This window comes from Gymnodraco acuticeps, unplaced genomic scaffold, assembly GCF_902827175.1.
Source record: "Gymnodraco acuticeps unplaced genomic scaffold, fGymAcu1.1, whole genome shotgun sequence".
Classification (NCBI taxonomy): domain Eukaryota; kingdom Metazoa; phylum Chordata; class Actinopteri; order Perciformes; family Bathydraconidae; genus Gymnodraco; species Gymnodraco acuticeps.
In genome coordinates this window covers 2,495,378-2,609,538 of record NW_022990335.1, presented here as the reverse complement: position 1 = coordinate 2,609,538, position 114,161 = coordinate 2,495,378, and the positions used below count along the sequence as shown (strand labels likewise).

The window sequence follows — 114,161 nt, the reverse complement described above, 5'->3', positions numbered from 1 at the left end:
GGCCGTAACAGAATTATCTGGCCAAAGCATGGACCCCGCAGAGACTGAGAAATTGAGGCAAGCTCTTTCGACACAGGGAGCTCGTGTGGGGCAGCACGAACAAGCTCTAAGGTATCATGGAATCCCTCCACAACCTTACTGCCGGTTTCACTCAACTCAGCGGCCGCTTGGACCAGTCTTTCATCCAGCTCAACACGCTGACGGCTCCAGGTCCTGCACCCCCACCTCCTGAGATTCCAGTCATTCATCCCGGCCAACCCCGTGAACCATTCATCCCCACCCCTGTGAGGTATTCAGGTGATTCAGGGACATGCAGTCAGTTTCTTCACCAGTGCTCCATAGTTTTTGATCAGCAGCCTTTGACTTACTCCTCTGACAGAACTAGAGTAGCTTTCGTTATGAGTTTGTTATCGGGTAAAGCAGCTGCATGGGCGGTAGCCATAGCCAAGAGTAACCCAGCTATCTATAACTCTTTTCCTGTGTTTGAGACCGAGATGTATCGAGTTTTTGACCACCCGCTTCAGGGTAAGGAGGCCGGTAATCGGCTCCTTTCTTTACGCCAGGGTTCTGAGTCAGTCTCCACTTACTCAATTGATTTCCGCATTCTCGCAGCAGAGAGCGGGTGGGATGAGACGGCTCTACAGATAGCTTTTTCCCGTGGATTCAACTACCAGTTAAAGGACGAGCTAGCTGCTCGAGATGAGACTTCGTCCCTTCAGGAGTTAATTTCTTTGGCCATTCGCTTAGATAATCGCCTCCGTGAGAGGCGTAGGGAGAGAACAGACAGGCAGAGATTCCCTCTCCCCTTTTCCCAACCCAAGTCACCACGTCCGCCTGGACAGTCTGCACCTCCTCACCAACGCCTGGGGCCTTTCTCCTACCGGGACCCACCCACCGTCTCCTCATTCCTAAGCCCAGAAGAGCCTATGCAGCTGGGGAGAATGAGGCTTTCACCTGCGGAACGGGAACGCCGTTTCCTCCAGAGGCTCTGCATATACTGTGGTCAGGCTGGCCACATTCGAGCCAACTGTTCCGCTCTGCCAAAAGAGCAGGCTCAGCAGCCGGGGGAGGGGCGCTGGTGAGCCATACTTCTGTCTCCCCTTCCCACGCTAATCGTCTCCAGTTAAAGGGTACGGTTTCTAGTTCACAAGTTTCCCTTCCCCTTCAAGTCTTAGTTGATTCAGGGGCTGATGAAAATTGTATTGACTCTGACCTGGTTTTCCAGTCTAATCTCCCCTCAGAACTCCTGCCCGAGCCCAAGAATTTTTTTTCCCTTGATGGTAGGCTTCTTGCCCGTGTAACTCACCGTACTGCCCCAGTGTCATTGTTACTCTCAGGTAATCATCACGAGACCATTTCCCTTTATCTCATTCCCTCACCCCTTTCTCCGCTGGTGTTAGGTCTCCCCTGGCTTAAACTCCACAACCCACACATAGACTGGGCCACCTTATCCATCGTCAATTGGAGTTTGTTCTGCCACTCTCACTGTTTACACTCTGCCATACCCACCACTGTTACTTCAAAACCTGTTCCCCCCAGACCTGTTGACCTCACGTCAGTTCCCTCTGAGTATCATGACCTCCAGGAGGTTTTCAGCAAGGATCGTGCCCTGTCTCTACCACCTCATCGACCTTATGACTGTGGCATTGACTTGCTCCCCGGTGCTCCCTTGCCTTCGAGCAGACTTTATAATATCTCCAAGCCGGAGAGGGAGGCCATGGAGACTTATATCACTGACTCTGTTGCTACTGGTGTCATTCGCCCTTCTCGCTCTCCATTGGGGGCAGGGTTTTTTTTTGTTGACAAGAAAGATAAGACTCTATGCCCCTGTATTGATTTCAGGGGCTTGAATGACATTACTGTAAAGAATAAGTATCCTCTTCCGCTCATAGACTCAGCTTTTGGTTCCCTCCATCAAGCCACCATCTTCTCTAAGTTGGACCTCCGAAATGCCTACCACCTAGTTAGGATAAGGGAGGGAGACGAGTGGAAGACTACGTTTAAGACGGCAGATAGCTTGCACATCTTCCGGCGCAAACTGAAAACTCATCTCTTTCGATTCCACTTCGAGCGTTAGAACTATTAACGAAGCACTTTTATACTAATAAAGGACTGGCTTACCTAAAGCCAGTTGAGTAGCACTTGAAATGTTTGGCTCTATGAAACCTGATGTACTTATATGATTCTGTTTTCTTCAAGGTTGTGTCTTCCTGGTCGAATGTACTTATTGTAAGTCGCTTTGGATAAAAGCGTCAGCTAAATGCAATGTAATGTAAGACGCCCCTGGGACATTTTGAATATTTAGTTATGCCTTTTGGGTTAACTAACGCCCCTGCTGTGTTTCAGGCACTCATTAAAGATGTCCTTCGTGATATGCTTAACAGATTTGTCTTTGTATCTTGATGATATCCTCATTTTCTCTCGTGACCCCCAAGAACATGTCCAACACATGAGGTTGGAGCTGCAGAGACTTCTGGAGAACAGACTTTATGTTAAGGCTGAGAAGTGTGCCTTTCATGTTTCCTCTGTTTCATTCCTGGGTTTTGTGGTAGAGAAGGGACAGGTCAGCGCCGACCCTGCCAAAGTCATGGCAGTGGCCGAATGGCCCACTCCTACAATGAGAAAGCAACTCCAAAGGTTTCTTGGTTTTGCCAACTTTTACCGCAGGTTTATTCGTGACTATAGTCGAGCAGCCGCCCCACTCACCAAGCTCACCTCAGTTAAAGTTCCCTTTGTGTGGTCATCTGAAGCTGAGGCTGCTTTTGCTATGTTGAAGTGTTTGTTTTCCTCTGCTCCTGTGTTATCTCACCCTGATTCTTCAGCCCCTTTCGTGGTCGAAGTGGATGCCTCCGACACTGGTGTAGGGGCAGTCCTCTCCCAGCGCTCAGCCTCCGACCAGAAGTTGCATCCCTGCGCCTTCTTTTCCCGCCGGCTCTCCCCGGCAGAAAGAAACTATGATGTGGGAAATCGGGAGCTTCTGGCAGTAGTCTTAGCCCTGCAGGAATGGAGGCACTGGCTTGAAGGCACAACTCATCTGTTTGTGGTATGGACGGACCACAGAAACTTAGCTTATCTCCGTTCTGCTCGCAGGCTCAACTCTCGCTAGGCTCGATGGGCACTTTTTCTGGGCCGGTTCAGCTTCACCCTCGGCCAGGCTCACGGAACATCAAGGCAGACGCCCTGTCACGTCAGTTCACTCCTCCGGTTGAGGAGCCATCCGCGGGAACCATTCTTCCATCCTCCTGTGTGGTGGGAGTAGCCAGGTGGGAGGTTGAGAGGGTGGTCCAGGAGGCACAAGAGGACCATCCAGCTCCTGAGGATTGTCCACCGGGTCGGCTGTTCGTTCCACCGCACGCCAGATCTTCAGTGCTCCAGTGGGGACATGATTCTAAGGTAGCTTGCCATCCAGGAGCACTTCGGACTCTAGGCCTCCTCCAACAACGCTTCTGGTGGCCCTCCATGTCCTCTGACGCCAAGAAGTATGTCGCCGCCTGCTCCATCTGCGCCTGCAGTAAGGCATCCCACCGCGCCCCTGCTGGTCTTCTCCGCCCTCTTCCCATTCCTCATCGGCCTTGGTCTCACATCGCCATGGACTTCGTGACGGGTCTTCCCCCATCGGAAGGAAATACAGTTATCCTGACGATTGTTGACCGCTTTTCCAAGGCCGTACACTTCGTTCCCCTACCTAAGTTACCTTCTGCTCTGGAGACTGCTACACTAATCACCCAGCATGTTTTTAGATTGCATGGCATTCCTCTGGACATTGTTTCTGACAGGGGTCCGCAATTTGCCTCTCGAGTCTGGAAAGCCTTTTGCCAGGCATTGGGGGCGTCGGCCAGTCTGTCATCAGGTTACCACCCGCAGACCAACGGCCAGACTGAGCGTGCGAATCAGGACCTAGAGGCAGCCCTTCGCTGTGTCTCTTCTCACCATCCAGTCTCCTGGGCCTTCCACCTGCCTTGGGTTGAATATGCCCACAACTCCCTGGTTTGCTCTGCCACAGGAATGTCTCCATTCATGGCTTCTGTTGGGTTCCAACCCCCTCTCTTCTCCACCCAGGAGAGGGATGTGGCAGTCCCCTCAGTACAGGGGCATCTTCGGCGGGCCCGCAGAGTCTGGCATGAAGCTCGGGCAGCTCTCGTTCGCACTGCTGCTCGCAACCAGAGGCTTGCAGACCGCCATCGCACTCCAGCCCCGGACTACCAGCCCGGTCAGAAGGTCTGGCTGTCCTCCCGTGATCTGCCACTCCAGACTGACTCCCGCAAACTGGCACCCAGGTACATTGGCCCGTTTATCATTGAACGGATTATTAACCCCGCTGTGGTTAGGCTCAAGCTGCCTGCTGCCTTGAATGTCCACCCAGCATTTAATGTCTCACTTCTCAAACCAGTTTCCTCCAGTCCTCTGAGCCCTCCGGCCAAGCCCCCTCCTCCCCCCCCGGAGTATTGACAATCATCCTGCTTTCACTGTCCAGCGGTTGTTGGATGTACGAAGGCGAGGCCGGGGGTTCCAGTACTTGGTGGATTGGGAGGGGTACGGACTAGAGGAGCGTCAATGGGTCTCCCGCTCCCTGATTTTGGACCCTGCTCTCCTTAGGGACTTTTATGAGAGGTACCCGGACAGGCCTGGTAGGACGCCAGGAGGCGTCCGTTGAGGGGGGGGGGTACTGTTATGATTCTGTTTAGTTTTATTTTTGTTGTGTGCTTTTGTGTGCTTTTGTGTGCTTTTTCCTGTCTCACCCCTCTCTTCTCTGTGTTCCTCTGCAGGGCTGGCGTGTGACAGGGAGTTGGCTGGCTCCTCCCAGGAGCAGACGAGGCACACCTGTTTCCACTCACCTCTTCACCTGTAGATTTATAAGCCCGGTCCTCATGCCACTTCCCTGCCAGATAATTCCTCTGTGTTTCGACCCTCCGGTGTGTCTCGCTGCTCTCTTCGTCGTTTGGATTAAATGTTTGGATTTTTGCCTCCTGTCCCTGACGACTCAGTGCCAGCCAACTTCCTGACTCCACTGCCGTATTTTCTGTTTTCTGCTTGAATAAAGCTTTTTGTTTATTGACCATCTCTCTCCAGTCTTTTGCTTTGGGGTCCAAAATTCTATAGGCCGTAACAGTTACAGTACCATCCCTAGAGCCACCAGTGCTGCTAGGGTGGCTACAAAAATACACACACTTAGCAACAAATAAACCCCAGTAAATTCGACACATATAGGTAGAAAGAGGAACCCGGCTATATGGACAGACTTTCTTTCAAAGACCTGGTTAGACTCTATTTCAGAGCTATTGCATCACTAACTTACTGAATTGCTGGAGTCTTTAACCATTCTCAATAAATTAATAAACAACAACAAAGATTTAGTCAATGTTTCCATTTAAATTGGTATGCTGCAATTCTCAGAAATACCTACCTATTTTGTATTTTTTCATATTAAATTCAGATCTTACTTGGAAATGACTCAACACATGAAGGCAATACTGACCATGTGCATGTGCAACATGAACCCTGATACAACTTTAATGATCTTAGGTAAGACCAGCACCATGTTGTCTGCTATTCACATGCTGCAGGGTTACCATGGACAGAACTCGCAAGCATAAAGAGCTGACACGGCAGACAGCATAACATTATTTCTCTAGGACTTGTTTGGTGAAATTTAGGGGCAGCCTGCACAGACAAACAAGTCCCTGCTGCAGCAACATTTCGGACACAAAAACAGATACAGTGAAACCAGCGAGGGAGACGAACAAAAAAACATCAGGGGTCCAGCTAACGCGTCTAATAACACTTCTGTCCCTGCTATGTCAGGCCTTTCCAGCTCATATTCATTATTCAGAGGGTGTTTCTCTCAATCCATACCACTGCTCTCCCCTTCCCAGTCATTCCCACCATAGATGTATAATTCATCACCTATGCCTATAAATCTTTTATTGTTTTAAGAACACACGTTGGGGATGTATAATTCAATGATCTGTATACCAAAGTACGCTTTTCCATGAAAGTAATATTACAGAAGATCCTCTGAAAAAGCCAGGGACAGTGATGCTCTTGACATTATGGCACAATACTTGACTGGAGATCTAATCTATAGCCTCTTCTTATTTTCTCTGAGTTGGAAAGCTGCAGCGGAAGAAGATTGACCCTGACCTGACATTCACATGCGTCTCCACATACTTGACCACTTAATCTACTCTATATGCAAATAAATGGAAGAGGACGCCAGTCTGCCAAAAGAATGTGCCCATATGTTGCCCAGACCACCTCCAAATATGCTCTGGTCTCATGCAATCACATTGTCAAAATAAGCCAATAAACCTACACTACTGGTACATTTCCAGGGATAGTGACAGTTGGCGAACTTTATAATCCCCAAATGTCAACAAGCGCTTTTGTCCTAATGGAAATGTTTGGTGCCCCTGTCTGCCACTGTCCATAACAATAACTTGAACTTGAGCTATGACAGTGTATATGTGTCAAGTATATCTTATTATAGAAATATAATAAAATGCAGAAAATGTACCATCAAAGATGCAAAAGCAGGAACATCTTATACTGTTGTGCTGGCGGTTCCAGAAGATCTAATATGATTAAAAGACCCCAAATAAAGATGTGCATAACAATTTTCTGCCCTATTAAAGCAAAACTAGAACCTGTCTTTGAAACTGTCTGCTGAGCCAGCAAAAAACTTGGCCAAAACAACTGTGCACTCAGCTTTGTATAGATCCCCAGTAATAGTGTGACACACCCAAAGCCTTGGTAATATGCCTCCTTGGTGAACATACAATATGCATTTCATGGCTGAATTAGTAGCAAAAGTCAGCAGGATGTACAACTAAGAGGCAGTTACAGGAGATTTACGAGGCGTTTTTCTTAGCTCTTTATCGCTAATGGAGTCAACAAACTGTATACAATTCAACCGTGTCATTTCACAAGCATTTGAAAATGCATATAATTTACATTTCCTGAACATTTTGCAAAATGGAAGGCCAAATATATATCTCAAATTATATGAATACATTTTTTTTATTTGTATTTGATGTAGGTATTGAACAATTTTAATATTGTTTCTTAGTCATTCCCAGCATTAGACAGCATCCTGTCTGGGCTTCATCTGTTTTAAAGATTTTGAGCAGTTTTTTGCTTTTGCTTTAGTTTTTGACACATTATTGGAACTATTATGGGATCATCAGAGCATTTATGTTAACTGTCTGTGAAGCAGCAGGAGACACGTGAACACAAGGAAGCTTATCACATCTGAAAGGACTGGCTGGGCGCCCCACTGTGTTGACTCGCCCCATGCAGAATTTGTACTTGGTTGTCTGAAAGCAATAATATCCAACATTATGTTTTGATATGTTATAAAAGACATGTTAAAGCCGACTCTGGATGCTAGCAGAGCTCATTGAAACATTAGTGGCGCTGTCCAGATTTTGGGAAGTTTATGTTACAGCAACCCCAGCCAAACTCAAAAACAAAAATAGTATTAAATGGTCCGTATTATGGTTTTTGGTGGTTTCCCCTTCCTGTACTGTATGTTAAATGTTCTGCATATAAAGAGTTTGCAAAGGCTAAAATCCCCAAAGTTCCCTGCAGAGGAAACCGTAAGTAACCTATAGTTTTATTGTTTATGGATTATCAGAAAATTTCAAAGGGGACGCAGTCACATTGGATTAACCTATGGATTAACTAACACCATCGTTTTGATCGTTTTAATGCCATTGAAGACCAGTTTAGACCAGACAAAGATGAAGGTAAGCCATGTTAGCGTTGTGTGGGCTACCGAGCGGCACTTGTTTTGATGTACGTTTTTGTTGATAACGTCGCGAGTTTGTATCTTTCAGTGTTGAGGTGGGCACCGTTAGATTATGTGTCCCCTTGCGATCATAAACGATGTGTTGGATGTGCACCTAGGATAAGTAATAAGGGTGCTAGGAGTGATTATCGGTGCAGTAATAGGTTAGCATTTTTCGCTCAGGGGTCATTTAGATGCTTCTTATGAGACTTGTGTTTTGTTTTCAAATCAAATCAAGTTTTATTTATATAGCACATGTTGTTTTGGTAAAAATGGTTTATCATCAGTTAGCTGAGATTATTCCCGTTAATCTGGTATAACACCTTAATAGGTTCTTAAATATTAAGATCCCCTGAGACAGTGTTGTGAGAAAAAAAAACTAAAGTGCCCGCCGGCGGGGACCTTCGGGCTTAACAGGTTAAAAATGTGCTATATAAATAAAACTTGATTTGATTTGTTGTCTAAATGGAGATCGGCTAAACTAACGCAATATATGCTCCAATCCAATCCATTTATATAGCACAGTTTAAAAACAGAGGGTTTGCCAAAGTGCTTCACAATTAACATAACATTATATAAAATAAAATATTACACGAATAGATAAAAAAAGCACACATAAGAATAAATACAAGGCACATAAAGGCTATGGACAGACAGTAAAAGCATGTATAGGTATGACATAGCTCAGACTGACTGGTAAGCGAGGGAAAAGAGGTGGGTCTTTAGGCGGGACTTAAAAGCTTCAAGAGTGGGCGACAATTTTACATGAGGGGGCAGGTCGTTCCAGAGCCTGGGGGCTACCGATGAGAACGCTCGGTCTCCCCTGGTCTTTTTCTTTGTTTTTGGGACTATCAGCAGCAGCTGATCAGCCAACCTCAAAGCCCTTGAGGGGGTGTACACCTGTAAGAGGTCGGAGATGTACTCTGGGGCCAGCCCATTAAGAGATTTAAAAACAAACAATACAATCTTAAAATGGACTCTAAAATGGACAGGAAGCCAGTGGAGGGAAGCCAGAACTGGTGTGATGTGGTCAAACTTGCGGGTTCCTATAACCAGCCGCGCCGCAGCATTTTGTACAAGCTGCAGGCGGGCCAGCGAAGTCTTATTTAGGCCGGCATAAAGTGCATTACAATAATCTAAACGAGTTGAAACAAAGGCATGAATTACACGCTCAAAGTTTAAAAAGGATAAAACCGGTTTAATTTTGGACAGGAGCCTCAAGTGATAAAAAACTGGATTTACCCACAGAGTTTATCTGTTTATCCAATTTAAAAGCACTGTCGATTTTGACGCCCAGATTAGTGACCATGGGTTTTGCATACTGTTGCAGGGAACCCAGGTAAATGGAAGGGACATCACCATTTGGTCCAAACACAATGACCTCCGTTTTGCTCTCATTTATATTTAAAAAGTTTAGCGCCATCCAGGCCTTTATGTCATTAAGACAGTCAACCAGGGGCATCAGAGAGCTAGTGTTTTTTCTTAGGGGTAGATATAATTGGGAATCGTCCGCATAAAGGTGGTAGGAGACGCCATGTTTTCTAAAAATCAGTCCAAGGGGGAGAAGGTATAAGGAAAATAAAATAGGCCCCAAAATAGAACCTTGGGGAACTCCACAGGATAAGGGGGCAGAAGAGGATGTAAAGTCACCAAGCCTAACAGAGAAAGATCTCTGGGACAGATAGGACCTGAACCACTCTAAGGCAGCGCCCCGTCTGACCCGCTCCGACCGTCCACACTCACAACAACGGCCTATACAGACAAATAAACCAGCGACTGTATTCACCATGACACAGACAGTCTGTGGTTTGTACTTGTTTAACTTTTGTCTAGTTTCTGAATAGATATGAGGAGCTGTGCTCTTGAGTGCTAACAGCTCACGGCTGGTGTTGTTTTTCTGGGGTGCTCATTGAAGATGACGTCACGGCTCCGCCTACACCAGAGTCCTGCATGGATCTGATTTTCAAGACCCGCTCCCGCCCCGCACCCCGCGACGTGCAATACCGAACTCGCCCCGCTACCATATTGCCAATTAGTTCCGCAATTGGCAATATGTACGCCTAGACTACTGCAACTCCCTCCTGGCTGGTCTACCTGCATGTGCCATCCGACCTCTGCAGCTCACCCAGAATGCAGCGGCTCGTCTGGTCTTCAACCTTCCTACATTTTCCCACACCACTCCGCTCCTCCGCTCCCTTCACTGGCTTCCGGTAACTGCTAGAATCCACTTCAAGACACTGGTACTTGCTTACCATGCTGCGAATGGATCTGGCCCTTCCTACATCCAGGACATGGTTAAACTGTACACCCCAGCGCGTGCACTACGCTCTGCATCAGCCAAACGACTCGCTGCACCCTCGCTGCGAGGGGGACCCAAGTTCCCATCAGCAAAAACACGTGGGTTTGCTATCCTGGCTCCAAGATGGTGGAATGAGCTCCCCATTGACATCAGGACAGCAGATAGCTTGCACATCTTCCGGCGCAGACTGAAAACTCATCTCTTTCGACTCCACTTCGAGCGTTAGAACTATTAACGAAGCACTTATATACTAATAAAGGACTGGCTTATCTATAGCCAGTTGAGTAGCACTTGAAATGTTTGGCTCTATGAAACCTGATGTACTTATATGATTCTGTTTTCTTCAAGGTTGTGTCTTCCTGGTTGAATGTACTTATTGTAAGTCGCTTTGGATAAAAGCGTCAGCTAAATGCAATGTAATGTAATGTAATGCAATCCGACCCGACCCGTCGGCACAAGATCCGCAACCCGACCCGAACCCGCCTATACAGTATATGAGCAGTCAAAACGTGCAATTATTAACACACGCAGTTGCATATTTGTCTCAAAAAGCGTGGGATGTTGGTTTTTCTCCATCTAGGATGACACCAAAAGCCTCCCAGACGTTGGATTTTGCTCGAGGAAGTGTTATTGAAAATGCTGTATTCTCCGCTAGAGAGCTTCACCTCAGCCATTTTGAATGTGGCGCGCCTGCACAGCAGCAGATTGATGCGCTGCAGAGGTTATGATTATGCGCGGTCCCGCGGGGGAGAGGTCTGAGGATTTTAAACATTAAACTAAATTATTATTATTTTAATATATTTATTATGCAATACCCGCGACCCGAACCGCATCATCTTTGTTTTACCCAGAACCGAACCCGAAAAAAGCGTTTGAAAAAAATACCACCCGCGAATCACCTTTTTTGCGAGGTCACCCGTCGGTCACCCGTCGGGTACCCGCGGGTACCTGACCCGATGCAGGACTCTGGCCTACACTGCGTTACTATAGTTACTGCCCCAGCTCCTAAATTGTAATGGAAGCGCAGCATTAAAGTGAGCCGGGCCTAACAAGGCCTAACAAGTCCTAACAAACCCGTACTAAGTCGAGCGAGGCCTGCGGCTACATGGACTCAAGCCCCGGATGTTTTTAGAAAAGCCCCGAATGTTTCACTTAAAGCTTTTTTTTTTTTAAAACATCCCGTGAGTAATGTGCAGTACCGGAGTCCAACAGAGAGGTAGCAGCTGCGGGACAGTAGCAGCTGCGGGACAGTAGCCTGCGTACTGCGTAGCCTTCCCTGCCCTGAAGAATAAGTAATCCTTCGTTAGCGTGAAGAGTCTACTTTATGCGCACCGCAGTTGTCCTGCTGCGAGGCTCCGGCGAGTTCACAGTTCATGAGCGTGCTCCACTATGTTGGAGTCAGAGTGGTTTTAAAACCCACCTCGGCCCCGCGTGTTATTTGGTGAGCTGAATACATCATAAAAGGAAGGAAATCAGAAAACACCAGGATACCAGTTAAACAATAATCTGTTTTAATTATAAAAGGTAAAAATACAATACAATACAAGGAGTACTCCTGCCCTGGTTCGTGTGCTGTTTAGATCTTCCGGTCTTCACAGCAGGAGAAGAGAGACCGATCTAAAGACACAACAGACTTATATGCCAAAAGAACGGGGAGGAGGTGTGCCGGATTCTCCTCCCATAGAGTCCATTCATTGGTTGATATAAAAACGACGAGCTTCCGTAGTGACTCAGCGCGAGCCAGCCGAGGAAGAGTCTTTTACCCTTTAAGGTAAGACTGACACATTGGATGTCCCGCACGAACCTCCCCTCTCTGTGGCCCCCTCTTCCCTTAGTTCAATGTACACACAGTTTCACATACTTTTGGTATAGTTGTTTATAGTTAACTAATACAAGCAATATATGTACGTTACTTTACTATCAATAATAACGAGGAAAACATTACCTCTGCTCTCAAGCAGTGAAATAGTAGAATATCAGCATCTATAGAGAACGCACACTAATTTGTCCTTAGTATGTGTCACGCACACTCATTTTCCTTGTTTTACCATTTAAGGTAAAACAGACACATTGGGTGTCCAGCACGAACTCTACATAAACATATACAGAGAACGCACACTCATTTTAGAGCTCTGAGCTTATCTTCAAATAAGGACATTCCCCTGCTCACATCTTACTCCAAATACAATGGTTTTACTTTCATATTTCCAACTTCCTTGTTCCACAGACTATTATTATTGATACAAAGTAATTAAACACACACATATATTTTAGACATGTATCGATCCAGCTACTTACCTGCTCCTTATTTCACACAGAGTAATTTAAACACCTTTAAGCCAACTACTTCACAATGTTGTGGCAATTTAGTCCTCACAACCTGAAAGAATAAAACAGAAAGAAATCACTAAAAACACAAGCACCAGTATAATTGAGCAGTTATTATACAGCCAGACGGCTACTGCAACACACACACACATTCTACTGTCTGCTGTCTTCCAGCTGTTTGCCCCGCTGTACCCATATAAGGGTATTTCCTTTCTGCACTTCTCCTGACGGGGAGGTTTTCACTTCTCATCTCTCCAGCTTTTTGTTCATATAAACTGCTACTATTAAATACAAACTAATTAAGTACACACATGAATATATAAAAACACACTTCTTATATATCAGGGGACATTAAAATGAATATACCAAAACTATGCTGTATTAAACTTTTCGCGGTATCAAGTTACTTCAATTTTCTCACAACTAGCACCCGCCCCCAAAACAAAAACAAAAACTCACTCAACAATGCCCCCCAAGTGTTGTTTTCAGCATCTAGTAACACTGAGGAATGGTGAAAATGGGTTACAAATGTCTGTTGTGCACTGCTCCAGTGCACATGTGTTACATATCACTTGTTTTCCTATAACAAGGCAGGCTATAAACATTATAATTAACACTCTTTTATGACTCTGCCGCCTTCACATCCTTTTTCTTTTCTTTGTCATGCTTACTACACTGTTGCTCATTTATTGTCCTTGGTTGACCCATCGAAACTTTCACCTGAACATGTTAGGACTGTTCCATTTTATGCTGTGTCAGTTGAACACATTGCAGCATGTGACGAGGGGAGAGGGAACAGAGCTGGCCAAGATGGCTTCACTGTGACCAAAACAGGTGCTGGGCTTTGTTTGAAATGTGATTTTCCATGTGTTATGTCATGTCTGTGTGGGGTTCTTTTGGGTTATTCTTCTTGGCTTATATTGTAAGCTATTAGGGTCATGATCCAGATTTAGGTTCAGACCGCTTTCAGTCCAATCCAACGTGAGGTGGGTAATCTCCTTAATTAAAATGCTTGAAAATCCTTTGTGAACATGTTCTTATGTAGTTTTTGAAATTCCATTATTATTATGTATTTCTAATCAACAGAAGAAAAACAAATCCAATCATGCATGGTTCATCTAATCTGCTTGCACTGACTGCCTGTGGTCCAAAAAGATGACAAAGTGTTTACAATGGCAAATTTAACTTTTTATTTCCCTTTTTTTTAGGGAACTCTTGTTCTTAGGTTGTTAAAGATATCCAATTAATTAATTATCTTTCCAAATAAAGACGTTTACTCTTTTAAATGTAATATCCAAGTACCTTAAATGACCTGAACATACTAAATGAGTCCAGCTGTTCATACTGTAAATGTTGTTCATAAAAAACAAGAACACTGCAGCAGACAAATATAAATCCAATCTTTTAGATTATTTTGTCAAAGAACAATAAAGGCAATATTTAACAATTCATGTATTTCTTAACAATGAAGTTACATCACCATGTCATAAACAGAATCAAGCAGCTGCTCTGCTATATATACACAGTTTAATGATTCTTTTTGTATTATTGTAGTTTGGACTATGAACTTGGAAAAGGCTAAGTGTAGACTTACTTGAGCTCATGTCACTCGAGTGGAAACAGCAAGTCACTTAGTAATAGAAAACCTGAAGCTGAATAATGCATTATTCTTATTTGTGTCCACATAGACTACTGTATCTTGCCAAATTGTCAGTGAGTTGCTTTTTCAGTTTTGAAAATAATCAAATTGTAACCTGTTTGGTCATCAGTTGGAGCAACATAACTTACCTCCCCCTGCAGTAAAAGATTCAAATTTGGTGACATACTCAAAGAGTCAGTACAAGAACTACATCTATCCATCAACACATGCACATTCTGCAAGTCTTGAGCAGCAACATTTCTACCACAATCTTCTCTAGGTTCAACTCCACCTTTTCTTCATGCTCAAAGCAGTCTACTTAATTTCTTTGATTCCACTGATCTCATCCAATTGAAAAACTAAAATGGTCAGTTGTTAAAAACAGCGGGAAGATATCTCACACACACCCCTGATGTTAATAGTTCCTCAGTAAATGTAGACCATTAGCGATTTAGCATTTAGTCAGGCCGGCTTGATCTCAGTGACGCATCAAAGTGGTTGTGTTTGGAACACATATATTGTACTTGCTGGCTGATTAGATTTGTGATTAAAGTAGATGCAACCTTTTGTTTGTTAATGCCCAGATACAATTATGCTTAACCTCACACATTATGAAATCATGGTAAATGGACTGTACTTATATTCAGCGCTTTATCAGGTCTTTACGAACCCTCAAAGTACTTTATATACTGAGGTCATTCACCCGTTCACACCTCATTCATGCAGAGCGGTACCACTTGTTCTTGGGAACTAACATTCATACACATTCATACACCATTGGCCATGGCATCAGGAGCAACTCAGGGTTAAGTTTCTTGCCTAAAGATAGCCTACATCAACATGTTGACTGCACGGGCTGGGATCGAACCCACAACCTTCTGGTTGAAAGACGACCGCCGTCCCTCGCAGCCACAGCCATCATGCTTAATTTAATTGCATTCTTGTAAAATTGTTGTTTTGTTTTTTTATTCACTGCTATATTCATAGTATGTGTGTGACTTTTTTAATTGTCTAACCGATGCAAGTTAGAATGTCCAATACTACATATGCTATATAAAAACCACTTTGTGTAAGTTATAATTTTAATAAATACTAAAAAATAAGCACCTTGTTAGAGTAATGAAAATGAAGGCAATGTGTGGCAGAAACCAATCATCATGGACGTCCCCAGTGAAGGCTCAGAGGGAGAGGGTAGACGTGGCCTCAGCAGCATGGTGGCTACGCCTGGTTCATCCTGCTCTCCAGTTTCCTTGTATTCGGCCTGACCTTCGGTGTCATTAAGGCCTTTGGTGTATTTTACATTGAGATACATACTTTGAAACCACAGCAACAGCAACATCTTGGATTACCTCTATTGCCGTAGGCGCCTTTCACATTGTGGGTAATTATCCAAAACTCGTGTTCATATTCATTTGAAATCTATATGCTTGTAAAAAAAAAACGATATACACTGAAGGTCATCAGTAACTTCTTTTAGCGCTCCTTCATTTTCAAAATATTCCATAAACTTGTCCCTCTGAAGCCCCTGTAGCAAATGCACTGAGTGCTCGCTACAGCCGTCGCTCTGTAGTCATAGCGGGAGGACTGATATCCAGCGTAGGAGTCGTGTTTGGGGCTTTTTCGCGCAACCTGATTGAACTCTACCTAACTGTCGGGTTTCTAAATGGTAAGTAGTTGGAATCAAACACACACATACAATTCAAACGCTAATTCGTGTTTTCAAACTGGCAGTTCAAGGGTTAAAATCCTGAACATAATTTAACATTGGTATTTTTGATCAGGACTGAAGTTGATTGAAAGATTTAACCCCAAAAAAGTTTTAAAAAATATTAATCTGTTGTCATTTTAGAGCAGTTTTTAGAAGTGGACATTTCTGTCCCGAATGACTAATTTGTAACTTTTTTGTTCAATCTGATTTTGTGCAAAAACTAATAATCAACCAAAATCAATGTTGTTGCTAATCTTTGACATATCCAAGACTGTTATAATAAAAAAAAAGAGCCAGTCCCCAGATATGTATCTTTTGGAAAATAACTCATTTTCTCTGTTATATCATGAAAAAAAAAATGTATTCAAAATGGCATTTAAAGGGTTAAAATCCTGAAAATGATTACATTTTTGGTATTTTCTATTAGGGCGGAAGTTGCTTTAAAGATTGAACCCAAAAAAGTTGTGAAAAAACCCTTTTAATATAATGTCTTTATCAAAGTCTTTTGCAGTGGACATTTTTGTCTCGAATGACTAATTTGCATAGTCGATTTGTTACACAGTGAATTAAAGACCAATTTGAGAAATTGGAATTCCAAAATAGATCGAGAAAATAGCCTTGTTACAAAAAATCAGGCCATTTGCACCAACACAACCAAAGTTATTGCAAAATGAAAAGTGAAAAATGACCCATATGGACAAAAACGTCCACAGTGATACCAGAGGGTTAAAGGGGCCTTATAATGCTTTTTTGGGTATTTCCTTTCTCGTAGTGCATTTTTAAAGGTTTCTATGCATGTTAATGGTCTGTAAAGTCTCTGATTTCAGACAGAGGGTGAAAAGGCATGCTGCCGCACAGACAGTATGAGAAAAATAAAAACCTTATTGAAGAGTGTAAACATGTCACAGTGTGAGACTGACCGTTGAGCGGCCCGACCAAGCAAGGAGGCAGAGGCAGAACGTCCAAATACAACCCGGTGTGGGCATTTATTCAAATCATGGGTTCACAGCCTCAATTGCTGTCCACCTGAACACAGTCAGCAGCCACAAGGATCTCACACACACTACCTGTCCACTGACAGGGAAAACAGAGCCTAAATACACACACACTAATCAGGCCAATAAGACACAGGTGGGGGGGAGGAGACAACATAGGGCACCAGGTGAACCCAATAACCAGCCACAGACAAAACGGTAGGGGAAACACTTTCAAACTAAACCACATGTGCAATATTACAAGGCCCGAAGCCGTCAGTCCACAGTGACGAAGTTACCTTTGTCACATTTCCTCCTTCCTCTCCCGAAAGAGAACAGTACCTCATTCCTGCGACACTTATTGATCTTGGCCATTTTGCTCTCCTCCATGTGTCTCCACTCCGCCCGGTGTTTCTGCTTCCCCTTGTGCAGCATGGTTTCCTCAGGGGGAGGCGTGAAGTCTGAAGGAAGCTTCCCTTTCGGGATTTGATTCTTCCTCTCCCGGCGCTCCTGCTGGATCTGCTGCATGATGCGCTCTCTCTCCTGACGGATCTTCTCGGCCATTTTCACCCGCTCCTCCTCAGCTAGAAAAGCATCTTCCTCGTCTTTCATTTTTTTCTCCTCTGCAAGGTTCTTCTCCTCCTGCAGGCGTATAAGATGAGCCTCCCCCGCTAAGCGCATCTCCTCTTCCTTTCTCAGCTTCTCCTCTTCCTCCCTCTGTAACCTGAGCTGCTCCTCTTTCTCTTTCTGCTCTCGCATCAATCTCCGGTTGTCCGCCAGGATCTGTGCTGCCTCAGCATCAGAGTTAGTGCCCGTCGAGGCTTTAGAGTCGTCTTTCACTTTTATCAGGGAAACCTGTTCCTGTATCCGTGAAAACGGCAGCTCCATCTTTTGCTCCAATAAGACACAGGTGGGGGGGAGGAGACAAGATAGGGCACCAGGTGAACACAATCAGCCACAGACAAAACGGGAGGGGAAACATTTTCAAACTAAACCACATGTGCAATATTACAAGGCCCGAAGCCGTCAGTCCACAGTGACGAAGTTACCTTTGTCACACACAGTAAGGGCACAAAATATAAATATGAAGCCTGAAAGTTTAGCATAATAGGGCCCCTTTAATCAAGTTCGATTTTACTACATTATTTTTTAGCTTTTCGTAATAATCGGGTAGTTTCTTTACATTTTTGTACCTCAAACTGTTCTGTGGTTTCGATATGACAATTGTTTATTATTACATGTTTTTTATGCAAAACCTTGATCTGAAAAACGAGCAAAGCTTCAAAAATAAATGTGGTGGTAGATGTAGTACTCTGTTTCCTTTTTAAAGTTGGTGTAGTTTAAGTAAAAAGTAGCTTTTAATGTAGGCCGACCGAAATTATACAGCACAGTACTTGAGTTAATGACCTTAGTTACTTTCCTCAGCACAAAGCCACACCGAGAATAATAGAAAAGGATATTACATCATTTTTTGAATGTTAACCTTTCTGTTAGCTCAGGAAAAAACTCTATAATTTACTCAAGGTTACATTGCCCGTCATTTCCCCGTGCCTATTCATCCAACACATTAAATGTCACACAATGGATGTGCTTAGACATTGTTCTGCATTGTAACCACAGCCCACTGAGCCTATTCAACAAAAATGAGATTTTTATACCTTCATGACATGCAGCACCACCCTTCAATTAATCAGGAATGTTGTCATCCGGTCAATCCCACAGGACCTGAGGTTTTTATTCAGAGAGCAACTGTGCACAAATTATAATATCATGATACTTTATGGTTGTGTTAATTTCATGGATGATTGATTCTCAAAAATTCTTTTTTTCCCTTCTAAATTAAGTTTCTTTCCCACTGACTTTCCAATATGTTACTGGTGACAGATTCATACACTTGAAAAGAACTGTACCGGAAACAAGGTAATATTTACAAGGAGTAGATAAAACAGACATCGTGTAAATGCCAAATAAGATAGTTTTTCTCATATTTGCTCCAAACTGTGACCAAAGCAATAAATAATGCTTGGGGACAAGTTGAAAACACAACAGTCACATAGTATAGGTTGATACAGTGACAAAGAGCAACATTGGCATACATGTAACACTTGACAAATGCAAGTCCAACATTCACTCTCCTTTTAGCTCTGTTTTATTTTGCACCAACAAACCAAAAAGTGTAATGCTCCCCCACCACAGCTTTTTCTCTCCCACAATAAGAATCTAGTGTATAGGTTCCTGTAATATTTCCTGTCCCACCATCCCTAAAAAATAGCTGTGAAAACATTTGGAAGATGTTACGCTCTCACAAGCTTACAAGACTGAACTCCAAATGCTGAACACCAGGTAGAGGACACAGAGTTTAGTAGGTAAAAGGTTTATTAAACCAACAAATCCTACGGAGAATAACGGAGGGATTAATGTCCATATCCAGAGCTGGCGAGAGCAGACAGGTTCGAGCTGGTGTGCGTGGAAGCACGGAGGAAACTCAGACGAGGAGTCGGAGGCTGGACGTGGCAGGCAGAGGAGTAGGCAGATGGATACTGGACAAAGAGATCACAGGTAAGTAGCAGAAACAAACAGAGTAGATGCACTAAACTGTTTAACCAAAGTCGTGTTTAACCAAAGTCGTGTTTAACCAAAGTCGTGTTTAACCAAAGTCGTGTTTAACCAAAGTCGTGTTTACCAGCGTGGTTAACTGACGAACTGGTGAATACTGGATGGAGGAACCGAGTATATATGCAGGTGAAGGTGATAGAGTAATCCGGATGATGAGCCACAGCTGAGGAGGTGAGTTGGCGGGAAACAGAAGTGGGTCAGCCACACCCAGCCAGGAAGACAGACACACAGACAATAACAAACATAAAACAAAGAGGAGGAGAAGGAGGGAGAACTGAAAATCCTCACAGTAGCCCCCCCTCAACGGGAGCCTCCTGGCGACCACCAGGTTTGTCAGGATGAGCCCTGTGGAACTCCCTCACCATGACAGGGTCCATGATGCGTGACCGAGGCACCCAGCAACATTCCTCCAAGTTGTAACCCTCCCAATCAACCAGGTACTGGAAGCCCCTGCCCCGACGCCTGACATCCATCAGCCGACGCACAGTGTAGGCAGGATGATCATCGATGACTCGGGGGGGAGGAGGGGGAATGGCCGGAGGGCACAGGTCACTGGTGTGGACTGGCTTGATTTGGGAAACATGAAAGGTTGGATGAATTTTCATGGTCCTGGGGAGCCTCAGGCGGACAGCAGAGGGGTTGATGATGCGTTCAATGGGAAAGGGACCAATGAACCGAGGGGACAACTTATTCGACTCCGTAAGGAGGGGAACATCCTTAGAAGACAACCATACCGACTGTCCAGGGGCATAAGGTGGAGCGACATGTCTGTGGCGGTTAGCTGATCTCTGATTTCTGGAGGAAGTCAGAAGAAGGGCAGAGCGAGTATCCCTCCAAACCTTACGGCAACGAAGAATGTGTCTTTGGACGGATGGAACAGACAACTCATTCTCCTCTTCAGGAAACAGGGGTGACTGGTACCCTAAGGAGGCTTCGAATGGAGAGACCCCAGTAGCAGATGATGTTAGAGCATTGTGGGAATACTCAATTCAGGGTAGATGAGAACTCCAGGTAGACTGATTGCGGTTGGCAACACAACGGAGAGCAGATTCCAAATCCTGATTTGCCCTTTCAGTTTGGCCGTTTGACTGGGGATGGTAACCTGATGTCAGACTGACAGATGCACCGAGAGAATGACAAAACGTCTTCCAGACCTGGGACTTGAATTGAGGACCACGGTCGGAGACGATGTCTGCCGGGATACCATGCAGGCGGAAAACATGCAGGGTGAGAAGCTGGGAGGTCTCCAGGGCTGAGGGGAGCTTCGGCAGAGCAACAAAATGGGCACACTTTGAAAAACGGTCTACAACTGTTAAAATAGTTGTATTACCCTCCGAGGGAGGTAGGCCAGTGACAAAGTCCAGAGCTATGTGCGACCAAGGACGACTAGGGATAGGAAGGGGCTGAAGCAATCCTGCAGGTCTTTGATGAGAGGCCTTGCTCCTAGCCAGAGTTGGGTGTAACGCGTTACTGTAATAATATTACTTTTGTTGGTAACGGAGTAGTGTAACGCGTTACTTTTGTAATTTAGTAATCGCACTACAGTTACTAACATTTCCCCGACACGCGTTACTTCGTTACTTTTATAAAATAATCACACTCACTGACAGACAAGAGGGGTTTCCGCCGCAGGTTTATATCGGTTTATATACATGTAGGCCTACGTAATCTGCGCGACTTGCGAGACCACATCTCCACGTGCAGTGCTGCATAAACATGGCTGAGTCTTTTCATCTGTAAACTCCCTCAACGGGGCCGCTCGCTCTCTTTTGTTGATCGCCCTCTCACGGGTGAACAGTTCAATGTCCTGCTTCATTGTAGGAATTCTGCCATGTCTCTACCACTTTAGTTTGACCATCTCTGTTACTAAGTTATGGAATACTAAATACATAAGTAATTAGATACCTTACCGTTATGCGCTCATAAAGAATGATAAGAATAATGCGTCTTGAACTGGTTTCATTCATTAGTGTCTTGACGTTTCACAGACTGTTAGCTTGTTGTGTGGCTGGTAGCCTATTTTAGAGCATATAAAAAGAAAGACTTGTGTTATGTCTTCCTTAATGCAATAGTAATTGGGGGTGCAAGTGGAGTCTCGCAGAGGCAAAACTGTGGCGCACACACTGTAGGTGCGCCGCAGTCTGCGTGATCTGCCTGTAGGGAGGGGCGGGCCGGCCCTGCGAGTAAAGTAACGAGTAAAGTAACGAGTAAAGTAACAAGTTACTTTATGTAGAGAGTAACGAAGTAGTGTAATATATTACTTTTTTTTAAAGTAATATGTAATATGTAATATATTACTTTTTTTTAGTAACGACCCCATCTCTTTCAGTACAGGCTGAAACGTACTCCTTAGTGTCCTTGTCCATAGTTGGCCACCAAAAATGTCTCCGAAGAAGGGAGAGTGTGCGGTTGGCACCTGGGTGATTAGAAAAACGGGAGCTGTGGACCCACTGCAGAACCTGAGAACGGACTGAGTCGGGGACAAACTGACGTTTAGGCGGACCACTACCAGGGTCAGGTTGATCCAAAAGCGCCTCCCGGATCGAGTTACTTATCTCCCAGTTGAGGGCACCCACCACACAACTCCGGGGGAGAATAGAGTCCGAGGAGGTTACAGGACCCTCGGAAGGAAACGATCTGGACAGGGCATCAGGCTTGACATTCTTAGAACCAGGGCGATATGTCAGGGAGAAATTGAAACGACCAAAAAAGAGGGCCCATCTGGCTTGTCGGGAGTTTAGTCACTTGGCAGACTGGATGTACTCCAGGTTTTTGTGGTCAGTCCAAACAAGGAATGGCTGCTCGCTGCCCTCGAGCCAGTGTCGCCACTCCTCCAACGCCATCTTCATCGCCAGCAGCTCTCTGTTGCCCACGTCATAATTTCTCTCAGCTGGGGAAAGACGGCGAGAGAAGAAAGCACATGGGTGAAGCTTATTGTCTGGCCCTGCAGTCTGGGACAGAACAGCGCCAACCCCGATGTCAGATGCATCTACCTCCACAACAAACTGTTTGCTTGAGTCCGGCTGGATGAGTATGGGGGCAGAAGTGAAGAGGGACTTGAGCAGAAGAAATGCCTTGTTAGCTTCTGTTGTCCAGGAAAACTTGATCTTGACAGATGTGAGACTGGAGAGTGGAGCTGCTACCTTGCTATAGTTCCTGATGAACCGGGGATAGAAGTTAGCAAAACCCAGGAACCTCTGCAGCTCCTTCCGAGTAGTGGGGACTGGCCACTCAGAGACAGCTAGGATATTTCCTGGATCAGCTTCCAACTTGCCTTGCCTGATGATGATGATGATGATGATGATGATGATGATGATGATGATGATGATGATGATGATGATGATGATGATGATGATGATGATGATGATGATGATGATGATGATGATGATGATGATGATGATGATGATGATGATGATGATGATGATGATGATGATGATGATGATGATGTAACCCTACAGAGAATAACGGAGGGATTAATGTCCATATAATCCGGGCCAGGATTGGTTACCAGCGGAGGTGCGGAGATGCACGGAGGAACACAGGCGAGGAGAGCCGGGGATCCAGAGCTGGCGAGAGCAGACAGGTTCGAGCTGGTGTGCGTGGAAGCCACGGAGGAAACTCAGATGAGGAGTCGGAGGCTGGACGTGGCAGGCAGAGGAGTAGGCAGATGGATACTGGACAAAGAGGAAGTACTGTTCCAATGTCCAGCATACTTGGAAATCTACCGAGCCCGGCGTACTTCGTTTGGAGAAATTTCGAGGCTGCACATGTGTAGACTCCGCGGTCTTAAAATTCCCACAATGCTCTTGGCGCACGGACCAATTTCCCCAAATCTGTGGCGGAAAATGTAAGGCGGGGGCCTCTCATATGACTTACACCATGCACACCTGCACACTTGCTCGCCTGTTCCCACTCTTTGTTTTCCGAATGCCAGGAAATATTCTTGCCTCGCTTCTGAAGCAAGACGCTCGGAAGACTTGTGCTATCAAGCAAGCGTACTCGCGATTGAGAACACCCACAGTCACATTGTTGTAGTCCGGATTCATTTGATGGTATTTATGGATTGTTAAGAAGGTTGTAAGTTAGGCAACATCAAAGTCATTTATAATAAACGACTGCCATTATTTTGCTTAAGTAGGTATAAAACTTGATCTTCCTCATTTGCCCGGTATATATTCTTAGTTTTACTATGTCTTTCTTCGTAAGAAATATGCTAGAAAGCACAATAAATTCCTCTTATTTCTATGCTCTGTGCTACACTCCCAATTGTCCTTTTAATAACCCCACAACTGCTGAACAAATTCCTTCACTATTCCAATTTGGATTTAAGCAACACCACTACTGTGATTGTTAAATGTAAGGTTGTAGTGTTCTATTTATAACTTACATGGTCCCCCTGACACAGAGACAGTTTCATACTTATTTGCTGTACCGTTCTGTACTTTGAGCACTTTGAAGACCGGAGAGTTGATGTTGAGGATTCATCAAAGCGTTCTAATTATGTTTCCATCACGGGATGAAGGCACTAGCACCACTGCCTTGGGATAAAATGAATCTTCGTGCAAGGCTCCCTGCCTTATCTTTGCCTCAGTCTTTTGCCTCATTCAAAACTATTTGTGCATAGGTTCACAGTGGACATATTTCAAACAGTGGCGAACCGTCAGGGCCTTCAAGGTATTCAGAGAATACCCTGGAACACTCAGATAAAACAAACAAAATATCGATTTAATTATAGAAATAAAATGTAATAAAATGTATATAAATGAATACATGAGAATCGTGTCTGTGTTGTTGATCTGTAATATTACAGTGTTACGTTGATTTGTTTGTCCTTCTCGGACCATGCATTACGCATTTCAGTGGTGTTGTGTTAGAAAAGAAAGCAACCAATCAGATCTTGTTCTGTGTCTCTGGGTAGAATGTCCTTCAACCAAGGTCTACATCCTTGACCAATGGGCGTATTCTTTCAGAGTTTCCCTCGGTTCCAGAGTATTCTAGAAGGCCCGCTAGTTAACTGGCTCGAGACAGAGGATCTAGAATGCGACGAAGCAATTCATGCCGTTTTATTGTTTTTAACGTTGAAATGACAAGTTGCAACAGGTGCAGATGCCAATTGTTGCGGAATTGTTGTGAGTACCCTTTTCAAGACGACAATTCAGGGAAAAGACGGACATTATAATGTCGCGGGAAGGGGGGGGGGGTGTTGTGTCTACAGAAGGTCCCAGTTGGATAGACCACGGTTCGCCACTGATTTCAAACCATGTCATTTGTAGTACTTGCCTTGAAAACCAAGTAGTTTATTCCCAAACTGGTTGTCTACAATTCCATTTGAATATTAGCTTTCCGTCTTTTGAAAAATGACAACATCAATTAAAAGGGATGAGGAAGATGCACCATACCATCACGAATTACTGTTAAATATTTAAATTTTACAAAAAATAATATAAGATGTTAAATGATTTATTCTCCACTTGTTGAAAGTAAAAGCAAACTGAACAATACATGTGTGAATAAATGTGTGTGACAATATATGCTGTGATTATATTATATGCTTTTAGTAGGGGGAAGTCATGTTAATACTAAGACTAAAATGTTATGATTGATAAATATGGCTGTGTCAAATCACTCACCACACACTTTTTTTCCTTTAGGATTCTTTCATAGACAAGTCGAGTGACTACGGAACGGCTTTCCTCATGTCGGGACGGAGTGGCCTTCATCGTCTCTGCTCTGTTCCTGCATCCTCCATCAGATGAACCGCAGGGGTCAGAGGTCGACCAACCGAGAAGCACAATATGCATATGGTCAAGTTTGGACAAAGTGTCAAAACTCAAGCCATTAGGCGCATTCACACTGCGGTACTTTTCCCACAAAGGTTCATGTGAACTTAGTTCATGTGAACTCTTTTATCGCGTTCACACCAAAAGAGCCGGTAACTAAAATAGTTCATGTGAACCTTTTTACCCCCCTCGAAAGTCCCTGCTAGAGAGCAGGGACTCTTCGAGCTGGCTCTTTGTGAGAAAAGAGCTATATTTCTGATTGGCTGGAAGGATTGCAAACCACGCCCCGTAAAACTCCCAAAAAAGTTTTTGTGAAGCCGCCATTTTATTATCCTCGCATTAGCATTATTAGCATTAGCATTAGCTAGCCCAGCGCCAGAAATTGCAGTGAGACTAACTTATGGCAACACAAATAAAACATGGGAGCGGTGGAGATGAGGAGGTGTCGGCGTTCTGGCGATTTACTCAGTCCCTAACTCCGGGGACTTCCGGCCGGGGACTTTGGGCGGCAGTATACGCCGTGAAGTGGTTTGCGGCCTGCCAGTAAGCCCAAAGCAGAAGAAGAACAAGTGACGTCAGCGGCTTCATTTGCCCTAATCCACCCCCAGGGACTTTTCCAGTGTGAACGCGATCTGTACTTAGTTCATGAGAACTAAAGAGTTCACATGAACTAAGTTCACATGAACCTTTGTGGGAAAAGTACCGCAGTGTGAATGCGCCTATAGAGCTGGACATAACATGAATGAAAGAAAAACCTGTTTGTGTTGCTGATAGGGGTAAGTTTGATAAGAGATCGTTATTAACAAACGCAGACAGAGGCTCCAGTGTTTTTACAGACCTTAAGGGAGTGTACACAAATTATTAGAGGGGGCTCAGAGAAGGCACAACTTTTGTTATTGTATTTTAAGTGTTCAGTGCAGGGGCGATTAGAAAACACTTTTATGACAAACTGCAACCAAAAAAATTAAAAGCTATCTTTATTTAAAAAAAGAACATACTGGCGCTGTAGCAGTTGCACCTGTTTGAATCAAAGGTTGGTTGCACTTATGCAATATTTTATGCATACGATTTTTGCCAAAAGATGACAATTTCTCATTTCACTTTTATAGTGTGTATTGGCTGCACACAATGTGAAGAATTAATGTTTATAAAAATATTCTATGTTTAAGTCAGGGTAGTTTATCTTAAATTAGTTTTGCTTTTCCTCTTTTAGGGATTGATGCTTATTTTTGTATTATCAAGATTTTAATGGAAGGGTTTTTTAGTTTCATCCTAAGCAAAGGAAAACATTGTTGTAATGTGTGGAAGGGTCTTGCTTTTTAAAAGTGATAAAAGGTTTAACCATTTACCCTACACAATTCATTTTTGAACAGTCCCTAAAGTCTTCATATTGAACCCTGAAATTGCTTTCCCAAATTCAGTAAACCATAATAATATTAAAAAATTGCAGACGTGGTTTGTGAGGAATGTGAAAAATAAGATGGATTAATCTTGATTACTCTTTTAAATCAGAAGTGTATACAAAAAGCAAAAGCACATGTTTTACATATACTGCCTTAAGGTCACTCTTTGTTATGTAATGTGTGTTTCCTTTAATGCAGTAGTTTCATGTATGAATGACTGTTGTGTTACAGAGTGAAAATGGGACTTTAGCTCCCTCCTGTGAAAAGCTTCTGCCATTACATTTGCAGCCTTCTCAACAGCAGAGCTGAAGATATATATCTTCATATTTTTACACAGGGAGGATTCGGAAATTAACAGATGTGAATCAAAAAGCTAAATTACAGTAAATTGGATCGGTTTTTGGTTCAGTGCGCCAACTGAATGTAGTGTTATGTCAAGTAATACATATGAAGCCTACTCCCATTAACTTAAAAGCAAATCTTAAAAACAATCAAAGGTATTCAATTGCACTGCTTAAACAACATAAAAAGTTCTTCATGGTTCAGTACATTTCTTCCCAAGTTCCACACTAATGCAGCCTGAACCGAAAAAGCTTATTTTTAATTGTCCTCCTTGAATGTTTGGTATGTGCAAGCATCAAGATAATAAGCTTTTATTACCCGAACCAACAAGAAGCACCAGATAAACATCTTCGTCCTGGTGTAATGCACATATAACAAGTATAAATAAACATGTCATTCTGCATAAACCTGCAATAACAAACTGTAAACCAAGGTTTACAAACAGTGGCCCACACTGGAATCCCCCCCTCCGTGAACAGACACACATACTACACACACATACACACACAGATACACACACCAGAGGAAAGAGACTGCAGAAAAAGAAAAAAAACCCACATCAAGAGAGCTGGTCACAAAATACCTCAAACCTTTGATCTTCCAGACAGGAACAAATACATAATCCATGTTTCATGGGAACTCTATGAAAACCAAACACACACTCAAATACTAAGACAAACACATACTTACACACACACTTTATGCAATGTCTGATTGTCAAGAGAGTAGAAGCCACTTATCATCAGGGAAATAAAGACTGCTGGTTCAAAATGTTCAAGATTTACAATTACACGTAACCTAAAATATACAGTTACTTGAGGCATAAGGAAGTATGATCTTCAAATTGCAAAAAAACCTGTTTACATTCTCTCTGTTTGGCATAATTAAGGAATAAAATACCGTATCGGACTGAGCAAAAAACAAAACAGGCAGTTTGGAGTTAAATATTGACCACTCTTACACGATGAATCTTCCTTCCTGACCTTGCAGTATGTGTAAAGTAAACTTAAGTGATTTAGTACATGAAGTTCTGTTTACTCTTCACAAGGAGTTCTAGTCAGCCAAATTCAACAGCTATAAAATGTCTTCTTGGGCTCTGGAGGGGGCTTGCAAAGTAAAAAAAAACCTAACCCTGATGGTGTCATTTTTGTATCATCAGAAGAAATCTGGCCTTGGTTTGAAACTTAAAAATGTTATTCCTGCAATGTGCAGAGATAGGAATCACCATATATGAGGCAGGGTGAATCTTTTGAAAGATGCAATTTATTTGAAACATGGTAAATGTAGGATTCAGCATTTTAGGAGCTTGACCTTCACGAGGGACTAAACATCAGGACATATTGTGCACTGTTGATTTGAATTTGACCATTCTTTAAAATCTCTATTGTCTTCATAAAAGTGTAACAATAACTATGATATTTGTTTTTATACCGAGAGGTAAAACAAATGGATAAGTAGCACCCATGAGCGATACACATCTAACAAGTAGTGGGACCATTTCAGTGTTGTGGTGCGTGTGCGTGTCAAGCTTCTGTCTTTTACATGAATAGCATGTCTGTGAGAGCTATTACTGGATACTTGATGTAAAGCTATTCCAGGTGTGTACTTTATAAACATCACTGTTCCAACTCCACAGACTCCTTCTCCTCCATCTGGCGTTCTCCACCTGGTTTCTGAACTGGAACAGTGTGTCTGAACTACATGTGGTGCAGTGTTACTGTTTAACCTAATATTATAAAAAAACGATGTATTCGCTATAGACAGCTTAGAGTTCAAATTCCGAATAAAATGAACTTTCTGTGTACAGCAGAGCAATTGGATATAGGTGTAGACTTGGAAATATTAAATAGAATCAGGAATGATTGTGAATAAATGTTATGTATTTAGTGTGATTTATGCTGGGAATGTGGGTCTGCAGCATTGTCTTCTTGAAACAAGTATTGTTTACCAGGCTTTTTGGATAAGACTTTGGTTGGCATCACTTTTCATATATATACAGCCAAAGAGTTTGATGGCAAATTACCTGATTAAATAAAGTTAACCATTCTCTATGATATCATTGCATTAAGCAAATATTTTACAGCAACAACTTTTGATATTTTGAAACTCTAAATACAACAATACTGCCTGTGTTCACGGGTTTCAGGAAAAGTATTTTTAGTAACATTTTAGTTTCTTAAAAATACCTGAAATACTTTACAAACATTTACAATTTAACGCTAGGATTCAAGCTCCTACCGGTCAATTTCAACAGGATCCCCTGGGCTCGGGGTTGCTATAGAAACAGCTGAAATACTTTTTTTTTTTTTTTTTTTAACTTTTTAGCTGACCTTGCTCCCGGGGGTCATGTTGAGGAATGCTACACAGCTATCTGAGTTCAAAGTGCTCTGTAGCGGTAGGACGAGAAAGAGGGTAGGTGAGAACGTAAGGAGGAGGGAGAGAAAGAGGGAGAAACTGAAATGGGGGACAAGACAGGGGAGAAGAGAGGATAAGTGCATGTGGATGAGGAGAAACCAGCTGGTAGAAAGTTGGGAGAGGAACACAGGAAGAGGGCCATTTGTTGCTGAAAGAGGAGCCCAAGAGGGGACAGACAGTAGGCAAGCTATGAAAAAGAGCTGAATGTGAAGAAAGAGAAGGAGATGACAGATAAGAAGCAATTACTGAGTGCTGGGAAACCCACAGAGCTAGCTGAGTACTGTACAGTCCGACTGTGTGCTGACCAGGGCCATTAGAGGATAACGGATGATGATACAGGGATGAAATAGTCATGAAGGGGAAGCAGTTGACATTGTGCATGGCTCTAACCTCCTCACTGAATAGAAGAACAGAGGCAGACTTTGCGTTAATGAGAAATGATTAGTGTATACAATGGCCTAATACAAATATAATTTAGCGCAATCAGCTACTGCACACATGAACAGTCTCATGTATTTGGGCCTGTTGCTAATCCTAATTTATTTTTTTATGTTTTCATCATCTTTTGGAATCATTTGATTTATAACAGTCTTTTAACCAGGCACTGTAATTTCAGTGAAGCTTTTGTCTAAGACTAAGCTTTTAATCGTATGCTTTTTAGTCAACTTCGGTTTATGTCAATATTTCCATTGCCTATTTGCGTTTTGGTTTCAGTATTAGTTTACTATTATAACCCTGTTTTCATTATGAAAGAAATTAATTCACTTATTCATTCATTGCAATTCATATTAAAGGGACCCGATTATGCTTTTTGGGGGTTTCCCTTTCCTGCTGTGTGTTATACAGTATAGGATTATGTAAATGGCCTCCAAAGGCAAAATACCTGTGCTCCCTCCAGTGGGAGTTCCCTCCCTGCCTGAAATGCTTCGATTGGACTCTTTTGTCTACTTTGGCGACATAGTGACATCACCATGTATCACTCGCGCTTCTATCGGCTAGCGCTCCAACACATTGTACGTCGAAGGCTAAGAGGCGGGACATCTCTAAGCGGTTGACCTATCACAACGGAGCCGGCCAGCTAACCAATCAGAGCAGACAGGGCTCTGGTTTAAGACAGAGGGTGAAAATAAGTGCTGCAGCACAGGCAGTATATAAACATATAAACATGAAAATGTGCATAATATGTCCTCTTTAAAGGTGGGGTAGGTAATTTTGGAGAAACCAGCTCGAGTGCGCTAGAATTACATACCCCACCTTTAAGCTTCATTTGTATAGAAAAGGCTGAAATAGTTCAATAATGTGCTGAGATGAATCATTGGCCCCTCATCCAAGTTCTTCAACTGTTTTTATTCTGCAAGACTTTGGCAATTTAAGCAGCAGTTATTCATAAAAACACACCCATTTTTACGACACAAGCTAAAGAAGACTTCAGAGGCAGATGTTTGGTCTATGTGAACATATCTTTGTCTGCTGTCAATTATTCCTCGCACCCCTCTTTCTTTCTCTTTATTGACACATCTGTATCCCTTCTGCCCTCTTTTCCTGGTTTCTTCCTTTTCCCTCTTGATCATCCTCTTGTTTTTTTCCATTAGCCATTGCTAGGCTGCACCTTTAAACAGCTGTCTCACTTAACCTCATCAAGTTCATTGTGTTGCAAGATGGCATCATACAAAAGCATGAAAAGCATCAATATATCAGCTTTCAGGCATCACAAATATGTGTTTTAAAAGCAGAGTTGCAGTGGTAAAATAATCTGATTCCATTATCCTTGTAGCAACTTTTCTTTGTTGATGTCTGTTAAAGCAGAGGGGTTGTCGCCAGTAATACTCTCTTCGTCCCTTTATAGTCAATTAAATCCACTACGCAGTCTTGTTCTCCATATGAGTGTGTGTTTCCAGTTGTATCACATCACTCACACTCAAACTGTGCAAATAATACAAACACTCATCCCATTAGTGAAATAAAACAGTCATCAAGTCAGATATGTATCTGCTCTCTTCAGTTTATATTCCAACAGACACACATTAAAACCAAATGCTTGCTGAACTTTGTAAATGCCGGACAGTAAAAAAGAGTAAAGTAGATTTGTAATGGTGTTGATATACAGCATAGGGAGAACATTTGAGCAAAGTGCTCTAAAGACTTGCAAAATGAGAATTAAAAAAAAACGTGGTTTTATTCTCCAGCCTTAATTTAGGATTAGACTTGTCTTGATAAGTATTTCAAATGCATCATTTTTATCCATTTCACCCCACTCCAAATATAGAAGCCTATTTCAAACCAACCAATCACAGCTGACCCCTGACCCTTCAGGCTGAACTCTGACCCCGAATGACGGCCCTGATTTGGAACGAATGGCTTTGACAGGCTTCTGCTTCAAGCTGCCGCACACTGACGTGTGCTTCGCTCTAAACGCTCGAGTTTCACCGCGGCTTGCAGTTTGTTATATCGCGTCATTCAAAACAGACCGTTGACGCGCCGCGCCGTTGACGGACAGTTGAGGTTGTTTACACTTCCATGCAAGATCGTTTTGGTTATTTCTGTCCTTGACTATGGAGGAACAACTATTGTTGCTTTGTACCTTATGTATCGTATATCTCCAGGAGGGTAACTGGAGGTATACGATAGAGAAGGTACAAAGCACGATCATCTCTTCCATCTTTACAACTGATCAACAGCAGGACGTCAGAGGGACGTCAGAGGGAATCCCAACGCTGAATGGCTTTTGCGAGAACGCGCCACGTGAATTTGACGCTCGAGTTGAAAAAATTGAACTCTCGCGTTTGACGCGGCCCCCTTCAATCGCCTCAATCGCGTGATTCGCGCCGCGTCCACCGCTTCATGCTCGCCGTCGGAGTGAATTTGCGTCTGTCCGCGTCTCTGCATTGACTTTACATGTAATCGCGCCGCCCCCAGACTGCTGAAGAAGCAACCTTTTTTCCATGAATAGCCAAACCAGAAAGCATTTCTCATTCTAACGTGGTTAACATTATGCGACAAACATCAGCATCTTAGCATTGTCACTGGGAGCATGCTGATGTTAGCATTTGGATAACCTACACAGTACAGTAAAGTAATGTCACCTGATATTGGTAATAGTTAGTTGATGTGACACAAAACTCCCATTTGTTTCAGCCAGAAATAAGCTATGTTACAGAAGTATTCATTATCAAGCGTATATATATACAGTTGCAAGAAAAAGTATGTGAACCCTTTGGAATTACCTGTATTTCTGCATAAGTTGGTCATAAAATGTGTTCTGATCTTCATCTAAGTCACAACAATAGACAAACACAGTCTGCTTAAACTAATACCACACAAACAATTATATGTTTTTATTGAACACACCATGTAAACATTCACAGTGCAGGGTGAAGGCTAAAGACTTCTTCAAGAGCTAATTGGAGTCAGGAGTCAGCCAACCTGGAGTCCAATCAATGAGACGATATTGGAGGTGTTGGTTAAAGCTGCCCTGCCCTATAAAAAATACACACCAGTTTTGAATTTGCTATTCTTAAGAAGCATTGCCAGATGTGAACCATGCCTCGCACAAAAGAGCTCTCAGAAGACCTACGATTAAGAATTGTTGACTTGCATAAAGCTGGAAAGGGTTGCAAAAGTATCTCTAAAAGCCTTGATGTTCATCAGTCCACGGTAAGACAAATTGTCGATAAATGGAGAAAGTTCAGCACTGTTGCTACTCTCCCTAGGAGTGGCCGTCCTGTAAAGATGACTGCAAGAGCACAGCGCAGAATGCTCAATGAGGTGAAGAAGAATCCTAGAGTGTCAGCTAGAGACTTAAAGAAATCTCTGGCACATGCTAACATCTCTGTTGACGAATCTACGATATGTAAAACACTGAACAAGAATGGAGTTCATGGGAGGACACCACGGAGGAAGCCACTGCTGTCCAGAAAAAACATTGCTGCACGTTTGAAGTTTGCAAAAGAGCACCTGGATGTTCCACAGCACTACTGGCAACATATTCTGTGGACAGATGAAACCAAAGTTGAGTTGTTTGGAAGGAACACACAACGCTATGTGTGGAGAATCCAAAGGGTTTTTCTTGCAACTGTATATATATATTTATACATAGTACACCTTGTTAATGCGTTGAGTACACAGAAATGCAACCACACAGTATCAACACACAAACCTCTGTTAGGCCAAAAACTGCACATATTCCATCCAGATGCACAGGCTGAATTTCATTATGAAACATATGCCACACATATTCCCATTTGGTCGGTATACTAACTGTGTCATGTGGCTGAGGTCAGAGCTGCGCTGACCACTGAGCCAGATCCTTCTCAGGAAAGCTACCAAGTGTTAGACCATGATTGAATCAGACTGGAATTAATCTTGGCCATAGAAGAGGAGCATGTGATATGAAGCCCCCTGAGACTCTCGCACACTCCACCCTGCAGACACAGCTACAATGCAGCTTTGCCTCCAGAGAAGGCCTCTCAGATGAAAGGAATTTCTGTCTTTGAGTGAAGCGTCTGTCTCTGAACACACTGATCGTTGGCAGACTTTATCTCAGAGGTGTTCCTATGAGGAGTTATGTGTGTCCTTCTATGTATATAGAGTTACAGTACTGTACAGTATGTGTGAGTGCATTTACTTAAAGATCTTGCATCTGTAGGCTGGAATGTGTGAATGTGTCACCCCTTCTGTCCATGAATGCAATTGTTTAGTTTTAAACTTAATATTCATGTATACATTCCAGATTTTGGAAGGAGGCAGGATATGGATGATGTGAGAAGATGTCTGGCAATATTAGCATGCTGTGTATTACTGGATGCTTTGCAGCTGCAGTTTTCTTCCCAATAAGGACTTCAGTTACTCTGGGTGCGGTACAGTTTCAAAAAAACATGGCAAGTTAATAAAAAAACAGAGCTGATTATAGTTTTGGAGTTAATAATGTAGTTGATTTCATTCCACTACAGTTTTAGATAATGTTATCTGCAGCTACAGTGTAAACTAGTAGCCTGCTTGTCTACACCTGAGAGTTTTACATTTCTATAACAAAGTGCATTTTTGCACATGCAAAAACAGTAGCTTGCAGACAAAGCTGAGCGACATATCCTGAAAATAGACTTTCATAGTGCACATATATTTGAGTATCTGAAGTGCCTACTAACACAATCCCTTTAGTTTTTTGTGGGCTACCATAAAACATTCAGATTGGGCTTCTCTTCCTATATCCAATGCATGCTCATTAGAATGTACCACCTGCCATCTGTGTGTCTCCCCTAAACCTTAACATTTGCTTTGCAAAAGTGCACCATCTTTTTCATGCAAGCCAATTAGAACAGACTTTGAGTTTTTGGGAGGGAACAGGCATTAAAACAGAATGTTTCAGACAGAGTAAATACAGGTATAGTCAGACACACGGTCTGATAAATATTTTTAGTTTTTTTTCATAAAAGAGTAAAGAAATGTTCTGGAAGAAACACATGATACAAATACGAACCTAAACATTTGCTAAATATGTCCCCTCTAAATGCCGCATAATAATGATGCTACCAAACCTTCTGTAATGGACAGGCTCATTTATCTGTGTGTCTCACATACTCATTCATGCGGCCTTTTCCACTATCTCTTCATCTCCCCCTTCTCTTTTCTCTCCCTCTAACTCTTTACTCTGTCTTTTGTGTAAGTGAAGCCGGGGCCTCCCTGTGACATGAGCCCTGCTCCTGTAAAACTAATAATGCCTGAGATTTGTGCAGGCTTAGCATTCTTTTCTTCCTTTCAGTGCACGACACTGAGCATGGAATTAGGGGAGGGGACGGGAAAGGGGAGAAAGGTCTAGGAGTAAGGTGGGGGGTGAGACTGGGGGACATGTCCTAGTTTGAGAGGGTACAACTGGTGAAATTATGAAAAAGGAAGGCAAAGAGGCCCCTTTCCCTGAAACACACCACATGCTTTAATTTGATAACAACTAAAATCACACATCATATATCCAAATTCATTACACAGGAATGGATTCAGGTGTGTTCAAGTGTCCCCTCACACTCTATGTCCCTAAGAAAAACCAAGAATGTACACCGAATGGTCAATAAATGGTTACAACTAATGCTATAAGCTAGTAGTCCATAATTATTTTCATGCCGACACTTAGCAAATCCATTTATTTTCCCTCCTACAACACTGCACTCCAGTAAAACATGTGAAGCAAAGCCACAGAATATAACGTGATCCAACCGCACTTTGACACAACTCTCTCAAACTCACATAAAGATCACCAGATGTGCACAGAGATGCAACTAGGGGGCAAGGGGGAGGTCTCACACACTACCCTATCTAATGCTCTCCCCTCCCTCCTCTCACCCTCCTCCCCTCCTCTACCAGAGACATGTGCACACGCTATGCCAGCAGACAGTTCCAGCTCTCGGCAACTGATGCACAGACAGCAGCTGTTTCTCCCTTCCCCTGCTCCCCTAACTTTCCTTCTTTCATTTATTCCCTACACTGCCTCCATTCATTCCCTTTGTACTTTTCCCTCACTTCTCTCTACTCTGTCATTCTGTCCTGCACTTTTTCTCAGGCGGATATAAAGGCAGGTCCGGTTGGAGGGAGAGGGCTTGTGTAATCTCTGGTTGCACATGAGCACTGGAGAGTTATTGCTTCAGCTGGAAAGGCACCACAGACTTGTAAAGGACACACTTTGAAATAAGAAGAGGAAGAAGGAATACCTCTAAGGAGGAAGAAGGAGTTTGGGGTGCAGGACACAGACCATGCCGGGCTCTGTGGTGCTCCTGCTGTCCCTGTTGGCTCTGGCCACAGGAAGTGATGCCAGGAGGATCAGGAAAAGGGGACTCAAACCAAAAGGTGGGACTTGCTAACCTCACCTTTGCATGCATGAGTGTGTGGCTTTCTTCTCTATCTCTATTTTGTGGCTGTTTTAAGAAAATCCTCCAAAGTAGAAGTAGGTGAAAGCTCACAGACCTGTAGTACAATGCTGGCTCTGTTGCAGAGCTGTTTCACACACTGAGAGCCGTTTTTTGGTTGAGGTGAGAGATGGTAAAGTTGACCTGGTATGAGTGATTGAGTCTAGTAGCCAAAGAGCAGTGGTGTTAACTAAGCAAGTGTGTTTAACATTAAAGAAAAAGCTAACTGCTAATTAGTTGCAAAGAGTTAAATGAGACGAATACATTTGCAAAACAGCTAGCAAGCTCTACCCTCTACCAGCACTTCTAAACATCACTTATCCATGTGTTATATCACGTTTGTTTAATCCATAAATGAAAAATGTGTCTGTTACGTTGTTACAAGTATTTCTTGGCCGGGAGCAGTGATATCCAAAACATAACTGCAACTAGTCATTTCAGGTTTTGCGTGGTTTAAACAAACAATGATTAAACATTCACAGGTTTTTTTGCTTTGTTTTTTGCATAAATTCAAATAATTTGTGGTTGCTATTTTCCATGTTTCCAGTCCTTATGCTAAGCTTAGCTCAGCTAACAGGTTTGCCAGCTGTAGTCTGTACTGTGTTGTGTAAATAGATGTGATTATAAAGAACTTATACACTACTTACTACCTTTCTTTAATTTAACTTAAGGGATATAGGTAAATATTTTCCATTCAACTACACCTTTTTGACAGCTATAATTATTATGTTGAATACAGATATTGCAACACAACATACTGTATGATCATCAACTATGATGCATGACTAGACCACCCAAAACTATTTAAAGTAGTCAAAACGCAATGGAGCTTTACTGCATTGTTTTACTGCATTTTTTCAAGGAAAGGATATGAAAATCTTCCACAATTGGAAAAATAACAGTTTGTGAGCAAGTGCACTTTACTTTAAGCATGAACATTGACAGTTTTGATGAGGAGTAGAAAGTGGAGTATGCAACAGGTTGTAAAAAGTCGATGATTTTCAAGTTTCCATAGGAGTAATTGAAGGGCACACAGGATGTTCAACGTGTGTCTCTGTGTGTTGAGTTGTGGATTATTAGTGCAGGAACTGAACTGGTAGACCGGGCCCCTGCTTGTTAACTTGGCTCAGTGTAGCTGATTTATCAACTCTAACAAGGGCTCACTGTAGCGTGCTGCCTTCTCTTTATGTTCCCCTCTCGTGCTTCAATGTTCTCACTTTCTAACTTGTTTATGCCCTCATTGGCCCCTTTTCACTCTGTCCTTCTCAGCCTTTATCCATCTCCCCTTCACTCATATGAATCAGCTATACTTTCTGCCCTTCTTTCTCCTTCCCCTCGGCCATGTGCCTCTCAGCACACCACCACCCCCCGTTTTCCCTATTTCAAATCTCATTATTTCGCCTCCTGCTCTCAGGATGGGTCAAAAGCAGCGTCTTGCTGGACTCGGCTTCAAAGCTGCTGTAATTGGAACATGCTGAGAAGGCTGGGCAGTTGGAGATTGTCTCTTCCCCTCTGAACCTTTTCATCTCTGCATCTTTCAATCTTTCATTTTTTTTAATCACCACCTCCCCCACACACTCATACATACACTCCCTTAGCCTCATTCATAACACTGGGGCTTTGCAGAAAGACAAGTTATAGTTACTGAGTAGTTCAAGTAAGCACTGCGCTATGGAATAGTGTCTTGAAAGGAAAATGTGTCTAAATGTTTCAAAATCCAAAGGCCACCAACGTGCTCAGTGACTGTCTTACATTCATCTTATTACAACGATTTCACGGGTCGAAAAAAAAATCCGAATACACTATGATCAACTGAAACATAAAAGACCATTTCCCCCTGTAAAAGAAAAATAAATAAATACATTTGTGAAGAAAAAAAGAGCCTGCAATGATCATAATGACAACGTTTCTTACTCAAAATTAAGTTATTTCTTTTAGATACTATATCATTATTTTGAGAAAGATTCTCATTATGTTGCGGTATAAGTTGTTATTTTGCAATATAAGTCATTATTTTTGTCACCACAACGCCTTATAGGATTGTTATTCATCAAAATGCTATCATCTTTCATTTTTTTCTTTTTCTTTTACAGGCCTGAGTGGCCTGAATGTCTTTCTTAACAATGAGTATAAAATGTGTTTTCAATGTATTTGCCCATATATCCTACTATTTCTGCAGTCTTGTCTCCTAACTTCCTTCATGTGTAAATCTGAAGTCAGTCGGAGATGGTCTTGTGGTTCACAGTCATGTCCTCCATCCTTCCATATCTAGACCTCCCCCTGCCACAAAGTTCAAAGGTCACCAGTAGCAGTTTCCTAATTTGCTCTTTGTGTTTGAAAGGGGGGATGCCTGCCTAATAACACATGACTTATAATAAGGGTGTAAAGGTAAGAAATAGGCGTGAGAGGGTAACTTACCATCAACAGAAATGCTTTTGATGGGTAGATGGGAAAACAGGTGGAGTGGTGTCGGCAGCAGAAGTCACACACACACACACACACACACACACACACACACACACACACACACACACACACACACACACACAACACACACACACACACACACACACAGACAAGATTATGTATTCTCATACAGCCATAACAGAGTCTGGCTCAGACACTTGCCTGGACATGTCAGTGAGCACGAACATTGAGGCTACCATGAGTCTTTACAGTTTCATCTATTTGATGATGTGGACCGTTCTGACAGCACCTGGTATTAAAACAGGGGCCCTGCAGATGCTCAGGAACATGTGTACTTCCTGTTCTTAGGCTGGCCGTCTGTTTGACTTGGCCTGGGGCCGCTAAGTTAAACAAAACAGATCCTCACACTGCTTTTTAACTGAAACTGTAGCTTTTAAGGAAGTTATAAAAATAATAACCCGGATGCTATCAAGAGAACAGCGTGATGTTCATGCCATACATGAATTGAAGGGGACTAACCATGACATTTTGAGAATTAGTGTGTATTAAAGATAACTGAAAAACACAATCACTTCGAGGCAGCTGCTTCACGTTCCTGTTGTATACTCTTTTTTACCAGTAGCCTACCATTTACAACCTTACACGTTCACTTCCTCACGCAAGGAATGCATTTTACTCACCAAACAAATAGTTTGTGGCCTTTAAGCCTGACAGTCGACAAGTCATGGGAATGCATGACAAATGCAGCACCACCTTGGCAAACGTAAGCTGTTTAAATGTCAAACCAGCATTTTAAATGGCAACAATTCTATTGGAAAGAAAGAAAATCACAGATATTTGTGGATTCACTTGCTGCCCTCTTGGCATTGCTGACCTTTTAGTGGATGCAGACACTGAGTGTTTAAAACACAGGAATGGTGCTTCGTTGCACCACTCATTTTTTATTTAACCTCCTGTGTGTCTGATTCAAAACGTCTCCACAACACAGACATGATTGACAGTTATGAGACAGGAGGTCGTAGATACAAATACATCTTATTTGAAAACGTGTGAACTTATTTTCTAATGAACAATTTAGCTAATCTAACCTTGTTAGTTCAAGAGCTTTATTTTCCCTCTCAAGTAATTGAAAAAACAATAAAGAAAGGACAATTTAGTCCTTCAGGCTGCATGTACAGAACAAATACATAGCAACAATAAATTCAATACCGATTAAATGAATATGACGGATAGTCGTGTGTGTGTGTGTGTGTGTGTGTGTGTGTGTGTGTGTGTGTGTGTGTGTGTGTGTGTGTGTGTGTGTGTGTGTGTGTGTGTGTGTGTGTGTGTGTGTGTGTGTGTGTGTGTGTGTGTGTGTGTGTGTGTGGTGTGTGTGTGCGTGTGCGTGCGTGCGTGCGTGCGTGCGTGCGTGCGTGTGTGTGCATGTGCATGTGCAGGACTAATCTGAGTCAGATGATATAAACCTGCTGGTCAGAAGCACATTATTGGACTAACACTGGGGCAAACCAACCAAAAAGACAAAAGCATGTCCACATGGACTGCTGCTTTACTTTCTTTCAGTGGTGGAATGTAAGTATGCATAATCCCTCAAGGCAAGGCAAATGTATACACCTTTCAACACAATGCAATTCAAGGTGCTTTACAAAAATGAAAGACATTCAGACAAAGGCATTTAAAAACAGTCATTAAAAAGAAAAGATAATAAAAGAAACATTAAAAGAAAAAATACATGAACAAAAAAGTACATGAATAAAAATGTACAGTGCAGTTTAAGATATGAATAGTTCACACAGAAGTTCCACTTTACTGATGAACACAACAGCTCAGTTTCAATTAAAAGCTGCGACAAAAAGAAAAGTCTTCAGCCTGGATTTAAAAGTAGTCAGAGTTGCAGCGGACCTGCAGGTTTCTGGGAGTTTGTTCCAGATATTTGGAGCATAATAACTGAACGCTGCTTCTCCATGTTTAGTTCTGACTCTGGGGACAGAAAGCTGACCAGTCCCTGAAGACCAGTGAGAGTTCTGGATGGTTCATAATTTAGCAGTAGGTCAGAAATGTATTTTGGGCCTAAACCATTCAAAGCTTTATAAACCAGCAGCAATATTTTTGAAATCTATTCTTTGACACACAGGAAGCCAGTGTAAATACTTCAGAACAGGAGTGATGTGATCCACTTTCTTAGTGTCAGTGAGGACTTGAGCAGCAGCGTTCTGAATTAGCTGCAGCTTTCTAATAGATTTTTTAGTGAGACCTGTGAAGACACCATTACAGTAGTCCAGTCTACTGAAGATAAAAGCATGGACAAGTTTTTCCAAATCCTGCTGTGACATTAGTCTTTTAATCCTAGATATGTTCTTTAGGTGATAGTAAGCTGATTTAGTAACTGTTTTAATGTGACTGTTGAAACTCAGGTCAGAGTCCATGACTACACCTAGATTTCTGGCTTTATCTGTTGTTTTGAACATTGCAGGCTGAAGCTCAGCGCTCACTTTTATACGTTCTGCCTTGGCTCCAAAAATCATTACCTCAGTTTTGTCTTTGTTTAATTGGAGAAAGTTCTGACACATCCAGTCATTGATTTGTTCAATGCACTTACTCAGTGTTTTAACTGGAGAATAGTCTCTTGGTGAAATGGTTATGTAAATGTGTGTGACATCCGCATAGCTATGGTAACTTATTTTGTTGTATTTCATTATCTGAGCCAGTGGTAGCATGCAGATGTTAAAGAGAAGAGGCCCCAAGATGGAGCCTTGAGAAACCCCACATGTCATATTTGTCAACTCAGATTTATATTTACCTATAGAAACAAAGTTGTTTCTGTCCTTTAAGTAGGATTCAAACCAATTTAGAACTGTTGCCGAAAGTCACACCCAGTTTTCTAGTCGGTCTAGTAATATGCTGTGGTCAACAGTGTCAAACGCAGCACTGAGATCTAATAATACTAACACTGAAGTTCTGCCACTGTCTGTGTTTAAGTGGATGTCATTGAAGACCTTTACAAGAGCAGTCTCAGTGCTGTGGTTTGGATGAAAGCCTGACTGGAACACATCGAAACAGTTATTTAAATGCAAGAAATTACTCAACTGTTGAAAGACTACTTTTTCAATGATTTTACCTAGAAATGGCAGGTTTGATATGGGCCTGTAATTGTTCATTACTGAAGTGTCTAGATTATGCTTTTTTAAGAGCGATTTAATGACTGCAGTTTTCAGGGCCTGTGGAAAAATACCTGAGTGAAGAGATTTGTTTACTATATGAAGTAGATCTGAGGCCATGCAAGGAAAAACATTTTTAAAAAACCCTGTTGGAATAATACCAAGGCAGCAGGAGGAGGATTTCAGAAGTTGTATAATGTCCTCTAGGTTTTTATCATTGATCTGATGGAATTGTGTCATGGTGTTTGAATTGATTTTAAGTGGACACAGAGACAAAACATTTGTTGTACCTGATGCAGAGGCACTGACTGCTTGTCTGATTTTCTGAATTTTGTCAGTGAAGAAGGAGGCAAAATCATTGCACGCCCTGGTGGATAGAAATTCAGAGGCTACTGACACTGGGGGGTTAGTTAATCTGTTGACGGTAGCGAACAAGGCACGTGCGTTGTTTTTGTTTTTGGCAATGATATCAGAGAAGAAAGACAGTACAATATCAAGTACCCTCACTCAACTGTGAGGTACTTGATATTTTCTTGAGTATTGCCATTTTATGCAACTTTATAATTCTACTTCAAATACATTTGAAGACATGGCAAATGTGCTAGTACAAACATATGTATCATGATTTATTATTATAAGTTAAGCTCCCCAGCAGAATATAAAACCCAACTTTATTGTAAAGTGAGGACATGAATGCACCCCTATAATCCACCTGTGCAGTGTAACAAATGTGGTTCTGATATGGGCCATTTTGCACAATAAAAACTTTTGGAACTTGAAGAATATTTGAATGCCAATTTCTCTTGTGCTTTAACTTAGGTCAATTGCATGCATTTTACTTGGGAGTTGTTCAAAGAAAAATTAGGGCCGGGACTTTAACGCGTTAATTAAGATTAATTAATTACACAAAAATTAACGCGTTAAAAAAATTAACGCATTTTAATCGCACTTATTTTTGCACCGCGGAACGTTTCTCACTGGATGAGTTTCAGGCGTACCGATTATACTGGAGCACCAACTAACGTTCATGACTTCAGACAACAACAAACCACAGTGAACAACAGTGGGAAATGTTGTTTTAAAAAACGGACGGATGGAAGCGTCGATAAGAGCACGGTTGTGTGCAAATTATGCAAAAAGGAATTCGCATATCACCGCAGCACATCAAGCCTCAAGTATCACCTCAATGCAAAAACATATAGCAGCTAGCGTGGAAGCTAGCGTGGACGTTAGCCTCTTTTATCGCGTTCACACCAAAAAGAGCCGGTACTAAAAATTAGTTCATGAGAACCTTTTTACCCCCACGAAAGTCCCTGCTAGAGAGCAGAGAGCTGCTAGAGAGCAGGGACTTTCGCACGGCTCTCTTGTGAGAAAAGAGCTATATTTCTGATTGGCTGGGCGGATTGCAAACCACGCCCCGTAAAACTCCCAAAAAGTTTTGTGAAGCCGCCATTTTATTATCCTCGCATTAGCATTATTAGCATTAGCCCAGCGCAGAAACGCAGAGAGACTAATTTATGGCAACACAAAATAAAACATGGGAGCGGTGGAGATGAGGAGGTGTCGGCGTTCTGGAGATTTACTCGGAAGGCTGCTGGGACTCCCAGCAGCTTCTACTGAAGCCAGTCCCCAACTCCGGGGACTTTGGGCGGCAGTATACGCCGTGAAGTGGTTTGCGGCCTGCCAGTAAACCCAAAGCAGAAGAAGAAGAAGTGACGTCAGCGGCTTCATTTGCCTAATCCTCCCCCAGGTTCAAAGAGTTCTCATGAACTAAATTCTCATGAACCTTTGTGGGAAAAGTACTGCGGTGTGAATGCGCCTAATGGTATACTAAAATCCATGTGAAAAAAATTGCTTCTCACTGTTCTTAGGTCAAATATGTATATGCGATTAAAAATGCGATTAATTTCGATTAATTAATTACAAAGCCTCTAATTAATTAGAATAATTTTTTTAATCGAGTCCCGGCCCTAAGAAAAATATGTTCTTTGGGGGCTTTTGTCACCTCTGATTTGCTTTAATATGGCACCAGAGAGCCCAGAGCAACCAGCAACAGAGCCAAAATGCATAGCAAATCTTAGTATGTGAGGCTTACAGTATTTTTATTAATATCTCTGCATACCCAATATAATAAACATCTACAAACTCAGAATAGAAGTGTATTACAGAATATTTGTGTGTGCGGGCACCCTATCTCGGGTATTCCTGCTACCTCAGGCTAACTCTGACAGGTAGCAGACGCTTGGTTTTCCCAACACTAATTATCTGCATGCACAGTTGGTTAACCCCCTTCCTGTTGTGTAAACCACACCTCAGCTTGTTGTTTTGCATTTCTAGGTGAGAAATCTCTGTCAGTATGTTCACAAATCAAGTACTGCTTTTCCCAGCTGTGAATGTACCTGTTTGTTTGTCAGCATGTCATTCCATCACTGAAACCCTCATTTCCCACTGATTTACAGCAGTCTGTTTTCCTCACACTTCAGTCTGCTGCGTCTCTATCTGTCTGCACGTCTGTCTATCTTTATGTCAAACAGACGGCTGGTATAGAGACAGGAAATGAGTCCTGAAAAGCTAACCAGATGTTTGCTGTGGGCTACTTCATTTAGTAGGCATTGGAGATCTGGTGAATTTCAGCTGACACTTGCATGAAAGAACACAGGTTTTCCTTGTTTATGAATAATGTGCACAACCTTAACCAGTTAAGCCCGAAGGTCCCCCCAGTGGACCCCTCCCACAGTTTTTTTTTTCTCACATGTCTCAGGGCTTCTTAACATTTATGAAACTATTAATGTTTCATACCCTTTTAAAGGTAAGAAACTCCGCTAACTGACAATAAGAACAATTGTTAGCTAAAAAAAACACAAGAACACAACACGCTTTTTTACACACAACACACGGTAGAAATGCCCTTATTACCAGGGGTGCACATAACTTTTTTGCCCTGGTTCTCAAAGGAGCACCTGGAGATGTTGCTTGGTGCTCATCCTTAAAATGAAATAAACCGTAACTTTTGAGGGGGTCTTGACTTTATTTGCCAGACACACGGCACTGAAAACACATGCAGAGGTGAACACAGAAAACACATGCAGAGGTGAACACTGAACACACATGCAGAGGTGAACACAGAACACACATGCAGTGGTGAACACAAGACAACATTAGCACGAGCAGTAATCCTACAAGCTGTCATCACTACCCTCCTGACTGTTCTCCTCACTGTCTTCCTCTCTGTCAGACATGGCAGCTGATGATGTAGGCCTACTTCTTCCTCTCTGGTTGAGTCTGCGATTAGCTGCTTGCATCCACAAGTCAACAGCTGGTTTTGGGTCGAAAGTCTCTGTTGTCATCTTAGACAAGTGGATGTAATCAAATAAGTATGTGAACATAACCAATAACCTAACATAGCCAATAACAAATTAAACTTATTTTATTTGTGTTGTTCATTCATATCTTATTTTACCTTAACATTTATTTATTTATGCATTTTTTTTTATCTCTCCAGTTTTAAAGGATATTTTTGGTTACTGTCCTATAGTATACATTGGAATGATTTAAAACCTGTTTATCCCAATAATCAGTGGGCACAGCCCCACCTAGTGTCAGCAGAAAGTATTAAAAATAATGATTACAACAAAATGCAAAAAATAAATTAAAAAATATATAAAATATATTTTAAGATCATGTTTAATCATCTGATTCGTCTGTACATTGCTGTTTAGTCTGTGTTCTTCAAATTAGTGTCTACAGTGTGTGCCTATTGAGCTGTTTAGAGCCATGTGGGACAAAACCCGATCCTGCCCCTCCCTCTATCTGTGTAAGTGAACGGTGACTGTAAAAACTACACTGCGCATGCTCAGAATATTTTCCTATTTAATGTGTGTGGCAAAAAAATAATGACCATAGGGGCATAGAGCTGCCATCCCCACCATACGTCATCTCACATCATTCAGAGCTGATTGGCTGTAAGTACATGTGCCGCGAAAAGTGTGGTGTGTGAAGAGGAGACGAGAGAGCTGCAGTGAGGCGTCCTAAAACCCGGAAGTAAGCTACGCATGGCTTCCCTCGACAAAAAAGCAATGAGATTTCTCCATAGGATTTTAGAAAATAGCTCCAAATAAGGTCTGTGGGAAACGTAGCTGTTAGATAAATGCACGTTTTGTTCAGCCGGATAATATCCACATGTCTACCCTACTTTTATAATTTTCGAATCATAAATCTATTGATTAGATCAGATTTATGATAGACTTTTGAAACTACAAGAACATAAGGAGGACTTTTACAAAAAAGTAATAGAGATTTTTGTCCAGAAGGATAGGCAAATGGACTTCATCTTCAAGTCAAGGTAAGACTGCAATTGTATTGAAAATGGGATCTTACTAAGAGAGAACAATTCAATATTTAAATGATAACATTACATTTTTTGGGTATCCTTTTGTTGAACTGTCTGTTTAAAATTAATTGAAGCATCAGACAAAAAAAGCTTTTGAAAATAATATTATATTTTGATTTAGGTCAAAATATAATATTTGTAAACCTGAAGAGTCAGTGCCAATGCCTCACTGCAGAAGCTATAGACATCTAAGTTTTTTGTGCCCCACCACTTTTGTACATATTAAAACGCCACTGCCAATAATTATAAAGGAGTGCCTTGGAAATATGTGTTTACATAAATTGTGACCAAACCGTTTGAACTTAGACTAAGAGTCCTTTACCTCACTGAGCTGTAGTTATCAGTCTGACTGGAGAGGACTCTCCCTCCACATCATTGTAGAAACATCTTCTTCTTATATCCGTTAGAGCAGCTAGCACGGCACCAGATTCTAATAACAACAGCGCCGGTACCGGACGGTGCGCCCTTCTCTCTCTCCCTCACTCGCATTTTGGCTGTGAGCTGCGTTCGCCAGATAAGCCAACATCCCCCATTTTCATCACTTACAGCGCCCATCGTACAGGGCAAATGAAACGTGTAACCGGGGTGAAAAGGGTGTTACATTTACTTAATTATGAATATTGTTACATCAAGGCCGAAAATTAGGATGAGCGCCAACGGTCAAAAAAGTTTTTTTCCCTCCCAGAACTGCCAGCGCAGCGACTCCCCAGATCTGGCGCCCTAGGCGAACATCTAGCCAGCGCTACGGGCCGGCCCTGAGTTCATATGCAACTCGCAAATATCTCTCTCTCTCCCTCCCTCTCTCAATGTTGGTACGCAAATGCGCCTTTTTTCAAATGACCCGGTGCTCTTTTTTTGGCGGAGGTGCGCATGCGCACCTGCGCACCAGTTATGTGCAGCCCTGCTTATTACTATCTTAACTGCACAAACAAGATATACGATTTAAAGCTGAGACTCCACAGATTCCACACATGTAATGTCATCACTGTCCGACCTCGAATTCCTGGAGCTATCAGCCAGAAAAGAGAAAGTAAACAACATCCGATTTCAAAAATATTACAATAATTACGTCTTGCCTTTTTTGATTTGTGATCAAAAGTTGTGTTCAACGGAATAAAAACGCATCTCAAGGTTAATCCAATGTCTTTGTGTCACGTATAATTTTTTACTGATAATCAATCATCATATTTATGGCAATATACTCGGTATAAAGTATTGCCGTCCAGGCTTGCACTTTCAGCTATGCTTCGTTTGCTTCTCTATTACGTCCGCTATGGTAATGTTTACGTAGATTTGGGAACTGCCCATCGATTCTATTGGTTCTGATGGTTAAGAAAAAGGTGTAAATCACACGAATCGACCAATGGGTTCCAGAGATATGGTCCTGCGCAAATTATAAAGAATGCCAGCCAGCTTAAGTACATTACGCAGCCCACTTCATTTATTGTTTACAGCGTAAAGAAGCAGGTATTGCAGCAGGACCCAGAGCGCACGGAGCACAGAGCGGACAGCAGATAACGGAATTGCAGTTTTATTGCTTATAGATTATCAGAACATTTCAAAAGGGACACAGCCCCATTGGATATTAATCTATGGATTAACTACATCATCGTTTTTATCGTTTTAATGCCATTGAAGACCAGTTTAGACCAGACAACGAGGAAGGTAAGTCATTGTTAGCCTAGCGCATTAGCGCTAGCGCCATTTGTTTTGATGTACGTTTTTGTTGATAACGTCGCGAGTTTGTATCTTTCAGTGTTGGGCTGTTCAGGTGGGCACCGTTAGATTCTGTGTCTCCTTGCGATCATAAACAATGTGTTGGATGTGCAGCTAGGATAAGTAATAAGGGAGCGAGGAGTGATTTTCGTTGCTGTAATAGGTTAGCATTTTTCGCTCGGGGCTAATTCAGAGGCTCACTGTAAGAGTAAGCCTATGTTTTATTTTATTTTATTTTTTAATTTTGTTCACAACAGTTGTATTTGGATGGAATGAATACCTATAGTGATAATTCAAAGTAATAAAATGATTTTTACAGTGAAAAAGTTCAAATGGAACCGATGGTTCCCAAATTACCCAGAGGTGAGTCCGCTTAGACTTTATTTTTCTAAATCTCTCTAAAAAGGTCAAATGTCACTTGTTTTGCATCAATCTTGATACAGGGTACTTATTATATGTTATAGTTTGGATTCCTAAAGCTTTTAGTCTACTAACCCATCATGCAAGGGTGGTTTTCACTATAAGTAAAGGTTTTTTTAGGTGGACATTAGAATTTACATGTTTTAGTATGTTCCATCTGAATTTACTTTAAAATAAAAACATCTATATTGATTCTGACACTTCTACATCCAACTCACAGATGTAACCTTGCTTTGAGAAAAATAATTATTAATTTACCCCTTTTTAGAAGTGAATATATATCATTTGTTGTGTTAGTGGCATTTTCGAGCCTGAAACCTGAAAAACAGGCTCAGGGCTTAACTGGTTAACCTTAATGTACTGTATGTGCATATGCCTGAGATTGCGCTTGTGCAGGCATCTATGCACAAAGGAAGCAGGACAACTCAGTATCTGTCTGGGATCTCTGCGTGGAACCATGAACGGTCTGATCCCAGTAAAGTTATGGAGCCAGACAGGGTCTTCAGTGGCTTCGCCCCACCAGCACCCAAATGAACCACAGAGCAAAGAGCTAAAGAGAAAAGCAAAAGAAAGACAAACTTAGCGAGAGAAGTTGGAGATAAATCGAAACAGTCACCATGATGCCACTGCTTTTCAACACCAAACAGATCAAGGAGAAAGCCGAGAGCAGGAGAGATAGTGAGAGTGCTTCGGAGACAGACAGAAAGAGAGGGGGAAACATGCCCACAGATAGACATCACACACAGACCCTCAGGCAGTGTCTCTACAGGAGAACGGCACAGCAGACAGGTGTGAAGTCCACCGTAGACGGACCACTTTTGGACAAAATGTACTCCATTAAAGGCAGCTCATTGTCTAATAGCTACTGAGATACAGGATTGTCCCACTCTCAATAGTTTCAAAGGTCAACTCAAAGAATGGTTGAGAAACAAACGACGTGCAGTCACCGCTAAATGCACTTTAATACAGGGGTATCTCCTCTTGCACTTTATGTAGCTCTTTTATCTTCTCTTGCACTCTATATGTCGTAGCTGCTATTGTACTGCCATGTGGTAAATACTTGTATACTGCTCATGCTCTTTTGCACTTTTTTTCTTAAATGTTTTATGTGAGGGACTGCGGATGGAAATTAAGTGTTCATCACTGTGCATTGTCCCTGCCAAATAAACGATTAAATGAAAATGAAATGACAGGAGTGTAAATAAACATCGTAGAACATCAGAGAGATGTGCCCATGATAGTGTGAAAGAGCTCAGGATGTAGAGCATGGCATCGCCTCTAGCATACAAAGACATGAAGGCTGAAGAGGAGCCATGAAAGTGAAGCAGGTGAATGACATGCGGGCAAAAGTACAGTAAAAAAGAGTTGGCAAGTATCAGTCAAATCTCAATAAAGAATGAATGGCTTCAGAATGTAAGTCATGTGTACATGCAAACATACACATTACTATCAGAGTCACATAAACAGGAAGGGCACACTTGATCCTTTGAAGGAGACGTTTGTACAAGACTCTGAGAGCAGATCGGATATGAGACAAGGGGAGTAAGGGCAGCGGTCATTATGTCATTATCTAAACACAGCGTACTTTGTAGTCCTCATTCATAAATTGTAGCACACCAAGAGAGTTTGTGAACTACCATGGCTCCTTATCTCCTAAGTACCATGAATGAAGAGACAGACTACAATGTGTGGGAGCATGTAAAGACAGGAGTTACTGTAACATGCTCAAGTGATTAGGGCTATGTATTCAAGGAGAAAACATTTTTCTTATTTTACTCTTTTACGTAAAACATTTGTGCAAAGGCTCCAGAGAGAGCTCTGTGATAGTCATATACCTTAGGGCTTTATGGCATGCACTGTTACCACTCAGCTAACAAGGTGCTCAAAACATGATTGTTTTGCAGGACAAATAGCTTTTTCGTTGACAAACCGTCGTCTTTAAAGTTGATATAGTAAACTTGTTAGCTAAGAATAGCTTATTTACTGGACTTACACTGGAGCATTGCTCTGTACAATAGATACACTACACACACACACACATAACATGTGTAGGAGCCATTTTGTGGGTGTTGTTGGTGTGTCAGTTTATTTGAGTTATATGTATAGTGCAATATTATTTATGAACACTGGGTGGCGGGGTTTAGCTGCACCGGGTGTATATAAGGAGGTCATAGGTGACAGGAGATGTGTGGACACAGTAGGAGAAGAGCATACCGATTCCACCAGCCCGGCAGATGCTCATAGAATCACTAGAACGCTAAATTAACCCTGGTATGTAAAGACGAATAAACATCATCATAAACCACAACTAACTACCACGGAAAATCATCTGTATGTGTCTGCGTCTGGATCACTTTTCAACCCTTCTGTGAAAGTAACGGCAAAAATATATAGGACACAGGAAAAGGAAATTGCCATTACATTAAGTGGAATCGTACTTTTGAGTGAAACTGGACAATTGGATTCACTTCAAATTGGATTAAGGATCGTTTTCGGGGAAAACAAATAATTGGATTATTGCACCATCGACTTCTCATCACGGATCAGCTGCACACGCCACAATCAGCTGGAGATTGTTCCCACCTGCGAGGACCGAAGAGGCTGAGAGAGGACTGGGAAAGCGGCCGGGTATGTGCACCGTGCAGCGTGATAAGTAGATTGTAAAAGAGATATTAAGCTGTATTGGACAATGGCTTAGTAAATGGAGGTGGTGCTGCAACATTGTCAGCTGTTTGAAGCAGCGCGCTGTCAGCTAATGGACAATTCCTGAGAACGAAACTTAAAGGGACAGTGAACATTAATCATGTCTGTGACATCTGACGTCACGTCACAAGATGGCGCTGTTGGACTGCAATCTGTGAGAGAAAAAAGGATTATCACTCACACTGCCAAAGGATTGGAATTGTTTATTGCAAACTGCCAAAAAGCAAGAAACTTCAGTTACAAACAAGTAAAGAAGTTAATGGAAGTACTGAAAGAGCTTATGAGCTCAGAAGACAATGCAAAGGAAATACAGTTGAAACTGGTTGAATTTAAGAAGTTGTGTGATGAACTAAAAGAAAATCACAAATCATTAACTGACCTTCAACTGCCTGAAGAAGAAATAGGAACGCAAAGGCAGTGGCTGCAAGAAAAGATGCATATATTTGATGGATTTATACAAGATGCAAATGTGTGGTTATCTGAGAGTGGACAGGCAATTAGACACTCTATTGTGGGAAGTGCCATAGAACAAAGTGTCAGCTCAGATGACATCGGACCTGATGACAGCATTTCAAAGGCATCACACCCTCAGTCAAAATACAAACCTGGTTCATCACACGCATCATCTACCTCTTCTGCTCGAATTAAAGCCCAGGCAGAAAGGGCGGCTTTAATCGAAAGGGCGGCAGCACTGAACAAACAACATGAGCTTGATGTAGAAGGGGAACAATTAAAACAACAGTTGGAACAACAGAAACAACAACAGAAACAACAGTTGGAACAACAGTTGGAAGAACAGGTGAAACGGAAAAAGGAACAACTGGATATACAAACTAAGCTGGCAGAAGCCAATGCCAGGCTAAACGTGCTCAGCATGGGATCAAGACACACCTCTAGAGCATCAGATGGGATGAGCTCTTACTACAGAAACCCTACAGCAAGATTTAACGTACAGGCCACTGAATTCTTGCCTCATCAAGCCCAAACCTCTATTCCCAGACAAAGTATACAGACACATGTGCAGGGACATGTTGACATCACACCACCTGTAATCAACAATGGTAATCAAGGTGACATCTATAACCTAATCCAGAGGCAAAATGACAACACTGCTATGCTGGCTCAACAACATCTCACTTCTACTTTACCTCCAAGAGACATTCCTGTTTATGACGGTGACCCATTGCAGTTTGAAGCTTTCATCCGTGCATTTGAAAGAGGAGTAGAGCGGAAAACTAATGATGAAAGTGACTGCCTGCATTACCTAGAGCAATACACTAGAGGACAACCACAGGACCTAGTGCGCAGCTGCCAACATCTGCCTCCAGCTCAAGGTTGTCAAAGGGCAAAACAGCTGCTTAAAGAGCACTTTGGTAATGAACATAAGATCGCCACTGCATACATGAACAAAGCATTTACCTGGACAATGATCAAAGCCGAAGATGTGAAAGCACTGCAAGCCTTCTCTTTGTTCCTAAGAGGTTGTTGCAATGCAATGGAACATCTCACCTATATGGATGAAATGAATGTTGTTTCAAACATGAAACACTTACTTCAGAAACTACCCTACAAATTCAGAGACAAGTGGAGGAATAGAGCATGTCAGCTACAGGAAGAGCGTGGGCATCGAGCTACATTTCCTGACCTTGTTAGCTTCATAGAGAGGCAAGTGAAGATACTGTCAGATCCTCTGTTTGGAAGCATCCAGGATGATAAACCAACTGCAGCTATCAAAACTGTTATCTCTACCTTTTCAAAGGGAAACCCAAGCCTAAGAGCAAGTAGTTTTGCAACAATTATTACCTGCCCAAGAACACCAGTGCTAGAACATGTAACAACGAATGGAATGAAAATACCTCCATCAAGCCACAACTCCCTACATTTGTGTTTGTTCTGCAGAAGAAGTGGTCACTCATTGGAGCAGTGTCCACACATCCTGAAGAAAACACACAGAGAAAGAATGGACTTCTTGAAAGGAAAAGGGGTGTGTTTTGGATGCCTAAAAATAGGACACATGAGCAAACACTGCCACAGTCGTTTGACATGTTATGTGTGCAATCAAAGTCATCCTGAAATACTCCACATTGAACAAAAAGACAAAAGAGAGGAAGCAGAACACACAAAACAGAATGGGAAGCCAATGGAAAGTAATAGTGTCATCTCACCTCATACATGTGGTCACATTGGGGCCGGTGATGAAAACTCCATCTTCTCCATTGTACCAGTACAAGTAAAGAGCCACAAAGGGGACAAAGTGTTACAAACTTATGCATTTCTGGACCATGGAAGTTCATCCACCTTTTGCTCAGAAAGTTTAATGAGGAGGCTAAACCTTACAGGACAAAGGACTAACATTCTCCTAAAGACAATGAATCAGAGAAAGATTGTGTCTAGTCATCATATCTCAGGTTTGGAAATATCGAGTCCGGACGAAAACAATTTCCTTCAACTATCCGATGTGTTTACACATAAAACCATGCCTGTTTCCAAGCACAATATTCCTCTACAAGAAGATCTGGAAAAATGGCCTTACTTAAAGGACATCAAAATTAATGAAATTGCTTCTGGCATTGACCTACTCATTGGGACAAATTCTCCTAAGGTATTGGAACCTTGGGAGCTGATCAATAGCCAAGGAGAAGGACCGTACGCTGCAAAGACCCTACTGGGGTGGGTCTTCTATGGTCCCCTAAAAGGAAGCAACGACAGCAGAGATGCTAATGGCCACCCTGCTGCTGCTGTTAATCGGATAGCCATGGTACACCTAGAGGAGCTATTGGTCAAACAATACAAGCATGATTTCAAGGAAAATACAAGCAAGGAAACAGAGGAAATGTCCAGAGAAGACAAACAATTCCTGAACATTATGAATCACTCTGCAAACATGTCAGACGCCAAAGAGGATGGCGATGTTGTAGCAGATGCCAAAGGAGACAGTGATAGGGATGTTGAAGGCAAAACTGAGGCCCCCCAAGAAGAAGAAGATGAGGGTCGGGATTCAGGGGATTGCTATGAAGAGGCAGAAGACGAGCCTTTTGAAAGCCAGCCGACTTCAGACTCCTGTCACAGCATGCCTGACTTCACAGCAGATGTCGAGTTACACCAATCTGACGCAGTGCCTGAGGAAGAAGCCAAGCCTGTGGCAGAGAAAGTGAAAATGTCAGATGGACACTACTGCCTAGACTTGCCATTCAGACAAGAAAATCCCAGCTTGCCTAACAACAAACACGTTACCGAGCAGCTCATCTGCGATTTTGCTGCTATGGTAGCAGGGCACCGGCTGAATCCAAGTGACAGACCTGAAGAAGTGACTGACTCATCAATGCAGGAGCCCTATAAGGAGAGGCTTGGAATTGGATGAACATATAACCCACAGGTTCTCTCAGTGCTGGACGGGATGGCAACACTACTGCTTCAACCTAAGAACAGCAAAGACTGATGACCCTTAAAATAAGGGAGAAGAAAATAAACTAAAAATTATTTAAGAATTACATGCTAACACATACACACCATTTGTATAGCTCCTTTATTATTTATTGGTAATTGTTTTTGTTTTCATACTAAAGCCAATTAGGGGCCGGTGTGTAGGAGCCATTTTGTGGGTGTTGTTGGTGTGTCAGTTTATTTGAGTTATATGTATAGTGCAATATTATTTATGAACACTGGGTGGCGGGGTTTAGCTGCACCGGGTGTATATAAGGAGGTCATAGGTGACAGGAGATGTGTGGACACAGTAGGAGAAGAGCATACCGATTCCACCAGCCCGGCAGATGCTTATAGAATCACTAGAACGCTAAATTAACCCTGGTATGTAAAGACGAATAAACATCATCATAAACCACAACTAACTACCACGGAAAATCATCTGTATGTGTCTGCGTCTGGATCACTTTTCAACCCTTCTGTGAAAGTAACGGCAAAAATATATAGGACACAGGAAAAGGAAATTGCCATTACACCATGTATGCATCACTGCAGGGGACATTACATTGACTTACATGCATTTCCTGGAGACTTATCCTAACCTTAACCATAACCAACATATGCCTAATCCTAACCCTTAACCTTACCCTAACCCTAACCAAGTCTTCACCCTAAAATTAATGATTCCCATGGGGACCTCCATTTTGTCCCCATAAGGGAGGCGAGTCCCCACACGTGACTATGTAAACAGATTTAGGTCCCCACACGTATAGTAATGCTAGGCCACACACACACACACACAGAGCGAGCCTCTAATATTCCAGTCATTCCTTTTATTTGGCAGCAGAGAGATTTTCCACATATCATCTGATCTCAAACAAGTGAGAGGAAATTAATAACAATCCAGTCTGGGTATGTGAAACCTGGTATGTTTGTATCCTTCACTTTGCAAGCCATGTACAGATATAGTCAATTTAAAGTTGAGGAATTTATTTGAAATGTATATATATTTATACATATTTATATATATTTTATATTTACTGTCATTTCAAGCTATGTTTTGGTCTCAACCATCAGGCTTCTTGGATGCTAGTTGATCAAATATGTCCACTAGCTAGTTGCTAACTTTATCAAAGTCGGTTTATGAAAGCATTTTCAACAATTACTACTAGGAATGATGTCTCAAAACCAAAACAATAAGTTGAAAGATGCTCAAAATGTCTGTAGAGCTAAAGGGTTAACACATAGTCATTTAGTGGGAATGCTGTTAAAAGCATTCCAACTATCTGTTCTTCTACGCACAAAATTCTTTATTCTTATTATTCCGCACGTTATTTTGATGAACATCGCAGAAACTCCGTTCAAACATCAAAACGTTCAGCTCGGTCGGGAATCGATGGCTATTACTTTTATCATTCATAACTTTCATAATTCCAGAGATACATCCCATAATTCATCACATTTTTAGCCATCGAAGTCAATGGAGAAATTCTTCAGACTTCAACACATCTTGATGCGACTTCAACTGCTAACTGTTCCTTCATACTTTCACTCAGAAACTTCATTCCAACTTTAAAATGTTACACATATTTCTGACATTATTCGTGTAACACAACTTTTAAATCTGATTCTTACCTTAGAGATATTAAACATTGTTCAGACCTTGGTACAGAGGCTTTCTTCAGATTTTAACATTCAGTGTGTGATGTCACAGCTAGAGTGTAGGAAATCTTGACATTTGCCTTCATATTTTAAAACTGCCATAATTCCCAAACCCTACATTCCTGACACATAATTTTCCATGACAAACGTAGGAAAACATCTCGTAGCTTGAAAAATTACAAATAATTAAGCAAAAAAGTATTAAACGAAATGCCTCTTGAGGGCATGAAGTGACAAAAACTTTCAACATGTCTCCATTTAAGCCCATTGTAATTTCAGGCTGATATTTCCTCACAGCAGCAGCCGCACACCTTTAGTTAATCTGCCAAAAAGGCCACATTATTGACCTGAAAGTACACAAAAAGCACACTTCAGATACTCAAGGTCCTTGAGATGCTTCACGCTTTGAAATTTCACCGATATCTGTTACGGTTCTTCAACAAAACGTTCACATGTAAGCGGTTTATCTCTCATTCAGAACAATGGAAATATTTTGATCTCTGGACACCTCGTTAGCTCAAATATAAACACCTGTGTCATGGAATACGATGATGTCATCACTCCAACTGACATGCGCAGCAGACTTCAGATAATGGTTAATGGTCTTGCCCTCAACAGCTCTACATCAATTATGGGGTGTCATCATATGCCGTCTCCATGGAACATCAAGAGAAGAGAGAGAGAGCGATCAAGAGGAGAGAGAGAGAGAGGGCGATCAAGAGAAGAGAGAGAGGGTGATAGAAGAGTGAGAGGGTGATCAAGAGAAGAGAGGGCGATCAAGAGAAGAGAGAGAGGGTGATAGAAGAGTGAGAAGGTGATCAAGAGAAGAGAGAGAGGGCGATCAATAGAAGAGAGAGAGGGCGAGCAATAGAAGAGAGAGAGGGCGAGCAAGAGAAGAGAGAGAGGGTGATAGAAGAGTGAGAGGGTGATCAAGAGAAGAGAGAGAGGGCGATCAAGAGAAGAGAGAGAGGGTGATAGAAGAGTGAGGGTGATCAAGAGAAGAGAGAGAGGGTGATAGAAGAGTGAGAGGGTGATCAAGAGAAGAGAAATAGGGTGATCAAGAGAAGAGAGAGAGGGCGAGCAAGAGAAGAGAGAGAAGAGAGAGAGGGCGATCAAGAGATGAGAGAGAGTCAAACTAAAGTGGAGACATGGCAGAAACCCTACAGTGAAGTGTTCTCCTGTGAGAGGGCGATCAAGAGAAGAGAGAGAGGGCGATCAAGAGGAGAGAGAGAGAGGGCGATCAAGAGAAGAGAAAGAGGGTGATCAAGAGAGAAGAGAGAGAGGGCGATCAATAGAAGAGAGAGAGGGCGATTAATAGAAGAGAGAGAGGGCAATCAAGAGAAGAGAGAGGGTGATCAAGAGAAGAGAGAGAGGGCGATCAAGAGAAGAGAGAGAGGGCGATAGAAGCTTGAGAGGGTGATCAAGAGAAGAGAGGGCGATCAAGAGAAGAGAGAGAGTAATGTAACCTGCTAATGTAATGTATAACTCCTATGAAAATGTTCAAAAAGTGCTCAAACTTCACATGTGTGCTAACAGTCCAGCCGTGAAGACATCTATGGGACAGTTTTGAGATTTCTTCAAATGCCGTTGCCATGGCAACACAATGCTCACCATGAAACACGGTTTTCTCATAACTTCAGTAAAAATGCTCCAAACGGCCCAAAACTTCACAGGTTTGGTAACGATGCAGCCATCAACGCATCTAAGCGTATTATGGGATGTCATCAAATGCCGTTGGCATGGCGACAGATCATTCGCCATCAAGTTAGTTAAAAAACTTTGCAGTTCAAATATCTGCTGCTTTTCCAAGCCTTTTTACTTTCTTTTCTTTTCTCATCACACATTCAAGCCCCCAGTGTTCATGTATTTTTTCAATCTAAATTCTTCACTTTCTTCTTACACATTACATTTCAGCATAGCAATTCAGCGTCAGCTTTTCAGCATAAAGCATTCCCACTAGCATATTCTTCAGGAATTGCATTCTCTAGTTTGGTCTATTCTTCATGCAAATAGTATCTTTAAAAGGAACTTTTTAATAAAATAATGTTCAACGTTCTACGCAATACTGTTTCAAAGACTCATAGCTACAGATATACCCAAACATATTGCAATATGAAACCCATGATACAACAAGTACAACAAGGAACAAGTGATGTTCAATTGAAATTAAAAAATATAGAGTACCGTGAAGGAACTTGAAGTTACTCTTTAAGCTCTAACTGTTTCTGCCGTGATTTGTTCCCTCCATACCCCCATGGTGTGAAGCCCCCATCTCACCCTTAAAAAAAAAACATCCACCCACTGAGCTCTCAGCTGCCAGAACGAATTAATGTGTGTTTAAAGTGAACACACATACGCACACAGTGTGAGTGATTCTAACATCAGCGCCAAACACTTGCTTTCGTTTTCCGGATGGTTTGTAAGAGCTGGTTTAGTAAGCCTGCCAAATAAACAGCACAGTTTTAATTACCATGCGCAACCCACAAGTTGATTATCTAATTATTAATCTAGTTTCAAGAAAAACACCACTCTCTGGCCCAATTTCAAACCACACCCTACCCACTCCCACTCCGTGTCGAGTGACACTCACAGCTAAATGAGGCTCCCTCCTGTCAGATGGAGGGTGTAAATCATACATGCTATGGAGTAAATACAGCGGCAAGCTTTGGAACAAACTCCCCTCTCTTCGGCAGAAACAGGAAATCCTGTAACTGTAACAACGGTTTCAAATCAGCATCTCTTGGACAAAATAAATAAATAAATAACTAAAATAAAACATCTTTAATTGTGTTACTTTTTTGTAAAGCTCTTTTAGTTTTAAACCTGATGTTTATAAGCTTCTTAGTTTTTGCAACAGTCTGTAAATATACACAACTTTACAATACAATTCACACATTTAACTTTTTCTAGACTAAACACATACGATCCTAAGTAAAAAAAAAATGAGGTTATCATGAGGTTGTTAACATCGCAATTTATCAGTGGATGTTTGCTGGAACGACTTGTACAGAACTCAGCTGCCAGGGTTCTCACACGCACCAAGCCCTGGGAGCACATCACCCCCACTCTATTCAACCTCCACTGGCTCCCGGTCAAGTCCCGCATCACCTACAAACTCCTCCTCCTCACCTACAAATCCCTCCATGCCCTCTCCCCGCAGTACCTCACAGATCTCCTCCACCCATACATCCCGTCCCGCACCCTTCGATCCTCAGACTCCGGCCTGCTCTCCATTCCCCATTCACGCCTCCGCACCTTCGGGGACCATGCCTTCAGTGTCGCTGCCCCCACCCTCTGGAACTCCCTCCCTGCAGAAATCCGCAACGCCCCTTCTCTCAACATTTTCAAATCAACCCTTAAAACTCATCTGTTCAACATCGCCTTCGAACAATAACTCACTCCACCCCCCCCCCCACTTACACTTCCATTTCTGCCCCCTGTTTTATGTTTTTTTAGTCCTTGTATGTTTCTTTGTAAAGCGACCTTGAGGTTATGAAAGGCGCTATATAAATTCAAGTTATTATTATTATTATTGTAAACAGCTTGTTTCCTGACGGACACACACAGCATTGAGTCCGGTCATGTAGTGCAGCAGGTGCAACCCAGTCTCACGGCATTTCGTGTTTTAGTGACAAAATTAATTTAATCTATTGATTCGTGTTCACCAACACGATTTTCGCATTTTTTTCGTGTGTCACACAGAGCGATTTTAAAAGCAATGTATTTCTATTGGTAGTATGTTTCGTGCCTGCACCATGTCTTTTTGTCCGGTAGGGTATTGGAATATCAGAAGCTGTGTGGTTCATAAAAACATTTTCTTACTCAATATCTTACCCTAAGCCTAACCCTATCCCTTTTATTTTAAATAGTATAATGTCGGAGTTTTTTTGCTCTCCGCGAGGAAAATAAATGGGGCTCAGAGCCTCAGAATACTGAAATCTGTATTTTTTGTCATCTTTTTTTCTTTCTAATTTATTATTATTTGGTGCAGGCACGAAACATACTACCACTACCACCGGTCTCGGTAGCATTCCAAGGAGCCAGGACATTGGAACAGTCCTTCTGTGGGACTCGATGACGTAGCATCCTTGAAATAGTGGCTCTGGATCATCCTTCCTTGACATTGAGAAACACCCTCAAACTACAGTTTTATATCCAGCGGACTACATGGATGTATAATAAGAACGGCGGACTCAGACCCGGCGCCAGAACAAATCTACAGAGAGAGCATATGATTTTCATGGGAGGGCACACAAAACCGTCATGTGCCACGGCACAATATTGTATCAAACAGCATGGCCAACAGCATGGCCAACAGCATTGCGTAAAGACGCACACCTATCGCAAATAAATACACAAATAATGGGCAACATAGAAACCACATTTGAAACATTGTGTGCGTGGCGGCACAAACACTGGTAACTCATGAGCAAGGCACACATTTGAAATAAAAACATAACAGCAACAGCTTTGCTGGGCCTTAAACTTGGGCAACCGTTGACTGGAGCAGCAAACATAATAATACAGAGCGACACCACATTATGCAGTGCGTACTAGCGTAACTCAGCCCCGGGGTTGCCGAGGTCAAGCTAGTAACATTAAGGCGATGAAAGAACTGCAGCTGATGGTGCTGCTGGCGACCTTGCACCTGCCGTTGCAGCAGCACCATCGGCTGCAGTTCTTTCATTGCGATTCATTTTGAATAAATCCTTAGACCTACTCGTGGTTTTAAGCCAATTTCTGACGTCCATTTTGTAATTTAAAACAGAAATGGGAGTCTACAGAATGCACAATAAAAATCACAAAAGACACATTAATTTATTTGACGTAGCCTACGATTTTTTTGTAGTTACTATCTGACATCACATACATCGTAGCATTAAACTTCACAGTTTATTTATAATAAAAATAAATGAAAAACATTTTTTATTTTATTTTTATAAATAAAAGAAAACGTGTTTATTGGGGGAGGGCAGGAATGTCAAATGGGAGGGCCTGGCCCTTTCTGGCCCTCCCACGGCGCCGGGTCTGGCAGACTACTGTATATACGCATCAAGAACACTTTGCACCGTGCTCTATGGGGTTGTTTTATGCTTTATAAACGTGGATAACAGAGAAACATATTCTTCATGAACGAGGTTGGAATTTAAATAAAAAAGGAAAGTGAAACTTATGCTTGTCACCCTCCGGTCCACACGTATTAATCCACATGAATCCCAATACGTATGATTGTATGAAAATATCTTAAAATAAATACAAATGTATTTATTATAAAGGTGTTAGCCCTTAACATCTATCACTGTGTATATCACCATTATTAAAACATATTTTAAAAGTTTAAGAAACCCCACACAGCTGACTGAGCTGAGTAAACACTATGAAATGTTAACTGAATTTGATCATTTCAGTAAAAAAGTAACGTTCATATTTCTCCTTGTGATTATTATAGTGTTGAACATTCAAAACAAAGCACTTTGACAAGTTACCACATAAGTTGTAAAATGCTTAATAAGCACTGTAACTTTCATGATATCATTTCTCGGTCATAATCGGTTGTTTCCGTGAACGGCCGAATGTTGTATGACGGTAAATGCTACGGCCGCAAGGCATTGTGGGATAGCATTTTCTCCTTTTCTTTCGTAAAGGAAGGGAGTGGGTTATCAAGCCCTCAAACAGCGAGTCTGCATCGGTGCTAACTTCACCTGCTGCCCTACCTGACCGGACTCAACGCTGTGTGTGTCTGTCATGAAACACGCTGTTTACAAACAGTTCCTGCAAACATTCACTGATACATTTTATTTTAGTTATTCATTTTATTTTTTGTCTAAGAGATGCTGATTTGAAATCGTTGTTACATACAATTACGGCATTTCCTGTTTCTGCCGGAGAGAGGAGAGTATGTTCCAAAGCTTGCCGCTGTATTTACACCATAGACTGTAGATTTACACCCTCAACCTGAAAGGAGGGAGCCTCGTTAAACTGCGAGTGTCACTCCGCCACGGAGTTCACTCCGTCACGGAGTGGGTAGGGTGTGATTTGGAATTGGGCCTAAACTAAACTGACAATTCGACTGCAGCCTCGCTGTTTGAGGACTTGATAACCCACTCCCCCTCCACACTCGTTGGTTTGGAACAACACTTAATGTGGCGGACCCTCCGCGCGAATGCGCAAACGGAGGGGTAGTGGGTAGTGGGTGGGGCGCGCAGACGCATGACAGGTAGTGGGTAGGGTATAGGGGGTGGATTGGAATTGGGTCATAGTCTCCCGCTCCCTTACCAAATGAATGGCTGAGACTGTATCGTCAGGAAAAAAACACCCACATGACTGAAAAGACATACATTCACTAACCCTCTGGCTGTGCTTGTTTTTCATTGACACTGCATGTGTTCCTATAACAAACAACTCTGCAGGAATCAAATATGAAGCATTGGAATGATGTTTAAAAAGGGATCAAATATCAAAACTAACTTTTACATAACTTCCTTCGCCGTAGAAGTGCAAAGTGTTCAAAGATATCCACCTAGCACCCAACAAATGGCCTATAATATAAATGTCCTTTTAGATTTTAGACCAAACAGCTGTGTAGGTTGCTATTTTAGCAGTAAGAAGATAGGAGTTAAATTAACTTGCTCACTCTGTAGGGTGTCATACAACAGCCTATACAGTGTGAGAAAGTATGAGTTATTGTTTAGTCTATGAGGGCTGTGTTTCTTGGAATTTTGTTATAATATCATCCATGTGTACATAAACCAGATCAGATTATACTTTGGCACAAATCATGTGATATTTGATACCAGCCGTGTTAAAACCAACAAATGATTTCCCCGACAAGTATAAACCAATAAGCAGGAAACATTTAAGAGCTGCAGCTTGGTGAAAAACAGTTTAACAACAGAGGCTGTGGCTGTGATAGAGATCTCGTTATGTTAGCCTCTGCAAAGCATACAAAGCAGATCAGTGCAGAAATGTGTGTGTTGCTGTTTGTGCACTCACGCATACACATGCATGTGTTACCAAAGCCGTCGTAGTTTGTGAAGTGTGTCTTTGCTTGGCTCAGGGTTCTGTGCCCTACTTTCCACCTCTCATGATCACCAGGGATGTGTTTGTTCCCTCAGTGAATTACCTTACCAATCCAGGTCAAGACGTTAGCAGGCAGGCATGCATACTGAAGCCTACAGTGCTAGCCCTGCTTTGCTCTGATGAAAAGATCACACAGATCCCTTGCTGCTCTCTGGTGGCCAAAACGTGCACTTTATGTCCACTCCAAAATTACAAGTCGTGTTTCAGTTAAGAACTTAATAAGACGTTACATTTAGTATCAATTAGCGTTCACATAAATTATTAACAACAATTAACAAACATGGACATTGGTCTCATTTTCTCTCCCTCAGGACTACGAGTACCCCAACCACCCTCAGTCCACACAGCACCAGAAGAATGACCGGTGTCCACCGCCTCCCCAGATGCTGCCAGAGAGAGCCTGTGAGGTGCCGGGCTGCCGCTCAGACTCAGAGTGTGAGCGCCATAAACGCTGCTGCTACAACGGATGCATCTACTCCTGCTTGGAGTCTGTCCAGCCACCACCAGGTCAGCAACACCTTAAGACACATGCGGACACATACAAGTGTTTGCATCTTAATCTACTTGGAAATTGGTCCATTATTGTTTCTCTGTTTGAAATGATGTTAACCAGCATTTTATTGGCTGTGGTTCTGTGTTTTCTGAACAGTGTTGGACTGGCTGGTGCAGCCCAAGCCTCGGTGGTTAGGGGGCAATGGCTGGCTGTTAGACGGGCCTGAAGAGGTTCTGCAGGGTGAGTACTCACACGTATATTGGGACTTGTAGCTCAATGGTCAACCAGCATGACTTTAAAAAACTCTTACCTAACTTCTCAAAATTAGAATGCATCTTCGGACTTCCCAAACAGAACAAAATAGGTTTTTGTTTGATTTTACCATAGCTTTACTCACCTGTCATGTCAAGGTAAAAGTCTTTTTTCGAGTCTATCCTCTTGAACTACAACATCAAGTCTCATATGATCCCTGTGAATAAAATCCATATGATGACATTACACCGCATATATAAAAAAAAACGGGCTATTCTCTCGAAGTTTGCAGAGTTTGGATGCTATAAATTTGAGTGAGAAATGTATACATAGACATGACAGGTTAAAGGAGGTAAATATAAAAAAGTAATGTACTAACCACATATTCAACAAAATGACACTGGTGTGTTTCATGCCCAATAGCTGAGGCCTGCAGCACAACGGAGGATGGAGACGAGCCTCTTCACTGTCCTACGGGTTACGAGTGCCACATCATCAACCAAGGAAACCCTGCAGCAGGCATCCCAAACCGGGGACAGTGCATCAAGCAACGTGGCAATTCAGGTACGGCTAAACTATACTTCTGTTAACTTAAATAGCTGAATGGTTGACAATGGCAATGTGTTATAGCGTTGAATCCAGGCCTTTGACATACCTAATTCCCTATCTTAATTTCAGCAGGATGCTGTGAGGGGCCACGTTTTTCCTATTAAAACGATCTTAAAATATACAAATTGGAGTGACTTTTCAGAACAATGCCTGAACTTGTGATCTATAGCTAAGGGGTTGGCTTAAGTACAATGTCTACCATTTGGAGATCAGGTTTAAGTCTCTTATTTTGTATTCCCATTTTGGCCTTATTAAAGATGGACGTGGTCTGAGGCACAAATACTACAAGGACTACAAGGACTACTTAGGTAAGTGAGGTAATGTAGACTAGCTGAAAACCTTTACTTTGACCAAATCAGTAATAAGTGCCAATCTGCCTGACATGATGATGGGTCTTTCACTGACAGGTACCAGCTCGAGCAACGCAGTGCGCTACGAAAAACATCACCAAAAGCACCTTGGATGAAGTATGTTTCCAGCCACTTTAAACTATCAAAAACCAAAGACCAAATGCACCTGTATCTCCCGCTCGACAAAGCCTTATGTTTTCTTAATTATCTGTTCTCAGATCAACCTGACCTCAGACTCAGCTACGACCATAACTCAACTTCAGACATCAGCCCAATTCTGTTCAATCATCTTTCACCACACCTGAACCAGGATCAGATTTGACCGTTTTCCATGGCCTACAGTTGCTACCTCCTCTTTGCAAAGCCCTGTATTTCAGCCTGACCTCCACCTTTGGGAGAGAAGTCTGATATATCTACAATACACAGCCAAAGAAATAAGTGTTTTTCTTCTGTCTCTCTGCCTGGTGTTTGTTAATGAATGGAGTAGAATGTGTTGGGTGTGCACCAAAGCTGTTCATCAAATGTCTCAAAAGGAACCAATGCCATTTTTTGTTTGTTTATACACAACCCTCCCTCTCCCTGCAACTCTTTCTTATTCTTGAAATCACACCCTCTAACCTTGAGGCTGGTCAGCAGAAACAATCTAAACCATGCGGGTGTATTACTTATATTTCTGTATTTTTTTCATATGGACGGTGCTCAAATGTCCTGATCTGTAATCTGGAACGTTTTATTGACAAATAGAACAACTTCCAGCTGCAGTGGTTCTCATTGTTAAATTAAAACCAAATGTTTTTTAATATTCAGACTAATTAATCAGAATGTGTCCAATAACTGTGTGGATTGTGTCAGTTTGAAAATATTTGGAACAGCTGTAGATAGTAATGGCCAACAGATGCTGACTGTTACTTCAAAATAAGATACAATTGTTTCGTCTGTAATTTGATACTGAAAGGTAGATTAGGGGTTAATTTTGCAATCAAAACAAAAATGGATGTTTTATATCTGTGAATAATGTCCTGAAATTAATTTAATGCAGTTAGATTGTTGGAACATTTTATAATTTTAAGTAATTATATAACATTATTTAAAAAATACTTGGCTTTCTACACTATCTCATCCCCTGTTGCAGTGCGGGAAAGGGCTTTTGCACAGAGCAGATGTTTGAAACTGGTCAAAAATCTTCTATGTTACTATTAAACTTTACTTGCATGATCAAATCGCTATTGTCTTTGTTATAAATGCAAGTGATGCTCACTTATATTGCTGCCTATAATAATACCAATAGGATAAAAAGCTGGTCACATAATAGACTGAGGGGTCAAACTAAAAGCTGTTAACCATACTCTGTGTGCAGAGCTAAAGTGGAGTCTGATTGTTATCTGACTGGTGCTGTCATGTTGCCTTGATTATTCTAAATAAACCATATTGTTGAAATTAGTTTTGTGATGTTTTTCTGGTAGAGTAATTATTTTTTAGCAGTAGAAACAAATTTGAGATGAATAATGAGTTGAATTTGTAGAAATTCTATGTAAAGACCGAAAACATGAGGGATTTTGTTTTTGACAGTTTCAGGATATCCTCTAAAACAGTGGTTCCCAACCTTTTTTCCCAAGAGCCCCCCCAAATGACTCCTGTTGGAAGGGCCGCCCCCCCCCACACCACACACTCACAGGGGGGACGGGGGGGGCGGTAATTTTCGTTAAAGGAGGATGAAAGCGTAATTAAGGAGCACTATTGGAGTGACTTTGATGGTTATTGGACTCAGGATTAATTAATTTGGATTCCCGCTGTATGAAGAAATTAAAGGACGGCACAAGTGGAAACAATTCACAAAGGGATTAAACTGTTTAAAACACATGCTCAAAGGAAGCCGGATTTTGCCGATGTGTTTATGTGGATTCAAAAGTCGTAAATAATCTAAATGGAGGAGACCGATCTGATCGGAGCAACTGTGACAAATAATCCAACTGAAACCGGCATGGACAATGACTATATGTTTTAAAAATGCGCTTATCCAGCAAAGCCTGGTTTTGACACTTTACGGGCAGAAGAAACATTTCTATCAAAGAAAAAATTATACATTTTTGTATTTTTATGCCTTTAATAGCTACTAACTTGAATTTGTATTCAAATGAATTTTGCTTTTAGTGACAATCATGTATTGAGTTACAATTATATGTAAAAAAAAATAAAATAAAAATCTAAATATGATATTTGGCCTCAAATCATCTGAGGCCTGGCGCCTCAAGGGGGCGCGCCCCCCAGGTTGGGAACCACTAATCTAAAAAGTCAAATTTCCTTCTGATTAATCTAAATAGTATTCCAAACAAACCACATCATATGAATTCAGTATTATGCGTCATCAATTGAATCATCTGACCTTACAGTGTCTTAAAATTGTTTGCAACAGTATGAAATGTAGTCTTTTTTATACATTACATTTAATTTAGCTGATGCTTTTATCCAAAGCAACATCAAATAAGTGCAACAAAGCATAAAGATACAAACTCAGAACAACAAGAACAATGCAGTTTATTATTAGTAGGGTGAATCCATCCAGTGATCCATCCCATGTTTTTTATTTCTATATCATTCTTTCTTCTGGTGCAGTAGGCTATAGGCCACAGGGCATACATTTAAAACCAAATAATTAGGCCTAAAGGGCAACCATTTCAACATTCAGATCTGCATGAACCTTTTTAACATATGAATATAAGAGAACATGTTGTATAAGTATGCATCTGCATGTGGAAGTTAGAAATCCTTGTGTAAAACTAAACTTTGTACATTCAGGAAATGCTTTGTTATTGCAATGCTACACCGACATGTGGAAAATCTATAGCCCAGTGGGTGCCTGTCTCTCCTTTTGTCTAGCTCTCTCTCACCCTCTCCCCTCTCTCATAGCAGCGCTAGCACGGACGTAAGCACCTGCCTAAAAGCTGCGTCAGAGGGGAAAAAAGCAGAATCAAATTGTCAGTGAGTACATAGTGTGGCGAGTATAACAGCCATTGTTTTTGTATAAACCGGTGATGGTAACGCTCCGCAGCACACAGGCAGTGTTAGCACCGGGTCGGATACTTCAAACAAACTATTGGGCATGTCGCGCGTGACTGCCTCATCACCGCCACCTTGTTGATTTATTTCACCATGAGTGCGCCGAACAAATCATCCGACAAAAGGTTAGTGCGGAATTCTCCTGTAAGTAGGCTATGTGGAAGATAAATGTTCGTAGTTTGTTTATCTTCAACACAATGTTGTTGTGGTGTTTGTATCTTTCAGTATAATAATGATTTAAACTATAGCCTACATATTTTCATAGTTAGCAACATTTTTATTTTATGTCAAGTAGCTACCATTCAAAAATGTTGGAAACATCCACTTTTGACACCCCCATTAACTAGGCAGAGGATCTCAATGTGTTTAAAATGATACCAACATGTGCCCAGAAGGTGTCAGTGTAGTTTATGCAAAAGGCTGCACTAATGAAAAATGTTCTTACAGTTGTGACTCTATCAACAATGTAAGTATTCTAAACATTTAAATATGCTTTTCATCTCAGTCAAGGTCATGGGCAGCAAGGACAATATTGGCTGCATTTTACAAATGTGTTCACTTTTTAACAGTGACATGATACGCTTAACATAATTTAACACTTTTATTCATATGTTTCCATCCATAATATTGAACATAATTCCTTGTGCGCAAACATTTTTGACTAAAATGTCTTCTATTATACAGAATTGGCTCCAAAACTAAGCTGGAACGGCTACTAAAGGAGAGAAAAGGCACCTTTCCACTGCTGATCAAGGTATGAGGATTACTATTACTTTCTGACTAATCTATAGTATAATGTGCTTAGTACGTTTTTTGATAGGCTTGAGTTCAGTTATTTTCTTGACAACCTGACCGGTTCACTACTATAAGTTAAGTGGTGGTCATGTTTCTGTTTGGCTCCAAGCAACCCTACACCCTGTGTTGACCTCCAGGCCATTAAACAAATGTTATTTAGGAGATTGTGTGCACTCAGCGGAAGTGATTTATTAGGGAACATACTCTACCTTGTGATGTTGGCCTGCACCACTGAACCATTTGAGAGAGGTGGGAAGAGTAGACATACCCAACCTGGAGCCATTACAAGGCAGTCACTATACTGTATGTACTGTATATGCACTGACATCACCTAGCCCAGTCGTCTCTTCTTCCTAGAGAGTTTCACAACTCCAGCTCTGCCCTAAAAGGACCCATTCACGCAGCAGTGGACCGATTCTCACTCACTCAATAGGGTTTCAAAGCCCCTAAGATCTCGCTCACTGATTTCCTTTGGGACACTTTTGTACTTACTGTTGATTAAACTTTGAATACAGTTCGGAACATCACATGAGGCAGGACAGTCCACTGCAGCAGGAAAGACTGAAACCGTTTGATGTGGAACACTATGCAGGACTGTGCCGGTCACCTCAGTCTAAAGCTACCTCTGCTCAAACAGAGACGCTTTGATGTGGAAATAGATGAATAGAGTGGGAACACAATGTAGATAACATATGAATATTGGGCAACAGGGGCATCATGCAGACAACATAAAATGTGTGTGTGTGTGTGTGTGTGTGTGTGTGTGTGTGTGTGTGTGTGTGTGTGTGTGTGTGTGTGTGTGTGTGTGTGTGTGTGTGTGTGTGTGTGTGTGTGTGTGTGTGTGTGTGTGTGTGTGTGTGTGTGTGTGTGTGTGTGTGTGTGTGTGTGTGTGTGTGTGTGTGTGTGTGTGTGTGTGTGTGTGTGTGTGTGTGTGTGTGTGTGTGTGTGTGTGTGTGTGTGTGTGTGTGTGTGTGTGTGTGTGTGTGTGTGTGTGTGTGTGTGTGTGTGTGTGTGTGTGTGTGTGTGTGTGTTTCGCCAGGGTCAACTGTGAGTACTTTATTTTGGGAATATTGTTTGCTCAGAACCTTTTGACATTATAATAGAGTTAAATAACGGGAAAAGTTTCACCTCTTGGAAAATAACAATCAGGGCTCTGTGAGCTACTTTTTCTTTACCTGCTATTACACGGTCATTATTTAACTTCTCACTAAGAGCTTTGAGTGTATTCTACACAGGGCTGCCAGAAAGCACTCGGGGGAGGCGGGTGATGGAAAGATCAAATAAACAAAGAAAAATAAGGAAAAAGAGAGTAACAAAAGTAAACGGCATTCGAGGGTCCGTTCACCTCAGTGCACCTATTGTGCATTTTGAGTACAGACAAGTTACGCCCAATAGATTTGCTCAAGTACTGTACCACAGTACCATATTTCGTAATTGTTTTAATTTGAACATTTAAATGGCATGTTACTTTCCACTTCTACTCCACTGCATTTCAAAGGAAGTATTGTACTTACTTAGCAAGTTCAGATTTATGAAAAACAAGTGATCAATTATTTCAGATTAAACTATCCAACATGACACAAAGTAGTTAAAATGTGAGGTCACTGTCACTTTAAAATGTCTCCTACATGAAAAGCATCAATAATAATATTTCAATAATATAAGTCATAATAAAAGCTTTTTACATGAAAGAAAAGGTATTTCACATTAATAATCGAAGTACAGTGTGATTGTAATACTGTTGTGCTATTCCTAAAGTAAGTAAGTACTTTGACTCAAGTATAACATCTGTGTACTTACTTAACAGAGGTATTAGCTGTGACTGACAGCAGGAGAGGGAGGTACAGACACTCCTCAGTCACCCCCGCTGGAGAGACAGATAGGGCCCGCTCGTCTGAATTGGACTGGCACTGTGTGTGTGTGTGTGTGTGTGTGTGTGTGTGTGTGTGTGTGTGTGTGTGTGTGTGTGTGTGTGTGTGTGTGTGTGTGTGTGTGTGTGTGTGTGTGTGTGTGTGTGTGTGTGTGTGTGTGTGTGTGTGTGTGTGTGTGTGTGTGTGTGTGTGTGTGTGTGTGTGTGTGTGTGTGTGTGTGTGTGTGTGTGTGTGTGTGTGTGTGTGTGTGTGTGTGTGTGTGTGTGTGGTGTGTGTGTGTGTGTGTGTGTGTGTGTGTGGTGTGTGTGTGTGTGTGTGTGTTGTGTGTGTGTGTGTGTGTGTGTGTGTGTGTGTGTGTGTGTGTGTGTGTGTGTGTGTGTGTGTGTGTGTGTGTGTGTGTGTGTGTGTGTGTGTGTGTGTGTGTGTGTGTGTGTGTGTGAGAAGGGGGCCTTTAAAAGAGGTCAAAAGAGGCCGATGAGAAACAGCAATAATATCCATCATGACAGAAAAGCGTAGATTAAAAACCAACCTCAAACTTTAGTATTCCAAGTTACATGTAGATATTGCATTATGCAGGGTGCGTTGACTGCTCTCTCCAGTGCTTAATCCCATCCTGGTACTTGTATTTGCTTTGAACTCAGCATTTCTTTAAAAGGCCCCCTATATTCTCATTAATAAGCAATGCAACTGCCAACAGATTATTAAACCTGATGACGTTCAAAAAAGAAACGACACTACTCTTTGAACATCAGTGAGAAACTCCAGAAAGAGCTGCGTTTGATGCATCATTTGAACCTATGAGTAAAATGTTCTCGAAGTGAAGTAAGGATATCAATAGAGCGCATTTGCGTCATTATAAAGCACTGACACAAGCAGCTGCTCTGAGCAGATGCACCCCTTCAAGATGTGAAACACCTTGAGACTACCAGGCAGTATGTTTTCATATTTGCAACTTTTACACGATATGACTCACTGCTAAAGTCCATATTCGGCATTTCAGCCTTATTTTTATATCATAAAGAGTAGTCAGAGGCTTCCAATAAAGTGCTTCATTTTACTTTATAGATAAACATTACTTATTTCTGAGTAATCGTCCACTCGCTGAGATTCAGGGCAAAATATTATTACAGTAGTGGGTCTGCAGTACTGATATAAATTCATGCTGGATTATGCTTATTGTCTAGGGATTTGGATATATGCAGCTAGCGTGTCCTATTTTCAGGATTCTTGAACGTTTTTTTCCATCTGCTGATTATTTTCTCAGTTAATCTATGTCTTTAACAGCCATAAACTGAAAAAAACTGCTAACTTTACTGGAGCAACTGGAACAAGAAAATGTATGGTGTAACCATTGATCGATCAACAAAGCAGTTACATTTATTTTGTTGATCTGTTGGTCTTTTAATGATTAAAGTAGAGTACAAGTAGAGCTTGATTAAAATGTAATTAAGCTCTACTTGCATCCCTATATAAAGGCAAAATAAATACACTCTGAATCTTTAGATGACCAGTTGCGTTTACCAGTATTTCACTACGCCAATCAATAATTATCAGTTGCAGTGACAAATGTGTTTTTCCACCATGTTAGCTAGCTAACATTCCCTCAGATACAAAAATAGTCACTTGGGCCCTTTCTCATTTCTCTAACTCCCCTCCTCGACTCCTATCCTCGAGACTTAGTCCCGCCCGCAGGAGATGCGAGCGGAGGAGCTGAGGAGGGGAGCCGAGGAGAGAGGAGGGGAAGCAGCAGGCGGTTAGAGAAATGAGAACTCCTCTCCTCTGAGCGGTCATTTTAAAGAGACGTCCATTAATGATGACAGGAAGCACAGCAGCCCTCTGTCTGTCTGTGTTCATGACCACTTATATATTTACTTTTAATTCATTCACAGTGCGGTATAATGAGACAATAACAGGCTACAGATGCGGACACACACACACACACACACACACACACACACACACACACACACACACACACACACACACACACACACACACACACACGTATATAAATATATACAATTTCAGAATCAAACAGAGCACTGATAATAACGTAACACTATCAGAGACTGGATATATCCCCCCCCCCCTCTCTGGTCGCTACAATGAGGAAAATAAATTACGGGCCAAAAGTTTTATTTACAAGTATTACAAGTAAGCAGAGGACACCAAACCAACTGAGACCTGTCTGTCCGCTGCATCTACGCACACACTGTACCACACACACCAACAGCTCCTAAAGCATATAATCAGGCTACAGCCGTTGTGTATTTTATTATGTGAAGCACTGAATGGTTTTAGAAAAATATCGACTCTTTGTTTGTAGATATCTACTAAACTAAGGCAAATAAAGAGAGTAGGCCTGTTATACTGAGTGATATATATTATACACACTGCTCTGCTTTCTGCACGGACAGCTGTTCTCTCTGTAAACATCGCGTCGCGATGAGAGCAGTTAGTAAAATAATATCCAGGGGATGCATGCAGAGCTGTCATTGGCTGAGATAAGTCCGGCCGTGCGTCACGACTCTTTGAAACATCTCTGTTGCCGGAAATGCATCCGCGAAGGAGCCGTGAAGGACCGTGGAGGACCCATCAGTGTATCCTCGGTTATAGCTCCTCCAGAGAGCCTCCTCGATGCTCGATGCTCGGTCCTCGGAGTGCATTTAGAGAAATGAGATGTCCTTCAACATGGCGTGCTAAAATGTATTTCCGGGTCACTACCGGAGGACCGAGGAGTCGAGGAGGGGGATTTGATGAAATGAGAAAGGGCCTTTCTAATCGTTCTTTGAAACTAAAACGTGATGTGGAGTCAACAATGCTCTGCCAGTAAAATCTCAAACCTGTATGGTGAGGAAATAGGATCCTGAATACATTAAATTTGGATTCAGTATGGCAAGCCGTGAGGATAAGCAGAATATTATTTGTTGTCATTACATCTGATAGTGGCAAAACACAAATTAACAACAATTGTTTTCCCTTATATCTTTGGGAAGGGGGAATTATTTTAACAATCGGATGTGGTTATCAGTTATTGTTTATCAGGGCACACGCATACACCTGGCGGGAGAGGGCCTTCCCATTATTCTGATGAACCCTGCCCCTGATAGGGTTTCTCATCACAGCTCTGTCCTTTGTTGACACCGGACCCCCTGAATTAAGAGCGGTCAATTAGAGGGAGCTCACCTTTGCTGAATTACACACTGATATCAGTGTCACAGTGCACAGGGTTCACACTGCCACACACTGTATGAATTATATTATAACCAATATGATGCCAACTTCCTTGTCACCTCTTTGTCTGACGTGTTTGTATGCATTCACGTACAGAACAGCCTGTGGCTTGTTGTCAGGGTCGTCACATGGCGCTTGCTTCTCAACATGTGAGTCTCCGTGTAGCGCCGTAATAAAGAGCATCATCCTCGATGCTGTGTATGACTACGCTCCCTCCCACTGGTCCACACAGCGCTGGGAAGCTGTGTTTGGCCTTATGCTGCCCAGCCTGAGCCTACTTGGGCTGCTATGGCACAGCTGCACATTTCCATAGTGAGGATGTGCTCACCATCCTCTGCATGGAGAGGACAGCTGGACTGAGACACTCCCCAAGTCTGACAAGCATTAATTGGATTTACAGAAGAATGCTGGGTAAACAGCCACCCAGGGAGATTTGTTAATGAGTGCCTGGCTTGGTTGCATGAAGCGTCTGTTTTCCTTTAACGGTGAGTCATGCAAAGCAGAGCTGTTGAGCAGGGTATGCCAACGTCCTCCCCCTTCACACCCTCTCCTTCCATCTCAAGGCTCGGGAGTGTTGTTGTGTAATACATTACATTACATTGCATTTAGCTGACGCTTTTATCCAAAGCGACTTACAATAAGTACATTCGACCAGGAAGACACAACCTTGAAGAAAACAGAATCATATAAGTACATCAGGTTTCATAGTGTGTGAGGTCTTATTTAAATGGTGTTATATAAGAGCATTGGTTGCTGTTCATAATCACAATATATCTTGGTGATAAATATAACCACCACTGTCTAAACCAGCACATTCTGCCACTAATATTAACAGTAATACAAGCAACAATAGTAGCATAACTAAAAGAGGACCTATAAGATGTATATGGTGAAGAAAAATTGGTCGGCTACTGGTCAATTGTAAAATGATCCAGAAGCAGTTTAAGGAAATTATTACTGTGATTGCACAACTAAAATAATGTAATTATATTGCACGTTTTTCATTTTTCTTCCAGATCTCAACAGTAATAAGATATTGGGTTGATGTTTTATTTTCTATGTAGTGTTGAAAGTGTTTTTTGTAGTCTTTATTTGGAGTCACTTCATATTTATATTACATAATGTACAACTATCATACTGATCTATACAGGGATCCATCTTTAAGCTTTTTTTATTCCCTAGTATTATTTGACACAGCCAAAGCAGAAACAAAACAAAGCAAGGGAGTGTATACAAAACGATTGACACGTTTTTTTTAAATAAATGTCCTATTACAATAAGACAGAATACTGTTAAATAATTGTGATAAAGATAATCAGAATTATGTTGGTCGTTGTCATGCCTGTGTCGGTCTCTGTGTTGGACAGAGTGTGTCAGTATACACCTGTAGCACCTGCTGAATGAGATAGGCATGACTGCCAGCTGGGAAGGTATACAGCTTTATTTATAGAGCACTCCAGACCAAAGTGCTGTACAGTCAAATAAACAAAACAAAACATACAAAAAAATAACACAGCACATCTCACACACCATAAAATAAGTACAAGTAAAAACAATAGACAATTTAAAAGCAATAAAAGCAACACTCTAAAATATGTTAATATGCTAAGGAGAAGAGGATGGTTTTAAGAAGCGATTTAAAAGCAGATAGTGTGGCAGCCTGTCTGATATGCATGGGCAGATCGTTCCACAGTGTGGGAGCTGCTACAGAGAAGCAACGGCCCCCTCTGGGCTTTGACTTGGTTCTGGGCACATTCAGGAGCAGTTGATCCGCTAACCTGAGAGGGCGGGTGGGCGTGTAAGGGTGTAGCAGCTCATAAAGATATGGTGGGGTCATGCTATTTAGGGATTTAAAAGCAAATAAAAGGATTTTGAAATGAATACTAAATGTATTGGCAGCCAATGGAGCGAAGCCAAAATGGGGGAAATGTGGTCATATTTCCGTGTGCCAGTTAAAAGCCTTGCTGCAGCATTTTGCACCAGCTGCAGACGAGCGAGGGAGGACCCACTGACCCCCATGTAGAGAGAGTTACAGTAATCCAGCCGAGTGGTGACAAAGGCGTGGATTACTGTCTCAAACTGCTGTCTGGAGAGAAAAGGTTTTATTTTGGCTAGCTGCCTCAGGTGATAAAAGCTCGTTTTTACCACCGATTTAATCTGACTCTCAAGTTTTAGTTCAGGGTCCATTTTAATGCCGAGGCTCGTAATGGTGGGATTAGTGTATTGAGCCAAGGAACCCAGGTCTACAGAATTGGTGCCAGTGGTGCCACCAAAAAACATTACTTCTGTTTTTCCTTCATTCAGTTTTAGGAAGTTGCACGCCATCCAGGCCTTTATGTCCTCTAGACCAGGGACTGTTCTAGGGGGGGCCAGTGCCCCCCTAACACTGACCTCTGACCCCCCTGTGCCCCCCTAACAATGAAACGTTTTTGTTTTTTTTAAATGTATATTTTCTGGTACTCGGTTTGCCAAAAACTGCAGGATTTTGTTGCTGTAATGTGAGATTGTGCAGACACCCTTATGTAAAGTAGAGATGTAACAATTCATTGCCTTTATTTTTATATAAATATGGTGTTAGTGCAAACATTGCACTATAACTTAAGCTGAAGCTAACAGTAATAACTATAAGATCTATCTGAAATAAATAAGTGTACTGAAACAAATACCAATAACTGTATTGCATTGTTTTCTTATGCGCAATTACTTCATACTGTCTAGTTCTCTTTTTCGTCCTGCATTTATTGTGCCCCCCTCAGAAAATAAATGGCCCCCCAGTGGCCCCCCCAGTCAAATTGGTCTAGAACCGCCACTGCTCTAGACACTTTAGCAGTGGGCTAATTGAGTAACCCTCCTTCTTTTTTAGTGGGACATAAATCTGGCTATCATCAGCCTAGCAGTGCAAGGTAACACCTGAGCCTTGGATAATAAAGCCGTTAGAATCTAAGACAGGTTCTCCATTTGCCTACTGTGTTTTAATGACACTGCGTGACACCTGAAGACAACAAACGTTTCAGCCCTCATTGTCCACATCTGCCAAACATGTCGTCAGATTAAAACCTGCAATTTGCGCTAATTGTAACAGTTTGAAGGCAGTGTATCGTCTGTGTCAGTAGCACGGATGTCGGGCCTATTGTATCCAAGCGGCGACAAAAGCGGATCACCTTGCGAGGTTGTTGTGGAAGGTAACAGGGGAGTCGGTGCTTATGGGGTCAAAAGAAGGACGGACAATGCTCATCTTACCTGGGGGACAAATTAAGCTCACCTATGCCCTCTGTAGGAGTAAAGAGAAGGTTTCAGAGGGTAGCATTGTGGGATACAGGCAATGCATGAAGTTACTTAGATGGTTTTAGCACAGGCAGCAAGATTTTAAAAGTAAGTAGAAAGAGAAGGGACACATTCTTTGGAAGTAAAACATAGAAAAATGGGTTGCCTTGAAGTTTGGAGTCAAGAGAGGTAACATCAGGGCCATTTAAGGGCAATTTGTGTGGCCCTAGAGATGCCCGGCCATCATCACTCACAGTCCTGGCGGCACCTCCTCCATCCTCAGGTTCTCAGACCTGGCAGAGGGCAGAGTCTGGGGCATTCAGGTCAACAGCCGCGCTGCACATGATAGGGAGTAAAGCATGCAGTGTTGTCCGCACATTTAGCACTGAAACGTGTGAAGATAAAAAATGTATATGGATGTCAACTCGCACACACACGTACCTGTACAAGCTTTTATGCCACACATGCTTCAGCTGTCTCGCATCGGGCTAATCATTTTATGGGATTGGTATTATTGAAAGAACAGTAGGGTTCTGCGTGGCGGGCAGAGCCGTACATGAGGCCCTAGGTTGGGACTCATTCCAGGGATTGGAAGCAGCAGATCTTGGATGAAAGGATGATTAATGAGGTAAGGCTTGCATAGCTGAGCAATACAGCATTATGTTGCTTTGAAAATTATACACTGTTTAGGTAGAGCATGTATAAGGAGAAGTTAAGAAGCTTCTATCTGTTTGAGTATGGACTCTTTCTTTTAAACATCTCTTGGGACTTTTACAAAACAGCAAAAAAAAATGTGGATGCCAACAATAGTTACATCACTGAAATTGGTCAGGACATCAAGGAACTTGACCAATTTTTTTGTGAACTCTGCAAACATTTGCAATGTTTTAATTATTTTTAGCAGATGTTGAAAGCAAGTAACGAAATGAACAGCTCCATGTACCGAATATTTAGGTTCCTGTGTTTCTTTACCTGAAACTTAATACAAAAGAAGATAAGGAAGTATGTATTGCCCTGACAAATGCCATGACCTTACCTTAATCTCTCTCTAATTTGATTAAGGGTCTTACAATACATACACAATGTTTGTATTGGGTTATGTATTGTATTTGTATTATTGAATTGCTTCCCAAAAAATCGTAAATGAAGACAAGGGCAAAGAAAAAGCTGTTGCAGGGTCATTTTTTCCAGGCCATGTTTCTCTGAAGGCTGCATCGCTATGAGGGCTAAGAGATGAGGAAATCACAAAAGAGTTGTCTTAGTACAATAACTGTTATAACGTTTTTATAAATGTTTTGAGGTTGTAACTTTTAATACAGTATGGCTGTGGGAAATAGATTGGTTTTTGGTGATACCACATAAGATGAAAAGTAAATGTTTTTAGGACATTGGGGCAAAGGGTTAGGATTGTCTGTTTTTCGGTCTGTAAGCCTCAAAGGTGAGGGGTTAATATTCTAGACTCAGAGTTGTGGAAATTGGAAAATGCTATTGTATATAGTGCCACCACGGTCCAATATCCTGAGAAGAAAACTAGGGAGCATTGCCTATGGCCCAATTCTGGTTCTATGTCTGGTCAAGAAGAGAGACAGGAAGCACTTCGATATCTGTTTGTGGTTATTACAGTACACAAAGTGATGTGTCATGTATTATGAAGGACAAGAAGATTATGTGTACCTTTTTATGTTGGTGGTTTTAAGGGCCTGCCACAGTAGACAACAAATAATCAGTGGTAGGTCAAGCTCTATCAACCACCCCACAGAACACGCCCACAAATACACAAAACATTTTATAATCATGGTGTAATGTCAGTCTATGAAATATTAACAAGGCGAAGGATCTCATAAGCACAAACAAACATTGAAAATTAAATAAAGAGAACATTTATAGCAATAATTGAGTGTTACTTATTGAAAAGTGTCATTCTGCAAATGTCTGGTGTTTAGGATTTACTGGCATATAGTGGTGAGGTTGCAGATTGCAACAAACTGAATACCTTCCACTTACCCCTCCCTTTTCAAGTATGAGAACCTATGGTGGCATTCAAGTAACATAATACCCAGAACGAAACACGATATATAAGAATTTCAGTCAAAGTTCTAGGTACAATGTTTTGACGAAGCAGTCATTTATTTGTATGTATATGCATACGTACTAAAGTCAAAATAAAACATATACTATTTGAAACACAGCCAGTTTGGTTTGTCCCTTTTGGGCAAATGTGCAACACACAATCCTTCGACCAAACAACTTGGTTGTTGGAACCACTGGTATTGAAAACATATGATCTTATGATAGCATTTTTACAGTTTTGATTATTATTTGTCACATATATTAATCAAGGGGCATAGTGAGCCACCATATTTACCATGCAGTTGCAGTAAATGTCATCAAAACACAACAACTTACCACTGCCCCCTTCACACCCCCTGCTCTAACTCTGTAGCTACATGTACTGTATATCACTGAGTGATCACACAGTGTGTATATATACATCAGTACAGAATGTTCCTGACTGCAGCTACACAGCAAACATAATTATAATGAAGGATTTCCACTGGCTTCCATTAGCTCATTTTGACCTTGACAGAGCTTTTCTACAATTAAACACTGGTTAGTGTGACTGGACACAAGACGAATAAAGGAGTTTGTTTGTTTTGAATCACCCTCTTCACGTGGCTAATGGGATTAGCCTTGGCCTGAGCCCTGCTTAATTTGCAGCTGTGTCCTTGTCAATCACATAAACACAGATGAACTTCAACAAAAACAAACACACTCAATCACTCAGTCTTTAAAGGATGATACTCAAGCAAAACATTCATTATTTGATTTGACCTATTGGGGGTTATTTTAATACAATGACTGATTGTTCATCAGCTACCAATGTTATAGTTGTTCTAGTTGAGTCAGTGAAACTCCCTGGACTATGTTTCTTTAAATCTTGTTCCACTAGATTTCTATTCATAGACGACCTGATGAAAGAGTCAGGCCAAATCGTCGGAAAATATGTTGTTAATCTGCTCATCCAGACCAATTTCCATCACCATTATCATGTAAGCCACAATTGAGCCTATAATTGTCTCTATGTCTGTGAGAGTGTTTAAGTGACTTCGCCTGTGTCAACTTGTGAACTCGACCCATATCTCACATGGTGACACCCTGTCATTGAGAAGCATGCTCTGCGTCTAAAACTGCAGATGCTGCAAGCTGGGTCAAACTACCAACACTGTTCTGTTGCCAAATGAGAGTTACTCTGATACTGTCTGTTTTGGCTGGCAGCGCACCTCTTTTCAGTTTGTCGAGTCTGGCAGCTTGTAGCAATTAGCCAGTACCCAAAATAATTTATTTTGGTCAACTACAAGGAGGAACACCCGCTGTTCATTATTCAAAGTTGGTTTAAACACGTGGTCAATTTGCAGCCCATGCAGGCCAACACCTGGTCAAAGGATCGTTATAAAGCCATGGACTACATTTAGTTGAATTAAAATCCCAAGCTATAGGGAGAACAGGGATACAGAGGATACCCCTGTGTGTCACATAAGTTTCAATTGCTGACAGGGCAGTAATAAAATACAGTAGCCTGGAGCTTCAGGCTACAGAAATAGCAAACATTTTCCTGTCACCAAAACATGGTGATGAACAGTTTTTATTTTTGGTAGAGGGGAAGAAGTTATGTAAGATACTTCTAGTCACTCAAGAGGACGGCTCCTTTTATTTGAAAACATTTCAAATGAAAAGTTACACTGGCTTGTAAAAGTGAAGGAATTAATATTGCGTCGATTTGTTTGGCCCAAAAGCTGTATTTTGAGCACCATCGTCTCATGTTTATAAAGTTCTTGATTTGGCTAGAGTGCACATTTGTTTGTGGAAACAATGTAAGAAAAACACAAACTCTTTGTAATACAATTTGTCATATTTGTTTAATGCCAACAGGATCTATAGCAATCCGCAAATGTGGCTTTAAGTTGGTTTACTCACTTCGGTTGTCTACTCTAGACTCTCAACTATTATACAAACAAGCATTACATTACATTGCATTTAGCTGACGCTTTTATCCAAAGCGACTTACAATAAGTACATTCGACCAGGAAGACACAACCTTGAAGAAAACAGAATCATATAAGTACATCAGGTTTCATAGAGCAAAACATTTCAAGTGCTACTCAACTAGCTATAGATAAGCCAGTCCTTTATTAGTATATAAGTGCTTTGTTAATAATTCTATCGCTCGAAGTGGAGTCGAAAGAGATGAGTTTTCAGTCTGCGCCGGAAGATGTGCAAGCTATCTGCTGTCCTGATGTCAATGGGGAGCTCATTCCACCATCTTGGAGCCAGGATTGCAAACCCACGTGTTTTTGCTGATGGGAACTTGGGTCCCCCTCGCAGCGAGGGTGCAGCGAGTCGTTTGGCTGATGCAGAGCGTAGTGCACGCGCTGGGGTGTACAGTTTAACCATGTCCTGGATGTACGAAGGGCCAGATCCATTCGCAGCATGGTAAGCAAGTACCAGTGTCTTGAAGTGGATTCTAGCAGTTACCGGAAGCCAGTGAAGGGAGCGGAGGAGCGGAGTGGTGTGGGAAAATTTAGGAAGGTTGAAGACCGGACGAGCCGCTGCATTCTGGGTGAGCTGCAGAGGTCGGATGGCACATGCAGGTAGACCAGCCAGGAGGGAGTTGCAGTAGTCTAGGCGTGAGATGACGAGTGCCTGGACCAGAACCTGCGTCGCTTTCTGTGTCAGCTGGGGACGCATCCTCCTGATGTTGTAAAGCGTGTATCTGCAGCAACGGGTTGTAGCAGCGATGTTTGCAGTGAAGGACAGGTTGTTATCTAGGATCACACCCAGATTCCTTGCAGTCTGAGTCGGGGAAACAACACAGGTGCCGATGTTGATAGTCAGGTCAAGAGTGGGACAATCTTTTCCCGGAAGGAAAAGCAGCTCAGTCTTATCAAGGTTGAGCTTGAGGTGATGAGCAGACATCCACTGAGAGATGTCAGCTAGACAAGCAGAGATGCGTGCGACGACCTGGGTCTCTGAGCGGGGAAAGGACAGAATTAATTGGGTGTCGTCAGTGTAGCAGTGGTATGAAAAACCATGCGAGCTAATGACTGATCCGAGCGAGTTTGTGTACAGGGAGAAGAGGAGGGGACCAAGAACAGAGCCCTGAGGGACCCCTGTAGTTAATTGACAAGGGTCGGACTCAGACCCTCTCCCAGTTACCCTGTAGGTACGGTCTTTGAGGTATGAGGTGAGGAGGGAAAGTGCAGAGCCTGAAACTCCAAGTTTTTGGAGAGTGCGAAGGAGGATCTGATGGTTCACCGTGTCGAATGCAGCAGACAGGTCCAACAGGATGATGACAGAGGAGAGGGATGCTGCTTTGGCAGTGTGCAGTTCCTCAGTGACAGCAATGAGAGCAGTTTATGTTGAGTGACCTGCCTTGAAACCAGACTGGTGCGGATCCAGAAGGTTGTTCTGATGGAGATAACAGGAGAGTTGTTTAAAGACAGCGCGTTCAAGTGTTTTAGACAGGAACGGGAGTAGAGAGACAGGCCTGTAGTTTATAACATCAGACGGGTTGAGAGTGGGTTTCTTTAGGAGAGGGTTTACTCTTGCCTCCTTGAGACTGTTTGGAAAGTGACCAGAAGTTAGAGAAGTGTTGATGAAATGGGAGAGAAACGGTAGAATATCAGGAGCGATAGTCTGAAGGAGGTTTGAAGGGATAGGGTCCAGAGGACAGGTGGTAGGGCGGGCAGAGGTAATGAGGGTAAGAACCTCACTTGGAGAGAGGGGGGAAAAGGAGGTTAGTGTGTGGGTGGAAGGAGGGTCTGGTGACCCAGCGGTGAGTAAAGGTGAGTCAGAAAAAGAAGAGCGAATATCATCAACCTTTTTTTCAAAGTGGATAACAAAGTCGCTAGACAGAAGTGAGGAGGGGGGAGGGGCTTTGGGAGGGTCCAAGAGGGTGGAGAAGATGGAAAATAGTTTTTGGGGATTGGAATAGGAAGATTGGATCTTATCTTGAAAGAAAGTGCTTTTTGCCTGAGAGATCAAAGCAGAGAAAGAGGAGAGGAGAGCCTGATAGGTTAGGAGGTCGTCACGGTGTTTGGATTTCCACCGTTTCCGCTCTGTTGCCCTAAGGATGGTTCTATTAGCACGCAGTGCATCATTTAGCCAGGGAGCAGGAGGGGACTGACGAGCCTGCCGAGATGTGAGAGGACAGAGAGAGTCCAGAGAGGATGAGAGAGTAGAGAGGAGAGTTTCTGCAGCAGAGTTTGGAGGCAGGAGTTGGAACGAGTCAGATGAAGGGAGGGCTGAGAGCACCGATGAGGCAAAGGTAGAGGGGGAGAGGGAACGAAGGTTACGGCGGACAGTTGCAGGATGAGAAGAGATTAGTTTGTTATGTTTGGAAAGGGGTAGAGAGAATGAAATGAAGAAGTGATCGGATGTGTGGAGCAGGTTTACAGTGAGGTTAGAAGTAGCGCAGTTCCTTGAGAATATGAGATCAAGGACATTGCCAGCTTTATGAGTTGGTGGGGACGGAGACAGTGAGAAAGCAAAGGCGGTTAACAGAGATGTTAGTTCGTCTATCTTCCCTGTCTGGAGGTTGAAGTCTCCGAGAAGTACAGCGGGAGGGCCAGTTTCTGGGATGTGTGAGAGGAGATGATCTAATTCCTCCAAGAAGTCCCCCAATACGCCTGGTGGACGGTAGAGAACAACAATGGTTAATTGTATAGGATGGGTTACTGTGACGGCATGGAATTCAAAGGTGGAAGGAGTGAAGTTAGGTAGCTTGAAGAGGGAAAAGCTCCATTTGGGAGAGAGCAGGAGACCAGTGCCACCTCCTCTGCCAGTGGGTCTGGGTGTATGGGAGAAGGAATATGCTGTGGAGAGAGCTGCTGGGGTGGATGTGTTGAATGGAGTAATCCAGGTCTCAGTGAGAGCAAGGAAATCCAGGGACTGCAGGGAAGCATAGCCAGAGATGAAGTCAGCCTTAGGAACAGCTGACTGGCAGTTCCACAGGCCACCTGAAACTAGATGTTGGATCTCAGTGGAGCATGTGGGATAGATGAGAGCAGGCCAGTTATAGCGATTAGGAGATACACGGGACCAGTGATAATTGCAAGAAGACACATGAACAGGAATGGAGAAAATACACATGATTATAGCCTGAGGGGCTAGAAAACTAAAGAAAAGAAAAATAAGACACCAGCAGTAATTAGCTGAATCAGAGTAGGATTTGCCTCCTCTTTGTCTCCCTCGTGACTCCAGCAGGACTCCAATGTCTTTGTCAGTCTTAGACTCCAGCAGGACTCCAATGTCTGACGCTAAAGCTGACGCTCCATGAAAGAGCTACCTATAATGGACGCCTGATTGCTGAGTTCTCACAGCTGTGGGGCCACGCCCCTCTAATTAGTTAACTCTCTACAGCTGATGGGCGACAGCAGACTGGCCCTGCCTATATTGTAATGCAGGCTTGAGTGCCCACTGCGACCTGTGTAACAGGTTCCCTTGAGCAGATCTGAGATTTAAAATCTCTCAAAAGCGCCGTTTTAGCTACAATAACTACAGAACAATTATACAGAGTAGAATAACAGCCCCTCTGCCGGTGTCTCCTAGATACAGTGGCAAGTGAGGAGGCAGAGGAAAGTGATGGACGTCTGTTTAACCACATGGGAGGCTCATTAGAGATGCACCTCCTCCCTGTCTGACTTCCTCAGCCCCATGAAGAGCCCACCTGGGAGGATATCTCTCCCTCTTGAACCCCCTCCCTTCTCCTTACCTGCCTCCCAGAGGCATCCTATACAGGAAGCAAAGTGTCAGGCCCCTGCTGCTGTGTCTCCGGTTCAGGATGAGTCCCTTGTTGAGTCCCAATCCACACGTCACTGGCAGCGGCGAAGACAGAAAGCACTCCCTCTATCATTATAGAAACAGCAGAAAACAACAGCATCCTCTCACTGTCTGTCAGCAGCCTGCCGCTCTACTCTGTCTTTATCCCGGAGCAAAGAAATATAGTGTGGAGGAAACTGACACAGAGGAAAACCAAAGGGCACCAAGGTCCCAAACCAACATAGTGTAACCTTATATGAGTTGGATTAGAGTCCAGAGTGTAGGGGAGAGGTATGAGGAACCACAGTAAGCTCTGCGTGGAGAAGTTATACATATTCTCCGGACACATCTGAAGAAGACAGTGGAAATCCAGAATTACTGAGCTTTGCAGCATCAAAGCACTGTCAAGTTCCACAAGAATTTGATTACGTCAAATGGAGTTAAGGAGCAGCACAATGACTTGCAGTTTCTAGACTTACAGCAGGAGGAAAAGCAGTCCTGGTATCATCTTCAACATATTTCATATTGCTTCCGAGGGTGGCTACCTGATCTCTGACCTGCTGCGTGACTTCCTCCCCCATGGATGGAAATGTTGTCTCGAGGCTGAAGTGGGTTTCAGGGTGTGCTTGTGACAGCATGGGGGAGATGTGCTATGTGGGAAGACGCCTGCTGTGGTTTTAGCCTCTTTCAGGGCTGCTGCTGGGGCAGGAACAGGAGGGTCCAGCCTGAGGTATGTTTGGGAGGCAACAGGATTTTCTCTTTCCTTTCTTCCTCCCTTTTTTTTCTATTTCCTGTTCCTAACCCTTTAGTCTTTAGGCTCACTGTTAGCAAAGTCTTGTTTTTGTTTTTGCTCATGTCAGAAAAAGAAAAATTAACTGTGACACTTTGTTTGATCTATTATTAGTTGCCATGGTGAGATATTCTTTATCTGCATTGTTTTGCTCACCGATGCGTTGTCACCTCGGTGACAAAATGCACAGAGCATAATGACTGTCCCCGGTGAGCTTTGGCTGATTTGCCGGTGGTTTGAAGATGTAGGCTACTGTTTCATCTCTGCTACATTCTGAATATACTGTAAATTTCAGCGCTGGAGCATGACTTGCACTGTTCGTATGCAAGGAAATCTTAAATTAATAGTTTGACTTTTGCGAAATACGCTTGGTGTATGAGAATTTAGCTTTGGCTAAATATTAACAGTCACTTGAATGTTATCAGTCGAATAAATTGTGGCTTTTATTTGTCAGTGAGAACATAGTTTTGAGGTAGTCAGGCCCTTCTCTATTTTGAATCAGTAGGCCATAACTATCTATCGGCCAGATGGATCTACGCAACAATGTTCACAAACATTAGATAACGACCTCTAGTGGCTGTATATTATGGTGGGAGCAAAAAGGTAGTCAGGTGACATAGAACAAAGAGCAACTAAGTCCATAATAGAGGGTAGTTGAGTAGTAGTTATTTAAAGTTACATGCCTGAGTTAACTCACGAAAGCTGTCATAACTTGTGTGAAACATTTTAAGTGTCTAACTTAGTTAGGACATTAAACACACAAAAATAACTCTCCATATCCCCACTGTGCAATAATCATGATCTGTCTCTATGTAATATTTATCATATATATTTTATCATAATTCTATTTTATTCATTTATTTATTAATCCTGGTCATCTACATGACCATCCGAAGCTGTGTGCACTACTGGTCGAAACTGTCAGACCTTTTAATCTGTGTTTTAATATGTCTGTTTTTAAAGCACTCGCTGGAGCATGACTATAAATCTCGTTGTATTCTGTACAATGACAATAAAAGCTTTTGAATTTTGAAGGTAACATAACAAATGTGCTTATTTTAACCCAAACCGTGTGTTTCACTTCCTGTTAGTCCTTGTGTGTTAGTCCTGCTATTTAATATACTGACACATTAGATAACGGGTGAAGCTACAGCCAGTAGCTAGTTAGCTCAGTTTAGCAGGAAGACTTGAAGCAGCTAGCCTGGCTCTGTATAAAGATTTTATTAAAAAAAAGTCTAACTAAATGATAGAACAACTTCATGTTTTTACACTTTGTTTCCTGTACAAATTACACAGTCAAGATATTTGTTAATTTGCTGTTAAGCAGCTTCTGTTACTGTTGGACAAAGCTGCTTCCCCCCATATCCAGTCTTAATTAACTAAGCTATCATCATAGCTTCTTATTTAGCATAAATACAAGAGAATGATATTGTCATCTAACTCTCGGCAAGAAATCAAATAAGGGTCAAAATATCAAACTATTCTATTAAATTCAGTTGGTCTGTGGTTTCACTATAATGTGATGCAAAGTAATGTGTGACTCTGTCTAAAATGATATCACAGCAGCACATCTATTCTGCTCCAGCTGTAATCTAGGTTGTGTAAAATGTATGCCCTTGTTGTTATTAATCAGGCCAGATTTAAAAGAGCCTCCCACCCTGAGAGTGTACCCTGTCCTCCTCTTGTTGTCCCTCTGTTTCCCCACTCTGATGAAGGGCCACTCAACCAGCAGGGGCCGAACAAAATCCTGAAATCCTGTTTCAGTTCTTGCATGTTTTTTAGCAATACCTTACATATGTCTGTGACACATAATGTAAACACTATAGCTCCATGGATTTAACTCCATGGTCTCTGTTTGTTTTTATTGTACAGTTCACTTCTTAACCACAAACAGATTAGGGAATAAGGGAATAGATTAGGAGAGAGTAATAAGGAGGGCGGATACAGTTATGCTGTCCTGAGACTGATTACTGTAGTGGCACCGCTGTTACATAACAGCTGTCACCTCATCATAATCATCTCCTCATCGCATTAAGCAACTGAGTTGTATTATGTGGTGGGAATTAGTCTCTGGAGAACAATATTCTTATATAATGTCTGTTCTCGTGTTCTGCATTTTAGTTTATTCCCTGCTCTCTGCGTTGAGAAAACTTGGCGCTTCTTGGTCTGAAGTCTTTCTGTCAAGTCTGTTCAATGACTCAAGAAAATATAGTTGTCAGGTTGGGGACTATTTGTCTTTGTATTAATTAAACAGAAACATATTGTTCCTCCACTCTTCCTTTGGAGCGTGTTGGCCATAAAAAACATTTTGATCTCAAGACACCAACCTGGTTAGATAATATTTTCCTGCACTTCGAGGATGTAGTAAGGGGGGTCAGTTAATGTAGTTTCAGGCCTTTATAATGTCTAGAAGGTCTAGGTAGAATTGGGAATTATTACATTTTTTTTACTACAGGTTTGGAGCTATGAATTATAGGCATATTTAAAATATAGTATTTAACATTTGTTATTTTTCAAATCAATACTAAAACTCGGTAATCTGATCAGATGATATAATATATTATTTCCCCATGTATACCAACTTAAAAGGCATCATTTTCATTCATGATTAATTTAAAATTGTTTTATTTAGATTTTGCAGCTCGTTCAAAGTTGAAACACTTGAAATAATGACGTCAATCTGGATTGTTTTCACACGATAAAATGTTTCCAGTGTGACACGACTTTGCGGGTACAAAGCCTCTCTGGAGCTCAGTTTAACAGCCAGCATTCTTCATAACAGCCTCTGTAAATTGAGTGTGGCAACGACGTACATGCGTCGGTGTGAAACCCTCTCTGCTCAGCGTCGGTGTTGGAGAGCGCATCAGTCATACCGCATGGTGTAGGTGGATGACAGCAAACGGATAAATGCGATCTATATCGGGAAAGACCCGTCTGTCCGCGGCAGAAACCTGAACAGGTGGCTCCCTCAGAGCCTTGGCAGTAACGCGCCAAGGCGCAGAGACCCTCGACAGCTTGTCTCGCTAATCGCTTCTCGGACGAAAGCGCATTTACCCTCGTGCGCGTAAAACCAGGAGTCCTGCAGGTTTGGGTCAGTGGATGTGATCAGTCATCAGGATTGTACTCATCAGTGTTGATTCAGTCCTCTCCGTGAAGTTTTGGATAGTACGTCTTGTTTTTGAGCCTGGACTGACAGATTTAGATATACTATGACTCTTTCTTGGATTTTATTATCTCTCCTCTGAGTTTGGATTGCCAAGTAGTTGTAAAGGCTGACACTGAGAACACAACATGTTGCCAGAAATAAACAACAAGGTGAGCCACTTTGATATGAAAGCAAGTGGACTGGTCGATTGATAAAATAGGCTATTTTATTTGGATAAAGACTGTGGTTTGCTGGTTTGTATTCATTATCATTTGAAAGCTGTTTATAGTCAATCAGAGTGTCTCTATGAATTTATTTTAATTGCCTGGCTGGTCGGTATCAACCTCATACTTGTCTAAAGTTAACTTACATATTTCCTATATTTGCTTTTCCACGCAATAAGAATTTGTTTTGCCCAGATACAGGGCTTCATTCCAGACCAATTCCTTTTTGGGAAAAACCCTCCACAGGTATCATTTTACAATGGCAGAAAACAAATCTAAACCATTAGATTCGGTTTATCTTTTTGATCCATGCCGATAATTTGAAGTGATTGTCACTTTGGAATTATTTCTATTGGCCATTTGAATTCTTATTTTATTGTCCGCCCCCTTCTTCCTGACCCCATGCCAAGATGTGATGAAAAATCTGATCCATTTCTATTTCAGTCGTTGTTTAACCGCATTTGTTGTGCTGACATATTCCGCAGCCTATATGTGTTCTGGTGCATTTTTCACACCCTACATGGAAACTTGTACATGTTGCCCCTGCAGAATGAAACAGCCTGCGTGATTGAACATTGAAAAATGACTATGCATGTAGTCAGCTGATAGTGGGCACACATTTACTGTTTGTTGATGTTTACCTCAGTTGTTTTATTGCTTTGCTGACCAACTGACCCCAGATCTGCTCTCAGACTGTTAGCAGATTTAGACTTATACCTTTTGTCTCCTGTAGCAGAAAGGTGAATAATCTCAGCAGTTCAAGTTTAGCCATTCATCACGGCGTTATTTATTATAGGCACACATCTCAAGAGACTTGAGGACAGAGAGAGAAGGGGCGTGACTTCCAACGGTCTTATACCCTTTATATATACAGTCTATGCTTATACCCCAGGTAGTGACATCACAATCATGTGGTACAGCGCTAACCAATGAACACAGTTAGTAATCGCAGCTACTTACATAGACAATATGGTACACAGTAATACATGGAGTCATACACTATACAGGTCTGTATGTTATATCTCAACATAGACCCCTGCTGCGATGGTCATACTGTACCTCCAGCAAAGATAAACAGTCACCCAGAGTCAGCATTGCTCCTGACTTCTGTTTCTGTGTCTTCCCTTTCATCTATTTATGTCGGCACATTGAGAGGAAACGCACTCAATCATGTTTCCTTTATAAATGGATTGCATTTACTGAATGTCTACACAGGGAAGTTCATCTATTCTATTGTCATACAAAAAAATATATTAAATCTGAAATTGAAATTATGTCTTTCACCTTCTTAAAACTGAATTTTCGATGGAGATACTGAGATCGATAAATATGAATGCTCTGTTGTTTGGGATCTTAACCCTTGTGCCTTACTAGGGACATTTTTTGTTTTTTAATTGTACATTGTATTAATCATTTTGACTATGTTACTGCATTTGGCATACATTTTGACAACAATACGAGGGTTGTTTTGGGTGTTAAAATTCTTAAATATTCAGTAGTTACGATTAGTTTTAAAAATAGTTTTAAAAATGTTTCAGTGAGGATGAAAAATAATATTAATGTAAAATATTATTTCTGGCAGTTCAGACATTCTTTTAGGACATCAGAGCAACAAATAAGGGTGAAAAACACAGAAATGTGTGCACACGGCACCTGGGCACGAGCTATGGTGTCACTGGGTTTCTGGCTAATAGCTCATCAGCCAGGCTTACCACAGACTGTTTACAGGAGATTTTATAGAAGCCAACCTGACAGTGACCCACATGGAGCCTGAGAATAAAACAGGACAACAATGATGTGTCATACCTTTCATTGGCTGTATGTTGTTTGTCTTACTGAAAGATTATATCAACTTCAATATGAGCAGCAAGGCCTGTGCCTGTCTGCAGGATGTGTTTACTTTTTGTACAGTGAGCAGTGAAACTCAGAAGATCAGGAGTCAGATCAGTGGCTCATCCTTCTTTTCTAAACGATACAGCAGTGACAGCTGATGTTGCCTCTCAATCTGAGGTTAAGATCGTGATTTGGAAGCTATTTCTTATATAGCACCCATGGACCACATGCACCCCAGCCTCCCTCCCTCCCTTCCGCCTCTTTCACCGACTCCCTGGCAGAGAGTGTTTGTGTCCCCATATGGGGCTAAGCTTGATTCCCCCATATGGTGTCCCCTCCAACAGCTGATTATTGAGGCATGTGTAAGCTGACTTGGTGTCAGAGAGAATAGTGCAGACATTCACGTGGTACTCTTTTTTTCTTTTTTTCTATCCGGAACTCCGTTCTTTTATAACATTTGTGTCTCTTCCCTTTAACACGTTGAGGTGGGTTTGCAGTGAGCACAGGCACGTCTGCCAGACACATGGATATGCACATGTGCACAAACCAGCAGGTACACAGAGAATACCAGAGAGAGAGGGACGTTGATGCTGTGTTTTTGCTGAAGTTATCTATTTTAAGATCACAGTGTATTATTCTTTGCTTGCAATCTTGCACAGCTGCCCACAGGCTGTGTGTTTCTGAAGAGAAGGCAGAATCCACGCAGCATGAACTCAAGAAGCCTGAATATTTATATTATTAATCATAATAATATTTAGGACTGCTTTAATCGATCTCTGTTAGGGTATAGGAGTTCCTTTATCTCATATTGGAGATGGCATTCTTATGTAACAGCATCTGTTTTTTTCTCGTATTTAACTGCTCTCTTTCCTCCCACAGTCATCTCGACCGGAGGCTTTCCCTCACCCTCACAGACTCCCAGCAGAGGGAAACCGTCTTGGAACAAACCGACCTTGCTCACAGGTCAGGACGACCCCAACCACAATATGTATCACTACACTGTAAAATGTTTGGCTGTAAAATTACAGTAAATTACTGGCTACTAGTTGCATGGATTTCACAGTAATTGACTGTAAATATTTCACAGTAATTGACTGTGAATATTTCACAGTAATTGACTGTAAATATTTCACAGTAATTTACTGTAGATATTTTTAGAATAAATTAGAATAAAAGTACAACTAAATACTGTGACTTTACAGTTGCCATGCCCATGGAATTACTGAGATATAGCAGTACAGAGCTGTGGTATTATGGTACCTTGCTGTACATAAATTACAGTAATTACCTGTATTTTCACACTATTACTGTAGAAGTAATGCAACACAGTAGCCAGTAATTTACTGTAAATAAGTAAAATTGACAAATTGAGGCTTAAAAATATGAGATAATCCATCATTTTCAGTGTGGTTAGCTATGAATCTTCCAAAACTGTGCCACAGTACAGTAGGCCCACACAAACTGCAGAACACTGGTGCTTTGGGAACACTCACATGATTTAATTCCCATTTAAAATCAGGAGACTAAATACGAACATTGTGTGTGTGTGTGTGTGTGTGTGTGTGTGTGTGTGTGTGTGTGTGTGTGTGTGTGTGTGTGTGTGTGTGTGTGTGTGTGTGTGTGTGTGTGTGTGTGTGTGTGTGTGTGTGTGTGTGTGTGTGTGTGTGTGTGTGTGTGTGTGTGTGTGTGTGTGTGTGTGTGTGTGTGTGTGTGTGTGTGTGTGTGTGTGTGTGTGTGTGTGTGTGTGTGTGTGTGTGTGTGTGTCATACTTGCCAACACCATTGTTTGGTTTCCATGGTAGCGCGTCTCTTTAGCAGCGCGCGCAACTCAAAGTTTGAGAGGGTGAGGAAGATGAAAACTGAACAATAATCGACAACTCCACCCTCTGCTCACACTGACACCGCGCCCTTTGAGAATCAGATCTGACGACGCTGATTGGCTGAAATTATGTTTCGGCGGCATAGTATACAGATAGCAACAGTCAGCTTGTTGGCTGCTGCTGCTCTGGCTGAGGGCTCCTTTCTACCGCCCGGACGAGAGAGGGTAATGATAATGCTGCGGCCAGGCAGGAAACATGTGATTTATCAGTAACTTTAGACATCGTAAAACAATTTTAAACTAGATTTTATTGTAGATTATACATTTTACTGATACCAATAATAAAATATGTACCTTGTTCATTAAAAATACAAATAGGCTACAAATTTAATTTAATTTATTTATTTATTTATTTTTTAATGACAATTAAACATGTGGGAAGAGGGTGGGTGGCGCCCCTATGGGCCGGCCGCCACTGTTTAAGAGTGACGTTTGAGTGAACGAGGACATTCCAATTAATACCTGAGGACTCCTCTGTCCTCGCGTCACCTCCTCGTGTCCCTCGCTCGCATCTTACGGAGGCGGAGCTAAGATGCAAGGAAGGGACGCGAGTGAGGGAAAGGAGGAGTCGAGGAGGGGTATTGGGATGAGGCTTGTAATGATAGGAAAGGAAAGTTTCAAACTTCCTTTATAACCTCCTTTAGCTTATGAACCACTGGACCTCCCTAACCGAAAGGAGAGGAACAAATGCTGCCCCACAATGCCTTGCAGCCGCAGCATTTGACGTCACACAACAGTCGGGCCGTTCACGGAAACAATCGATTATGACGGAGAAATGATATCATGAAAGTTACGGTGCTTATTAAGCTTTTTAAAACGTATGTGGTAAGTTGCCAAAGTGCTTTGTTTTGAACGTTCATCAGTATTATAATCAAAAAGAGAAATATGAACGTTAGTTTTTACTGAAATGATCAAATAAAGTCAACATTTCACTGAGCTGTGTGGGGTTGTTCAACTTTTAAAAGATGTTTGAATGGTGATATACACAGTGATAGATGTTAAGGACTAACGTTTATAATAAATACATTTGTATTTATTTTAAGATATTTTCATAGTTCATCTACTGGGATCATTTTTTGTAATGTAGACCGGAGGGAGAGGGTGACGAGCATAAGTTTCACTTTCCTTTTTTATTTCAATTCCGACTTTGGTCATGAAGAATATGTTTCTCTGTTGTCCACGTTCATAAAGCATAAAGCAACAGCATCAGAGCACGGTGCAGAGTCTCTAGATGAGTTTACAGTAGTCCCTCGTTCTTATTAAACATCCATGTTGTAGTCCGCTGTATAGAAAACTGTAGTTTCCATAGTTTCCCCACAGCAGCAGACGCACAAAATGACGTCCGCTGGCGCATCATAATTCTCTAAAGCACCGCAGTCTCTTCTCCTAAATCCTTTTGAATTCTCCTATCCACTATCCCTTAACCCCGTGACGTTTCACTCAGAGGTCAAGGAATAGGAGATAGGGTTAGAACTTAGGAGCTGATTTTTAAACTATCCGAACGCAACCCAGGTGCACCTGGGCAGAGGCGGAGCCAGGGGCAGACCAGGGGTCCTTCTCACTTCGGTTAAATTGATTCCTTGCGTCCCTCACTTGCGTCGTTTCCCTGCGTCTAGTCCCTCCCACCAGGGAAGCATGGAGGGACGCAAGGAAACCACGAGAAGCAGGGAAATTAGTTCCTCACCCCCGCCTACACATTTACTGACACAAACATTTGTATCATCTGTTGTAGACCCAAATAAATAAAATAAAATAAGAACTAATTCTCAAAAAAGATAAACGCCATTTTTAAAATGTATAAACGAACAATAGTTTGATTAATATTGATTAGAGTGCACAAAAGAAATAAAATAATTGAGAGAAGAAAAAGAGATATGTTATCTATCAAAACCCAGTTAGATTAACATTCATTGGATTGCACACTTTGTTTGTTTGTGTGGATATGTAGAAAATTCACATTTTAAATAGCACTTAATGACTGACTGAATGGAAATGACAATAAATGAAAATGTAAAACGAAAAAAGCGATCATGAAAGTGTTTCCAAAAAATGAATAAAATGATTTTTGACCACTTTGTTGTTCAGATATATCACAGATTTGTAACTAAATGATACATGAATTGAAACAAAACACGGTATAAACTGAGGAGTGACTCCCGTGAGGTTCATGTATTTTCTTAACTCCACTGGGAAACTGCTCTCATGTCAAGAAGCATCAGATCAGTGCAAGCGCTGCATCGTCCAATCAGTGAGCGATACACAGTAAGGGGGCGGGGCGAGTGTCTGAGGATTTCATCGGAGGATGGTCTGATGGTTCCTCGGTTATCGCTCCTCCATTATCGCTCCTCGCTCCTCGATCCTCGGTCCTCCGGCAAAAATAAGGCCATTGGGACGCTACTCAAGATGGCGCAGACAAATCGACTTCCGGTGAGACCGAGACCGAGGAGCGAGGAAATGAAAAATAAGAGAAGTGAGAAGTGAGAAGGGCCCCAGGTGCACCTGGGCAGAGGCAGAGCCAGGGGCAGACCAGGTGCGCCTGCGCAGCAGGGAGACAGAAAATAAAACAAGGAGGGGAGCACGTAACACATGTCTATACAGACATCCACTCAAAGTCAACAAGTTTTCTGAAGGATGTGCTGACATGGGGGTTTAAATTGCCATGCCTCTTTTTGGCTTTCGAGCCCGTCTCAGGTTTAATGCCCAGGAAGCACCTGAAAACAATAAGCCAAGACAACCATTTCAATTTTACATATGATTTATATGTTGCATCGTTTATTTTAAGGCACATGCAGCGGTGCCGCTTTCAATTTAAGTAAAACCTGCACCAAAGAAATAAATTAGTATTTAAAGCCAAGCAAGAACGATAAAATCAAGAAAATCACTTAATTTGTTGTGTTATCACAGAGGATGGTCTGAATACAGTATTTTACTATGAAATAATACAGTAACATGTTGTGAAATCCTGGTAATCATTGATCCTGTACATTCACAGTAATTAACTGCCTGTATTGATTTCTCTGTGAAATTATTATATTGTGAACATCACAGGTAAAGACTGTAAAGTGGTAAAACAGTAATTTATTGTAAAATATTACAGCTACATATTGTGAAATCATGGTAATATTTTACAGTGTAGTCATCTTTCTTCAACACATCTTTCAAGTGTTGGAGTTATGTGAAATGGGCTTAAATTATTCTCGTGAACAATTTTAAAAACATAGCTTGAAAGATTTTTTTATCTCTAAAGATATTTGTATTGATATATTTTACTCTCATTGCTTGAATATACGAGCTCTTCACGAGAACAGATAGTATTTTGTAAAATACAGAAATTCAAACTATAAAAAAACAAATCCACAAAGATACAAAATAAATACCATTAGGGATAAAATGTTACAGTCAACAGTAAGCCATTTCTGAATTAAGTTAGAAAGTATAGAAATAAATCATATAAAATGTATTTAGGGTCACGATAAACATTCGTCACGATGACAAGGTTATATCCTTTTTCACCTAGAATTAAAACGCTTGGGTATGCATCATAAAGACGTATTATTTATTTTATTTATATTTATGACAGAGCTGCTCCTTAGAAACCGAATTCCGCACTCAAACATCCATGATGATGTTCTAACTCATTTATATGGACATGTATTAACTCCTTAAAAAAATCATGGATGTAATTTCACCCATCTGTCATCACATGTGGTTATGCCGAGTGACCCATCACAGATTTTCATTGATACAAGTGCAGTTTATTTAAGCAGCATGCCCCCCGCTGCCTGTGTTTACTTCCTTTGCCTGTTGTGGCAGGTGCTTGCACCTATATTTAGCCTTATCTCTATGCGTCATTACCAAGTTGGCAGATCGTGCAGAAGCTCTCAACACATGAGATGAAATATCAGATCTACTAAAAGGATGTGAAACCTTTTTTTATTTCCTGTCATGCTGTTAATAATTAATATGGAGGCATTATTATGTTACTTATACATCGCTGAAGGCTGCATGATATCCTGCAGTATGTAGGGGCAGCTTTTCTCCATGATATTCGAGTGGAGTCACAGCTCAGTAAGACATATAATCAATAATGCTCCCCTTAACATGGATACACGCCGGTGTGATATCTCATTTTTCCCAGAGAACTTTGGCATTGCACAGAGGTCTAATTTTGCCAGTCATTGGCAGGGCTTAGCTTTGCAAAGCTGTGACACATGTAATCGTGCTAGTAGAGCAAGCAGGATGGCAGCCAGTGAAAAGCAGGTTGCTGCTCTTTACCCCCCCCCCACGGAGCCACCACAGACAGACTTTGTCAGGACCCAGCCTCACAGGCTTTGTCCCCATTTCACTCTCAACCTGATCAGTAATTCCAGCCGCGGCCTACTGGAGGTCCTGGTCATCTGAGCCACAGCAAATAAAGAAGAGATATAGATCACTAGTGGAGAATACACAACTGACGAGGTGCAGCGACACAGAAACATGCTTGGGAAACATTTAACAACAAGCTTGTAGCTAAGTCTAAAAAGAATAATTATTTTAGATTTCACACTCAATGACCCACTCCCTGTACATGGTTCTTCTGTTGTGTATTTATGTGCTTTTCATTCTTCTGTAGTGTTGAAAGACACTGCTATTCCTACTTCTATCTCTTTGTTGATTTTCCTAATTATTCTGTTTATGCCAATTAGACTGCAATCTGCCTTCTTCCAAGTCACACTGATATTCACAATTCAATTCCTCTTGTTTACAGAAGTTTGGTTCTGGTGTAGGGACCCTGCCTCAGCTTGAGCCACCCGTGGTCCAAGTGGTGGTCAGCAATGCCAAAAACCAAAACCAGCAGTCGGACAGCATCCTGCCCCAAATTGCCAACAAGGGGGGCCAAAACAACTATCAGTCACACCCGGTGAGGCTCTCATACACCAGCAGCCTGTAAAACATCCACAGTTGCTAATATATCTCAAATTTGATAGATAGATATTGAAAACATGTTGAAGGTCACACTAGATCTTAATCTTGTTTTGCTCATAATTATAAATGGACTTCCTGTGTGTCTGTTGTACAGGATGAGAGGCAGAAGCCCGCTCAGCAGTTCAGCATGCGCTTTGGTGCAGCAATGGATAAAATGTCCGTCTCCCGCAACAGCAAGATTTTCAGCAACAAGCTGGAGAAAGAGAAGGCATTCGAGGGACAAAGGCTACCCATGTCCCCCATGGGTATGTTATTGCAGATACAAATAGTGTATCACAGAAATGTTATTCCATTCCATTTTAAATCTTTGGAGGGAGTTACATCACAAACATATAACTAAGTAACTATTTTTGATGCCTTTAAAAAAGCTGGCATTGAAGTCAACTGTTCACGAATGTCTGCTTTTGGCAGAGATGTGATCAATAACATAGTGACTCACCCCCTCGTCTTTCTTCCTGTTGCAGAGGCACTGAAGAACTTCAAGGACCGGATGACAGAGTTTGAGCAGGAGGAAATCATGGACTATGCAGAGATCTGGTTCCTTGGTGCCGGCTCTCAGAAGATCGAGGGTTCCCAAGGAACACAGCAGAACAGTGGATATGATGACGAGCATGGAAGCTACGTCAGGGTAAGATGGGTGGTCTGTCACAATCATATCATTGTTTTAATGTAGTGTGGTTAAGTGGTTACGAGTAGAGACTATTTAGAAAAGTCTTCCTTGTCACTGATGACAATTGCTTTTTTCAAACTATTGTTAAATGTAAAAATGTGATACATATACAAGGTTTGTGGTTGAAACTCAAGCCGGGCTGGCATACAAACGTTTGTCATGGAAACAGATACATCTTGGATTGAAAAAGTGAGGCTGTTTTGAGACTCCCAAGCCTTAGATGTAAACATTTCCTAGAGGCACTTAAATGCACCAACCAAGACTTTCTAAACAGTTGCTGAAGTCAGCTTTGACAGAGAGAAGGTGATGAAATGTGATTTTTTTCATGAATTGCCAGTAAGAGCTGAAACTCATACTGTAGCTACCAAAATAATTGAATCTAAACACGTGTGATTTTGTTTACAAAGTGTTCAGTCATAGGTTTAAACAGATAAACACCATAGTTCTATAAAAGTCAGCAGCTTGATGGACTAAAATTCTGCAGACACACAAAGTATTTTTAACTGCCTAAACTAAACTATACAAGACAAGATGCCTTCATGTGATCTTAATCCTGGAGCTGCAGACATAAACCCACAGCCAGTCTGTTGGTCTTCATTGTTTAATATTTGGCACAATAAACTGAACTGAGGTCATCATCTGGGATAAATCCCGTGACTGACAGACAGGTATGTGTTATGCGATATGTAATGAATGAGCTGTTTAGGGCTGAGTGACTGACCATTGTGTGTAGACTCTCATTGAGGCTCATCTCACTGTCACAGGCTTCAGCTGGCAGTCACAGTTACTGTAACACTGCACACACAGATCAGTGTGAGGAAGCATGATGTGCAGCCTAACTGTATTTGAGGAAATATGTTAACAAAACTATTAACAGTAGCTATCATGTACACATTTACCTGAATGTATTACATTTATATTTACTTTCAAAAAGCAACTTTCATCTGATTTGATAAATGTATTACTTCCGGACATATACATGAAAAACAATCTATTCTTTTTAATGTAAATCATTAAAAAAATCCTGTTGTTCACTATGAAGTGCCAAAAAACTCATGTTTTAAGTACACATGTTTTTATTTATTTTTTAATGGTGTACCTTAAAGATGATGATATATACCGAGGTTATAAGTCTCTTCAAATATTCACTGTGCTCTCCTTCTTGCTCCTCAAGGTGCTGCATGACCATATTGGCTACAGGTTTGAAGTGCTCGAAGTGATCGGGAAAGGCTCCTTTGGGCAGGTCCTCAAATGTCTCGACCACAAGAACAATGAGCTCGTAGCCATCAAGATGATACGCAATAAGAAAAGGTACACAGAAATATTTCACTTCTAGTTCACAACTCGCTACATTTGATTGAACCTTTCCTAGAAAGTATCTTCAATTTACTTATCCAGAATATTTTTATAAAATACCCCAATTATTACTCTTGTATTTAAATGACGCTATACCTCACTCTATAGATAAGTAATTTCACAAGTCACATTTAAGGAGTTGTTTTTTTTCATTCACTTGAGGTCTGACACTGTTGTGAGGTTTTCCCAAATGCCTGTCCCGTGCTCACTTTACATTTAACGAGTCTGCCAAATCACTGAGATCATGTTTTAGCATTATAGAAGTCGAAGTCTTACCTGTCCTCATTCCCCCAGGATCATGTAAAGGTCATGTAGGTTCGCCGCAGCAGCCGTCGGGTCCTACCGCCACTTTAATAATACAGAAAACAGATAGAGGGAGCAAACTCTGCCCTGCAATAGCCGATGTTATCTCTTCCGGGAGAGGAACAAAAAACCCTTTACATAAAGGAATGTTTAAGGATGTTAGGGTGTGGTGTGCTGGGATAAACCTCTGCAGAAGAGAAAAACATCAGCAGATATGTTCATTACATATATTCTAAAAAGATTCCAAGCATTCTCACCACTTTGGAATCTAGGATCTTGAATAAATGTATTTCTATTATGCTAATTTTCAGGTTTCATATTTGGTGTGCCTGCCTCTACTGTGACATGTCTCCATGCTTTAATGTTCAAAAAGCTATTTATTTTTGCTCATACTGCCTGTGCTGCAGCACCTCTTTTCACCCTCTGTCTGAAACCAGAGCCCAGTCTGCTCTGATTGGTTAGCAGGCCGGCTCTGTTGTGATTGGTCAACTGCTTTTACATGTCCCGGCCTTTAGTCTTTTATGTACAATGTGAGTTCTAGCCAATAGAAGTGCTATGCTGTGATGTCACTATGTCACGGAGGTAAACAAAGACTACAGTCGAGGCGTTTCAGGCAGGAGGGAGTGTGTGGGAGAGAAACTCCCTCTGGAAGGAACTTTGGGATGGTAGCCTTTGAAGACCATTTACATGCACAAAAACCTTTATAAAACACTACAGGAAAGGTACAATCCCAAAAAGCACAATACCCCTTTTTAATTATTCTGCCAGCTTAATTCTTGGAAATAAAATGTAAAGAAGAATCTCAATCACATACTTTTTAATTTCAGTTAACTAACAGCTTCTGTAAATGTGTCTGTAGGTTTCATCACCAAGCCCTGGTTGAGCTGAAGATCCTGGATGTGATAAAGAGGAAAGACAAAGACAACATGCACAACGTCATCCACATGAAGGAGTACTTTTACTTCCGAAATCACCTCTGCATCTCCTTTGAGCTTCTCGGGTTAGTACAATCATGAGTTATCACATTACTGAATAATTAATCTGTTGATCGAGTGTGTTCCGGGTAAGCCACCTTCCCGAGAACAACAACACGCTTAGATCACTGCAACGTGTTATCAAAGGCTCTAATGACTCGTCTCTTTTCCAGTAATACTATGTGACCGCAGGCAATCAGGAGTTAAGTGATCACCTGTGTACCTTAAGGTGCTGTTTACACGAGAACGCAAACGGTTGTATCCGCTACTTTTCTCTTTCGTATAGCCCGTTCGTTCACACTAGCCCGTAACGGAAACGCGGTAATGGTCCCCCAAACGATAACGGGTCCCAAGGTGGATAGATCTGCAAACGGAACGCTCTGGGGGGCAAACGGCTCCTTGTGTACGCCCTATACGATCATTTCCTAATAACGATGAAGCCATAGCCCCGCCTCTCCCCACCTCTGCTGCTCACTGTTGTAGCAGTAGCAGTAACTACACTGTAAAATGTTTGGCTGTAAAATTACAGTAAATTACTGGCTACTAGTTGCATGGATTTCACAGTAATTTACTGTAAATAGTTCACAGTAATTGACTGTAAATATTTCACAGTAATTTACTGTAGATATTTTACAGTAAATTAGAATAAAAGTACAACTAAATACTGTGACTTTACAGTTGACATGCCCATGGAATTACTGTGATATAGCAGTACAGAGCTGTGGTATTATGGTACCTTGCTGTACATAGATTACAGTAATTACCTGTATTTTCACACTATTACTGTAGAAGTAATGCAACACAGTAGCCAGTCATTTACTGTAAATATACAAATGTAAATAATACGATAATATATTGTAAATCTGACTAGTTAACTGGGATTTTACCATAACTACACAATTCAATCAGCTCAATCAACAAAGAAAAACAAAGAAAATGCCCATTTTAACTTTGTATTACTCCATTGAAGTGCAAAGTACATTTCACAGTGTCTTTGACATGTTGTTATGGCCCCAACCTCTACTCTGCGGTAGTTGCTCGTGCTGAGACCCGCAACATGACAGAATACACGCAATAACCGGTACTTGGTAACGAGCATTTATTGATAATCAGCCGTTTGCTCACACAAGCGAAACGGGAAACAAAAAGAGGTCTGGAGGACTGGCCAAAAGGAACAAACAGAAGGAGGGAACCCGAGCCAGCCACACCACGGACCGTAGGACCCAGAGCTCCCCCCCCTAACCAGAAATCAAATATAAACCCTATGGGAAACAAAATAACGCCGCGAAAACTGGACTACCAGGTCCTCCAGGCTAAACATAAACACATCTGCAAAAATATGGCCTACAGCTCAAAATGGCAAAGAGGTATTCTAAGGAGAGTGTCTCCCGGCGTTAGGATAGGCGAGACATCCTTCTCCTCCAGCTTCTCTTTATATATACACGGCTGAGTGGAATTTGGAACACCTGGGCAGAGGCGGAACCAGGGGAAGACCAGGTGCACCTGGGCAGAGGCGGAGCCAGGGGCAGACCAGGTGCACCTGCGCAGCAGGGAGACAGAAAAGAAAACAAGGAGGGTAGCACTTGTCTACACAGACATCCACTCAAAGTCAACTATTGTTCTGAAGAATGTGCTGACATGGGGGTTTAAATTGCCATTCCTCTTTTAGGCTTTCGAGCCCGTCTTGGGATTAATGCCCAGGAAGCACCTGAAAACAATAAGCCAAGACAACAATTTCAATTTGACATAGATTTATATGTTGCATCGTTTATTTTAAGGCACATGCAGCGGTGCCCCTTTCAATTTAAGTAAAACCTGCACCAAAAAAAGAAATTAGTATTTAAAGCCAAGCAAGAGCGATAAAAGCAAGAAAATCACTTAATTTGTTGTGTTATCACAGAGGATGGTCTGAATACAGTCTTTTACTGTGAAATAATACAGTAACATGTTGTGAAATCCTGGTAATCATTGATCCTGTACATTCACAATAATTAACTGTGCCTGTATTGATTTCACTGTGAAATTCAAAATTACAGTATTATATTTTGAACATTACAGGTATAGACTGTAAAGTGGTAAAACAGTCATTTATTGTAAAATATTACAGCTAAATATTGTGAAATCATGGTAATATTTTACAGTGTACTGTCAGTAGCTACTGCTACTGCTACTGACCATGCTACTGATGTTAGTCCAAAATCTACAGCTCGACCATGCTACAGACAAATCTACAGCTCCTCTACCACAACCATCAGCATGGACAGCAGTGGACATGGAGAATTACATGAATTACACGTTGCTAAATCCACTGCAGGGCATAAACAGAAGGGTAACCATGACAACCATGCTCGGGGGTCTTCTCCGCTGCTTTTGGTGTATTTTGTGGCGAAAGTACAGCGCCACTTACAGGCCCGGCATATATGTACTACAGCGTCTCCAGCGCTCCCGAGCGGTCTCGTGTGAACGGAAGACTTGTTTGATATCGTGTTCGTTTAAGTTTCGTATGCATTTGCGTTTGCGTTTGCATGTAAATGGGGTCCAAGCCTCCGGTGTTTTGGGAACTGATACCCATCTGAAGGGACATCGTTGTGTGTATCACTCAGGCTGAATGACCTTTAGAGGACGTCTTGGACCGCCACCTTGTCTAACATTACTGTCACAGAATCCTTTAGTTAAGGCCTTGATTAGGGCCCTATCTCTTACCCCCTGTTGCTTCATGGTGTGAAGGCTCCAGTTACACACTCTGAAGAAGTTTAGGCTTATTAGAAGTAGCAAAAGGTAGTAGGAGGACACATTCTGGGTCTCTGTCCATCCCTCTGAACGTGAGCACATTCATAGATTATTTGAGTATTCACTTGACAGTGGACGTTATATTAAGGGTGATGTAAAGTGTTGAGTGACTTCAGATTTAGCAGCCTTTTTTCTCATCATTTAGTTAAAAAACAGTTGTTAAAATTTGATTTAAAAAAAGGATGTGGATATGAGTCCTAAACCATGGAAATAAGTTAGAACTTTAGCATTTCTGGATTCTCTCGTTGTGAAGTTATTGGTTTTTGGTTAATTGCCTGAAATAAGAGCAGTGGTTAATACATGCTTTAACAAGGCTTAGTTGAATACTATGATTATTCGAGGGTGTTAATACTTGATAACACACCACTGCTAAGCAAAATAATGACCATTGCTAAGGAGGAGGAAGGAAAGCGCTAAGAAGACAGAGCGCGGATGTCAGAGAAATCAACAGAAGAAGGCAGACAGGAAATAAACACATAAGAACACACGGTATGGGCTCTGGCATTGTTTAAGGACTTGTTAGTGAGTATTATTTTCTTAGCAGAGGAAATATGATAGTTTTTAGGTGATCAAAATATAGTCAAGTTGTTGGTTTATTTAGTATGGGTCGTGTAATAAGTGGAATAATGTTCTCCGAGGCTTTCATTAATGAAAATAGAACACCCTTTGTGTTGGGCTCCATAATCAGCCAGTCAGGTGTTCTTTTTTTATTAATGACCACCACATTGCACATTATCCCTTACTGTGCAGATTTTCACATTTGGTTCTACAACATTAAGTACATCAGTACAGTACAAATGTGGTTGCTGAAAAGTGACTAAATGAGACTACTAAGCATCATCACGCTGAACAGGAGTCCGCCTATCGTGAAGGGAAACAAAACAAATGTTTGTGTTTTAACAGCACTGTAAGCTAACCATACATCCCATTATGTTTCTCTCCTCAGGGTGAACTTGTATGAGCTGATAAAAAAAAACAACTTCCAGGGCTTCAGTATCGCTCTGATCCGCCGCTTCACCCATGCTCTCCTGCGGTGCCTTCAGATGCTACACAGGGAGAAGATAATCCACTGCGACCTCAAACCGGTACTCCCACAGAGTTTCTGAACTTGTTTTTTTCATGTATAATTGAGACACAATTTAAAATATAGTCATCAGAACCTGACTTCTGAACGAAATCCCTGTACCGCTGTTGGCAATTGTACTGCAAAGAAATCCCCAAAAAATAAACTATGAATTTTGCTCCATCTTGTGGATGAGTATAATATTGCATCAGCATTACATAAAAGCAAATAGTTTTAACTTTATGTTTTGCTTCTGCTTGTGAACAGGAGAACATCCTCCTGTCTCAGAGAGGGCCAGGGAACATCAAGGTGGTGGACTTTGGATCAAGCTGTTACGAACAACAAAGAGGTAGGGGCATGAAACTCAACTGAGAGAATATTTAACAATATGTACCATGTCTGGATATGCTGAGAAATGCTACATTATGAGAACTTATATCCATCACAGTCTCTTCTGTCTCTTCCATTAGTGTACACATACATCCAGAGTCGCTTCTACCGCTCTCCAGAGGTCATCCTGGGTCACCCCTACAGCATGGCCATTGATATGTGGAGTCTGGGTTGCATCCTTGGTGAACTGTACACAGGCTATCCTCTCTTCCCAGGAGAGAGCGAAGTGGAGCAGATAGCCTGCATAATGGAGGTACGACGTGGAAAGAGTTGTTTGCCCATTTTAAATGTGTTTGTTTTGCTCACAAATGTAAATACAGAACAATTTTCCAATATGGTTGTTGATTTGCTCCAGGTTGTTAAGATGTCTAATATTGTGACTCACAGGTTCTTGGGATGCCTCCAAATGATTTTGTTCAGTCAGCATCGAGGAGGAGGTTGTTCTTCGGTGAGTATTTATCTCTATTTTTGTATCTTTTTGAATATGTCTTGTTTCCGTAGAGATAGGATTACTAATGTTCTCAAAAGTTAAATGAATTTCTAGGGTGGGAATTTCAAATCAAATCAAGTTTTATTTATACAGCACATTTATAAACGATTTTTGGTCAAGCCAAAGTGCAGTACATATAATAAAATTAGCCTACAGTAGAGACACTTTACAGCAAATACAACAGCAGAGATTGTTCAGAATATCAGTATGAGAAAAACGACACCCTCTATCCTTAGACCCTCACATCGTACAAGGAAAAACTTCCAGAGAAAACCCACAGTTTAAGGCAAGGCAAGTTTATTTATATAGCACTTTTCAACACAAGGCAATTCAAAGTGCTTTACAAAAAATTAAAGAGATTAAGAAAATGGTATTTAAAATCAGTCATAAGGGGAAAAAATGGGAGAAACCTCAGGGAGAGCAACAGAGGAGGGATCCCTCTCCCAGGATGGACAGACGTGCAATAGATGCCGTGTGTAAATCGAAGAGATAATACATTTTACAGCATATAGACCGAATGTTAGGAAATGCATGTGTCTGTAATAAGAAGATGAATCCACGAGGATGTCAACTACAATCCTGTGGAAGCCATCAGGGAAGCAGCATGACGAGACCCAAGGCAGGACCGCAGAGACAGGTTCAGCCACGACCCGAAGTCCACGACTTAATCCAGAACTCAGGATAGAGGATCCAAGACACAGGACTACAGCAAGAGGATCAGCCTCGACTCCGGTTCCCGGCGTAGACATAGATACAAAACAAGAAAAAAGATTTGGCTGGGTTAATCGGAACAAGAGAATACACAGACAGGGAAAAGGTCATTGGATAAAAGTTATTCTTGATAATCCTCTAGAAAGATCTCATGAACTTCCCCACTCAATCTATCAAGACCCGAACAGTTCTATTAGATATAGGATAAGAAATAGAGAGAGGGAGCACAACAACCTATCTCTTCGTCAGATGCACTCCCCCGCTTATCTAAGCGACTCTGTACCCCGTTACCCTCTACAAGGCCATAGACCAGCAGAGGGAAAATGGGGGGTGGATAAGGGTAAGGGTTTTTAAGAATAAACCGCAAGGGTCTAAAGGGGAAAAAGATGAAATATAAGGTACTATATTTTAAGTAATCCTATCTACTATTCAGAGGTTGCGCTAGACTTTTTCACTGCCCGTCATTTTGACGGACAGGATCGTAAAACTTCTGTCAAAATCCAGAATTACCCGTCGGCCTTTACACAACTCTGACGAGGGGGGGAAGCATGCTCGTGAACTGTCAACGGGGGGGGGGGGGGGGGGAGAGACAGTTCACATGCGCCGTGTTATGCATGGCTGCTGCACCTCGCGGGAGCGTGCACAGTGTCAAGCCAAAACTCACAGACATTTCAATGATTTGTACTGCACAGTTAGGTTTGGAAACGGTATGATTTCCTTTTTGGAGGGCATGCATAACACGGCATAACACCGGAGCCTCGCTGCGGGGAAACTTTAGCGCTGTTCCGAGTTTGTTCTAATCTGTCAAAATGACGGACTGCTTTCAGATTTGTCCGTCATTGTTAAAAAAAATCCGTCATAGACGGAAAATATTCGGTTAACGCGACCTCTGCTACTATTCCTATATTCGAATAATGTATAAACTATTTTAAAAATACTTTATGAAATCCTATATTATGTTATAAATATTAAAATAAAGAACTAAATGAATAAATAAATAACTAAATAAATAAATAAATGAATAAATAGATAATTAAACAAAAGCCAGAGAGAAAAAGTGAGTTTTAAGTGTTGATTTAAAAACCCCCAGGGTCTGGGCCGACCTCACATGGAGGGGCAAAGTATTCCAGAGCCTAGGGCCAGCCGCTGCAAAAGCTTGATGCCCTCGGGTTTTAAGCCTGGTCTTAGGCACTATCAACAGCAGCTGATCAGCCGACCTTAAGGCTCTGCCTGATGTGTAGCGATGGAGGAGTTCGGCTATATAGGCAGGAGCCAGCCCATTTAGGGCTTTAAAAACAAATAAAAGGAGTTTAAAATCTATTCTGAACCGAACTGGAAGCCAGTGCAACGAAGCCAGAATTGGGGTGATATGGTCGCGCTTTTTATGACCAGTGAGAAGACGTACAGCTGCATTCTGAACTAACTGGAGGCGTCTAATTGAGGCCTGGTCCATACCCACATACAGAGCATTGCAGTAATCCAGTCTCGAGCTAACAAAGGCGTTAATAACCCTTTCTAGGTATTTAAAAGATAAAAACGACTTGGTCTTAGCCAATAGTCTTATTTTGAAAAAGCAGGTCTTAACTACAGTGCTAACCTGCTTATCAAATTTAAAGGCGCTGTTGAAGGTCACTCCAAGGTTCATAACAGAGGGTAGGATATTTTTATTGAGGGAGCCCAGAATATCAACCGGGGAGACTGTTGGTTGGGGTCCAAAAAAGATGACCTCGGTCTTGCTCTCATTAAGGGTGAGGAAATGTTGGCTCAGCCAGGATTTAATCTCTATTAAACAGTCCTTCAACTGCTCTAGTGAGTTGGCATTTTGATTGAGAGGCAGATAAATGTATACATCATCAGCGTAACAATGGAAGGGGACATTATGTTTTATGAGAATTGAACCTAGGGGCAGTATATACAATAGAAAAAGGATGGGGCCCAAAATCGAGCCTTGGGGAACCCCACAGGTAAGAGGGGCTTTGGTAGAGGAGAAAGCACCTAACTGCACTGAGAAGCTACGGTCCGTCAAATAAGACCTGAACCATGCAAGGGCAGAGCCTGTAATGCCTGCGGACTGATCAAGCTGTGACAACAGGATACTATGATCCACAGTGTCAAAGGCAGCAGTTAAATCTAACAGCACCAAGACAGCTGGGCTGCCTGAGTCGGCGGCTAAGAGCAGATCATTAAAAACTCTTAAAAGGGCTGTTTCAGTACCTTTGCAGAAGGTGTGAGATAACTCTGTAGATGAAGAGATGATGAATCTGAACTGTGTTTGACAATTGTGATCAGACTCCAAAGGAAACCCCAGGAACATCACGAACAGCAAGGGGAAGAAGAGGAGGCCAAACTCCAAGGAGCTGTCCGCTGCGTTGAAAACGAACGATGTTTTGTTCTTGGACTTCATCAAACGCTGCCTCACGTATGTTCACATCTACTTTATTTTATCTGTAATGTGCTGTAAAGACACTGGATGTGACTTTTACATTAAGTTGGTACTTTATTAAAGATCAAATTGAAATTTGCACTTTAAACATTTAATTATTTGTCTGTGTGTTTCAGTTGGGACCCAACCAAACGCATGACTCCAGATGAGGGGCTACAGCATGAGTGGATCCTGGAGGGAAATTTCAACAGAGTCCGGCCAAGAACCAGGCCGACAGTGAAGAAGACCTCAGACAGTTCGACCAGCAAGCCTGGTAAGAGTACAGTCCACCTCATCGTCTTTATTAAGGAGCATTTTTAAGCAAAGTATACAAACAGCTATAATAAAGCAAAGTCCTACTGGTTCCAAAGTAGCAGACATATCAAGATAATTGGTTTAAATTAACCTGAGCCAGTAGGGTGTGTTAGCTCGGTCCAGAGGGATTGGCTTGGGAACCGAAAGGTCACCGGTTCGAGTCCTAGAATGACCCTGATACCAGGATGGGTCAAATGCAGATTCTTCTTCTTTTTTTTTTAATAATTTCCCAAATTTGGGAAGAATAAATAATCTATCTATCTATCTATCTATCTATCTTTAGCTACTATTTAATGTCCTTTGTTTCTTTCGACAGCGGAGAAGTTCAGCTCAGACAGCAGCACTATGGACAAGCTGAAGAGAGACGGTTCAGCAGCAAAGATGGCCACCGCCGAGCGTCTGCGGCCCATCGGAGCCTCAGCGGAGGAGGAGGTGTATGAAAATGGTGATGGCAATCGCTCCACAGATACCAAGAGTGGAGAGAGGCCCGTTCACATCGTCATCCAGCCTCAAGAGGAAGCGGGCACGGAGAGAAAAGATAGCCAGGAGTCGTCTCAGTGTTTGCCCCCCATCATGTAACAGGCAGAGGGAATCGTGCTAAGGTCGTGACAAGATGTTGTTTAGGCTCATAGTGATAGATTTGGTGAAGTCATAGTAAATGGACAGCTGAGAGAAAGTTGCATTTTGTTGTCCCTGCACACAATTTAATTTATGAGAATGTATGTTCTCATTTACTACGAACACTGCCATGTTGCTTCAGTCTCTACGTGACGTCACAGAACAACATGCATGAGTCTGACTTTCACGTTTGAAAGAAGTGGATGTTTTCTACGGACAGGTAGAACACAATATGTTTCCACATATTGAAACTAAATATTGATGTATACGGGACAAACTGATCATCAGCAAAGATGGACATCTTCTATTTATGGTTTTAAGTCTACAGCTACAGTGAATTATTTTATTCTGTGGAAGTCAACCAGTTGTACTTTTTTTATGAAATACTTAAAGGTGGGGTAGGTAAGTTTGAGAAACCGGCTTGAGATACACTTTTTGTTATATTCCATGGAATGCTCTTAACATCCCGATAGCAATTAATATCTTAAGTGCTTTGACAAAAAATCCATTAAAAAAATGTCATCAGTGGAAGCCGTATCACTGTAAAAAGCACGACCAATCATTTCAGCCGGCCCGGCTAAAATAACTGGATGGCCTACCTGCCTGTCAGCCTTCCATCTGTGTACAAACTTATCTCGTGCCCTCATTGGTCATGTGCGCGTTCGAGTGTGTTGGAGGAGGGGCTCTGTAAGGAAGTAGCCGATTTCTTCCGGCTGTGCATTTTCAAATTCTAGCGCACTCGAGCTGGTTTCTCCAAAATTAGTTGCAGGCTATATTTTTTATTTTTTAATGTGTCACAATTGTTACTCCCCACACAAGTATGCATATGTTGAAATTAGATCAAATGGTTTAAATTCAAAGTACAGCATCAGCTGTTGGCTGTTTCTCTCTCATGTATTAGTTATTGAACCCAATCTTTGCTGTGCATTGACATCTTGGATAAACAGGTTAGTCAATAAACACTTTTAGTTTCCGTGATAAAAAGTAGTAGACGTGCATGGGTATAAAAGCTACCAAATCTCTGATATTCTTTTTATTCTTTTAGACATTTTAGCATTACTTCAATAATGGTAAAATATTAAGAGAAGTGGGTGCAATAAAGGCTGAGCCAAAAAAGTTTTTTTTTAATCATGTTGACAAATACAATTATTGTCATTAACTTTTTAATTGTGGAATGCAGTCGATGACAAGTGATTTCCGATGATTTAATGTATTTATTTTGGAATATGTTTGATTCTATGTTTCATAGTTGTTTAACATCTGCATTCAACAATCATACAATATGTATTTGTAATAGAATCTATATATATATATATATATATATATTTGTTCTGTGATTTACTATGTTTGTGTACTATAAAACATATTTTAAGAAAATATTTCAGATATTTGTTGAGGGTTTAGACAAGGTTTTACTTGTTGTGTTGTAACTGTATGAACATATTTGTTGTATGTCTGCGTTATTCATTTTTTATATTAGAAACAAAAAGACAATCCTGATCTTGATAGTTTGTGCCTTGCAGTATTAGGAATCTTGCACTTTAATGATGTGTGTATATTCAGATTAGAAACAAATCAAACAGACAAGGGTTCAGACCCTGCCAGGATCCCTTTTTCTAAAGTTACAAAACAAACAATTATGGTTAACATTATTAACCAGCTTTTTACAATTGGTTTAGGTCTTTGGGCGCCAACAGAGAAATAGTGAATATAGACCCTTGCCCCTCATTATCCATTAGTAAGCCGCAAGATATCCCAGGAAGTTTGATTGCAGATTAAATAGCAAAAGTGACGTTATAGTTATATGAATTATCATGTCTTTTTGTCTTTTATGATCAAATAAAACGTTGTTTCAAAGAACATATTCTTCAATATTTCCTTATTCACTTTTGTGTTTTTGTTTCCTTGCTTCAACTTGAAATGACACTGAGGCATCGATGGCACATTATTGAAATCTGAATCACTTGTAAGGTGGTTAGTTTACAAAGCCTTATTATCATGATACGATTTATTTGTAAGTATTTAATTTACTAATTTGTCTATCAATACAATATCTCAATAAAGCACCTGCCTCGATGTAAACATCTGCAGCTTTCATTTTTCTCTAAGCAGCAGGAGCTCTGATTGGCTGGTACATGTTAACCCTCTGAATTTTACGTAATTAATCATATATTTTCGATTATAAGGAGTAGAAATATGATTCAGATATCCGCGGAATCACTGGAAGAGTAGCTTTCCAGCGGTATCTCCTGTGAGACTGTAACCAGGGCACAGCAGCCAATATGGCCGCTCAAGGTCTGAAATGACCAATGGACATCGATAAATCACTAAGGACCTACCCACCAAGTAAACAAAACATAAACCACGTGTCTCCCATCAGTTTACGTCTTTGAGGAGAGAGAGAGAGAGAGAGAGAGAGAGACAGAGAGAGAAAATGGCTAAAAAAAACGTTACAGTTGCCGACTTCGCTAGAGATTTTGTTCGCTAGCAGCAGTGAAGATAGAGCCTCAGAACGTGAAGTCTTCGACTCTTCTGAAGAAGAAGAATACAAAGACAACAACAAGGATCCATTTGGGCATGGGTAAGTGTAAATATTACAGTAATAGTGTACTGGCAATGTGTGGGGAATACCGCGAAAATGAACAATAGGTTTATTGATATGTATTTTTTATCGATAGTCATGAACTTTTTATTGGACAAAATAGACTCTCCATTAGCAAATGTTTACTCTGTGTTAACGTTATTTTGGTGTGTAAAAGTGAGATTACATGTGTAGAGGATTACATTAATAATTTATTCGTCCCACAACGGAGACATTTACAGTGACATGTTTTTGCCATCGATTATTTTATCATACTGTTCTGTACAGATGAGACTTTGTCATAGATTTATTTATATGTGTGCCTGTTATTATTTTTACCGTCCTGTACAGATGAGACTTTGTAATCAGATGAGACTTTGTAATCAGATGTAGCCTATGTATATGTGTGTCTGTGATTTTATACTGAATGTAAAGTAACTGGAAATACTTATATAATATACTGATTATATCACGTATATCAGTAAGTTACAGTACAAGTAACTTATAACTAAATTAATTATTACAAAACATGATTCACAAAATATTCAATGCATAAAAATACTGTGTGTGTGTGTGTGTGTGTGTGTGTGTGTGTGTGTGTGTGTGTGTGTGTGTGTGTGTGTGTGTGTGTGAGTGTGTGTGTGTGTGTGTGTGTGTGTGTGTGTGTGTGTGTGTGTTCCTTCTCCAACCTCCCAAACTTTCTTTTTATGTGTGCATTGTTATTTGTGCTTGAGCAACATTTTACTTGAACTTTATTTCAATGAAATTAGTTGTAATTATTGTCCTACATTTTAATTTGTTTTACAGAGATGTTTCACAGCTGCCTGGGCCTAGTGGCCCACAGGCGGCGTTTATCCAGCAGCCAGAACATCCATCTGTGCCGGCCCCCAGGTCAAGATCTACCGTGGCTCAAGGGCCTTCACCAGAGCCATCAAGGACCAGCAGACCAGCATCACTACAGCTGCCTCCACCTCCATCTGCGGCTGCCACCAGGTCAAGATACACCTCAGCACAAAGGCGCCATCACCTTCAACCCAGCCAGCAAGGAGGTCTCGTGGAGGTCTCGTATAGCACTTGTACACCCCACCTACACAGCAGCCCATGCACCATCACCCCCATCTTCACAGCAGCCAGACCCACTGTCTTGGAAGACAGACAAAGACCTTGACACTGTCTTGACATTTATAATGAATAGTTGGTTGAAAGTTCTGATGTTCAATATTGTAAATAGTTAGATTTTCCAGTTTCTTATATTTATATAAATAGTTGGTTGAAAAAAACATATTTATAATAAATTGTTGGTTGAAAAAAAAGGTTGAATGCTCAATTTGTATTTGTACACATCACATGAACCTTGGTATGTAATATGAAGTCATTATTCAGTCCTGATGTATCTCAGCCCCTGCTGTGGTGAAAGTAGAGTGATAAACACCTATTTTACTCAAAATTCGAATTAAATTTTTTTCATTTTAGACATGAATAACACATTTATATACAGTGTAATTCAAATATTTCACTGCTTTTGTGATCCTAAGACTTTGGTAACCTAATCTAAAACACCAAAACAATTCGATCACATGAGTAAATTTGTGTTTTCACAAAAGTTTTGAAGATTTTCCGAAAATCGGATGTCAAATGTTAAGCTTTTGAGCTACTTATCTCATCAAACAGTGCTCTAAGGTGAGTAATTTGCATATATAGCAATACAAAAGATTGTCCTGAACATTTTGATATTTAACAC

At 41.6% G+C, this 114,161-nt stretch overlaps 2 protein-coding genes across 5 annotated transcripts; both read left to right on the top strand.

Annotated features, from left to right (window-relative positions):
* Positions 1-35,661: 35,661 nt before the first annotated feature.
* On the top strand, positions 35,662-66,303 carry wfdc1 (WAP four-disulfide core domain 1). 3 transcript variants are annotated; one of them, XR_004569700.1, is made up of 7 exons: positions 35,662-36,124; positions 63,471-63,666; positions 63,809-63,892; positions 64,328-64,468; positions 64,771-64,830; positions 64,921-64,980; positions 65,082-66,303. XR_004569700.1 is itself a non-coding variant. In XM_034223308.1 (7 exons), the coding sequence occupies exons 1-6, from the start codon at positions 36,086-36,088 to the stop codon at positions 64,977-64,979; spliced, it is 570 nt and encodes a 189-aa protein (XP_034079199.1). In that variant the 5' UTR covers positions 35,662-36,085; the 3' UTR covers position 64,980; positions 65,082-66,303. The 3 variants fall into 3 exon arrangements, 2 of the variants coding, with proteins under 2 accessions (XP_034079199.1, XP_034079200.1); XM_034223308.1 differs by having other exon boundaries at positions 64,771-64,821; XM_034223309.1 differs by lacking the exon at positions 35,662-36,124 and adding an exon at positions 47,742-47,820 and having other exon boundaries at positions 64,771-64,821.
* A 1,414-nt stretch (positions 66,304-67,717) lies between these two features.
* Positions 67,718-111,699, top strand: dyrk4 (dual-specificity tyrosine-(Y)-phosphorylation regulated kinase 4). Of its 2 annotated transcripts, XM_034223300.1 has the most exons (15): positions 67,718-68,045; positions 68,605-68,674; positions 91,774-91,857; positions 97,520-97,672; positions 97,832-97,982; positions 98,202-98,365; positions 99,582-99,718; positions 100,926-101,066; positions 104,777-104,915; positions 105,161-105,242; positions 105,364-105,536; positions 105,671-105,731; positions 108,774-108,903; positions 109,044-109,180; positions 109,538-111,699. In XM_034223300.1, exons 1-15 carry the CDS (start codon positions 68,014-68,016, stop codon positions 109,798-109,800), a joined length of 1,917 nt encoding a protein of 638 aa, XP_034079191.1. In that variant the 5' UTR covers positions 67,718-68,013; the 3' UTR covers positions 109,801-111,699. The 2 variants fall into 2 exon arrangements, with proteins under 2 accessions (XP_034079191.1, XP_034079192.1); XM_034223301.1 differs by lacking the exons at positions 67,718-68,045; positions 68,605-68,674 and adding an exon at positions 88,449-89,007.
* Positions 111,700-114,161: the final 2,462 nt, after the last annotated feature.

What these genes read in the sequence shown, in the direction of transcription:
- wfdc1 (XM_034223308.1), top strand. Translation starts at nt 36,086, where the DNA reads ATGCCAGGAGGATCAGGAAAAGGGGACTCAAACCAAAAG. An exon ending in GCCTGAAGAGGTTCTGCAGG is followed by an intron (nt 63,893 to 64,327) that starts GTGAGTACTCAC and finishes CATGCCCAATAG; the next exon opens with CTGAGGCCTGCAGCACAACG. An exon ending in CAAGCAACGTGGCAATTCAG is followed by an intron (nt 64,469 to 64,770) that starts GTACGGCTAAAC and finishes GCCTTATTAAAG; the next exon opens with ATGGACGTGGTCTGAGGCAC.
- dyrk4 (XM_034223300.1), top strand. Translation starts at nt 68,014, where the DNA reads ATGAGTGCGCCGAACAAATCATCCGACAAAAG. An exon ending in AACAAATCATCCGACAAAAG is followed by an intron (nt 68,046 to 68,604) that starts GTTAGTGCGGAA and finishes TCTATTATACAG; the next exon opens with AATTGGCTCCAAAACTAAGC. An exon ending in CAAACCGACCTTGCTCACAG is followed by an intron (nt 91,858 to 97,519) that starts GTCAGGACGACC and finishes TCTTGTTTACAG; the next exon opens with AAGTTTGGTTCTGGTGTAGG.